The sequence below is a fragment of the Homo sapiens genome, chromosome 3 (assembly GCF_000001405.40).
Source record: "Homo sapiens chromosome 3, GRCh38.p14 Primary Assembly".
NCBI lineage: Eukaryota > Metazoa > Chordata > Mammalia > Primates > Hominidae > Homo > Homo sapiens.
The window spans coordinates 75,680,421-75,824,599 of NC_000003.12; the positions used below are offsets into that span (position 1 = coordinate 75,680,421).

The 144,179-nt window shown below is 40.4% G+C and overlaps 1 protein-coding gene, 1 non-coding gene and 1 pseudogene across 22 annotated transcripts, besides 5 other annotated features; 1 reads left to right on the forward strand and 2 right to left on the reverse strand.

Moving 5' to 3' along the window:
* Positions 6,298 to 6,592: a silencer, noted in NCBI's record as "tiled region #15711; HepG2 Repressive non-DNase unmatched - State 11:FaireW". NCBI's record gives its function as "represses a minimal TATA promoter and a strong SV40 promoter by Sharpr-MPRA in HepG2 cells {active_cell/tissue: HepG2}" and the evidence as "EXISTENCE:reporter gene assay evidence [ECO:0000049][PMID:27701403]".
* On the reverse strand, positions 14,281 to 105,129 carry ZNF717 (zinc finger protein 717). Of its 21 annotated transcripts, none has more exons than XR_007090409.1 (8): positions 105,086 to 105,129; positions 104,495 to 104,582; positions 102,886 to 102,944; positions 61,190 to 61,316; positions 60,856 to 60,948; positions 35,999 to 36,121; positions 30,767 to 30,896; positions 14,281 to 19,247 (listed from the first exon to the last, which is right to left on the reverse strand). XR_007090409.1 is itself a non-coding variant. In XM_011533249.4 (8 exons), exons 1-8 carry the CDS (start codon positions 105,095 to 105,097, stop codon positions 50,030 to 50,032), a joined length of 2,499 nt encoding a protein of 832 aa, XP_011531551.1. In that variant the 5' UTR covers positions 105,098 to 105,129; the 3' UTR covers positions 49,541 to 50,029. The 21 variants fall into 21 exon arrangements, 20 of the variants coding, with proteins under 20 accessions (XP_047302997.1, XP_011531551.1, XP_011531550.1 ...); XM_011533249.4 differs by lacking the exons at positions 14,281 to 19,247; positions 30,767 to 30,896; positions 35,999 to 36,121 and adding exons at positions 49,541 to 50,198; positions 51,640 to 51,701; positions 57,037 to 58,925; XM_011533248.3 differs by lacking the exons at positions 14,281 to 19,247; positions 30,767 to 30,896; positions 35,999 to 36,121 and adding exons at positions 49,541 to 50,198; positions 51,640 to 51,701; positions 56,775 to 58,925.
* Positions 32,592 to 32,894, reverse strand: RN7SL92P (RNA, 7SL, cytoplasmic 92, pseudogene; annotated as a pseudogene).
* On the forward strand, positions 57,860 to 57,943 carry MIR4273 (microRNA 4273). The gene has a single exon (NR_036235.1). It is a non-coding gene; the product is annotated as a microRNA 4273 (primary transcript).
* Positions 91,637 to 92,137: an enhancer, noted in NCBI's record as "H3K4me1 hESC enhancer chr3:75821208-75821708 (GRCh37/hg19 assembly coordinates)". NCBI's record gives its function as "activates a minimal SCP1, AML or CMV promoter by ChIP-STARR-seq in primed H9 embryonic stem cells {active_cell/tissue: H9 hESC(primed)}" and the evidence as "EXISTENCE:reporter gene assay evidence [ECO:0000049][PMID:30033119]".
* Positions 92,138 to 92,638: an enhancer, noted in NCBI's record as "H3K4me1 hESC enhancer chr3:75821709-75822209 (GRCh37/hg19 assembly coordinates)". NCBI's record gives its function as "activates a minimal SCP1, AML or CMV promoter by ChIP-STARR-seq in primed H9 embryonic stem cells {active_cell/tissue: H9 hESC(primed)}" and the evidence as "EXISTENCE:reporter gene assay evidence [ECO:0000049][PMID:30033119]".
* Positions 105,242 to 105,391: an enhancer, noted in NCBI's record as "active region_20105". NCBI's record gives its function as "activates an Ori minimal core promoter by ATAC-STARR-seq in GM12878 lymphoblastoid cells {active_cell/tissue: GM12878}" and the evidence as "EXISTENCE:reporter gene assay evidence [ECO:0000049][PMID:35858748]".
* Positions 112,549 to 112,749: a silencer, noted in NCBI's record as "peak4708 fragment used in MPRA reporter construct". NCBI's record gives its function as "represses an SCP1 promoter by STARR-seq MPRAs in K562 erythroleukemia cells {active_cell/tissue: K562}" and the evidence as "EXISTENCE:reporter gene assay evidence [ECO:0000049][PMID:32103011]".

A 144,179-nucleotide genomic window follows, 5' to 3' on the forward strand; every position in this document is an offset into this window, starting at 1 on the left:
TCTATGACCATACTGCCAAAATCAATCTACAAATTCAATGCAATTGCCATCAAAAAACCATCATCATTCTTCACAGAACTAAAAAAAAAAATCCTAAAATTCATATGGAACCAAAAAAGAGCCCACATAGCCAAAGCAATACTAAACAAAAAGAACAAATCAGAAGGCGTCACATTACCTGATTTCAAACTATATCGTAAGACCATAGTCACCAAAACAGCATGGTTCTGGTATAAAAACAGGCACATAGACAAATGGAACATAATGGAGAACCCAGAAATTAACACAAATATTTACAATCAACTGATCTTTGACAAAGCAAACAAAAACAAAGTGGGGAAAGAACACCCTACCCAACAAATGGTGCTGGGATAATTGGCAAGCCACAAGTAGGAGAATGAAACTGGATCTTTATCTCTCACCTTATACAAAAATCAACTCAAGATGGATCAAGGACTTAAATCTAGGACCTGAAAGTATAAAAATTCTAGAAGATGACATCAAAAACACCCTTCTAGACATTGGCTTAGCATGGATTTCATGACCAAGAACCCAACAGCAAATGCAAGAAAAACAAAGATAAATAGTTGGGATTTAATTAAACTAAAGAGCTTTTTCGCGGCAAAAGGAACAGTCAGCAGAGTTAACAGAAAATCCACAGAATGGGAGAAAATCTTCACAATCTGTATATCTGACAAAGAACTAACATCCAGAATCTACAACGAGCTCAAACAAATTAGCAAGAAAAAAACAAACAATCCCATCAAAAAGTAGGCTAAGGACATGAATAGACAATTCTTTGGCCACTTTTTAATAGGGTTGTTTGTTTTTCTCTTGTAAATTTAAGTTCCTTATATTGAATATTAGATCTTTGTCAGATACATAGTTTGTAAATATTTTTTCTCATTCTACAGGTTGTCTGTTCACTCTATTGATAATTTCTTTTGCTGAGCAGAAGATTTTAAGTTTAATTAGATCCCACTTGTCAATAGTTGCATTTGTTGTTTTTGGTGTCTTTATCATGAAATCTTTGCCTGTTTCTATGTCCAGGATGGTATTGCCTATGTTGTCTTCCAGGGCTTTTTATAGTTTTGGGTTTTACATTTAAGCATTTAATCCATCTTGAGTTGATTTTTGTGTATGGTATAAGGAAGCAGTCCAACTTCAATCTTCTGCATATGGCTAGCCAGTTATCACAGCACCATTTATTGAATACGGCATCTTTTCCCCATTGCTTGTTTTTGCCAGCTTTGTCAAAGATTAGATAGTTGTAGGTATGTGGTCTTATTTCTAAGCTCTCTATTCTGTTCCATTGGTGTATGTGTCTGTTTTTGTATTAGTACCATGCTGTTTTGGTTACTATAGTGCTGTAGTACAGTTTGAAGTCAGGTAATGTGATGCCTCAAGCTTTGTTCTTTTTGCTTAGGATTGCCTTGGCTACTTAGGTTCTTTCTTGGTTCTATATGAATTTTTAAATAGCTTTATCTACTTCTGTGAAGCATGTCATTGGTAGTTTAATAGGAATAGCTTTGGGCAGTATGACCATTTAAATGATATTACTTCTTTCTCTCCATTATCATGGAATGATTTTTCATTTGTTTGTGGCTTCTCTAACTTCTTTGATCAGTGTTTTATAATTTTCATTGTAGAGATTTTTCACCTCCCTGGTTAGCTGTATTCGTACGTATTTTATTCTTTTTGTGGAAATTGTGAATAAAATTGCCTCTCTGATTTGGCTCTTAGTTTGTCTCTTCTTGGTGCATAGGAATGCTAGCAAATTTTGTATATTAATTTTGTATCCTGAAACTTTGTGGAAGTTGTTTATCAGCTTAAGGAGCTTTTGGGTCACAACTATAGAGTTTAGATAGAGAATTATATTGTCTGCAAACAGAGGTAGTGGGACTTCTCTTTCTATTTAAATACCTTTATTTCTTTCTCTTGTCTGATTGCTCCAGAAAGGACTTCTAATACTATGTTGAATAGGAGTGGTGAAAGAGGGCATCCTTGTCTTGTGCGGGTTTCAAGGAGAATGCTTCCAGATTTTGCCCATTTAGTATAATGTTGGCTGTGAATTTGTCATAGGTGGCCTTTATTATTTTGAGGTATGTTCCTTCGATACCTCGTTTATTGAGAATTTTTAACATGAAGCTTTGTTGAATTTTACTGAAAGCCTTTTCTGCATCTGTTGAGACAGTCACATGGTTCTTATCTTTCGTTTTATTTATATTATGAATCACATTTTATTGATTTGCCCATGATGGACCAACCTTCCATTCCAGGGAAGAAGCTTACTTCACTATGGTGAATTAGCCTTTTGATGTGTTGCTAGATTCAGTTTGCAAGTATTTTATTGTGGATTATTGAATGGATGTTCATCAAGGATACTGGCCTGAAGGTTTCTTTCTTTGTTGTGTCACTGCCAGGCTTTGGTATCAGGATGATGCTGGCCTCGTAGAACAAGTTGGGGAAGAGTCCCTCCTCCTCTATTTCTTGAAATAGTTTTAGTAGGACTGGTACTGGCTCTTCTTTGTACATCTGTTAAAATTTGTTAATCTATCAGGTCCTGGGCTTTTATGGGAGGTTGGTAGGCTATTTATTACGGATTCAATTTTTGGAGCTCATAATTGATCTGTTCAGAGACTGAATTTCTTCCTGGTTCAGTCTTGAGAGAGTGTAGGTGTTCAGGAATTTATTCATCTCTTCTAGGGTTTCTAGTTTGTGTGTGCAGAGGTGTTCATAGTAGTTGCTGGTTGTTATTTTTATTTCTGTGAGGTCAGTGGTAACATTCCCTTCATCATTTCTAATTGTGCTTCTTCGAATCGTCTCTCTTTTCTTCTTTATTAGTCTAGCTAGTGCCTATCTATCTTACTAATTTTTTCAAAAAACCTTGATTAAGTGATCTTTTGAACAGCTTTTCTTGTCTCAATTTCTTTCAATTCAGCTCTGATTTTAGTTATTTCTTATCTTCTATAAGCTTTGTGTTTGAGTTCTTCTTGCTTCTCTAATTCTTTCAGTTGTGATGTTAGGTTGTTAATTTGAGATCTTTCTAACTTTTTGATATGGGGATTACTTCTTATGCCCTACTCTAACTTTTCTCCTTCTCCTAGAAAACTCAGAACTATGCTTTCTAAACCAATTCAAACTTTCTCAGTGAATCAACCTGGTCTCCCTGAGGCAAAGTTAGCAATTTTCCATTACACATGGTTCTCTTTCTCTGTAAGAATATCTAATGCAACGATGCAAGTGTTTCTTTCCCTCCTGGATATGCGGGGAACTACTTTTGGCTGAGACCAAGACTTAAAACCTTGTTCTTTCAACATTAATGAAGATCTATTTAGAAAGCCTCCATTTTTACAGAAAAGATTTATAAATACCAATGAAAATAAATATAAAATTATATGGCATACAATTATATTGTGGAAAGACTGAACAAATAAGTGAACTAAGCTCTAAGAAAAAAAGATGATGATATAAAATGATATATAAGTAAAGTCCTGGGCTGGTATAGCATAATTAATGTATCAGTAAAGTATGTACACTGTAGAAGTGGCAGGAAGACAGCATAGAGAGTGAGACCTGACCAAAAGCTTTAAGGAAAGTTCTATACCCTTAAAAGAGATTAAAGTGGACTCAGGAAAACATGGTCCACTTTAGGAGAAGGACACATGTTCCAGACAGGCCAAAGCTCAGAGCATCTCTACCTTCTCCAGGAGGAAAGGGGCAGCAAAGCAGCAGGCAGAGGGCAGCAAGGCCAGGTCAGCACAGGGCACCCAGGCCAAACCAGGTGGGCTCCATCATACAGGTAGTGAGGATCCACTGCCAGGTGGGCTTTATTCATTAGTTTGTTTTGTTTTCTTCAGTAACTAAGACACGTGATCAAAGCTGACCTTTCTAAATATTGCTGCAGCTGAACATAAGATGGATAAAACTAGTGTTTTAAAAATTATGTTGTATACAGCATTAGCCCCAGTGAGATATTAGTGGAACACACAGGCACACACATGCACACACACTCACACTGAGCCCAGATTATTCTGGCAAATGCTGGGTTAAGCAAACTAAAAGAAACATCTTTAGCGCTGGACTTCTCAGAACCTGGAATGTGGCTCTATGGCTCATAAAACAGCAAGGTTAAGACAGAGCATGTCATTTTTTTCCCAGAAATGTTGAAACACTTTCCTTCCCTTGGCTTCAGTGTCACCTTTCTCCTGGTTCTCCATCAACCTCTTAGGCTGCTCCTTCTTGATGTCCTTCTTGACAATCTGCTGCTGCTCAGCCATTCTCTTTTCATTCCCCATGGATTTCTCAAGTGTGTTTCTATTCCTGCATATTAAACTTTCCTTGTTTTTCCTGACACTTCTCCTTGTCTGACCCTCCCCTGTTCTAAGGCAGGTGTTCCATCTGTGTGTGCTTTTGTCATCCTGGGATGCTCCCAGCATGTTCCCTACCACACTCCATCAGGTTTTCTCCCCAGACTCTGCGAGGGCAGCGGCCTTGTCTCCACCATTCCTTCAATGCTACGCACATAACACAGAAGCTGACTCCATAACATTTAGTTGGCCAACTGAGACTAAATGTATGTTCCTCTAGATCTTAAAAAGTTACAGAAACATAGCACAATAGTCAAAAATTCTCTTTAGTCAGGAGTTCTCTATATATGTACAACAGTTTGAAGTCATTATTAAGCAAAGTGAAACAAAACTGTCACAGAATTCCCTAAGATAAATTATTTTGCTTTAATCTTCAATTCATCATGTGAGATAATCAAGACCATGTGTTATTGTAAATATTTCTATCTCATAACACAACAACCTGATTTTTATTGTTTGAAATAACCGCAATATAAATCAGTTAATTTAAAATTGCATAAATAATCCTTTCAAATAAAATTCTGTCTAAATTTTACATTACTCATATGTTCAAATGATAATGAGCTCATAGGCTTTTCCAATACCTCAGTCAAAACATTGTACTGATTCCAGCTGTGGGAATAGTATCTGAAAGTTATTTTACAGATGGGGAAAACGTACTTATGTGACATTGGCCTTTGCACTACTGTGCCCTTTTGGGTCAGGAAAAATCTCTTCCCTTAAAATCCTAAAATCTCTTCTGTCAGGTCTGAAGGGTGGGTGGGAAACAGAGTTTTTTAAATCTAAGCCACAGATGTTTTATTCCTTGCTTAAAGCAGTGACTAGATAAAGGCCACTAGAAGAGCCTCCAATGCTTCTTCAGAAGCATGTGCCTGAGAACATCTTCCTGAAACACTCCCTTGTCTCTGCCCAAAATCACCTTAGGTAGGAAAGTCAAAACTCAGCAGGCTGAGGAGATCCAAGGGGATCACTGAGCTCTGAGGCTTATAAGAGAAGAGAGAGAGGTCTAAGTTTTTTGTGTATAAATTTATGGGTTACAAGTGCAATTTTGCTGTAAGCATGGATGGCATAGTGGTGAAGTCAGGGCTTTTAGGGTATCCATCACCAGAATAATGCACATTGTACCCATTAAATAATTTCTCACTGTTCACCCCTTCCATCCCCTCACCCTGCTGTGTCTCCATTATTATTCCACTCTCTACATCAATACCTACACATCTTTTAGCACCCGCTTATGAGTGATAAAATACGATGTTTACTCTGTGTCTGGCTTGCTTCACTTACAACAATGGCCTCCAGTTCCATCCATGTGTCTGCAAAAGTTATGATTCTATTTTTTGTGCCTGAATAGTATTTCATTTTGTATATTTTCTACATTTTCTTTCTCCAGTCATTTGTTGATGGACATTTAGGTTGATTTTATATCTGTGCTACTGTGAATAGTGTTGCAACAAATATATAAGTACAGTTATCTTTCTGATATACTGATTTCTTTTCCTTTGCATAGATACCCAGTGGTGGGATTGCTGAATCAGACAGAGCCAATAGACGATCAGTAATGGTGGCCAATCATCAGCTAGAAACAAAGTATTTAGCAGTGCTTGAAAACACCAAAACTCTGAGACCACTGACCTTCCAAAACTTCAACAGCCCTGAGTGAAAAGTCCAAACACATTTATCCACCATTCAAAGACCCTTTATTTTCTGTCCTCTGTGCATCTCAGTAGTCTCTTTTTACCACACTGTCTATATACTGCATGAGCCATTTACGTGAAACTATCTGACACTCCAAGGCATCTTATACTATATATTCAACCATGTATCCCTAGTACCTAGCACAGTCCTGGCATATAGTTTGCTACTAAACATTTGCAGAATGAAGGAATTATCTTGTATCCAGGTTCAAGTTTTAAGTTGATTCTTCACTAAACAAAGTATTACAGTTCACAAATAATCTACTTCCTTTTTTACAAATGGGATCGATCTTAATCTTATCCCCTAATAACATTACTTTCATTTACTCCCATCTAAATATACTGTCCTAAGAGAGCAATAAGAAAGAGAGTTGAAGCTGGAGCTTGAAGAATTGTACATGGTCCTGTGATAACCTACCTTGTTTTAACCTGAGTGACTGTCTCCTAGCAGAGAGCTGGACAGACTCCATTTTAGTTTCTTCATGTGCAGCCCCCTTTACCTCCCTCCCTTAAGGACATAACTAGTGTAAACTGACTCAAAGCATGTCCAGGAATCACTTACTGTTAAGATATTGAGGCAAGCTGCGCCAGCAGCTCCTGGGGATGCGCTCGGTGAATGGCACCCAAAACCCCTGCATTTCTCTCTTTGTGATAGTTTAAGCCCCTGCACCTGGAACTGTTTATTTTTTTGCAACTGCTTTTGTAACCAATTAATTTTTTAACTTTTTGCCAGCTCTGCTTCTGTAAAAATTGCTTCAGCCAAACTCCCCCCTCCCCTATTTAGACCACGGTATAAAACCAAAACCAACCCCTTCCTCGGGGCCGAGAGAATTTTGAGCGTTAGCTGCCTCTCGGTCACCAGCTAATAGAGGATTCCTTAATTTGTCTCAAAGTGTGGCATTTCTCTATAACTCGCTGGGTTACAACAGTCCACACTGTGGCCTGAGGCGCATCGCCCACCTGAGCTTCATCTGTTAGGTATGTCAGGGAAGATAAGCAGGGTAAGGATGGCCTCATCAGAGGGCCCCAGATCTCTAGCTCCCCCATCTGGCAAGTGCACCTCTGTGAACAAAGTCTTCAGAGCCAGATGACAAGAACGGCCCAATCAGTCCACCAGGGAAACCTGGGCCCAGTGTACGTCAATGCAGAGCATCAAGCACGGCGTAACAGGTGCACAGTTGCCTATTCCTGTTCAGAGATAACTGCATCCCACACACTGTAAAATGAGGAAATGCAGAGAAGCAGATGTAACTGAAGAAGACAGCAGGAGCAACAAGGAGGGACAACCACGACCTAGGAGGACACCATGCCAGAGAGGCCTGGACCCCACGCTAGGCTCAGTGCCTGTTATACTCTTGGGACCCAGCGCTTTCCTTCTCCATCACGTGGCATACTTGGCATTATTTGTTGTTTAAAATATTGTCCTTAGTTTTCACCTTTCCTAGGAGACACAGGCAGACCCTGTGACACTACAGCTGGCACACAGTAGGTGCATCACAAACATCTGCTGAGTTCACACACTCTTGCCTTCTCAAACCTTCTTGTCAAGTCTTCAGTGAAAAGGAATTGCTGATTGAGCAAGAATTAAACTTCTAGAGACTCCTGGATCCACTGAAGTTTGAGACAAGGTGAGATTTGTTTACTGCCATATTCCTAGCTCATAGCATACTGTAGTCACTTAAAAAATGTTTGTTGAATAAGTGAGTGAATTGATTCAATTGTCATACTTAGCTATATATTTTCTGAGTAAAACTGATAAATTTAATAGTTTACTTCTAGTATAATTTTACTTTACTTATTCAATGAACCTGACAATTCAACTAGGTGCCAGGCACACTGCTGCTGAAGAAAAAGAGGTATAAGATACAACTTCTGTCTATAAGAAAGCCACAGTCTAAAAAGTAGAAACATATGAACAAATTATAACAATAAATAGGCTAAATTCAAAATCAGAGGGATTTGTTTCTATTTTAAACAGCTCTAGTCAGGAAGTGTTAGAAAGTTCTAAACAGGAAATGTTCCAACACACCATCTAAGTATGAAGCAGAAGTCACCCATAATTGAGTTTGCTGCCACCAACCCCAATAGCAAGAATTCCAGTCCTGCTGCTGCAAAGTGTCACTCTGATTTTATTACTGCTGTGTAACCCAGTTTTAGACACTCTGGTTGTCACTTAATGTTCTAAAAAAGTATTAAAGAGAAAATATTATTATGGTGATGAGTCCATCCACTGCAGCCATCTCAACATCATACCAATTATAAACCCTATCATTTAAAAAGAAAACTGTTAGTTTAACTTATTTATCCAAATATCAGTAATACATAAGCATATTTGCCATCAGACTTTGGATTTATGGGTTAAATAGCATATAAATATGATTAGAGCCTTAAAGTTTACACTTTTCTGGTTCGCTCAAATGTTTTCCAAAATAGCATATGCCTTTCTAAACAATTGTTAGTATATTTTTTAAAATGAACATTAAAATGTATATTTTCTGAAAACAAATACAGCTCCCATTGGTGAATGATGATATTGAGATACGACAGGCAACTTCTCTTGGGAACCATTTAATCAGTGCTCACTTTTACACCCTTTTCCGAAATGTCAATGGCTTTAAAATATAGAAGTATATTATACAACTAAACTTAACACTTATTCAGTATTGTGCAATATTTAGTACTTGTTCTAGCTATCTCTTGCTGAATAGTAAGCCATTCCAAAACTTAAGGAATTATTTATTGTTTAATATTGTTTATTGTTATTATTTGTTTAGTAATTTTAAATAACATTATTTCTCATGGTTTTGTGGGTTGATGGGCACTACAAAAGTTCTCTTTTGGAGTGTTTCTTGCAGTTGTGGTTGGTTGGCTGCTGCTGAAGTCACCTGAAAGCTCAACTAGGCTAAAGAGCCTAGACAGGTCACTCACATGGCTGGCAGTGCATATTGGCTGCTGAGTGTGATGCCTATCTGTCCTCTCCATGTTACCTGGAGTCCTCACAACGTGGTAGTTGGTCCCAAGACACACAGGCAAATACCACAAAGCTTCTTATGACCTGGCCTTGGAGGTCCTAGAATATGACCTCTGCTGCATCCTATTGGTAAAGCAAGTCATTGTGACCAGCACAGATTCAAGAAATGGGACAGTAGACTCTACCTGTCAAGGTAAAGAGCAGCATGTGCATGCAGGGAGGAAAGAAATTGAGGGCATCATCTTGAAGACTATCATATCACACTATTATTCCAGCTAATGAACATTATGTTTTAGATGGGTAGTACTAGCTACTCATGTCTCCCCCAGAAACCCAAGCTAGGCATGGACATATTGAAGACTATCATATCACACCATTATTCCAACTAATGAACATTATGGTTTAGATGGGTAGTACTAGCTATTCATCTCTTCCCCAGAAACCCAAGCTAGGCATTGACATACTGAAAAGAATGTCAATACCATTAAAAAACTCTAGAAAAATTATATGTGATGACTGAGGTTAATTCAGTCTGTCAATTACATCAATATAATTCCCTTCTTGTAACACTAAATATGGTGAAACAGAATTGAATTCTACAAAAGTATTTCATCTGTTTTCCTATGGAATAATTAACAAACCAAATAAATGTATAAATAGTATGAAGTCCAATTTATCTTAGATTTTTACCTCTTAATTTCAAAGCTGATAGAAATCAGAGAACTAATCATCATAATCCATAATGCCTGGACCAGAAGTCCTTATTCTAAGACTATTTTGTGGCATGCTAAAAATGTATTACTAACTAGGAAATTTAAAACTTTTTTGTTAGCGATTTTAAGAGAGCTGACTAACTCATCAGCACAATTCACACAGATGAAAAATGGAAGTTAATCTGCTGAGTGGATTCATAGTGATCAGAAAAAAATCACAAAGAGGAAAGGAGATAGAGAAGGAGGGGAAACATACTGTCAATCCCTACAATTAAAGTGATTTTTCAAATGATTTGATTTTGTATTTGCAAAGGAAAGGCAGCTTATTGTGATAGAATAAGGATCCCACTTCTATATCTTTTTTTTTTTTTTTTTTTTTTGGGACGGAATCTCACTCTGTCGTCCACGCTGGAGTGCAGTGGTGCGATCTTGGCTCACTGCAAGCTCTGCCTCCCCGATTCACGCTATTCTCCTGCCTCAGCCTCCTGAGTAGCTGGGACTACAGGCGCCCGCCACCACGCCTGGCTAATTTTTTGTATTTTTTGTAGAGACGGAGTTTCACCGTGTTAGCCAGGATGGTCTCGATCTCCTGACCTTGTGATCCGCCCACCCCGGTCTCCCAAAGTGCTGCGATTACAGGCGTGAGCCACTGTGCCCAGCTCGTCTTCTTTTGAGAGATGTCTTCTTATGTCCCTTGTCAATGTTTTAATGGGTTGTTTTCTTAATGTTCAACATCACTAATCATCAGAGAAATGTAAATCAATGTGAGATACCATCTCATATTAGTCAGAATGGCTACTATTAATAAGTAAAAAAAAATCAAATTCTGGCTAGACTTCAGAGAAAATGAAATGCTTATACATTATTGGTGAGAATGTAAATTAGTTCAGTCACTGTGAAAAGCAGTTTGGAGATTTTTCAAAGAATTTAAAACAGAAGTACCATTCAACCAGCAATTCCATTACTGAGTATATATCCAAAAGAAAATTAAAAATTCTACAAAAAGAAACCCCACACGCACTTGCATATTAGTCATATTGCTATTCACAATAGGGAAGGTATGGAATTAACTTATGTGTGAATCAATAAATTGGATAGAAATATGTGCCACATATACACCATAAAATACTATGCACACATTAAAAAGAATACAGTCATGTCCTGTGCAGCAACATGCATACGTCTGGAGGCCATTATCTTAAGGAAATTAATACAGGAACAGAAAACCAAATACCACATGCTCTTGCCTATAAGTAGAATCTAAACATGGGGTACTCATGAATATAAAGATGACAACAATAGACACTGAGAACTACTAGATGAAGGAGGGAAGGAGGAGGGCAGGGCATGAGAAACTGTGGGTGCTATGCTTACTGCCTAGGTGATGGGATCAATTATATCCCACAATATATGCTCACTACCTTGGTGATGGGATCAATAATATCCCAGATAGCTCAGCATCACACAATATATCCATGTAACAAGCCTGCAAATATACTCCCTGAATCTAAAAAATTTAAGGCAGAGACAGAGTAAAAGGGCAGAATAGAAGCCTACACTCTCATCCCCCACACAAAAACACCAAATTTTCACAACTCACTACATTCAAGAAGCACTGTCAAAGGGACCAAACATTGGGTGAGCGATCACAGTACCTGGTATTGACTTCATATCACTGAAAGAGACATTGGAGAAGGCAAAAAAAAAAAAAAAAAAAAAAAGACGGTCTAGAAGCACGGATGCCACCTTTTTTTCAACCACCAGTAGTGGCTACATGGTGCAGAGATAGTATGTTTGGGAGAGGGAGAGCATAGTTTGTGAGGCTTTGCAATAAACTCAGTACTACCCCCTCACAGTGAAAAGCAGAACCAGACTGTACTCAGCTGACATCTGCCAATGGAGGGAGCGTTGTATTGGCCCTAGCAAGAGGATAATCTCCCATCCTAGTGTTGGGAGCTTGAGTTTTTACAAGTCTTGCCATCATTAGTTGACATGCTATTGGATTCTAAGAGAACTAAAGGGGCAGTCTAAGCCACAAGGACTTCAATTATTAGGCAAGTCATACTCCTAGCTGGGCTCAGAGCCAGTGGAATGTGGAGGGTGGGGAGGATGGGGTCTACTGAGACAGCAGCTGAAGCAGCTAAGGGAGTGCTCACAACACTCCTCCCCCACCCCCCACCCAGCAGCAGCCACACAACACAGAGAAACCTGTGAATTTGGGAGACGGAGAGCACAAGGACTGGAGGACTTTACATTAAACTCAGTGCTGCCATGTCAGTAAAGACCTGGCAGAATTCATCACTTGCTGACTAAAGAACCCCTGTACCCAGAATAAAAACCAGTGACAACCAGGAAATACACCATGGGCATTGGGCTGAGAAGTGCTAACTTCAGGTGAGACCCAGTGCATTTCTAGCTGTGGTAGCTATGGTGAAAGACTTCTTATGTTTGAGAAAAGCAGTGGGGAAAGTAAAGGGAACTCTGCGTTGCACCTGATATGCCAGCTCAACCACAGTGGGGTAGAGCACCAAGCAGATTCTTAGAGTCCCTGACTCCAGGCCTAGGGTCTTGGTCAGCATTTCTGCACTTGCCCTGGGCCAAAGGTTGAGTCCCAGGCATTGCAGAATTTATCACAAGCTAACTAAAGAGTCTTTGGGCTTTAAGTGAGAAAGTGATGATGATTTTGTGGAACCCTCCCATGGGCCAGTAGTGTTGGCAGTCATAGAAGAGGCTCTTCTGCCTGCAGACAGGGGAAGGAAGAGTAGAAAATACTTTCTCTTATTCCCTAAGTGCCAGGTTAGCTACAGTAAAATAGAAGAGCAGGTAAATTTTGAAGATTCTATGCTTTAATCTCTGGCTCCCAGGTAGCATCTGTGGACCGACTCATGGCTAGGGGAACTTGCCACCCTACAGGCAGAGACACAAACCTGGCTGGCTTTGCCACCTATTAATCACAGAGTACCAAGGCTTTGAATAAACTTATATGGTAGCCAAGTAGTGGTTACAGTGGGCCTTGGGTGAGACCAAGTTCTGAGCCTACTTCAGGTGTGAACCAGCACAGTCTCAGTGGTGGTGGCCCCAGGGGTGCTTATGTTACCCCGACCCCAGCTCCGTATGTCTCAGCACAGAAAGAGAGACTGCTGATTTAAAAGAAAGTAAGGGAAGAGAACAAGAGTCTCTACTTGATAAATCAAGAGAATTTTTCTTGATGTTAATCCAAGTCCACCAAGGCACTACCTCTACGTGTTTGCATAAACTACTGTGCTATTGGGTTTGGGACCCAAGTTTCTTTGAATACCTGGAAAGTGTTCCCAAAGATAATGGGCACAAACAAGCCCAGACTGTGAAGACTACGATAAAGACTGAACTCTTCAATACCCATGGATAGATGAACATCTACAAGTATCAGGGCCATCCAGGAAAACATGACCTCACCAAACAAGTTAAATAAAGCACCAGGGACAAATCCTGGAAAAACAGAGGTATGTGACCTTTCATACAGGAAATCCAAAATAGCTGGTTGAGGTAATTCAAAGAAATGCAATATAACACAGAGAAGGAATTCAAAATTCTATCAGATAAATTTAACAATGAGATTGAAATAAAAAGAATAAAGCAGAAATTCTGAAGTTAAAATGATATTGTCATACTGAAGAATGGATCAGAATTACTTAAAAGAATTGATCAAGGAGAAGATAGATTTAGTGAACTTGAAGTCAGACTATTTAAAAATACAAAGTCAGAGGAGACAAAAAAGAATAAAAAATAAAGCATGCCTACAGAATCTAAAAAATAGCCTCAAAATAGCAAATCTAAGAGTTATTGGCCTTAAAGAGGAGGTAGAAAAAGAGATGAGTTGAACATTTATTTAAATAAATAATATTAAATAATATTAAACAATTCCTCAACATTTGAAATCAACACTCGAGTAACAGAAACTTACAAAACATAAAGCAGATTTAACCCAAAGAAGACCACCTCAAGGCACTTAACTGAACTCCCAAAGGTTAAGGATAAAGAAATGATTCTAAAAGCATCCAGAGAAGAGAAAAAAATAACATTCAGTGGAACTCCAATACATCTGACAGCAGACTTTTCAGGGGAAAATTTACAGGCTGGGAGACTGGCGTGACATATTAAAAAAGCTCAAGAAAAAAAAGACTTTTACTTTAGAATAATGTATCTGGCAAATACGTCCTTTAAACTTGACGGAGAAATAAGAACGTTTCCCGACAAACAAAAACTGAGGGATTTCATTAACACCAGACCTTTACTACAGGAAATGCCAAAGGGACTTCTAGACCTAAAAGAAAAAAAGTTAGTGAGCAATAAGAAATCATCTGAAGGTACAGAACGCACTAGCAATAGCACATGGAAAAACACTGAATATTATAACATGGTAATTATTGGGTGCAAAAATCTCAACTAGAAAGAGTAAACAATAAACCAATGAAAATAATAACTACAACATATTTCCAAGACATAGACAGTAAAATAGGGAATGAAGAGAAACAACAAAAAGGTTAAAAGAATGGCAATAAAGTATAGTTTTTATTAGTTGTTTTGCTTGTTTCTTTGTTGATGCAATCAGTGTTAAATTGTCCACAGTCTAAAATCATGTATTATATTGTTTTCAAGCCTCATGGTAATTTCAAATCAAAAAGTGTACCACAGACGTACAAAAAGTAAAAAGCAAGAAATTAGATTATAATACAAGAGAAATCACCTTCACTAAAAGGAAGACAGGAAGAAAGGAAAGAAGGGAGGACAAAAATCAATCAGAAAACAAATAACAAAATGGCAGGAGTAAGTGCTTATCAATAATAACACTGAATGTAAATGAACTAAATATTCCAGTCAAAAGAAAAATAGTGGATGAACGGATAGAGAAGCAGGACAATAATCTGTGACCTACAAAAAACATACTTTACCTATAAAGATATATTTAGACTGAAAATAAAAGGATGGAAAAAGGTATTACATGCCAACAGAAACCAAAAAAGAGCAGAAATAGCTATACTTATACCAGACAAACATAGATTTCAACAAAAGACTGTAGGAAGAGATTAAAAAGGTCATTATATAATAATAAAGAGATCAATTCAAGAGGATATAATAATTGAACATATATATGCACCCAACACTAAAGCACCTAGATAAATAAACCAAATATTATAAGAACTAAAGAAAGAGACCTCAATACAATAATGGCTGGACACTTCAACACCCTACTTTAGTCATTGGATAGACCTTCCAAATAGAAAATCAACAAAGAAACATCAGACTTAATCTGCACTACAGAACAAATGAACCTACTAGATATTTACAGAAAATTTCATCCAACAGCTGCAGAATATACATTTTTCTCCTCAGCACATGGGTTATTCTCAAGGATAGACCATATGTTAAGTAACAAGTCTAAAGACATTCCAAAAAATTGAAGTAATATTGAGCATTTTCTCTGACTACAGGGAATGAAATTATAAATCAATTAAAAAAGGAATTTCAGAAACTATACAAACACAAGGATATTAAACAATATGCTCCTGAATGATTAGTAGGTCGATAAAAAAGTTAAGAAGAAAATAGAAAAATTTCTTGAAACAAATGATAATGGAAACAGCATAGCAAAACCTATGGAATATAGTAAAAGAGGTACTATTATAAAAGGAAAATTTATAACTGTAAGTGCCAACATAAAAAACAGAAAAGCTTCAAATAAATAACCTAACAATACATCTTAATTAATTAGAAGAAAAAGGCCAAGCCAAATCCAAAATTAGAAGAAATAATAAAGATTAGAGCGGAAGTAAATAAAGTTAAAATGAAGAAAACAATGCAAAAGACTAATAAACAAAAAGTTGATTTTTTGAAAAGTAAAACAATTGACCAATATTTAGACAGGCTAACTGAAAAACAGAGAAGATACAAATTAGTAAAATCAGAGGTGAAAAAGGAGACATTACAAGAAATGCTTCAGAAAATCAAAGGATCATTAGTGGTTACTATCAGCAATTGTGTGCCAACAAATTAGAAAACCTACAGGAAATTAATTCTTAGACAAACACAACTTACCAAGATTGAACTAGGAAAAAATCTAAAACCTGAACAGACCAATAACAATTAACAAAATTAAAGCCTTAATTAAAAAAGTCTGTAGGACCAGACTGAAAAATAGAAAAGGAAAGAACATTTCCAAACTCATTCTTTGAGGCTAGTATTACCCTGATATCAAAACCAGACAGAGACACATTAAAAAAGCAAACTACAGGCCCATATCTGAGAATATTGATGCAAAAATTTGCAAAAAACCTAGCAAACTGAATTAAACAACACACAAACAGGTAATTCATAATGACCAAGTGGGATTTATCCCAGGGATGCAAGGATGGTTCAACATGCAAATCAATCAATGTGATACATCACATAAACAGAATGAAGGGACCAGGCACAATGGCTCACGCCTGTAATTCCAGCACTTTGGGAAGCCGAGGTGGGCAGATCATCTGAGTTCAGGAGTTCTAAACCAGTATGGCCAACATGGCAAAGCCCTGTCTCTACTAAAAATACAAAAATTAACCAGTCACGGTGGTGGGTGCCTGTAATCCCAGCTACTCGGGAGGCTGAAGGAGGAGAATCACTTGAACCCAGGAGACAGAGGTTGCAGTGAGCTGAGATCACACCATTGCACTCCAACCTGGGTGACAGAGGGAGACTTCATCTCAAAAAAAAAAAAAAAAAAAAAAAAACAAGGACAAAATCCATATAATCATTTCAATTATACTAAAAAAATTTGATAAAATTTAATATTCTTTAATAATAAAAAACCCTTTGAAAACTGGGTATGGAATGAACATACCTCAACATAATAAAAGTCATATATGACAGACCAACAGCTAGTATCATACTAAGTGGGGAAAAACTAAAATCCTTTCCTCTAAAATCTGGAAGATGACAAGAATGTCCACTTTTACCACTGTTATTCAACATAATTCTGAAAGTCCTATCTGGAGCAATCAGACAAGAGAAAGCAATAAAAGGCATCCCAATTGGAAAAGAAGTCAAATTATCTTTTTTTTTTTACCAATGATATAATCTTATATTGGCAAAAACATAAAGACTCCTCTGATAAGGTTTGAATATGTGTCCCCTCCCAAATCTCATATTTAAATGTAATTCTCAATGTTGGAGGTGGGCCTGGTGAAAGGTGATTTAATCATCGGGGTGGATTACTCATAAATGGCTTAGCACCATCCCATTTGGTACTATCCTCATAATAGTAAGTGAGTTCCTATAAGATCTGGTTATTTAAAAGTGTGTAACAACTTGCACCTCTGTTTTTCACTCCTGCTTTTTGCTGTGTGATGTGCAAGATTCTGCTTCAACTTCTGCCATGACTGTAAACTTCCACAGGCCACCCCAGAAGCATATGCCAGTGCTATGTCTTCTCTACAGCCTGTAGAACCAGGAGCCACTTAAACCTCCTTTTTTAAAAATAAATTATCCAGTCCCACTCTTATAGTGATGCAAAAATAGCTTAATACATAAAATTGGCACCAAGGAGTGGAAAATTGTTATAAGAATACCTGAAAATGTGGAATCAGCTTTGTAATTGGGTAAATAGGCAGAGGTTGGAAGAGTTTGTAGGATTCAGAAGAAGACAGAAAAATGAGAGAAAGTTGAGATTTTCTTAGAGACTGGTTGAATGGCTGTGACCAAAATGCTGATAGTGATCTGGACAGTGAAGGCTGGGCTGAGGAGGTCTCAGATGAAAATTAGAAACTAATTAGGACCAAAACAAAGGTCACGCATGTTGTCTTAGCAAAGTGGTTGGCTGAATTTCTGTCATGCCCTAGGGATATATAAGAGTTTGAATTTGAAATTGATGATTTAGGGTTTCTGTTGGAAAAATGTCTAAACAGCAAAGCATTTGAGATGTGGCCTGGCTGCTTCTAACAACCTATGCTCACATGTTCTAGCAAAAAAAAAAAAAAAAGGTTGTAACTTAAGCTTACAAGGGAAGCATAGTGTAAAAGCTTGAAAACTTTGCAGCCTAGTCATGTGGCTGAAAAATAAAAAGCTTTTATAAGAGAGGAACTCAAGCAGGCTATGGAGCAACTACTTGTTAGAGATATTTGTATAACCTAAAAAAAAAAGCAAGTGTTGATAGCCAAGACAATGGGAAAGAGGAATTGAAGGCACTTTAGAAATCTAAAAGGCAGTCCCCCATCATAGGCCCTGAGGCCTAAAAGAAGAGAATAGTTTCTGGGATCAGGCCCAGGACATGCTGCCTTGGGTAGATTTGGAACATGGCTCCCTGCATCCTGGCCACTGCTTCAGCTCCAGGTGTAGGTCAAATTGACTCAGTTACAACTCCAGTCACTGCTTCAGGGGGTGCAAGCCATAGCCTTGGTAGCTTCCATGTGGTGTTAGGCCTGTGGGTGTACAAAATGCAAGAGTTGAGACTTGGGAGTCTCCACCTTTATTTCAAAGGATGTACGAAAAAGCCAGGGTGTGCAGGCAGAAGCATTCTGCAGGGGTGGAGCCCTCATGGAGAACCTCTACTAAAACAATGGAGAAAAGAAATGTGGGGTGACAGTCCCTAGGCAGGCTCCCCACTGGGGCATGGCCTAGGAGATCTGCGAGGAGAAGATCACTGTCCTCCAGACCCCATAATGGTAGATCTAGCTACAGCTTGCACCCTGCACCTGGAAAAGCCAGAGGCACACAATACCAGCCAGAGGTACACAATGCCAGCCCATGAGAGCAGCTGTGGGGGCTGAACCATGCAAAGGCACAAGGTAGAACCTTCCCAAGGCATTAGTGTGCCCTGAAAATGGGACACAGAGTGAAAAATAATTATTTTGGAGCCTTACAATTCAGTAACTGCCATTCTGGGTTTCAGACTTTCATGGGTCCTGTGGTCCATTTCTTTTGGCTGATTTCTTCCTTTTAGAATAGGATTATTTACCCAATGCCACTGCCCCATTTGTATCTTGGAAGTGCCTAACTTGTTTTCTATTTTACAGGCTTATAGGAGGAAGGAACTAGCTTTGTCTTAGATGAGACTTTTGACTTTTCAGTTAAGGCTGAAATGAGTTAAGACTTTGGGGATTATTGGAAAGTCATGATTGTATTTTGAAATATGAGAAGGATATGAGATTTGCAATGGCCAGGGGCAAAATGATATAGTTTGGGTGTGTGTTCCCACAAAAATCTTATATTGAAATGTAATCCTCAATGTTGGAAGTGGGCCTAGTGGGGAGGTGATTGAATCATGACAGCAGGATTTCCAAGAACAGTTTGGCATCATTTCCTTTGGTGCCATTCCCACAATAGTTAGCTTTCATGAGAGTTGGTTATCTACAAGTGTGTGTAGCACCTCCCCCCTGCCCTCACACTTACCATGTGATGTGCAAGCACCAGATTTATTTTTCACCTTGTCAGTTGTCAGAGGCTTCCCCAGAAGCAGAAGCCAGTGCTATGCTTTCTGTATACCCTGTAGAACCATGAGCCAATTAAACCTATTTTCTTTATAAATTAACCAGTCACTGATTATTTTTTATAGCAATGTGAGAATGGCCTAATACATCCACCAAAAAACTATTAGAAGTAATAACTTGAGTAAATTTGCAGAATACAAAATCAACATATACAAATCAGTAGGATTTCTATATGCCAAGAGTCAACAAACTGAAAAAGAATTCAAAAATGTAATACTATTTGCAGTAGCCACAAATGAATCAAAATGTGTGGGAATTTACCAAAGAAATAAAAGTTCTCAACAATTGAAACTGTGAAACACTGACAAAAGAAATGAAAGAGGACCCAAAAATTGGAAAGATATTTTTATGTTCACAGATTGGAAGAATCAGTATTTTTTAAAATGTCCATACAATCCAAAGCAATCTATACATTTCATGCCATCTCTATCAAAATAACAGGCCAGGGGCAGTGGCTCATGCCTGTAATCCCAGCACTTTGGGAGGCCGAGATGGGTGAATTATGAGGTCAGGAGTTCAAGACCAGCCTGGCCAACTTGGTGAAACCCCATCTCTACTAAAAATACAAAAAAATTAGCCGGGTGTGGTGGCGGGTGCCTGTAATCCCAGCTACTCAGGAGGCTGAGGCAGAGAATTGCTTGAACCCAGGAGGCAGAGGTTGCAGTGAGCCAAGATCACATCACTGCACTCCAGTCTAGGTGACAGAGTGAGACACCATCGAAAAAAAAAAAAAAGACATTCCTCACAGAAATAGAAAAAAAAATTCTGAACTGTATATGGAACCATCGCAAAACACCGTAATAGTCAAAGCTATGCTGAGTATATAAAACAAAACTGGAGGAATTCCATTACCTGGTTTTAAATTATACCACTAAGTTATGGTAATTAAAACAGCATGACACTAGCATAAAAACAGACATAAAGACAGATGGAATGAAATAGAGACCTTAGAAACAAACTCATACAGCTAAACTGAACTTACTTTCAACAAAAGTGCCAAGAACATACAATAAAAAATAAGACAGGTTTTGTAATCAATAGGGCTGGGAAAACTGGCAAGCCATAGGCAGAAGAATAAAACGAGAATCCTATTTCTTGCCACATACAAAAATCAAATTAAAATGAAATAAAGACTTAAACATAACATCTCAAACTATCAAATTTTTACAAGAAAACATTGGAGAAACTCTTTAGGGCATTGGTTTGGGCAAAAATTTCTTAAATAATGCCCCATAAGCACAGACAACCAAAACAAACATGGACAAATGGGATTAAAGCAAGTCAGAAAGCCTTTTTAAGGTGAAGGAAACAATAAACAAAGTGAAGAGAAAATCCACAGAATGGGAGAAAATATTTGTAAATTATCCATCTGAAAAGCAATTAATAGCTACCTGATATGATTAGGCTTTGTGTCCCCACCCAAATCTCATATTGAATTGTAATCCCCAGATGTTGAGGGAGAGACCTGGTAGAAGGTGATTGGATCATGGGGGTGGTTACCCCCATGCTGTTCTTCTGATAATGAGTCAGTTCTCATGAGATCTGATGGTTTTATAAGGGACTCTTCCCCCTTTGCTTCACATACATGCTCTCGTCTGGTGTCATATAAGAGGTGCCTGCTTCCCCATCTGCCATGATTGTGAGTTTCCTGAGGCCTCCCCAGCCATTTGGAACTGTGAGTTAATTAAACCCATTTCCTTTATAAATTATTCAGTCTTGCCAGGTGTGGTGGCTCACGCCTGTAATCTCACCATTTTGGGAAGCCGAGGCTGCTGGATCACTAGGTCAGGAGTTCAAGACCAGCCTGGCCAAGATGGTGAAACCCCGTCTCTACTAAAAATACAAAAATTAGCCAGGCATGGGGGCAAAATTTAGCTGGGTGTGCGGGCAGGTGCCTGTAATCCCAGCTACTCAGGAGGCTGAGGCAGAGAATTGCTTGAACCAGGAGGCGGAGGTTGCAGTGAGCAGAGATTGCGCCACTGCACTCCAGCCTGGGCAACAGATCAAGACTTCATCTCAATAAATAAATAGATAACCCAGTCTCGAGTATTTTTTTATAGCAGTGCAGAAACAGACTAATACACTACAATATATTGAGTTCAAAAACTTATATAGAAAATATATAATAATCTAATTAAAGAGTGGACAAAAAATTTAAATAGACATTTATGAAAAGAAGACATGCAAATGTCAAACAGGCAAATGAAAAGGTGCTCCACATTACTGATCATCATAGAAATGCAAATCAAACCCAAAATGAGATATCATTTCACCCCAGTTAAGGTTGTTTTTATACAGAAGTCAGTCAAAAACAAATGTTGGTGAGTATGTGGAGTGAAGGGAACCCTTGTACACTGTTGTTGGGAGCACAGTTAAGAACAGTTTGGATGTTCCTGATATAACTATAAATAGAACTACTATATGGTCTAGCAATCCCACTGCTCAGTATATGCCTAAAAGAAATAAAATTGGTAAATCAAAGACATATTGGCACTCTCATGTTTGCTTCAGCAGGGTTTATAATAGCCAAGATTTGGAAGGAACCTAAATGTCCATCAACAGATGACTGGATAGAGAAAATGTGGTACATATACACAATGGAATACTATTCAGCTATAAGAAAGAATGAGAGTATACCATTTGCAATAACATAAATGGAACTGTAAGTCTTTATGTTAAGTGAAATAAGTCAGGCACAGAAAGACAAATGTGACACGTTCTCACTTATTTGTGGGTGCTAACATTCAAAACAATAGGTGTCATAGAGATGGAGAGTATAAGGATGGTTGCCAGAGGCTGGGAAGGGCAGTGACGGAACAGGGGGATAGTGGGGGTGCTAAATGGGTTAAAACAATTGTTAGAAAGAACGAATAAGACAGTATTTGATAGCACAACAGGGTGATTATAGTAAAACATAATTTATACATTAAAAAAACTAAAAGAGTATAATTGGATTGTTTATAACACAAGCTATAAATGCTTGAGGGATGGATACACCATTTTTTATTATGTATTACTCATTGCATGCCTGTGTCAAAGTATGTCATGTACCCCCATAAATATATACACCAACTATGTACCCACAAAAATAAATTAAAGATTGAAATTAAAATTAAAAGCAAAGGGAGGAGAGTATAATGAGGCATGTGTGACCCATGGCTTGAACTAGCTTTTAAGGTTAACTTTGGAATGTCCTTATCCAAGAAGAGGGGTTCATTTAGTCAATAGGGGCTTAAAAATTTATTTTTAGTTTATAAGTGGAAAAAAGAAGGATTTTTAATCCTAAGCCATAGCTCTCAGTCAATCAATCCCTGCAGGGAACCCTGTTCTTTACTCTGGAGACAAACACTAGTTTTCTTTTCCACTGAATAACACATTTCAAAACGAGGGGAAACATCTTGAAACTAAGAGGTACAGCCTTATTAAATTTGATTTGGTTTCAATTGTAGTTAATTTAATCACATGCATTCTAGAGTTTGTCCTCAGTCTTCTCCTACTTTAAGCCCATGAATCTGTTGAATTTGCTCAGCTCCCTGCTCAACAGCAGGAAATCAGAATTATTTTAAAACCTCATTGTGGCTGGGAGCGGTGGCTGATGCCTGTAATCCCAGCAATTTGGGAGGCCAAGGTGGGCAGATCGCTTGTTTTCAGGGGTTTGAGACCACCCAGCCAATGGAGTGAGACCCAATCTCTACTAAAGATACAAAAATGAGCTGAGTGTCATGATGCATGCCTGTAATCGCAGCTACTTGGGAGGCTGAGGCAGGAGAATTGCTTGAATCTGGGAGATGGAGGTTTCAGTGAGCCAGGATGGTGCACTGCACTCCAGCCTGGGCAACAGAGCAAGACTCTGTCTCAAAATAATAATAATAATAAATAAATAAATAAAAATAAAAATCTCATTGTGTTTCAAACAAAATTTCTTTTGAATATCAACTGTATCAACTTCCATATTAACTATCATTTTGTTTATATCCAATCTTGAGAAATCTTTGAGGACTAATTTTACTGTTTTCTGCCATTTTGGTAAACATACCAAATTCCATCAAACAAAATGCACAAAGTTCCTAAGAAATACATTTTCTCCTTGAGGAGTAGACTTGCTGTGTTAGAGGGACTCATGGCTACCAACCTTCTAGTTTAACAAACATGACCAGAATACTCTATCTTAATATGAGTAGCTAGGTACTCACAAGGCATCTAGAAGGTTAATACTCATGGTCTGAAAATAGCCACATTTTTTAGCTGGCCACAAATTACAATTGCAGAATATCTGTGGCCATACAAGACATCTTCCACCAAGCCTGAAAAATGTATAAATGTCCTAGGAGTGTAGCATTTTTTGTAAGGATAATATTAATGAGCTAGCTTAGGACAGTGGGTTAATGGTCATTGTTAAAACCAATAGCCTTGACTTTAGTGAGTACATCTGCACCTTCCAAGTTTAATTATAACTCTTTCTCTTTATAGTTACTTATAAGTAGAGACACTAACAAAAGACAATGCACTCCTGCTCTTGTTTTCTGAGGATGTCCAACTCTGTAATGGAGTCATTTCTAATAAACTTGCTTCTTTCACTGTGCTCTCTGACTCACCTCAAATTTTTTCTGCATAAGATCTAAGAATCCTACTTTTTGGTCTGTATCAGGACCCTCTTTTCCAGCAACATCTTTCGGCAATATCATGAAGGGACGCCAAGACAAGACCCCCACTCCAAGGAAAACAATCCACACAGAATCAATCAGCTGGCAAGTGGGCCATCTTTTAGAGTCGTGAAGCCATTCAGGCGGGCAAGAACGATTATCCACTATTATTTAAGTGAGAGACCCTAGGGCATAATGTTAGGGTGAGAGACTCAGCCCCAAAAGTTAGAGGCCCAGGGGCATCATATTCAGATTAGAGGCCAAGCTCACAGGGTTAGAGGCCCTTGGGAATACTGAGAAGAATGGGTTTGGCTAAACAAGATGTTTGCCACTTTCTCTTTTTGGACTGTCCACCTTCCGCTCTCTGTCCCTCACCTGAGTGCTCTGCATCTTGTCACCTCTCTGCTCAGCGCCTCAGTTTTGTAGTAGCCTGGAGGCTGCCCCAGGAAAGAGGCCCCAAACAGTTTAGCTTTTACTTTCCTCAACTATCCTCTGACTTTTATCTGATTGCTTGTTTAATTTGCCACTGGTCCAAGTGACACTGAAAAAAGAGAGATGTCTTGGAACCTAGTATTTTTGTACCTTAATTATCAGAAAAGATCAGCAGTAACCTCTCCATCATTATGACTAGAAGTTGAAATGTGGTATTTAACAGCCCTACATGATAAGATCAGATATGCCTGTTTAGTGGCAGCATCTTTTATGACAACCCTCTGCAAACAATTAGCCTCAAGATGGAGAACATAATTTTTCTTAACAGTTTTCTCTCATTTCTTAACCATAAGGTCATCTTTGATGAGCTGGTATAGGGCAGCTGTACCCTACTTTCTAAACCCAGCATGTCACTTTTTTCCTGAAAGAGTTTTGTCAGTTTTGTCACAGCAGTGTGAAAATGGACTAATACATTACAATGTACAAGTTACAGCCTTCCCATTTCCCCGTTCGATCTGACTCCTATTTTGCAGCTTAATTTGTTTTACAGAAGAGAAACTAAGTGGGAGGAAATACATTATATACAGGCTTCTCTGATGCTTGGTCAGGATAAAAAATTAAAATGGGCTTCTATATGTTTGATGGAGGAAAAGACAAAATAGGGATGGCACATAATTGATTACCCTTTTAATGCAAGTGCCTCTTAATATCAGGCTTTTCTTGGCTGGGGCTGAACTCCCCCTGCCAGTTCAAGCACCCCATAAGAACCCAGTCAGACTCCTTCCAGTTCTGGTGAGGTGTGCAACGCGTTATTAATTTCTTCTAGTTTTCCAGGGTTATCTAGTGTTTGGTCATCCTCTTCTCCCTCCCCTTCAAGTCTTGTCTTACATATATACCCCACTCTCGAAACACCTGAGCTTCACTGGAACAACATGCAGTAGGGCCTCTTATCAGCTGGCAAAGTTGAATGTTTGCCCTCTCTGGGAAGTGACAGATGATAATAGGGACACTGTATAGGTATATGTACCCTTTTCTATGTCTGAATTAGCCATATGCAAGGAAAAACTAAAACAATTTTCAGAGGTTCTGGGAAAATTCATAGACAAATTTAAGAGGCTAACCTTGATGTATAATCTGACCAGGCAGGATTTGCATATATTTATGTTTACCTGCTGCATGGTAGAAAAGCAGTGCATTATGGGAGTGGCTAGAGTACATGCTAATAGGGTGGCAGCCTGCAACCAGGGACATGACACCTATCAAATAGGAGGCACACCAGTGCCTGACCAGGACCCAGAAGAGAACTAGAATCTAGAAAAGACAAATGAATTAGGAAGAAAATGGGATATAGAGAGAAAAAATTACAATCATTTGACTCCTTGAAGGAATAAAAAAAAAGTGTGATAAAGCTTTTTAATTTTTATAAAGTCTGGAAAATTACTCAGGGAAAAGATGAAAACCTAGCATTATTAAAACGGTGGATAATTTAGACTTTGAGGAAATACACTAACACTGACCCTGACCCCAAGAAGGGACAGGCATTGCTAGCAGTTTATTTTACAGCCCAGTCTGCTTCTGATATCTGCAGGAAGACACCAAAAGCAGCCTTAGGCTTCCAGACTCCCATGGATCAGATTTTAGACTTGGATTTTGCAGTTTTCCATCACAGGAATAGGGCAGAGATAACATAAAATAAAGCAAATCTCCCAAGAGGCCCAGCTTCTAGCTGCAGCCTTGTGCTCTCCACCACTTCAGAGGCAGCCCCTGGGCCCCAGGCCTCACAGAGGAGGTGAGAAGGTGAAAGTCCCACTCTGTGCCTCTGAGCCACTGTGCCTTGGATACAAATCAATGTGCCTTCTGTAAGAAGGTCAGCCACTGATGAAGGAAATGCACTGTGCTTCCAAGGGAGCCATCATCAGAGCCCAGCAGACTCAAAAGTGATAGGGTCTGATACTTCCTACCTCTGCTCCCATTGGACTATTAGCTATCGAGAGATGGAGGAGACTCAGGTGACTCTTGAAGTGGCAGATAGGAGTATTAACTTCATATTAGGTATGGGAGCAGATGACTCTGTCCTGATTCAATACAATGGGCTCCTGTCTTCTCATGATGGACAAGCCCCAAAACACTGCTTATCATATCTTCTAAGTTGTCCTCCAGGGCCTCTGGGCTTCTCACCTGCCTTTTTAGTACTGTCTGAATGCCTGACCTCTTACTGGGGAGAGGTTTATTGACTCAGAAGACCAAGTCATGGTCAACTTCACAGATCATAAAGCATAGAAAGTGTTACTTTTGTTCCTGACCCCTCAGGGGAAGTTAAGAATGAGCTGTCACATTTACTGCCTGAAGTGTTGTCTCAAGTAAATCTTGAGGTTTGGGCCACACAGGCTCTGGGAAACACACTAAACACCTTCCCCATTCAAATCCAACTTCAGCCTAGTGCTCCTCACCCTCAGAAAAGACAATACATATTAAGGCAAGAAGCATGAGGGGAAATTCAACCCCTTAGCACCAAATTCTTGCCATATGAGTTATTAAGGCCATAAGAGTCCCCTTACAATACTCCCATGTTACCAGATAAAAAGCCTAATGGCAAGTACAGATTTGTCAGAACCCTCAGAGCATTAAGAAATGCAGTTGTCTCCATACACCTCATTGTCCCCAATACTTACCGAGTCCCAGGGGATGCAAGCTAGTTTACATTCTTAAATCTGGGGTGGGGTGGAGCCAAGATGGCTGAATAGGATTGGCTCTGGTCTACAGCTCCCAGCATGAACGACGCAGAAGATGTGTGATTTCCGCATTTCCATTTGAGGTACCGGGTTCATCTCACTAGGGAGTGCCAGACAGTGGGTGCAGGACAGTGGGTGCAGTGCACGGTGCACAAGCCAAAGCAGAGTGAGGCATTGCCTCACTCAGGAAGCTCACGGGGTCAGGGAGTTCCCTTTCCTAGTCAAAGAAAGGGGTGACAGATGGCACCCGGAAAATCGGGTCACTCCCACCCTAATACTGCGCTTTTCCAATGGGCTTAAAAAATGGCACACCAGGAGATTATATCCCGCACATGGCTCAGAGGGTCCTACACCCACGGAGTCCCGCTGATTGCTAGCACAGCAGTCTGAGGTCAAACTGCAAGGCAGCAGCAAGGCTGGGGGAGGGGCGCCTGCCATTGCCCAGGCTTGATTAGGTAAACAAAGCAGCCGGGAAGCTCGAACTGGATGGAGCCCACCACAGCTCAAGGAGGCCTGCCTGCCTCTGTAGGCTCCACCTCTGGGGGCAGGGCACAGACAAACAAAAAGACAGCAGTAACCTCTGCAGACTCAAATGTACCTGTCTGACAGCTTTGAAGAGAGCAGTGGTTCTCCCAGCACGCAGCTGGAGATCTGAGAACGGGCAGACTGCCTCCTCAAGTGGGTCCCTGACCCCCGAGCAGCCTAACTGGGAGGCACCCCCCAGTAGGGGCAGACTGACACCTCACACGGCTGGGTACTCCTCTGAGACAAAACTTCCAGAGGAATGATCAGGCAGCAGCATTTGTGGTTCACCAAGATCCGCTGTTCTACAGCCACTGCTGTTCTGCAGCCACTGCTGCTGATACCCAGGCAAACAGGGTCTGGAGTGGACCTCTAGCAAACTCCAACAGACCTGCAGCTGAGAGTCCTGCCTGTTAGAAGGAAAACTAACAAACAGAAAGGACATCTACACCAAAAACCCATCTGTACGTCACCACCATCAAAGACCAAAAGTAGATAAAACCACAAAGATGGGGAAAAAACACAGCAGAAAAACTGGAAACTCTAAAAAGCAGAGTGCCTCTCCTCCTCCAAAGGAACGCATCTCCTCACCAGCAATGGAACAAAGCTGGACGGAGAATGACTTTGACGAGTTGAGAGAAGAAGGATCCAGACGATCAAACTACTCTGAGCTACAGGAGGAAATTCAAACCAATGGCAAAGAAGTTAAAAACTGTGAAAAAAAAATTAGACGAATGGATAACTAGAATAGCCAATACAGAGAAGAGCATTGCTGTAAAGAAATACCTGAGGCTGAGTTATTTATAAATGAAAGAGGTTTAATTGTCTCATGGTTCTACAGGCCTTGTAGGATGCATGGTTCTGGCATCTGCTTCTGGTGAGAGCCTCAGGAAACATTTATTCATGGCAGAATTTGACGTGGCAGCAGGCACATTACATGGTGAGAGCAGGGGCAACAGAGGGAGGGGAGAAGTGCCACATCTTTTCTTTTTTTTCTTTTTCTTTTCTTTTTTTTTTTTAGATGGATTCTCACTCTGTCACCAAGGCTGGAGTGCAGTGGTGTGATCTCGGCTCACTGCAACCTCTGCCTCCTGGGATCAAGCGATTCCTGTTTCAGCCTCCTGAGTAGCTGGAATTACAGGCTCATGCCACCAAACCCAGCTATTTTTTTGTATTTTTAGTAGAGATGTGGTTTCACCATGTTGGCCAGGCTGGTCTCAAACTCCTGATCTCTAGTATTCTGCCCAACTCAGCCTCCCCAAGTGCTGGGGTTATAGGTGTGAGCCACTGCACCCAGCCTCCACACACTTTTAAACAACCAGAACTCACATGAACTCTGGGTGAGAACTTATCACCAAGGGGATGGTGCTAAACCATTCATGAAGGACCTGCACCCATGATCCAGTCATGTCCCCAGGCCCCACCTCCAACACTGGGGATTACATTTCAACATGAGATTTGGAGAGGGCAAACACCCAAATCACATGAAACACAAAGGTTTTCAAAGGAAACAATGAGGAAGGTTACATAATTGTTTTGAAATAATTATCCTTGGCTACAAAAATCAATAACAATCGTGATGCCAGTCCATGGTTGGAAGGCAGTAGTTACTGGGCAGATGTCCTTACAGAATTTTTTTTTTGTATAACGTTGTCACGGACTTTGTGCAAGGTTGTAATTTTTGTAGAATCTTTTTCATCATCAGGCATACACGCATGAGAATGCTCTCTTCATGGCCTTCCCCAGCTCGAGCTGTCAGAGTTTTCTTATTACTAGTGACTCCATTTTGATTCAGACAACTTTCACGTTTCCCTTTTGTGCTCCAGATCTTTTTCCAAAAGCATCACTGATCAATCATCTTTAAGTTTGGTTTTGATGGCCCTTGGTGCTAGGATGGACCTATTTTGGTTTTTGTTCTCATCCCACATTGAGGCAGGGGGTAATTGGCACCTAAGAGTCAGTGTCAAAATCCTTTTAGGCATATTTGGAGCAACAAGGGAAATTTGAAGGGAGTAGTTTTCAGGCTAAGTCTACCTGGAGTTCATTATTAAGTTCGATTTTGTCTGTTCTGTAGTCTTTTGCTATCATCTTAAAGTGCTGTACTGGTATTATTCTGTTAGGAGTTGTACTTTTGAAAAAAAACTTAAGTAATGGATACACAGTTTAAAAAGGGAAATTATGAAGTAAATAGTAATAGGACAATTCTAGTTTGCATAATGGCTTTGAGCCATTAACCTAGGCTTACAGACAACTAATTGAATAAATCAAATGATCACAAGGAATCAGGTGAGATGGTGTAACCACATGGCCTGTCTTCTTCTTTTGTGTCTATAAATTTCTAATTTCATAGAGAAATTTATCCAGGTACAGCATATAGTATTGACAATAACACAGTCATTTTCTCATTTAACCAAAGGATACTTATGAGCAGAAGCTATTGATTGTGAATTTTCATTCACATCATTATTCTGCCAAGTGAAAAATGTAGCATTAAGGAGGAGGAGGGGTAAAAATCTCATCACGTGGAGTCTTGTTCTAATGACCTGGGAAAATCTGTTCTAATGACCTGGGAAAATCGGCATGAAAACATTAACTTCTCCTGCTTTGTAGTTTGAATGTCTTTGGTCATGACATCAGTTGGTTTGGTGCACTCTTTCTGTGATCCATACATCAGGCACAAGTTTATTCTTTAAAATTTATCTAGTTTCAGCTCATAGGGCTTTAGTAACAGAGCAGCTTTTGCCTTTAGTTGGAGAGTTGTTGCCAAATTAGGAGAAATACATTAGGAAAATTCAGGATCTAGTATAATCTACATGTAGATAACAAGAACTTGAAAAGAATGCACACATTTACAATCTACTAACAGAGGCATTATAGTTTTTCTTTAGAAACAGAACTTTCTCTCTACATTAATTTACAGAAAGTTCAGGTTTAAAAACCTCTTGAGGCCAAAGCAAGGGAGGTTTTAGATTTTACTTACAATCTTAAAGTTTTTGGGCCTGCCAGGAAGTGACAATTTTTACTCATTCACTGTCAGGCTGGAAGCACTGGAAGCCAGGCATTTTATGCACATTCTTAAATATGATATTTCAGTCAAAGCCTTAATAATATAACCAAGGTTTTCAATGGTATTCTGTTTATGAAGAGAAACAGATATTTATTGAGTAAAAATAGAAGAATACTCACAAATGGTTTCCAAATTTTGGAGGAATCAAGTAGGGAGACAAAATGAATGCTTCCATCTTTGTTCAAAAAATTATACTTTACTGAATTTTTGTAAACTATAGGTAGCTTACGAGATAAAGTTTTCTTAAATCTGGAAAACAAAATATTTCAGAACCAATAATGTTTCAAATAAAAGTCATAAAAACATCATCTTCGTGAACCACTTAATTTCATGTAATTGTTTTGTTTTGTTTAATCTTGATTAACAGTTTTATAAATCCATCAGCTTATTTATTTGAGCTCTGGAGATTTTTATTTAGTCTACTGATCTTAAATTATCAAAAATTTTGCCAGGCACAGTGGCTCACATCTGCAGTCCCAGCACTTTGTGAGGCTGAGGCAGGTAGATCACTTCAACTTGGGAGTTTGAGATCAGCCTGGGCAATATGGAGAAATCCCATCTCTATAAAAAAAATACAAAAATTATCCAGGAGGCTGAGATTAGAGGATTGGGAGGTTGAGGATGCTGTGAGCCAAGACTGTACCACTGTATACCAGCTTGGGCAACAGAGTGAGACCCTGTCTCAAAAAATTTATTGGAATTCTGTGTTCAAGAGTATTTGTTATTTTCTATGAAAAGCAGTTTTGGACTACAGCAGATTGCAAACACTTTTGGAGAAATTTTCAAAACAACTGTGAATGACAAAAACTTGGAATAGCCATGGTTTAAAATCTGATCAAAGGTCCTAATTGACAATGAAACTTGGTTATTTTTATTTCATGCAACCAGAATCATGACTGACTACATCACATCAGGACAATCAGACTTTTATTAATTTCAAGTTATGTTGGAGTAAAACACTGTTTTTCTAGATTTTTCAGGACATATATTTCACCATCAGGACATAACAGCAGAGTTGGAACCACAGAAAAAAAGTTACAAGAGTTGACAAAAGGTTGAAGGAAAGTTATCACCTCAGCCAAGCACAATGTTATGCCTTTTTAGGCAAGAAAAAAGGGGAGCTGAATCTCCATCCTCAAACTAGGCAAATTAAATAGATCTCAGAAAGATATTTGACAGAAATGGAAATTGTCTGTAGTTTAGAAGATGGCTGTTAAGGGAACAGATTTCAGAATTAAAACTCAAAACCTCTTGCAACTTTATGAAAACTAAATCAATACTTTAAGAAAACCTTGTTGTTCTAACATAGGGGACCACAGTTTTTCAGGTTTGTATTAGTGTATTTTTAATGCCAAAGCTTAATCCTTAGAAAGACTTTTCTAATTTTATTTAGAAAACTAATAAATTAATTTTCAGAAGAATTTAATTTTCTTCTGATTGTAACCAACTTGGTCACATGCAAAACATCTTGCATAAATTCCCTTTCACAAATGAGTTACTCAGACCATTGGTGACATTCTTGGGCTTTCCACTTTGTCCTGTACTTTCCCTCTTAAATAACTAGACATTTTAGTTTAGGATGAAAATTTACCACACAAGATTCTTTGTCATGTGAAATATTTCTTTTCTTTTCAACCTTCTCCTATCTCCATCTCCCTATCAATAACTTTCTTCACATCTCTCTCTTCTACTTACTGGTTCTTCTTTAACATTTCACTGTTTTTTTGCTGAATCAATATTTTGAAACAACCTTTAAATAACCTCCAAATTATATAAAATTATTACTTCTTTCTCAATAAAGAGCATATTTGTATGCATTTCTTATACATTTTTTCTTATTAAAAATTCATCCTACTTTTTAAGGCACACTTTTATATAGAATTATATATATTAGTTAGGCTAGGCATGGTGGCTCACACCTGTAATCCCAGCACTTTGGGAGGCTGAGGCAGGAGGATTGCTGGAGCCCAAGAGTTCGAGGTTGCAGTGAGCTATGACCATGCCACTGCATTCCAGCCTGGGTAACAGAGTGGGATCCTGTTCCCCCACCCCACAAAAAGAATTATCCATATTAATTAAAATTTTATTATTTTATTTTATTTGAGACAAGTCTCAATCTGCCACCCTTGCTGGAGTGCAGTGGCACAATCACAGTTCACTGCAGCCTCAACCTCCTGGGCTCAAGCAATCCTCCCACCTCAGCCTCCCCAGTAGCTGGGACTACAGGCATGTGTCACCATGCCTGGCTAACTTCTGTATTTTTTGTAGAGATGGGGTTTTACCATGTTGCCCAGAGTGGTCTCAAACTCCTGGGCTCAAGCGATCCACCCACATCGGCCTCACGAAGTGCTGGGATCACAGGCATGAGCCACTGTACCTGGCCTATATTAATTAGAATTTTAAACTTGTAGTAACCTTAAATTATAGTGAAAACTTAGGAAGCAGGAAATCTGTCACATATCAGTATTATCAGTATTTTATGGGTGAGAACAATTTTATAGCAATATAGAAAGTCATATGGGTATAAAAATCCATATAACATATCCACATAAATATAACTCTAGGCAAAAGTTAACATAGAAAACAAAATTATGACTAATAATGTAGGGACCAGCCCCACAGGGTCTGTGGGTTTTTCTCCCCATGTGTGGAGATGAGAGATCATAGAAATAAAGGCACAAGACAAAGAGAAAGAAGAAAAGACAGCTGGGCCCAGGGGACCACTACCACCTAGACACAGAGACAAGTAGTGGCCCCAAAGGCCAGGCTGCGCTTTTATTGGATACAAGACAAGGGGGCAGGGTAAGGAGTGTGAGCCATCTCCAATGATAGGTAAGGTCACATGGGTCATGTGTCCACTGGATGGGGGCCCTTCCCTGTTTGGCAGCTGAGGTGGGGAGAGAGAGAGACAGAGAGGAGACAGCTTATGCCATTATTTCTGCATATCAGAGACTTTTAGTACTTTCACTAATTTTGCTACTGCTAACTAAAAGGTGAGCCAGGCATACAGGATGGAACATGAAAGCGGACTAGGAGCATGACCACTGAAGCACAGTATCACAGGGAGATGGTCAGGCCTCCGGATAACTGCGGTGGGCCTGACATCAGTCAGGCCCTCCACAAGAGGTGGCAGAGCAGAGTCTTCTCTAAACTCCCCCAGGGAAAGGGAGACTCCCTTTCCTGGTCTGCTAAGTAGTGGGTGCTTTTCCTTGGCACTGACACTACTGCTAGACCACGGTCCGCTTAGGTCACGGGCATCTTCCCAGATGCTGGCGTTACTGCTAGACCAAGGAGCCCTTGTCTTCTGGTAACTTCTCACTATGTCCCCTCAGCTCCTATCTCTGTATGGTCTGGTTTTTCCTAGGTTATGATTACAGAGTGAGGATTATTATAATATTGGAATAAAGAGTAATTGCTACAAACTAATGATTAATGATATTCATTTATAATCATATGTATGATCTATATCTAGTATAGCTATTATTTTATATATTTTCTTTATTACACTGGAACAGCTCTTGCCCTCAGTCTCTTGCCTCGGCACCTGGGTGGCTTGCCGCCCACATAATAACAGATTTCTAGAAGAGACAAATATAAAACCATCTGACCAGTAAACCCAGGTAAAATGTACACTGGCCATTTTGAAGATATTTCTATTTTTATTTTACCACTAATTTTAGAACAGTTTATTTATCACAGATTTAATTAAGTCACATGAATTAAAAAGCATTTAGGTTAATTATTGTATATTTCATGAGGCCATTTATCTAAACAGACTTTCTTAAGGGATTTCTGAATCACTACACCAGATTTTACCATGTAGACAAAACATATAACAAAATACATGTGTATATGCACAAACACATCTGACCACATATACACACACAAATAACAGATCTTATGGTTCTTTTATTTTAGACTTTTAGTCATGAGATAGTAAAATAATCCACCAGTTTATAAAAGACAGTTGAACCCAAATTATATTTTTTGGCAAAATGTAAAACATGGCTAAAATTTATTTGCCACGATAGGTAATCTAATAAGTGCTGTGAACCACAGTTTGGGTAAAGCAGTTTCCATGGCAGTTTGACTTTTTAAGAAACTTTTTTCAGCTTAAGTTTCAAATGAGTTTAGGGTTATATTTTCAATGTTTACATTTAAGCTGGGACTCAATAAATTGTATAAGAAAAATAAAATCTCCATGTAACCTTGAATTAGTAGCAAATCTATTTTCTGTTTGCCAGTGTGATTTGCTTGACTAGCAAGTCTGGACAGGAAAGATTTTCAGCGGTTTTAAATTATTTATAATTTTTATTTTTTGCTTTTGCATGGCAGAAATAGCAAAATTTTTGTGCTAGACATACCTTAGATTATTGCTGTAAGGTCAAGATTTTGACCTGTTTGATCTGAGAGCCTAATTTCATAAATATTTTTCTAGTTATTTTTCTCTTATATTAACTTCTAATTAAGTATTCTGTCATTGTACACAATTGTAAGTCAGGTAAACCTAAATTTATATTTCTTATTTTTTCTTAACACACGGTATTTTAGAATTAAATTTATATTTCTAAAGATTATCTCACTTGATATCATGAAGCTGTTGTAATTTATAAAGCCATTAATTTGAAAACTCTTTAAGATTTGGGACACAGGCCAGAATTCCATAAACAGTGAATGGGCAGAAGAAGGACAGAGAGAGGTATACAGAGAACTTAGAAAACTCTACATGTTAACTCTATAATTGCAGGTTTTTCAAATAATGACTATTGGAGATCTGAATTTTCCTTGATGTAATTTTCCCAGCAAGTTAAAAATATGAGCCATAATATATAACCAGGTGGAGTCCCAGAAAACCTAGCATGCCTTAATGTTTGAGAATGCGATTCTGGTTTTTTTTGGTTTGTTTTTTTGTTTTTTTTTTTTAGATGGATTCTTGCTCTATCACCAGGCTCTCATGCAGTGGAACAATCTCGGCTCACTGCAACCTCCACTTCCCAGGTTCAAGTGATTCTCCTGCCTCAGCCTCCCAAGTAGCTGGGACTACAGGCACATGCCACCATGCCTGGCTAATTTTTTTTTTTTTTTTGTATTTTAATAGAGACGAGGTTTCACCATGTTGGCCAGGATGGTCTTGATCTCTTGACCTCCTGATCCACCCACCTTGGCCTCCCAAGATAAGATTGTTCACAAAAATTTTAACCTAGACATGCAGATCAAAATATTAAACTAGGCATGCAGACCAATTTGAAAGTAAATTCACTAGAATATATGCCTCACAGACAGAATGTAAAATCTGTAGAAACCAAGACTAATCCAGAAAGACACTGATCTTTATTCCAGAAAGGACTTACCAGAAAAGACAAAAAGTCTTTTATCATCTCTGGAGGGATGTGTCGTCCTTCATTAAGGTAGCTTATCCAAACCAGTTCCCAAATGGTATAAAAAAGCCTCTACCAAAAGGAGGGAGGCTTAGCCTGAAAGAAGACAGGAAAAACAGGCAGGAAAAAACAAGCTGTGAAAGAAAGCAAGGAGCTCAAAGGGCTCAAAGGTGAGTACTGCACACTGGTTCTGGGAGTAATTCCTCTCAATCTTGGTTTCTGAACAAGAACTCAGTGAAAAAATAAAGTCAGCAAGATTCTTGGGGGTGGTAAATAATTATACTTTCTGTGGTTAGTTAGGGAGAACATCTGTGGGCTTTTGGGTTAAAGGACCACTGACATGAAAACCAGGGCAGCCTCTCCCAAGAATACTATGTTCCTCCTTGTCTTCTTCATTCACAGAGAGGATTCCCTTCATCTGAGAAAGCCAGTTTTCATCCAAAGGATCCACCTCACACAAGTCCAGGGTAATTACAATGTATTGGCAACACCCATTCACTATGTTGTACATTTTGAAAAAGCTATTAATTTCACTACATCTGCATTTAACAGTTCAGCACACAATTGCAGACACTGTGCAGTCTTTTTCTTGGAATGCTGGTTTCCTGGGCTCAGTGCTTTCTCCAGAGGTTTTGCACAATTTGGGGATTTTCTCTAAAGAATGGAGAAGGCTTTTTTTGCTAAATACAAAAGACAAGCTCTTGAGAGGAAAAATCATGTTTCTATATAAAAGTAAATGTGATTCCCAAAGGCCTACTTTGAAAGAAAAGGGACAAAACTGAGGTGTCATTCCAGACAGTGTGATAGGTATGTCAACAAATGATAGGTATGTCCAACAGACACATCCAAATACACGCTTCCTAAAAATGGATCAATATTTTTTTATTCAAGAAATCTCTGTGAGCTGCTTTCCAAATTGGCAAAATCAGTTATTTTGAACGGGTAGAAAATCTTCAAATTTTGAGGGTAAATTGGAAGTTGAAGAACAATCAAGTCATTCACAGCAGGGTCTGATAAGTCAGGAGGATGAATGAATGGAAAGAATGCTGTTGGTGTCCAAAGGTAAACCTGGCTTGCTTCTGGCAGGTGTCATCTAAGGCACATACAATGTGACAGCTTTGAAGGGCAGAGGGTCTTGACATTGACTCTCCACAATGATATGGAGATCAGTGTGAGTGCCGGCATGTTGACTCCTGGGAGACTACTAAGCATTTGCCACCTCTTCCAAGGTGGAGGCCCACAAAAAGGCTACAGAGTCATTCACAGGTGTTGGCAACTTCTAGCGTCAGTGCAGCTCTCCTTACCTGCACAGCTAGAGACACAGACAATATTGGCAATACAGTATTCTTGTGGGATTTGTTTGCTTCCAGCATAACAGATGAATTTTTCTCCAGCAAACACAACAATTCATTTTCAACAGGCACCAGTTCCTCCTAAATATGGATGATTCACCACGTCTCAGTGTGGGTTCCCCCAGGAGCAGAACTTAAGACAAAGATTTCAGTGCACGTAGTTTATTTGGGACTTGATCCCAAGGAGACTGGAAGCATTGGTCAAGGAGGGACAGAATGGGACAGGGAACAGGGAGAAGACAAAATAAGGATGTGTTGCCAAGTGAGTTACACTGCAGATGACTGGTGCTTACTCCCATGACAGAACTCTGGGGAGCCACGTCGAACATGGACCTCAGAGTTACACAGCCAGGGGACAACGGAACTGAGGCATGCATTCTCCAGTCCAGTCAGTAGTAGAAGGCTTTTCTGCGGTGGGGAATGGAACCCAGGCCAAGTGGGTTCTAGCTGCAGAGAAGGGGATACACAACCTTAGGTAAGAGGGTGCACATCCCAGCCATTGGATGTGGGGCTGGAGGAAGACATTCGGCTGGGCTCCTACCGTTTATACTTATTATACCGTTACGGTCAGTAAGAGACAGGTGGTGATGACGTTGTCAGTTAAGAATAGCCATCATTTGCTTAGTTAAGTGTGGAATTGTCCTGGGAGTCTAACTTACTAAGTTAATTTCACACTTAACTCCCACAGCCTGTCCACACCTAATTTCAGGATATATGTCAAAAGGAAAGAATAAATGTGATATACAGTTATATAAGTTACATCAGTGGTCCCCAGCCTTTTTTGGCACCAGAAATGGGTTTCCTGGAAGACAATTTTTCCACAGATGGCAGGGAGGATAGTTGCAGGATGAAATTTTTCCACCTCAGATCATCAGGCATTAGATTCTCATAAGTGCATGTAACCTAGATCCCTCACATGTGCAGTTCACATTGGGGTTCGTACTCCTATGAGAATCGAATGCTGCAGCTGATCTGATAGGAGGCGGAGCTCAGGTCATAATGCTCACTCAGCCACCACTCACCTCCTGATGTGCAGCCCGGTTCCTCAGAGGCCACGGGCAATACCTGTCCATGGCCCAGGGATGGGGACCACTGAGTTACATTATATATACTATTAATATCTGGCTGTACCAAAAAGTATTGTGAAAATATTTATAGTCCTGTTTGAGGGTCTTTTCTGAAGCTTTCCATTTACAAATAGAAAAGAATATTAAGGCCAGGCACGGTGGTTCATGCCTGTAATCACAACACATTGGGAAGCTGAGGCAGGAGGATCCTTTGAGCCCAGGAGTTTGAGACCAACCTGGGAAACATGGCAAAACCCTCTGTGTACAAGAAAATACTAAAATACACCAGGTGTGGTGTCACATGCCTGTGGTCTCAGGTACTTGGGAAGCTGAGGTGGGAGGATTGCTTGAGCTCAGGAAGTTGAGGCTGCAGTGAGTTGTGATTGCACCAGCCTGGGTGATAGAGTGTCACCCTGTCTCAAAAAAAAAAAAAAGAATATTAAAACAGATACTGTGGTTTCTATCTATCTTTTTGGTCCTCTCATAGCAAAAATCAACAAAAGAAACTAATGTATAACCTAGCAAAATGCAGCAAGCACTAGGAATTTTCTATTTCAGTGCCTTAGGCAATCTGACAGATAATGTAGTTCAAAAAAAGTGTTTGCTGTACTGTGAAATGTACATTTAGATATGCAGACAGCCTCTTGACACAGACATTGCTATAGTGGTTTCTAGCATAATTTAAGGCTTTTTGTTCTTGATTAACAGTGAGATGCCATCCGCCTCAGTGTGTGCCCTAAGAAATTAAAGAGATGCCAGGAAGGAAAAGTATTAATGAGGAGTACAAAATTCTACTTTAGAAAACATCTTGGCCAGATGCAGTGGCTCATGCCTGTAATCCCAGCACTTTGGGAGGCTGAGGCAGGTGGATCGCCTGAAGTCAGGAGTTCGAGATCATCCTGGCCAACATGATGAAACCCCGTCTCTACTAAAAATACAAAAAATTTGCTGGGCATGGTGGTGCATGTCTGTAATCCCAGCTACTCGGGAGGTTGAGGCATGATAATCACTTGAACCCGGGAGAAGGAGGTTGCAGTGAGCTGAGATGGTGCCATTGCACTCCAGCCTGGGCAATAAGAGTGAAACTCCATCTCAAAATAATAATAAATAATAATAATAATAATAATAATAATAACCACGGATTTTTGCAAGGCTACAGAGAAAAGGGAATGCCTATACACTCTTGGTAAGAATGTAAATTAGTTCAGCCACTGTGGAAAGCGGTTTGAAGATTTCTCAAAAAACAGAACTATCATGAGACCCAGCAATCCCATTACTGGGTGTATACCCAAAAGAAAATAAATTATAATTATTCTACCCAAAGACACATACACTAATATATTCACAATAGCAAAGACATGGAATCAACCTAGGTGCACATCAATGATGAACAGGACAAAGAAAATGTGGCATATGTACACCATGGAATACTATGCAGCCATAAAAAAGAATGAAATAATGTTCTTTGCAGCAACATGGATGCATCTGGAGCCCATCATCCCAAGCAACTTAATGCAGAAACAGAAAACCAACTATCACAGGTTCTCACTTATAAGTGGGAATTAAGTCTTAGGTACACACAGACGTAAACATGGGAACAATAGACACTAGGGACTTCAAGGAGGGAGGAGGGAATGGGGCAAGACCTGAGAAGCTTCCTATTAGGTACTATGTTCACTATCCTTTTGATGGGATCAATAGAAGCCCAAACTTAAGCACCATGCTATATACCCTTATAACAAATCTGCACATGTACCCCTGAATCTGAAATAATAAACAAAATAAAAATGTTTTATTAGTCTAAAACCTGTCAATATGACATAAAAATAATTATTAAGTTGGGCACAGTGGCTCATATTTGTAAACCCAGTGCTTTGAGAAGCCGAGGCAGGAGGATCACTTGAGGCCAGGAGTTCAAGGCCAGCCTAGTCAACATAGCAAGACCCCATTTTTACTAAAAAGAAAAAAAAGAAAAGAAAATACTCAAAATAAAAAGCAATCGCCTTTCTTACTCCTTCTTCTCTCTTCATTCCTACACCAGTCTTATTTTTCTAAATGAAAATAATTATCAATATTTATTAAGATTGTGAAATTCTAGTACTTTTCAATAATAAATATCAACTAATTGCATTGTTTTTAAAATCAATATTTTTAAAACAAATCAATATTTCACATGGCTATAAAAACACAAAATATTGATTAAAGTTTAATAAAAACATGAAAATAAATTATTTCAACTAAATATAAAGTTAATATAATTTAATTGAAGGAAAAACTACTTGAAAATAATTAAGGTTGTTCAGGTTCAAATCAACAAATTCCATGATCAACAATTTAAAATATTAAGGTCTGGTAAGTGATAGAATTAATGCCTAAATATGCCTAAATGACAACATTGCTAACTGATGTTTTTGTTTATTTATTTATTTATTTTTCAGATGGAGTCTTGCTCTGTCACCCAGACTGGATTGCAGTCGCACGATCTCAGCTCACTCCAAATTCTGCCTCCCACATTCAAGTGCTTCTCCTGTCTCAGTGTCCTGAGTAGCTGGGATTACAGGCGAGCGCCAGCACGCCTGGCTAATTTTGTATTTTCAGTAGAGACGGGGTTTTGCAATGTTGGCCAGGCTGTTCTTGAACTCCTGACCTCAGGTAATCTGCCCGCCTCAGCCTCCCAAAGTGCTGGGATTACAGGCGTGAGCCCCCACGCCTGGCCTGATGTTATTTAATTTTTATTTTAAAGAACAATCCCTAAGCAATTCATGGTGCTAAGTTCAAATAAGTCAAAAATAAAGCAAATAACTTTTTTTTCTGCAGGGCTTCACAATTTAGTTGGGATGAGAAGATTAAAAATAATAGTGATAAACCCTATGATAGAAAGAAAAAATGAAACTAAAGGAGTGTGGAGGAATAAGGTCTCTATTTTAATTTATGAGTTTTGCAGCCACTTTGTAGACATGACACTTGAATTTTAAATAAGTTAAAAGGAAAAAAAAATTGACAACTTCCAAATCTTTCTCTCTCACCCAACTTTATTCATATGTATTATTTCTATTAATGATTACATAAGAGAAATTAGGACTTCTAAATTAGTAAATATTTGCCGGGTGCGGTGGCTCACACCTGTAATCCCAGCACTTGGGGAGGCCGAGGCAGGTGGATCACAAGGTCAAGAGATCAAGACCATCCTGGCCAACACGTTGAAACCCCATCTCTACTAAAAATACAAAAAAAAAAAAAAAAAAATTAGCTGGGCGTGGTGGTGGGCGCCTGTAGTCCCAGCTACTCGGGAGGCTGAGGCCAGAGAATCACTTGAACCAAGGAGGTGGAGGTCGCAGTGAGCCAAGATCGTGCCACTGCACTCCAGCCTGGAGACAGAGCAAGATTCCACTTCAAAAAAAATTAGTAATATGCTTAAAAATAATAAATTCAGTTCATGCTAACAAAATAGTACTTTAAAATAAAACAAGTCCCCAAATAGTTTGAAGAGTTGTAATGTTTTTACATTTTTGCAAAATGTCTGGCTTAACTGAAGACAGCTTTATACTCATATCTGCTTCTGAATTCAATCTGTTGCAATATGTTGTTTTGACTAAGTGTGTGAAGAAAATAGTGCCCCACACAGACATGAGGTTGTAGAAAGGAAGAATAATTTAAAAGAATTTTTGGATGAGGTGTGGTGGCACATGCCTATAATCCCAGCACTTTCAGAGGCTGAGGCGGGCGGATCACTTGAGGTCAGGAGTTTGAGACCAGCCTGGCCAACATGGTGAAACCCCGTCTCTACTAAAAATACAAAAATTAGCCAGCGTGGTGGTGAGTGCCTGTAATCCCAGCTATTTGGGAGGCGGAGGCAGGAGAATCGCTTGAACCCAGGAGGTGGAGGTTGCAGTGAGCCAAGATTGTGTCCAGCCTGGTGACAGAGTGAAACTCCATCTCAAAAAAAAAAAAAAAAAAAATTTAAGTATTTTTGGCCAACTATTGTTCTTCTTCTTTGATCTCCAAAGAAATGCTTTATTCAGGTTATTGCAATGGGAGGCATGACACCACATCATATGCTTTTTCTGCTATATCACATTAAAACCTATAGGTCTATTTTCAATGTTAATGGCTCTTTTACCGATCATGATTTTTATCATATTGGCATGGCCATTGGGAAAATATTGGTTCATCGAATAATGCAGATGTTCCAAATATTGATACACTTTATTACAAAATATTTTGAAATTCAGTAATATTGCCCTTGATCTCCTCAGAAAAACCCGTGTTTTGAAAAATTGTCATGTTCAAGAACGCAGATACGTTTTCCATATTTTAATTTTCACTTGAAAACTTTTTACATTTTCAGTAACAGCTCAGTTATTTTTCTTTAAGACAATCTCACTTTTTTTTTTTTTTTTTTTCAGACAAGCTCTTGCTCTGTTGCCCAGGCTGGAGTGCAGTGGTGCAATCATAGCTCACTGCAACCTCTGCCTTCCAGGGCCAAGTGATCCTCCCGCCTCAGCCTCCCCAGTAATAGACTGTGGGCAGCAAGCCACCCAGGTGCCAACGCAAGAGACTGAGGGCAAGAGCTGTTCCAGTGTAATAAAGAAAATATATAGAATAAGAATACTTGTACTAGAAATAGAATATAGATGATGATATGTGAATATTAATAATCATTAGTTTGTAGCATTACTCTTTATTCCAATATTATAATAATCTCTGTTCTACAACTATAACCTAGGAAAAACCAGTCCATACAGAGATAGGAGCTGAAGGGACATGGTGAGAAGTGACCAGGAGACAAGAGTGCGAGCCCTCTGTCATGCCCGGACACAGCCACCAGAGGGCTCCCTGGTCTAGCGGTAACACCAGCGCCTGGGAAGACGCCTGTTACTGAGCAGACCTTGGTCTAGCGGTAGCTCTAGTGCCTGGGAAGGCACCGGTTACTTAGCAGATCGGGAAAGCGAGTCTCCCTTTCCCCGGGGGAGTTAGAGAAGACTCTGCTCCACCACCTTTTGTGGAAGGCAACATCAGTCAAGCTCGCCCGCAGCCATCCGGAGGCCTGTCTCCCTGTGATGCTGTGCTTCAGCGGTCACGCTCCTGGTCTGCTTTCATGTTCCGCCCTGTACACCTGGCTCGGCCTTCTAGATAGCAGTAGCAGAATTAGTGAAAGTACTAAAAGTCTTTGAAATGCATTGAAGAAATAATGGCGTAAGCTGTCCTCTCTCTCTCCCCACCTCGGCTGCCAAACAAGGAAGGGCCTCCAACCGGTAGACAGGAGACCCACGTGACCTTACCTATCATTGGAGATGGCTCACACTCCTTACCCTGCCCCCTTGCCTTGTATCCAAAAAATAACAGCGTGGCCAGGCATTCTGGGCCACTACTAGTCTCCACGTCTTGGTGGTAGTGGTCCCCCGGGCCCAAATGTCTTTTCCTCTATCTCTTTGTCTTGTGTCTTTATTTCTATGATCTCTCATCTCTGCACACAGGGAGGAAAACCCACAGACCCTGTAGGGCTCATCCCTACAGTAGACTACAGGCTTACATCATCACCCCTGGCTAATATTTTTTGTAGAGATGGGGTTTCATCATGTTCCTCCAACTGGTCGCAAACTCTTGAGCTCCAAAAGTGCTGGGATTACAGGTGTGAGCCACTGCACCCTGTCACACTTAGTTCATTTTTAAGTAATAAGTGCTCTATGAGTTCTTACCATTTTATCAAACAGAATACTGAAAAGACATACTTGGGGATCTAGATTTAATGAAAATTATATTTTTTACTGCTTCATCAAGGATATTCTTAAGTAACATGAAAATAAAATTGGCATGTTTATTTAAGCAACCACGTGAGTGTAAATAATAGAACTGCTACTATTGTTTGGAGCCACTGTCTTGTTTTGTGCTACGGTTTTACTTACTATTGCATTTGCACCAAAGCAGAGAACAAAAACAAGCGAAAAAGACAAGTAACATATCTGTATTATGATAGAAAGAGTATTATTTTCATGGAGCACTCTGAGATCCACTGTTCCAGGTATAGCTCTCTCCCAGACCCATCACACCTGTTCTGGCACAAAGTTTTATTAATTCTACTTCTTAAGTATTCTTCTACTCACTGCTTCCTCTCCACAACTTTATGACTCAGTGAAACCCTCACACTCTCTCATCTGAAATATTTCCATTTTCCATCATGTTCCCATCAGCCTGCACTCCTCGACTCAGTGAAACCCTCCCTCCCTCTCATCTGAAATATTTCCATTTTCCATGTTTCCATCAGCCTGCACTCCTCGACTCAGTGAAACCCTCACTCTCTCTCATCTGAAATATTTCCATTTTCCATCATGTTTCCATCAGCCTGCACTCCTCTCACTTCCCGTTATCTTGTTCGCTTCCAGACTATATCTCTAAACAGGTAACTGTGTTCCTCAAGGACTTAAAAGCACTTAACAACAGCTTAAAACTTAGGTTCTCACTCTTTAGCAAGGACTTGAAGACTTCTAATGATTCAGCTCCTGTTCACAAATCTAACCACTTTTTCCCACATCAACCCTGAACAGAAGCTAAGTTCCACTCATATACAAAATCTTTCAATTTTCCTGAATAAAAAAGATTATGTAGCCATCACCCATAATCTGACTCCAGAACTCTGTTTCTGCACCTTCCTGTCAAACTCATAATAAGTCTCCGTATTAGTCTATTCTCATGCTGCTAATATGGACATGCCCAAGGCTGGGTAATTTATAAAGAAAAATAAGTTTAATGGACTCACAGTTCCACATGGCTGGGGAGACCTCACAATCATGGCAGAAGGCAAAGATCAGGTCTTACACGGCAGCAGACAAGAGAGAGCATGTGTAGGGGAACTTCCCTCCATACAACCATCAGATCTCATGAGACTTATTCACTATCATAAGAACAACACAGTCCTCATGATTCAATTACCTCCCCCCAGGTTCCTCCCACAATATGTGGGAATTATGGGAACAACAATTCGAGATTTGGGTGAGGACACAGCCAAACCATATCAGTCTCATAATAAGGACCAAAGGCCAAGCCTTCCCTAAGTCGTCCTTAAGAGACTCATGCAGATTTCATAATTTGCTCCCAGTTGGGCCTTTTCTCAAGACCTTGACATTCTGATCTAGACTCAGATGGCTTTGTGGCTCATTATGAAACCCATCTGTGTTCTTACGCTAGACTCAGTAAGATAGCTACTCTTTCATCAATTCGTGTCATTATTTATTAATTCTTTGCATAACTGGACTTCAAAATAGGATTTTAAAATAAGTTTTGACCGTGTGCTCTTCACAATGAAGATCACTAGGCATTTGTTATGTGATTCTTTCTTTCCTATCATCTGGGAGAAAATAGCATTGGGCTGTGTGCCCTGAGAGGGAGGGCACATTTAGATATTTTAGGAGTTGTAAATAGAAGACCAAACATCAGAGAGAGAGACTTTGCTTCACCTGTAGTTCAAATATTTAGTTAGGACAGGCACAGTGGCTCATGCCTGTAATTCCAGCACTTTGGGAGGTTGAGGCAGGTGGATCACTTGGGCTCATGAGTTCAAGACAAGCCTGAGCAACATGGTGAAACTCTGTCTCTACAAAAAATAGAAAAACTAGCCAGGCATGGTGATGCACGGTATTATGAGGTTGCACTTCACTGAAAAACCAAAGTTGTTTAGCACTTCCATGTGAACCACACCATCTCAGAAGTATGAGGTGTAGCAGAAGTCCAGTCCCAAGGACACAAAGAAGACACACCATGTTAATGGAATGACATACTGCAGTGTATCTAGATAAACGATCCTGGGCCTTGATGAGAGAGATAGATGCAGTCTTGAAGGAACTGATTATGCAGTGATTCTGCATTTAAATATTTGACCTAATTTTAGTAACAAAAATGTATGCACCTTTCATTTTCAAAGTGCAGTTGTTCCTCAGTATCCGTGGGAAATCAGCTCCAGAATACCCCCACAGACACCAAAAACCACTGATGCTCAAGTCTTATATAAAATGGTATTTTGCATATAACCCATGCTTATCCTTCCATATGCAGTCATGTGCCTCATAATGAACATTTTAATCAATAATGAACCATGTATATTACCATGGTCCCCTAAGATTATAAACACATGTAGAAACCTTCTTGCGGGAAGTCAGAGACCCCAAATGGAGGGACTGGCTGGAACCGTGGCAGAAGAACATAAATTGTGAAGATTTCATGGACATTTATTAGTTCCCAAAATTAATACTTTTATAATTTCTTATGCCTGTCTTACTTTAATCTCCTAATCCCGTCATCTTCATAAGCTGAGGATGTATGTCGCCTCAAGACCCTGTGATGATTGCGTTAACTGTATAAATTGTTTGTAAAACATGTGTGTTCAAACAATATCAAATCTGATTGTAAAACATGGGTGTTTGAACAATATGAAATCAGTGCACCCTGAAAAAGAACAGAATAACAGCGATTTTCAGGGAATGAGGGAAGATAACCATAAGATCTGACTGCCTGCAGGGTTGGGCAGAATACAGCCATGTTTTTCTTCTTGCAGAGGGCCTACAGATGGACGTGTGAGTAAGAGAATATCACTGAATTCTTTTCCCAGCAAGGAATATTAATAATTAATATCCTGGGAAAGGAATGCATTCCTGGGGGTAGGTCTATAGATGGCCGCTCTGGGAGTGTCTGTCTTATGTGGTTGAAATAAGTACTGAAATACACCCTGGTCTCCTGCAGTACCCTCAGGCTTGCTAGGATTGGGAAATTCCAGCCTGGTGAATTCTAGTCAGACTGGTTCTCTGCTCTTGAACCTTGTTTCCTGTTAAGATGTTTATCAAGACAATGTGTGCACAGCGGGACACAGACCCTCATCAGTGGTTCTAATTTTGCCTTCACCTTGTGATCTTTATGGCTCTTTGAAGCATGTGATGCTTGTGACCTACTCCCTGTTCGTACATCCCCTCCCCTTTCAAAATCCCTAATAAAAACTGGCTGGTTTTGTAGCTCAAGGTCGCCATCATAGTCCTACCAATGTGATGGCACCCCCAGAGGCCAAGCTGTAAAATTTCTTTGTACTCTTTATTTCTCAGACCAGCCAACACTTAGGGAAAATAGAAAGAACCTACATTGAAATATTGGGGGCTGGTTCCCCCAATAAAACCTCACATGTGGGACTTGATACTAGCACTGCAGATCAAGTAGGGAAAGTGACTGATATTCAATGATGGTGCTAGAACATATGGTTTCTCCTATGAAAAAACATAAACATATACACCATCTAGGGTTATGTAACTACACTTTATGATGTTCACAAAACAAAAATATTGCTTAGTAAGCATGTCTCAGAACATACACATGTCATTAAGCCATGCATGACTGTACTTTATATCATCTCTGGAACACTTCGGTCAATCAAGAAAAATGACCAAGACAAATCTCAATCACTTTAGGAGGTTTATTTGCCAACGTTAAGGATGCACACCAAGGAGACAGGTCTATGCTTTTCTTCAAAAATGATTATGAGGGTTCCAAATTTAAAGGGGAAAGGGTGAAATATTGAGAAATACAGTTTTCATGTAAGACTGGGGTAAGGGGAAAACATTCATTGATACGGTTTGGCTCTGTGTCCCCACCCAAATCTCACCATAAATTGCAATAATCCCCATGTGTCAAGGGTGGGACCAGGTGGAAGTAATTGGACCATGGGGGCAGTTTCCTCTATGCTGTTCTCATGATAATGAGTCACATGAGATCTGATGGTTTTATAAATGTCTGACATTTCACTCATTGTCTGCTTGCACTCATTGTCTCTCCTGCCACCCTGTGAAGAGGTGCTCTCTGCCATTATTGTAAGTTTCCTGAGGCCTCCCCAGCCATGCAGAGCTGTGAGTCAATTAAACCTCTTTCCTTTATAAATGACCCAGTCTTGAGTATTTCTTCAGAGCAGTATGAGAACAGACTGATACAGTCATTCATGCCTTTGTCTCAGTGAATCTCATTTATACATAACATAGACAAACAGGGAGGGGGAACAATCAGATATGCATTTGTGTCAGGTGGGCAGAGGGGTGAGAACAGACTGCTACAGTCATCCATGCCTTTCTCTCAGTGAATCTGCATTTATACATAACATAGACAAACAGGGAGGGTGAACAATCAGATATGCATTTGTGTCAGGTGGGCAGAGGGGTGAGAACAGACTGCTACAGTCATCCATGCCTTTGGCTCAGTGAATCTCATTTATACATAACATAGACAAACAGGGAGGGTGAACAATCAGATATGCATTTGTGTCAGGTAGGCAGAGGGGTGAGAACAGACTGATACAGTCATCCATGCCTTTGGCTCAGTGAATCTGCATTTATACATAGCATAGACAAAGAGGGAGGGGAACAATCAGATATGCATTTGTGTCAGGTGGGCAGAAGGGTGACTCTGAGTTCTGTCCTATGCACTGTAAAGAAGAGCTATCAGACCAGGTGTGGCAGCTCACATCTGTAATCCCAGCACTCTAAGAGGCTGAGGTGGGTGGATCACCTGAGGTCAGGAGTTCGAGACCAGCCTGACCAACATGGAGAATCCCCATCTCTACTAAAAATACAAAATTAGCCAAGTGTGGTGGTGCATGCCTGTAATCCCAACTACTCAGGAGGCTGAGGCAGGAGAATCATTTGAACCCGGGAGGCGGAGGTTGCGGTGAGCCGAGATTGTGCCATTGCACTCCAGCCTGGGTGACAATAGCGAAACTCCATATCAAAAAAAAAAAAAAAAAAAAAAGGATAAGCTATCAATTTACATTGCTATGATGAATTTTAACAGAAACACTTTAAAGATCTTAAAGCACACCAGAAATTTCCTTGTGGGAAAAATATGATGGAGGGGGCTACAAGACAAAAAGCTTTTTATCTTGGAGCCATCTTATTTAGGAACCAAAAGAAGGAGGCAGGTTTGCATGACCGAGTTCCCAGCTTGACTTTTCCCTTTAGTTTAATGAGTTTGGAGTCCCAAGCTTTATTTTCCTTTCACACTTAGAAGACCAAATACAATGTGGATGTAAATAGTTGTGTTGTTTAGGAAATAATGACAAGAAAAAGTCTGAATATGTTCACTACAGATGCAAGCATCTGATTTTATTTCAAATATTTTGCATCCAAGTTTGCTTACATACACAGATATTAAACCTACAGATACAAAAAGCTGAGTGTACTTACAAATTAATAACTGTACACAGGCAGCATAAAATTCTCTTTGTACATGACAAAAACATTCCGTGTCCACCCAGGGTGAACACAGCCACTTCACAAACAGGGTGTAAATAAGGAGGTTCACTAAGTACAGGAAAGTTACAAGACCATATTGGCATTTTAACAGCCATTCCTGAGAAAGAGAATGGGAAAGGGCTTAAGAGTCAGAGGAGAGGAAAAGAGGAAAACAGATGACCTCCTACATCAGGAGATGGAGCAGTGAGAATACAGAATAGGGAAGCAATAGTTAAAAAAAAAAAAAGTAGAAACAGGATTTGATGTCAATTTGCTGTGCAAAGGGTAAAAAGGGGAGTTTTATTTCCAGGCTATCTGCCATGATCACAGCTAGTTTGTTACTGGTGATGTGAAATTTGGAAAAATAAAAGAACAATATGATGGCCAGAAGTGATACAGACTTGGACACATCATGTTTGAAATATCTGAGGTCCCATACGTAGGGATGTCCAATTGACAATTGGGAATACAGTTCCAGAGTTCACAAGAGAGATCAAACCTGGAGATAAAAGATTTTGAAACTATCAGAATTTCAATGGTACCTGAATCCATCAGACCAAATGAACCTAAGAGAATGAAAGGATAACAAGGAACAAGTACAGAATCCACAGAAATACTAATATTTACAAACAGAAATAGACTGTTAAAACCAAGAAGGAACTTTCTGAGTTTATTTCACAAATTAAGAAAAGCTCAATATTAGAAAGTCTACTAATACAATTCATCATATTCAGAGTCCTGAGGAGAAAAATCCTTTAATTGTCCACATAGGCATTAAGAAGATAAGTCTTAGAAACAGATTCCAGGTTCTGATTTCTGCATGTAAGAAGCTTAGAAGTAGCCAGGTGCAGTGGCTCATGCCTGTAATCCCAGCACTTTGGGAGACCGAGGTGGGCAGATCACCTGAAGTCAGAAGTTCAAGACCAACCTGGTCAACATGGCAAAACCCTGTCTCTACTAAAAATACAAAAATTAGGCTGGGCATGGAGGCTCACACCTGTAACCCCAGCACTTCGGGAGCTTGAGGTGGGTGGATCACATGAAGTCAGGAGTTTCAGACCAACCTGGCCCACATGGCAAAACCCCATCTCTACTAAAAATACAAATATTAGCGAAGTGTGGTGGTGTGTGCCAGTAGTACCAGCTACTTGGGAGGCTGAAGCAGAAGAATTGCTTGAACCTGGGAGGTGGAGGTTGCAGTGAGCCAAGATCATGCCACTGCACTACAGCCTGGATGACAGAGTGAGCTCTGCCTCAAAAAATTAAAAAATAAAATAATAATAATACAAAAATTAGCCAGCATGGTGGTGGGTGCCTGTAATCTCAGCTACTCAGGAGGTTGAGGCAGGGAGAATCACTTGAACCTGGGAGCCAGATGTTAAGGTGAGCTGAGATTGCACCACTGCACTCCAGCCTGAGCAACAAAGTGAGAGTCCATCTCAAAAAAAGGAAGAAAAAAAAAAAGAATGGAAGTAATCAGTCCACCTTAACAACACATGAAAAGCTGAAAAGGTCAGGTGTGGTGGCTCATGCCTGTAATCCCAGCACTTTGGGAGGCCAAAGCAGGAGGATCCCTTGAGTCCAGGAGTTTGAGACCAGCCTGTGCAACATAGTGAGACCCCCAACTCTAAAAAAAAAATTTAAATAAAACAAAAGCTGAAGAGACTGAAAAATCAACAATCCTTTTTGGATTTGAATGTGAAGAGAGGACATAGGGCAAACCACTGCCCCCAAGATTGGAGAGATAGAGAAGTGAATATGGGAATTTATGGCTTACAGGAACAGAGACTCACTACTGAAACCACCTTAGGAACCAGTGCTGGAGTAGAAAATCTTGAACTATAACTGGTGAATTGCTGAAGGTTCCATATGGACAACTCAAGGAGGTAAAAACACCAGGGAGATCCAGTTATGAGGGAGCATAATATTGTAAAATTTACCTCCTGGAGCTCCACCAGGCTCCTGTGGCAAATACCTGAGAAAACTTGCTTCTTGCTTCCACCTTTGGGAAGGAAAAAGGAAAACCATCTTAAAATATGCCAGAGCAACCTGTTCTTAACAAGGCTTATCCTCAGGAGAAATTACTGAACCTCAGCCTAACCTGCTCTCATATAACCAGATCCTAAATGACCTGCTGGAAGGGAAATTCCCAACTCCAGCCTACTCCAGTCATCCCTAAAGGGGAAGATAAAAACAGAGAAACACATGTGAAGTTCATAGTCCAAAAGCAGAGACTCACTTAAACAATGAGGCCCAGTCGTAAGACTCCAGAACTCTTCTGCTACAGTCTGAATATCTGTTCCCTGCTGGACCCCCTGCAAAATGTGCCTGTTGAAACCGAGTCTCCAATGCACTAGAATTAAGGGGTGGGACCTTTGAAAGGTAATGGCAAAGCCAACCTGATTGGGATTAGTGCACTTATGAAACAGGCCAAATGAAGCTTCTTTGTCCATTTCAACATGAGAGGACATATAGCTGGCACCATCTACGAGGAATGGGTCTCATCAAACACTGAATCTCCTGGAACCTTGACCTTGGATTTTCTAGCCTCTAAATTGAGCAATAAATTTCTGTTGTTTACAAATTACTTGCTCTAAGTTATGCTGGTGGATGGACTAAGACAGCTTCCCCTCCCCTCCACAGCTTCCCATCATTACTGGATGCACTGTTACAGTAGTTCCTTTTACCTGGTATCTCATATCTAGGAATAAAGAAAAAGCACAAGGCATACTAAAAGGCAAAAAACACAATTTGAAGTGACAGATCATCAGAACCAGACACACCTATGATATTGGAATTATCAGACAGGGATTTTAAAAAAAAATCTCTGAGTAGTATGCTAAGGGCTCTGATGAACAAAGGAGACAGCATTCAAGAACAGATAGGCAATGTAAGCAGAGAGATAGAAGTCCAAGGAAAGAACAAAAGAGAAACAGTAGAGATAAAAAAAATACTGCAAAAGACCTGAAGAATGTCTTTGATTGGCTTATTAGTAGATTGAACACAACAAAGGAAAGAGTCTCTGAGTTCTGGAAACTTTGAAAGAAACTTTAAAAACTGAAAAGAATGGAATGTAATATCCAAGAACTGTGGGACAGCTAGAAAAGGTGTAACATAGAGTGATGAGAATACTAGAAGGAAAAAGAGAGAAATAGAAGAAACATCTGCAACAATCATGTCTGACAACTTCCACTGTTAATGTCAGACACCAAACCAAAGATCCAAGAAGCTCAGAGCACACCAGGCAGGATACATGCCAAAAACCTACACCTAGGCATATTATTCTCCAACTGTATAAAACATCAGCTCCAAAAGAAACCAAAGGTGGAGTGGACAACATCTTACCTATAGAGAAACAAAGATAAGAATCACATTCAGGTTGAGCTCGGTGGCTCATGCCTGTAATCCCAGTACTTTGGGAGGCCAAGGTGGGTGGATCATGAGGTCAGGAGATCGAGACCACTCTGGCTAACACGGTGAAACCCCATCTCCACGAAAAAATACAAAAAATTAGCCAGGCGTAGGGGTGGGAGCTCATAGTCCTAGCTACTCGGGAGGCTGAGGCAGGAGAATGGTATGAACCCGGGAGGCAGAGCTTGCAGTGAGCTGAGATCACACCACTGCACTCCAGCCTGGGTGACAGAGCAAGACTCTATCTCAAAAAAAAAAAAAAAAAAAAAATTACATTCAACATCTCAGAACCATGAAAGTAAAAAGAGAGTGGAATGACATATTAAACATGCTGAGAGGAAAAAAAAAAAACCATCAACTAAGATTTCAGTGCCCTGTGAGATCTTCTTTCAAAAGTAAATGAGAAATAAAACATTCCCTGGACAAACAAAAGTTGAGGAAACTTGTTACCAGCAGATGTGTCATGTGAGAAAATATTAAACATTATCTAGAGGAAAAAAAAAGATACACATCTGAAAACTGAACCTACATTTTATTTATTTTTATTTATTTATTTTGAGACAGAGTCTCTCTCTGTTGCCCAGGCTGGAGTGCAGTGGCACATTCTCGGCTCACTGCAACCTCTGCCTCCCAGGTTCAAGCAATTCTCTGCCTCAGCCTCCCAAGTAGCTGGGATTACAGGAGCCCTCCACCACGCCTGGCTAATTTTTTTGTATTTTTATTAGAGACAGTGTTTCACCATCTTTGCCAGGCTGGTCTTGAATTCCTAACCTCATGATCCACCCATCTCGGCCTCCCAAAGTGCTGGGATTACAGGTGTGAGCCACCACACCTGGCTTGAATCTACATTTTAAAAAGAACATTAGAGAAGGAATAAGTGGTGGTAAAATGGGTTTTTTTTGTTTTTTTGTTTTTTTTGTGAGATGGAGTCTCACTCTGTCACCCAGGCTGGAGTGCAGTAGCGTGATCTCAGCTCACGGCAAGCTCTGCCTTCCAGGTTCATGCCATTCTCCTGCCTCAGCCTCCCGAGTAGCTGGGACAACAGACACCCACCACCACACCCGGCTAATTTTGTTTTTGTATTTTTAGTAGAGATGGGATTTCACCATTTAGCTAGGATGGTCTCAATCTCCTGACCTCATGATCTGCCCACCTCGGCCTCCCAAAGTCCTGGGATTACAGGCATAAGCCACCGTACCTGGCTGCTTTTTATTCTTAATTGACCTAACATATAACAGTTTGTATATAATAACAATGTATGCAATTATATATATATATATATATATATTTTTTTTTTTTTTTTTTTTTTTTTGAGAGAGTCTTGCTCTGTCACCCAGGCTGGAGTGCAGTGGTGCAATCTCAGCTCACTGCAACCTCCACCTCCTCCCTGGTTCAAGCAATTCTCCTGTCCAAGCCTCCCGAGTAGCTGGGACTACAGGCGTGTGCCACCACGTCCAGCTAATTTTTTGTATTTTTAGTAAAGATGGGGTTTCACCATGTTAGCAAGGAGGGTCTCCATCTCCTGACCTCATGATCCACCTGTCTCAGCCTCCCAAAGTGTTGGGATTACAGGCTTGAGCCAAGGCACCCAGCCAATTACATACTTTAATATATACAAGGCTATGTATGCTTACATATAAGTGAAACAAATGGCAACAATAACACAAGACATAGGAATATGAGAGAAACTGGTATTACATTTCTATTAGAAGGCAGTCGAAGTAACTGAACTGGTATAGTGTTATTTGAAGGTGGACTTGGATTTGTTGCAAGTCTATACTGCAAACTCCAGGGCAACTAGTAAAAACCAAAGTATAGAAATGCTAAAAGAGAAAACAGGCCAGGTATAGTGGCTCTTGCCAAGGTAGAAAGATGGCTTGAGTCCAGGAGTTAGAGACTATCCTGAGCAATACAGTGAGACCCTGTCCCTACAGAAAAGAAAAGGCCAGGTATTGTGGTGCATACTTGTAGTCCTAGCTAATTGCATACTTGTAGTCCTAGCTAATTGGGAGACTGAGGTGGAAGGATCACTTGAACCCATGAGGTTGAGGCTGCAGGGAGCCATGATCACACCACTGCACTCCAGCCTGGGTGACTGTCTCAATAAAAAAAAAAAAAAAAAAAAAAGCAACGAGAGGAAACAAAAATCGTATAAAATCATCAACTCCATAAAAGGCAGAAAAAGAGTGGAGGACAAAGCAAGATCAAAGAATAATAGGAGTTAATGGAAAATGATATGGCAAAATTAATCCAACTGTATAATCACTTTGAATGTCAATGGTCTAAATGCACCCAGAAAAGACAAATTGTTAGAGCCCATCAAAATAGAGGCACATCTCACTTTGAGCTTCACTTTATTTTGCTTGGCAACATCACCTTTTTAACAAATTAAAGATTTGTGGCCACGAAGTGCTCAGCAAGCCTGACCAGCACCATTTTTCCAACACCATGGGCTCACTTCACATCTCTGTCACATCTTTTGGCAATCCCAATCTTTCAAAGATTTTAGTTATCACATCTGTTATGATCTGTGATCAGTGATTTCTGATGTTACTAATGGAATTGTCTCAGCGTGCTGGAACTCTATGGAAGATAGCAAACGTGATGGAAAAATGTTGTGTTTGACTGCTTCATTGACTAGTCATTTCCCTGTCTCTGTTTCTCTCTTCTAGCTCCCCATTCCCCAAGATACAACAATGAAATTAGGCCACTTCACTCTGCAGTGGCCACCATGTGTTCAATTGAAAAGAAGTGTGCACACCTGTCACTTCAAATCAAAAGGTAGAAATCATCGAGCTTAGTGAAGAAAGCATGTTGGAAGCTAAGACAGGCCAAAGCTAAGCTTCTTGCATCAGCTACTCAAGTTGTGAATGCAAAGAAAAAGTTCTTGAAGGATGTTATAGGTGCTACTCCAGAGAACACATGAATGATTTTTAAAAAACAAAACAGGCTTTTTACTGACACAGAGAAAGTCTGAGTGGTCCACATAGAAGATCAAACCAGCCCCAACATTCCCTTGAGACAAAGCCTAATCCTGAGAAAGGCCCTAACTCTCTTCAATTCTATGGAGGAGAAGAGAGGTGAGGAAGTTGCAGAAGAAATGTTTGAAGCTGGCAGAGGTTGGTATATGAGCTTCTAGGAAAACAGCCATATCTGTGACATTAAAGTGCAAAGTGTGCTGTAAAAATGGGAACAACAAAGCCTGCATGATAGGACTTCTGTTACAGCATGGTTAAGACCTTCTTGTTGGTAGGCCAGGAGGTAATGGTCACCATTTGTGTCCATATTCTCCTAGACTGAGCATGGAGAAATCTGTAATAGTAGCCAGAGAGGTGTAGGTTGTGTGTTCAAGGGAAAAAAGAGTGATTTTGAGGGAACACATAGCCTGCCTCAGCTACGTCAGATTTCTCTCCTATATGGGTTTGTTGATGCCTGCTGAGGTGTGACTTCTGGCAAAAGGTTTTCCCACATTCCTTACATTCATAAGGTTTTTCTCCTGTGTGTGTTCTCTGATGTATACTGAGGCCTGACTTCTGGGAGAAAGTTTTCCTACATTCATTACATCTAAAGGGTTTTTCCCCTGTGTGAGTTCTGTGATGTACAAAGAGTTTTGACTTCTGGGAGAAGGTTTTCCTACATTCTTTACATTCAAATGGCTTCTCACCTGTGTGAGTTCTCTGATGTATGGTGAGAACTGTCTTATCGTAAAAAGTTTTCCTACATTCATCACATTCATAGGGTTTCTCTCCTGAGTGAGTCCCCTGATGCGTACTGAGGTTTGACTTGTGACAAAAGGTTTTCCCACACTCATTACATTCATAAGGTTTTTCTCCGGTATGGGTTCTATGATGTACAGTGAGGACTGACTTCTGACAAGGTTTTTCCACATTTGCTACATTCATAGGGTTTCTCCCCCGTGTGAATACCTTGATGCTTCTGAAGATTTGCCTTCTGATGAAAGGATTTTCCACATTCATTACATTCATAGGGCTTTTCCCCGGTGTGAGTTCTCTGATGTATAATAAGGTATGATTTCTGACAAAAAGTTTTTCCACATTCATTACATCCATACGGTTTTTCCCCGTGTGAGTTCTCTGGTGTATGGTGAGGAATGACTTGCGATGAAAGGTTTTTCCACATTCATTACATACGTAAGGTTTCTCTCCTGTGTGAGTTCCCTGATGGGTGCTGAGATTTGACTTCTGACGAAAGGTTTTTCCACATTCATTACATTCATAGGGTCTTTCCCCTGTGTGAGTTCTCTTGTGTATCCCAAGGTTTAACTTATTGATAAAGGTTTTCTCACATTCATTACATTCATAGGGTTTTTTGCCAGCATGAGTTCTCTGATGTATAGTTAGGAATGACTTACAGTGAAAGGATTTTCCACATTCATTACATTCATAGGGTTTTTCCCCTGTGTGAGTTCTGTGATGTACTGTAAGGTATGACTTGTGGCTATATGTTTTTCCACATTCGTTACATGCGTATGGTTTTTCCCCAGCATGAGTTCTCTGATGGACAGTGAGGAATGACTTACAGCGAAAGGTTTTCCCACATTCATTGCATTCGTAGGGTTTTTCCCCTGTGTGAGTCCATTGATGGATAGTGAGGAATGACTTACGGTGAAACGTTTTCCCACATTCATTGCATTCATAGGGTTTTTCCCCTGTGTGAGTTCTCTGATGTAACCTGAGGTTTGACTTATTGATAAAGGGTTTTCCACACTCATTACATTCATACGGTTTTTCCCCTGTGTGTGTTCTCTGATGGACAGTAAGCCTTGACTTATGGCTAAATGCTTCTTCACAATGGTCACATGCATAGGGCTTTTCCCCTGTGTGAGTTCTATGATGTATTGTGAGGTATGACTTCTGGCTAAAGGTTTTTCCACATTCACTACACTGATAGGGCTTTTCCCCTGAGTGAGTTCTGTGATGTAAAGTGAGAAGTGACTTACAGTGAAAAGTTTTTCCACATTCAATACATTTGTAGGGTTTATCCCCTGTGTGAGTTCTCTCATGTAAAGTGAGGAATGACTTACGGCGAAAGGTTTTACCACATTCATTGCATCCATAGGGCTTTTCCCCTGTGTGAATTCTCTGATGGATAATGAGGCTGGACTTATAGCTGAACAATTTTTCACACCAGTTACAGGCATAAGGTTTTTCCTCAGTAGGCATCTTGCACTGTAGCATAAGGTCTGATTTGCTAATGGAGGGTTTCTCACATTCAACACATTCATAGGGTTTCTCTCCTGTGTGTGTCTGCTGATGTTTAGTGAAGTCAGACTTTCTACAGCAAGTTGGCTGTCCTACCTGAGTTATCACTTGGACAATAACAGCTGAGTTATTACAGGCTTTCTCATATTCATTATATTTACCAAAGGTCTGTACTATATGAACCCTCTTATGTATAAAGAACATTGCCTCCGTGTTGAAGGTTTTCCCTTGTTCATTACATTGAAAAGTCTGCAGCAGAGTTTGAATCTTGTGATGCTGAGTAAGATGTTCATGATGTCTGTGGGATCTCCTGGTTATATCACAGACATGAGGTTTCTCTCCAGACTGTGTCTCCCCAGGCTTAATAGGGAAAAGCATGTTCTGGCAATCATTAAACTGCCCAGGCTTCATTCCTGAACTGTTTCCATTATTTATAATCAGATTTAAAACATGGTTTGAGTTCAAATTAAATGTTTTTCCTAATTCAACTCTCTCCTGAGTTGATGTGTTGCTGTTGGTGATTACAATTTGCCAGAAAAATCTATCATGACTTTCATGGCTCCTTTCAATAAGGTCATCAATGATCTGGACAGCTGAAATGAGAAAAAAGGTATCCATGAACCACACATGAGCATGTCTTACAGAATGCTTGTGTAAAGGTAAAAAAAATTACTTCCTATCTCAGTGGAGTAAGATTTGACAAAAATAAATATGGGTATTGGTTTTATATGCATATGGTTTCTGTTCCTACTGACATAATGTAATAAATCAGTATATTTTCTAATGTTCAATTGAGTTTTTCTTTGCATTTTGAAGTTTTCCTGTTCTTTTTTATTTCACAAAGAATTATTTGGTAATAATATGCATCTACTTCCTACTCATAGGTTTTAATAAGTGCTCATTATTGTCATATGTTTTCTCTCTTTTTTTTTATTTATTCATATAACAATAGTGGCTGTTTTAATAGCTGCTATTTTTTCTTTATTCTTCTTTGAAGATAGCCAGTTTTTCCTGGGTCAGCAACTGGTAGGTATAGGAGATGGCCATTTTTCTGTCTCCTAAGCATGGAAGCAGCTTGTGGACAGGATTTTGCCTATATGTTAACCTTTCACTCCTCCCTGAGAATGGTTAAATGTGTCTGGAGGTTTTCCAAGCAGAAAATCTCTTATTCCCCATGTTAAACAAAAACAGATCCTGGCAAATTCCTACTTAAACATGACATCCCCTGCTTCCCAGAACCATAATAGGCACAGAAGCTCCAGTCAAAAAACCACACTGGTGATCTGAAGGATTGGTTCTGCAACTCAGGCTGTGCCCGTCATCTTCGAAAAGTGTATTTCTGGTTCCTTCTGAGATCCACAGCCGTGCCCCTCTCCACTCACCAATCGCTGCTTGATAATTCACCATTTTTGAAGGGTTTTATTTTGTGTTTTGGAGTTTCAGATGTCACACAGTTTTATATAAAAATGAAGTTTCCTGTACATTTCTCATCTTCCAATGGTAACTACAAACTCCACTCTCAAACAGAAATCTGAGCCCTTCAACAGGAAATAATTAGTTTCTTTGGACTTGAGACCCAGAATCTTCTGGTTCTCCTCCCAAGTCCAGCACCACCCCTATCCAGGCCCCTATGATGGGTCCTCCTCAGCTTCATAATTTCCTTCCGAGACAGGATCTTACTCTGTTACTGAGGCTGGAGTGCAGTGTTGCTATCATAGCTCACTGAAGCTTGAAACTCCTGAGCTCAAGCAATCCTTCCATCTCAGCCTCCCAAGTATAAAAACTGGGATTACAAACCCTTGTCACCGTACTCAGCTATTTTTTTTTTTTTTTTTTGTAGGTGGTTGTCTACGAGGATCATTTAAGGCCAGAAGTTCGAGACCAGCCTGGGCAATAGAACAAGACCTCATCTCCACAAACAATAAAAAATTAGCCAGGTGTGGTGGCACACACCTGTAGTCCTAGCTACTTGGGAGGCTAGGGTGTGAGGAACACTTGAGCCCAGGAGTTCATCATTACAGTGAACTATAATCATGCCACTGCACTTCAGTCTGAGAAATAGAGTGAGAATCATCTGTTTAATAAAAAATAAAACAAGAATAAAGCTATAGCTTAAAAAGAAACACCATTTTCATCATCGTTATAATGACTGATTCTTAAAAATCACTTAAGATACATTCAAAGGATAAATAAATGCATGAATGTCTAAAAAAATTTTTAAGATACTACATCAGAATAGAGGAAAAGGGGGAAACAGAGAAAATAAATAGCAGAGAAAAAGGCCTAAGGAGAGGATGGCAGGGATTGGATTTGGGGTAAATAGAAGAAGATACTCAGAAAAATAAGAGACTGGGATATATGCATGAGAGTTACCCCTGGGGACTATATAATGCACATTTAATGCAGACCAACAGCCTTCAGGTCGAAGACCTAGGGAAAAAAGTGGTGAAAACAAGATAACACTACAAAAATTTGCTGGGCATTACTCCTCCAGGCCTCCCTGCCTGGTATTCACTGACTGACCTGAAAGTCTCAGGTTTGGGGTTTCTTCTACTATCCATGGCTCTGCTCCTTGCTCTAGCTTGAAGATCATCTCAGGTTTGGTAATGTAATGCCCTGGTAATGAGAAACAATGGAAGACTTTGTCAAACCACTAAGTCAAATCCTTTTCAGAATGACGACAGCTGGGCTTCAGGGACTGTGCAATGAAGGAGCCAATTTGAACATTTCATTAGAGTAGTGACACATTTTTCATCAACTGGAAGCTTACAAGTAAATATTATTATACCTTAAAAGGGTTCCTATATTTACCAGCAACAAAATACAATCCTGGGAGTTACTGGCAAGTTTCACTCACCCAATGATACCAGGCTGCTGTAGGTCTCCAGCATCACGTCCCTGTACAGGGTCCTCTGAGCATCATCCAGGTCCTGCCACTCCTCCCAGGTGAAGTGCACAGCTACCTCCTCAAAGGACACCAACTCCTGTAATGATACCAGGCTGTTGTAGGTCTCCAGCATCACGTTCCTGTACAGGGTCCTCTAAGCATCATCCACGTCCTGCCACTCCTCCCAGGTGAAGTGCACAGCCACATCTTCAAAGGACACCAACCCCTGTAATGGCACATTTTTCCTCAAGTCAAAGCATCAGCCCAAAGATTCTTGTCAAAAGAACAAGAATCTGGGAATTCACTCTTTGGTGTGTCCATGTGTCTTATGTATTTTACATAAGATGTAGTTTGTTTTGCACTGTTTATGGTGGGAGAAGGAGTAATCACAGTAGAAATATGCTTCCACTGTAATAACTTATGAATTAATAAAATTGTATTACAAAGTTCACCTTATAGATCTAGAACCACCCTTATTGCTAGGGATAAAAGTATAAACAAAATGCAAGACCCTGTCTCTACAAAAATAATAAAAAAATATAGGCATAATGCTGCATGCCTGTAGTCCTGGCTACTCTGGAAGCTGAGGCTGAAGGATTGCTTGAGTCCAGGAGTTTGACAGTGCAGTGAGTTATGATCACACCACTGCACTCCAGCCTGACCAACAGAGAGCCTACCTCTCAAAAAAAAAAAAAAAAAAGAATAAAATTCTACTCCTCAAAGGAGCTCATGATCTGGTTATGAATATATAAGTATAAACACATACTGGGAATAATGTTTAGGTGAACTCATTGAGACACAAGTTCAATGCAGACTAAGATAAGAGAAGGAGAAAATAAGTTTTGTTTATTTTGCACCATGAGGTTCCACTTTACTGAAAAATCAGGTGTTTGGCTCTTCCACATGAACCATGAATTCTCTGACTATGAGAAAGTATCAGAAGTCTACTCACAAAGGCAAAGAGAACACACACCACTTTAATGGAACTCTGGACAGCACCATGCCTAGATGAATGATCCTGGACAGTGATGAAAGCTAAATGCAATATTTAAGGAACTGATTATGCAGTGATTCTGCATTTAAATATTTGACCCAATTTCAAAAATTCTTATGCACCTATCGTTTTTACATTATATTACTTCCTCAGTATCCATGGGGACTGATTCCAAGATACCCCCAGATATCAAAATCCACAGATTGGATAACTCTCTTATATAAACTATTCTCATATTTGCATATAACTTATGCACATCCTCCTGTATACAGTCATGAGCTGCATAATAACATTTCAGTCAATGATGAAACATGTATATCACAATAGTCCCATAAGATGATGATGAAACATACACAGAAACCTGATATTGGCATTGCAGATGAAGTGCAGAAAACGATATTCAATAATGGCTCTGAGCCACCTAGTTACCTATATACCAAAAACATATAAATAAAAATATACATATCATGTAGGTTTTCATAATACTATGATCTTCACAAAACAATGAAATTACCCAAAGATGCATTTCTCAGAAAGTAATCCCATCAGTAAGCCATGCATGACTGAACTTTAACTCTTTAGATTACATATAATACTGAAGACAATGTAATGCTACATAAATGGCTGTTATACTGTACTGTTTAGGAAATAATGACAAGAAAAATTTCTGCAGATGCTCTTCACAGAGACAATCATCTATTTTTGTGGGAATATTTTCAATCTGAAGTTGGCTGAATCCACAGATGCAAAACCCATGGATACAAAAGGGTGAATATACTTAATTAAAAGCATATACACTGGCATTTCAAAATTTCCTTTCTACGGGACAAAAAATTGCTGTATCCACCCAGGGTGAACACAGCCACTTCACATACAGGTGTAAATAAGGAGGTCCAGTAAGGACAGAAAAGTTACATGACAATATTGGCATTTTAACAGCCATCCCTGAGGAAGAGAATGGGAAAGGGCTTAAGGGAAAGCCAGAAGGGAGTAAAGAGGAAGACAGATGACCACCTACATCAGGACATGGAGTGTAAGAATACACAATAGGGAAGTAGTTCTTAAGAGGAAAAAAATGTAGAAACAGGATTTGGTACCAATTTGCTGTGCACTGGGTAAAAAGGGGAGTTTTGTTTCCAAGTTATCTGTCATCATCCAGCTAGTTTGGTACTGGTGTTGTGAAGTGAAATTTGCAAAAAATAAAAGAATACGATAACCAGAAGTGACACAGACTTGGACATATCATGTGTGAAACATCTGAGGTTCCATATGTGGGAATGTCCAACTGGCAACTGGGAAAATGGCTCCACTGGTTCAGAAGAGAGATCAAAACTAAAGATAAAGATTTGGAAATTACCAGAATTTCAATGGTACCTGAATCCATCAGACCAAATGAAAATAAGAGAATGAAAGAATAAAAGAAACAAGTACAGAATCTACAGAAACACTAACATTTACACAGGAAGAGAAATAGACTGTGAAGACCAAGAAGGAACTTTCTGAGTTTATTCCACGAATAAAGAAAAGTTCAATATTCGGAAGTCTACTAATATAATTCATCATGATCATAGTCCTGTGGAAAAAAATCCTTTAACTGTGCATATAGGCATTGAGAAGATAGTTTTAGAAACACCTTCCAGGTTCCTATTTCTGCATGTAAGAAGCTTGGAAGTAATCAATAATTACTTTACAATAATTAATTTTAATAACAATCTTAACAAATTAATATGACACAATTAATCTTAACAACAAATAAAAAGCTGAAGAGACTAAAAAATCAACAGTTCTTTCTAGATTTGAAACTCAGGGGAGGACACAGGGCAAACCACTGCCCCCAGGATTGCAGAGACAGAGAAGTGAATATAGGACTTAATAGCTTACAGGAAAATGGACTCACTACTGAAACCAACTTTGGAACCCGTGCTGGAGTAGAAAAACTCAAACCGTAACTGGTGAACGGCTGGAGGATCCGCGTGGACAACTCTAAGTGTTAAAAACTACAAAGAGATAGAGTTATTGTCGGGGAGGGGGCACAATACTGTAAAATTGTCTCATGGAGCTTCACCAGGCTCCTGTGACAAACACCTGACAAAACTCCCCTCCTGCTTCAACCTTTCGGAAGGAAAAAGGAAAACCATTTTGAAATATGTCAGAGCACCCATTTCTTAACAAGGCTTGTCCACAGGAGAAACTACTTAACTTCAGCCTAATCTGCTCTAGTATAATCGGAGACTAAATAACCTAGGGGAAGGGAATTATCCCCTTCCACTGCAGCCCATTCTAATCATGTTCCGCCCAAGGTGGAAAATTAATTAAACAGAGGAACACTTCTGAGGTTCACAGTATAGACCCAATCATAGCATTCCAGAACACGGCTGCCGGGGTCTGTGTGTTTGTCCCTCACATATGGTACCAAAACACTGCTCCTGAGGTCTGAATGTTTCTCCCTCACATAGAATTCCAGAACACTGCTACGAGGGTCTGAATGTTTGTCCCTCACAACACTGCTGCTGTGGTCTGTTGTTTTTTTTTTTCTTTCTGTCTTTTTAAAATTACTTTATTAATATTTATTTTTAATTGACATATGACATTGCAAGTTTTTGTAATGTAAAATGTCAGGGACAAACATTCAGACCAATGCAGTAGCGTTCTGGCATCCTATGTAAGGGAAAAACATTGAGACTCTCGCAGTAGTGTCCTGGAATCCTATCTGAAGGACAAGCATTCAGACCCCAGTAGCAGTGTTCTGGAACTCTATGTGAGGGAAAAAGTACGCATACATTGTGAAAAGGTCAAATCTAGCTAATTAACAAATACATCAATTCGCATAGCTATCATTTTTCTGGTGAATACACGTAACATTAACTTTCTATTTCTCAAGAATGCAATAGGTCATCATCAATTACAATCACCTTGCTCTACATCTCCTGAAATTTATTCCTTCTATCTAACCCTAAGTATGTATCCTCTGATTAACATCACTGCAACTCCCCTTTACCCCTAGCTCTGATACCCACCATTGTACTTTGTAACTCTATGAGATCAACTTTTTTATATACCAGTAGGAGTCATGTCATGATATATTTGTCTTTCTGCACCTGGCTTATTTCACTTAACATGTTGTCCTCCAGGTTCATCCATGTTGTTCAAAAATGACAGGGTTTTCTTTTTTTTTTACTGCCAAATAATATACCACATTTTCTTTCTTTTTTTAATATATTTTCCATATTGAATTATTTATATATATTTTTTTATTATACTTTAAGATCTAGGATACATGTGCACAACGTGCAGGTTTCTTACATATGTATACGTGTGCCATGTTGGTGTGCTGCACCCAGTAACTCGTAATTTACATTAGGTATATCTCCTAACGCTATCCCACCCTGCTCCCCCTACCCCACAACAAGCCCCGGTGTGTGATGTTCCCCTTCCTGTGTCCATGTGTTTTCATTGTTCAATTCCGACCTATGAGTGAGAACATGTGGTGTTTGGTTTTTTGTCCTTGAGACAGTTTGCTCAGAATGATGGTTTCCAGCTTCATCTATGTCCCTACAAAGGACATGAACTTATCATTTTTTATGGCTGCATAGTATTCCATGGTGTATATGTGCCACATTTTCTTAATCCAGTCTATCATTGTTGGACATTTGGACATTTCAGTTGGTTCCAAGTCTTTGCTATTGTGAGTAGCACTGCAATAAACTTACGTGTGTATGTGTCTTTATAGTAGCATCATTTATATTCTGTTGGGTATAATTCCAGTAATGGGATGGCTGGGTCAAATGGTATTTCTAGTTCTACGTCCCTGAGGAATCACCACACTGTCTTCCACAATGGTTGAACTACTTTACAATCCCACTAACAGTGTAAAAGTGTTCCTATTTCTCCACATCCTCTCCAGCACCTGTTGTTTCCTGACTTTTTAATGATCGCCATTCTAACTAGTGTGAGATGATATCTCATTGTGATTTTGATTTGCATTTCTCTGATGGCCAGTGATGATGACCATTTTTTCATGTGTCTGTTGGCTGCATAAATGACTTCTTTTGAGAAGTGTCTGTTCATATCCTTCGCCCACTTGTTGATGGGTTTTTTCTTGTAAATTTGAGTTCTTTGTAGATTCTGGATATTAGCCCTTTGTCAGATGAGTAGATTGTAAACATTTTCTCCCATTCTGTAGGCTGCCTGTTCACTCTGATGTCTTTTGCTGAGCAAAAGCTCGTTAGTTTAATTAGATCCTATTTGTCAATTTTGGCTTTTGTTGCCATTGCTTTTGGTGTTTTAGACATGAAGTCCTTGCCCATGCCTATGTCTTGAATGGTATTGACTAGGTTTTCTTCTAGGGTTTTTATGGTTTTAGGTCTAACATTTAAGTCTTTAATCCATGTTGAATTAATTTTTGTATAAGGTGTAAGGAAGGGATCTGGTTTCAGCTTTCTACATATGGCTAGCCAGTTTTCCCACCACCATTTGTTAAATAGGGAATGTTTTCCCCATTTCTTTTGTCAGGTATGTCAAAGATCAGATAGTTGTAGATGTGTGGTATTATTTCTGAGGGCTCTGTTCTGTTCCATTGGTCTATATCTCTGTTTTGGTACCAGTACCATGCTGTTTTGGTTACTGTAGCCTTGTAGTATAGTTTGAAGTCTGGTAGCGTGATGCCTCCAGCTTTGTTCTTTTGGCTTAGGACTGACTTGGCAATGTGGGCTCTTTTTTGGTTCTATATCAACTTTAAAGTAGTTTTTTCCAATTCTGTGAAGAAAATCATTGGTAGCTTGATGGGGATGGCATTGAATCTATAAATTACCTTGGGCAGTATGGCGATTTTCACAATATTGATTCTTCCTATCCATGAGCATGCAATGTTCTTCTACTGGTTTGTGTCCTCTTTTATTTTGTTGAGCAGTGGTTTGCAGTTCTCCTTGAAGACCTTCTTCACAACCATTGTAAGTTGGATTCCTAGGTAACTTATTCTCTTTGAAGCAAATTTGAATGGGAGTTCACTCATGATTTGGCTCTCTGTTTCCCTGTTATTGGTGTATAAGAATGCTTGTGATTTTTGTACATTGATTTTGTATCCTGAGACTTCGCTGAAGCTGCTTATCAGCTTAAGGAGATTTTGGGCTGAGATGATGGGGTTTTCTAGATATACAAACATGTCATCTGCAAACAGGGACAATTTGACTTCCAAAAAATAACTAAGATCAGAGCAGAAGTGAAGGAGATAGAGACATAAAAAACCCTTCAAAAAATCAATGAATCCAGGAGCTGGTTTTTTGAAAAGATCAACAAAATTGATAGACCACTAGCAAGACTGATAAAGAAGAAAAGAGAGAAGAATCAAATATACGCAATAAAAAATGATAAAGGGGACAGCACCACTGATCCCACAGAAATACAAACTACCATCAGAGAATACTGTAAACACCTCTACGCAAATAAACTAGAAAATCTAGAAGAAATGGATAAATTCCTTGACACATAAACCCTTCCAAGACTAAACCAGGAGGAAGTTGAATCTCTTAATAGACCAATAACAGGCTCTGAAATTGAGGCAATAATAGCTTACCAACCAAAAAGAGTCCAGAACCAGACGGAATCACAGCTGAATTCTACCAGAGGTGCAAGGATAAGCTGGTACCATTCCTTCTGAAACTATTCCAATCAATAGAAAAAGAGGGAATCCTCCCTAACTCATTTTATGAGGCCAGCATCATCCTGATACCAAAGCCTGGACGAGACATAATCAAAAAAGAGAATTTTAGACCAATATCCCTGATGAACATCAATGCGAAAATCCTCAATACAATACTTGCAAAACCTAATCCAGCAGCACATCAAAAAGCTTATCGACCATGATCAAGATGGCTTCATCCCTGGGATGCAAGGCTGGTTCAACACATGCAAATCAATAAATGTAATCCAGCATATAAACAGAACCAAAGACAAAAACTGCATGATTATCTGAATACACGCAGAAAAGGCCTTCAACAAAATTCAACAGCCCTTCACGCTAAAAAACTCTCAATGAATTAGGTATTGATGCGACATATCTAAAAATAATAAGAGCTATTCGTGACAAACGCACAGCCAATATCATACTGAATGGGCAAAAACTGGAAGGATTCCCTTTGAAAATGGGCACAAACAGGGATGCCCTCTCTCATCACTCCTATTCAACATAGGGTTGGAAGTTCTGGCCAGGGCTATCAGGCAGGATAAAGAAATACAGTGTATTCAATTAGGAAAAGAGGAGGTCAAATTGTCCCTGTTTGCAGGGGTCTCTTTGCCCTCACATAAGATTCCAGAACACTACTGCTGTGGTCCGAGTGTTTGTCCCTCACATAGGATTTCAAAACACTGCTGCTGTGGTCTGCTTGTCCCTCACATAGGATTCCAGAACACTGCTACAAGGGTCTGAATGTTTGTCCATCACGTAAGATTCCACAGCACTGCTGCTGGGGTCTGAGTGATTGTCCCTCACATAGGATTCCAAAACACTGCTACGAGGGTCTGAATGGTTTGTCCCCCGCATAGGATTCCAGAACACCATGGCGAGGGTCTGAATGTTTGTCCCTCACATAGGCTTCCAGACCACTCCTGCTGTGGTCCGAATGTTTTTCCCTCACTTAGGATTACAGAACACTGCTAGTGTGTTCTGAATCTTTGACCCTTACATAGAATTCCAGAACACTGCTGCTGGGTTCCAAGTGTCTGTCCTTCATATAGGATTCCAGAACACTTCAACGAGGGTCTGAATGTTTGTCCCTCACATAGGATTCAACAACACTCCTGCTGTGGTCTGAATGTTTGTCCCTCACATACGATTCCGGAACACCGCTGCTGGGTTCTGAGTGTTTGTCCCTCACATAGGACTCCACAACACTGCTGCTGTGGTCTGAATATTTCTTCCTCACATAGGATTCCAGAACACTGCCACAAGGGTCTGAATATCTGTCCCTAACATAGGATTCCAGAACATTCCTGCTGTGGTCTGAATGTTAGTCCCTCACATAGGATTCCAAAACACTGCTGCTGGATTCTGAGTATTTCCCCTCACTTAGGATTCCAGAACACTGCCATGAGGGCCTGAATGATTGCCCCTCACTAGGACTCCAGAACAATGCTGCTGGAGTCTGAATGTTGATACCTCACATAAGACTCCAGAACAATCCTGCTGTGGTCTGAATGTCTGTGACTCACATAGGATTCCAGAACACTCCTGCTGTGGTCTGAATGTTTGTCCCTCACATAGGATTCCAGAACACTGCTGTTGGGTTCTGAGGGTTTGTCCCTCACATAGGATTCCAGAATACTGCTACGAGGGTCTGAATGTTTGCCCCTCACACAGGATGCCTGAACACTGCTGCTGGGGTCTGAATATTTATCTCTCACATAGGATTCCAGAACACTGCTACGAGGGTCTGAATGTTTGTCCCTCACATAGGATACCAGTACCCTGCTGCTAGGGTCTGAATGTTCCTCCCTCAAATAGGATACTAGAACACTGCTACAAGGGTCTGAATGTTTGTCCCTCACATAGGATTGCAGAACACTCCTGCTGTGGTCTGAATGTTTGTCTCTCACATAGGATTCCAGAACACTGCTGGTGGGTTCTGAGTTTCTGTCACTCACAAAGGATCCCAGAACACTGCTATGAGGGTCTGAATGTTTGTCCCTCACATAGGATTACAGAACACTGCTGCTGGGGTCTGAATGTTTGTCCCTCACATAGGATTCCAGAACTATGTTACGAGAGTCTGAATGTTTGCCCTCACACAGGATTCCAGAACACTCCTACTGTGGTCTGAATGCTTGTTCCTCACATACAATTCCAGTACACTCCTGCTGTGGTCTGAATCCTTGCCCCTCACATAGGATTCCAGAACACTGCTGCTGGGTTCTGAGGGTTTGCTCCTCACATAGGATTCCAGAACACTGCTACGAGAGTCCAAATGTTTGCCCCTCCAACAGGATTCCAGAACACTGCTGCTGGAGTCTGAGTGTTTGTCCCTCACATAGGATTCCAGAACACTGTTACGAGGGTCTGAATGTTTGACCCTCACATAGGACTCCAGAACACTCCTACTGAGGTCTGAATGTTTTTCCCTCACATAGGATTCCAGAACTCCCCTCCTGTGGTCTGAATTTCTCCCTCACATAGGATTCCAGAACAATGCTGCTGTGTTCTGAGTGTCTGTCCCTCACATAGGATTCCAGAAGACTGCTATGAGGGTCTGAACGTTTGTCCCTCTCATGGGATTCCAGAACACTGTTACGAGGGTTTGAATGTTTGTCCCTCACATAGGATTCCAGAACACTCCTACTGTGGTCTGAAAGTTTGTCCCTCACACAGGATTCCAGAACACTCCTACTGTGGTCTGAATGTTTGTCCCTCACACAGGATTCCAGAATACTGTTGCTGGGTTCTGAGTATTTGTTCCTCACATAGGATTCCAGAAAACTGCTATGAGGGTCCGAATGTTTGCCCTTCAAATAGTATTCCAGAACACTGCTGCTGGTGTCTGAATGTTTATTTCTCACAAAGGATTCCAGAGCACTGCTAGGAGTGTCTGAATGCTTGTCCCTCACATAGGATTCCAGAACTCTCCTGCTGTGGTCTGAATGTTTGTACCCCATGTAGTACTCAAGAACACTGCTGCTGGGGTCTGAATGTTTGTCCCTCACATAGGATTCCAGAGCACTGCTAGGAGCATCTGAATGCTTGTCCCTCACATAGGATTCCAGAACTCTCCTGCTGTGGTCTGAATGTTTGTACCCCATGTAGTACTCAAGAACACTGCTGCTGGGGTCTGAATGTTTGTCCCTCACATAGGATTCCAGAACACTGCTGCTGGGGTCTGAATGTATGTCCCTCACATAGGATTCCAGAACACTGCTGCTGGGTTCTGAGTATTTGTCCCTCACATAGGACACCAGAACACGCCTGTTGTGGTCTGAATGTTTATCCCTCACATAGGATTCCATAACACTCCTGCTGTGGTGTGAATGTTTGTCCCTCACATAGGATTTCAGAACACTCCTGCTGTGTTCTGAATATTTGCCCTCACATAGGATTCCAGAACACTGCTGTTGGGTTCTGAGTGTTTGTCCCTCACATAGGATTCCAGAACAATGCTATGACTGTATGAATGTTTGTCCCTCAGATAGGATTTGAGAACACTGCTGCTGGATTCTGAGTGTTTCTCCCTCACGTAAGATTTCAGAACACTACTACGATGGTATGAATGATTTTCCCTCACACAGGATTCCAAAACACTGCTGCTGGGATGTGAATGTTTGTCCCTCACATGGGATTCCAGAACACTGTTATGAGGGTCTGAACGTTTGTCCTTCACATATGATTCCAGAACACTCCTACTGTGATCTTAATGTATGTTCCTCACATGGGATTCCAGAACACTCCTGCTGTGGTCTGACTAACCCTCACATAGGACTCTAGAACACTCCTACTGTGGTCTGAATATCTGTCCCCCACATAGCATTCCAGAACACTACTGCTGGGTACTGAGTGTCCCTCACATAGGAATCCAGAACACTGCTACGAGGGTCTGAATGTTTTTCCCTCACATAGGATTCCAGAACACTGTTGCTGGGTTCTGAGTGTTTGTCCCTCAGATAAGATTCCAGAACACGGCTACGAGGGTCTGAATGTTTGTCCCTCACATAGGATTCCAGAACACTGCTGTTGGGGTCTGAATGTTTGTCCCTCACATAGGATTCCAGAACACTGCTTCGAGGGCCTAAATGTCTGTCCCTCACATAAGATTCCAGCACACTGCTATGCGGTTCTGAATGTCCTCACATAGGATTCCAGAGCACTCCTGCTGTGGTCTGAATATTTGTCCCTCACATGGGATTCCAGAACACTGCTACGAGGGTCTGAATGTCCCTCACATAGGATTCCAGAACACTCCTGCTGGGGTTTGAATGTTTGTCCCTCACACAGGATTCCAGAGCACTCTGCTGTGGTCTTAATGTTTTTTAATCACATAGGATTCCAGAACACTGCTACAAGGGTCTGAATGTTTGTCCCTCACATAGGATTCCAGAACACTCCTGCTATGGTCTGAATGTTTGTCCCTCACATAGGATTCTAGAACATTCACATTGGGGTCTGAATGTTTGCCCTTAACATAGGATTTCAGAACACTGCTCCTGGGGTCTGAATGTTTGTCCTTCAAATAGGATTCAAGAACACTCCTGCTGTGGTCTGAAAGTTTGTCCCTCACATAGGATTCCAGATCTCTCCTGCTGTGGTCTGAAAGTTTGTCCCTCACATAGGATTCCAGAACACTGCTGCCATGGTCTGAATGTCCCTCACATAGGATTCCAGAACACTTTTGCTGGTGTCTGAATGTTTATACCTCACATAGGATTCCAGAACACTGCTATGAGGGTCTGAAAGTTTGTCCCTCACATAGGATTCCAGAACACTGCTGCTAGGGTCTGAATATCTGTCCGTTACATAGGATTCCAGAATACTGCTGCTGGGTTTTGAATGTCTGTCCCTCACATAGAATTCCAGAACACTGCTGCGAGTGTCTGAATGTTTGTCCCTCACATGGGATTCCAGAACACTGCTGCGAGGGTCTAAATGTCTGTCCCTCACATAACATTCCAGCACACTGCTATGAGGTTCTGAATGTTTGTCCCTCACATAGGATTACAGAGCACTCCTGCTGTGGTCTGAATTTTTCTCCCTCACATAGGATTCCAGAACACTGCTGCTGTGGTCTGAATGTTTGCCTCTCACATAGGATTCCTGAACACTGCTACGAGGGTCTGAATGTTTGTCCCTCACATAGGATTCCAGAACACTGCTGCTAGGGTCTGAATATCTGTCCGTTACATAGGATTCCAGAATACTGCTGCTGGGTTTTGAATGTGTGTCCCTCACATAGAATTCCAGAACACTGCTGCGAGTGTCTGAATGTTTGTCCTTCACATAGGATTCCTGAACACTGCTACGAGGGTCTGAATGTTTGTCCCTCACATAGGATTCCAGAACACTCCTGCTGGGGTCTGAATGTTTGTCCCTCACATAAGATTCCAGAACACTGCTGTGTGATCTGAATGTTTGTCCCTCACATAGGATTCCAGAACACTTCTGCTGTGGTCTGATAGTTTGTTCCTCACATAGGATTCCAGAATACTGCTACAAGGTTCTGAATGTTTGTCCCTCACATAGGATTCCAGAACACTGCTACAAGGGTCTGAATGTTTGTCCCTCACATAGGATTCCACAACACAACTGCTGGGATCTGAATGTTCGTCCCTCACATAGGATTCCAGACACGGCTACGAGGGTCTGAATGTTTTTCCCGCACACAGGATTCTAGAACACTCCAGCTGGGGTCTGAGTGTTTGTCCCTGACATAGGATTCCTGAACACTGCTGCTGCCACTAGAGTCGTTGCGAGTGTCTGAATGTTTGACCTTCACCAAACACCAAATGTTCTGGCACTTTAGTCTTGGACTTTCCAGCCTCCAGATCTGTGAGCAATAATCTCTGTTGTTTATGAATTACTCAGTCTAAAGTATTTTGTTATAGCCACCTAAAGAGAAGAAGAGAGCATCACCTGCCCTGACACCTCATTACCACATTACTGAAGCTATATTAACAGCAGTCACTTTTAGTGGGTACTTCATGCCTGGAATTATGGGGAAAAAATTACAAGGCATACTAAAAGGCAAAAAAATAAAAAAAAATACAATTTGTAGCAACAGAGCAAGCTTCAGAAGCAGACAAACCTATGATTTTGGAATTTTTTTTTTAAACCTCTGGAGAATATGCTAAGGGCTCTAATGAATGAACTAGACAGCATTCAACTGTAGATGGGTAATGTATCCAGAAAGACATCATTAGAACCATCAACGTAATTTAGTGATAAAAAATGTGGTAAATAACTGAAGAATACCTCTGATGGCTTATTAGTAGACTAGACTCAGCTGAGTAAAGAATCTCTGAGCTTGAGGATTTATCAACAGAAACTTCAAAAACTAAAAAAGAAAAACACTGAAATGAACAAAAGATGATATCCAAGACTGTGGGACAACTACAAAAGGTGAAACAGGGTAATGAGAATACCAGGAGGAGAAGAAATAGAAGAAAGATCTGCAACAACCATGTCTGAGAACTTCCAGTATTAATGTCAGACACCAAACCAAAGATCCAGGAAGCCCCGAGAACACCAGGCAGGATAAATGCCAACAACCTACACTTGGACATAAAATTTTCAAACTATATGAAATAAAAGACAAAGGAAAACTCTGAAAGAAACCAGAGGTGGGGCAGAAAACACCTTACCTACAGAGACACAAAGATAAGAACTGAATTCAACATTGCAGAAACTGTGAAAGCAAGAAGACAGTGAAATGGAAAATTCAAAATGTTGACAGAAAAAAAACCCACCAACCTAAGTTTCTGTACCCACTGAAACCACCCTTCAAAAGTGAAGGAGAATTAAGGCCTTCCTCAGAAAAATAAAAATTCAAGAAACTTGTTGCCAGGAGACCTGTCTTGCAAGAAATGTTAAATGAAATTCTTTAGAGGGAAACAAAAGATATATAACTGAAACCTGGATCAACATTTTTTTAAAAAGAGCATTAAAGAAAGAATTGTGGTACAATAAAAACTTATGTATTTATTCTTAATTGATCTGACCAAGAAGTTTATAGATAATAATAAATACACACAGATAGATTATGTATGCTTATACACAAGTGAAATGAGTAACACTAATAAAAGGAATGGAATGGAAGGATGGGAGGGAGGAATTGTGGTACAATAAAAACATGTATTTATTCATAATTGATCTGACCAATAAGCTTGTAGATAATAATAAATACACACAGATAGATTATGTATGCTTATACACAAGTGAAATAAAGAATAATAATACAAGGAATGGAATGGAAGGATGGGAGGGAGGAATCAGGTGTTTTCTTTGTTAAGCAGGTAGTCTTATTTGTGGGACAGTGGGATAGTGTTATATGAAAGTGGACTTGAATTGGTTGTAAATGTATATTGCAAATTCTATGGCAACTAGTTAAAAAAAGTTTTAAAAAAAAGAAGTACATGCTAAGAAAGACAGGGAAAATGTAGTCATCTAAAATCATCAATGAAAACTGCAAAGGGCAGAAAAAGAGTGGTAGACAAGAGAATGAAGACTAAGGAGAATGAATAGAAAACAGTAACAAACACAGTAGATATTAATCCAATGATATCAATAATCACTTTGAATGTTAATGGTATGAATGTACCAATTCAAAGACAGAGATTGTCAGAGTCTATCAAAAGACAGACACATCTCGTTTCACTGCACTTGCTTTATTGTGATTTGTGACCATGTTTTTTACATATTGAAGGTTTGTGGCCACCCTGCAATAAGCAGGTCTCACTGGCACCATTTTTCCTACAGCACGTGCTCACTTCACGTCTCTGTCACATTTTGGTCATTCTCACAGTAATTTAAGCTTTTTATCATTGAATCTGTAATGGTGATCTGTAATCAGTGATCTTTAATGCTACTATTGTCATTGTTTTGGGAACCACAAATCACACCCGGATAAGACAGCAAACAACTGACAAATGCGTGTGTTCTGACTACTCCACCAACGGGCCATTTCTCTTTCTCTCTTTTTCTCAGGCTTCTTTTTATTAATATTAAATTGTGGCCAATTAATAACCCTACAATAGCCTCTATGTGTTCAAGTGAAAGAAGAGTTGCATGTCTGCCACTTTAAACCAAAAGGAAGAAATAATTAAGCTTAGTGAGGAAGGCATGCTATAAGCAAGACAGGCCAGTAGCTAGACCTCATGCAACAAACACTTAGCCAAATTGTGAATGCAAAGGAAGTGTTCTTGAAAGAAATTTAAAGTACTACTCCAGTGAACACATGAATGATAAAAAGCTAAACAATGTTGCTGCTGTTATGAAGAAAGTTTAATTGGTCTAGATAGAAGATTTAAAAAAAATTCCATTAAGCCTAAGCCTAACTCTCCTTTTTCTTTTTTTTTTTCTGTTTTTTTGAGACGGAGTTTCATTCTTCTTGCCCAAGCTAGAGTGCAATGGCGCGATCTCGGCTCATCGCAACCTCTGCCTCCCAAGTTCAAGCCATTCTCCTGCCTCAGCCTCCCGAGTAGCTGGGATTACGGGCATGCGCCACCACGCCCGGCTAATGTTTTGTATTTTTAGTAGAGACGGGGTTTCTCCACGTTGGTCACACTGGTGTCGAACTCCCGAACTCAGGTGATCTGCCCGCCTCGGCCTCCCAAAGTGCTGGGATTACAGGCGTGACAGCCACAGCGCCCGGCCTCTCTTCAATTCTATGAAGGCTCAGAGAGGTGAGGCAGCTGCAGAAGAAAAGTCTGAAGCTAGAAGAGCTTGTTTCATGAGGTTTAGGGAAAAAAGTCATCTCCATAACATAAAAGTGCAAGATAAAGCAGCAAGTACTGATGGAAAAGCTGCAGAAAGCTATCTAGAAGATAACTGATTAAGATGGCTACACTAAATAGATTTTCAATGGAGACAAAACAGCCTTCTGTTAGAAGGAGATGCCATCTAGGATATTCCCAGCTAGGGAGGAGTTGATGCCTGGCTTTAAGGCTTCAAATGACATGCTGACTCTTTTGTTAAGGGCTAATGCATCTGGTGATGTTAACTTGAAACCAATGATGATTTACTATTCTGAAAATCCAAGGGCCCTGAAGAATTATTATAAAACAGCTCTGCCTGTACTCTACAAATGGGAACAAAGCCTGGATGACAGACTATCTGTTTACAAATATGGCTTACTAAATATCTTAAGCCCACTGTTGACACCTACTGCTCAAGAAATAAGATTTCTTTCAAAGTATTACCGCTCAATGACAATGCTCCTGGTACTCAAGGGCTTTTACAGAGATGTATAAAGAGCTGAATATTGTTTTCATGCCTACTAACCCAACATTCATTCTGCTGCCCTTGGATCAAAGAATAATGTCAACTTTCAAGTCTTATCACTTAAAAAATATATTTCATAAAGCTATAGCTTGTCTAGAAAGTGATTCCTTTGATGGATCTAGGCAAAATAATTGAAAATCTACTGAAAGGATTCACCATTCTAGATGCCATTGAGAACATTCATGATTTAATAAAGAAGATCAAAATAGCAACATTAGGAGAAGTTGGGGCCGGGCATGGTGGCTCACGCCTGTAATCCCAGCACTTTGGGAGGCCAAGGTGGGTGGATCACAAGGTCAGGAATTTGAGACCAGCCTGGCCAACATAGTGAAACCCTGTCTCTACTAAAAAAAAAAAAAAAAATTTATCTGAGCCTGGTGGGGGATGCCTGTAATCCGAAATACTTGGGAGGCTGAGGCAGGAGAATTGCTTGAACTCGGGAGGCGCAGGTTTCAGTGAGCTGAGATCGTGTTGTCACTGCACTCCAGCCCAGGCAAGACTCCATCTCAAAAAAAAAAAAAAAAAAAAAAAAGAGAGAGAGATAAGTTGTCAAGATTATTCCAACCCTCACAGATGACACTGAGGGGTTCACGACTTCTGTGGAGGAAGTAACTGCAGATATAGTGGAAATAACAAGAGCACTAGAATCAGAGACAGAGCCTGAAGATATGGTGAGACTGCAGCAGCCTCGGGAGAAAACGTGAGTGGATGAGTTGCTTCCACAGATGAGCAAAGAAAGTAGTTTCTTGAGATGAAATCTACTCGTGGTGAAGACAGTGTAAACACTGTTGAGATGACAACAGATTTAGAATAAACTCAGTTGGTACAGCAGAAGGAGGGCTTGACAGGATTGAACCCAATGATTTACAATAATACATAAACTTAGTTGGTACAGCAGTACGAAGGCCTGACAGGATTGAATCCAATTTTGAAAGTTCTACTGTGGGTAAAAAGCTCTCAAACAACATCGTATGCTACAGATCATTCTTTTGTGAAAGGGAGAGTCAATTGACACAGCAAACTTCAATGTTGTATTATTTTAAGAAATTGCCACAGCTACCCCAACCCTCAGCAATCACCACCTTACATTAAGGCAAGACCCTCCATCAGCAAGAAGACTGCAACTTGGCCAGGTGCAGTGGTTCACCCCTGTCATCCCAACACTTTGGGAGGCCAAGGTGGGGGGATTGCTTGAGCCCAGGACGTCGAGGCAACATGGCAAAACACCATCTCTACAAAAAAAAAAAAATTAGCTGCACATGGTGGCACGCACCTGTAGTCCCAGCTAGTCAGGAGTCTGAGGTGGGGGTTTGATTGAGCAGGAGGTTGAGGCTGCAATTACTCCAGCCTGAGCCACAGAGTGAAATCCTATCACACACACAAAAAAAGATTGCAGCTTGCTGAAGGCTCAGATGACTGTTAGCACTTGTTAACAATAAAGTATTTGTAAACTAAGGTGTGTACACTTTGTAGACATATGCTGTTGCACACTTTATACAGCACAGTATAAACATACTTTTACATGCACTGGGAAACCAAAAGAAATTGTATAACTCACTTTATTGCAGTGGTCTGGAACCAAACCCACATATATCTCTGATGCATGGCCGTCCTGTATTGTACACTTAAAAAAAAAACTTAAGAGGGTATATTTTAGGTGAAATGGTCATCTAATTTTTTTTTTTTTTTGAGACGGAGTCTTGCTCTGTTGCCCAGGCCATAGTGCAGTGGCGTGATCTCGGCTCACTGCAAGCTCCACCTCCCGGGTTCACACCATTCTCCTGCCTCAACCTCCGGAGTAGCTGGAAGTACAGGCACCCGCCACAACGCCCCGCTAATTTTTTCTATTTTTAGTAGATACGGCATTTCACTGTGTTAGCCCGGATGGTCTCGATCTCCTGACATGATCTGCCTGCCTCAGCCTCCCAAAGTGCTGCGATTACAGGTGTGAGCCACCGCGCCCAGGCAATTTTTATTTTTTTGAGACAGAGTCTCACTCTGTCACCCAGGGAGGAGCGCAGTGGCACTATCTTGGCTCACTGCAACCTCTGCCTCCCAGGTTCAAGCAATTCTCCCGCCTCAGGCTCCTGAGTAGCTGGGACTACAGATGCATACTATCACACCTGGCTAATTTTTTGATTTTTAATAGAGATGGGATTTCACCATGTTGGCCAGGCTGGTCTCAAACTCCTGACCTCATGTGATCTGCCCACCTCAGCCTCCCAAAGTGCTGGGATTACAGGTGTAAGCCACTGTACCCGGCAATTTTTAAATATATATAATTAAAAATTAATGAAAAACAGGTATTTGCAGGTTTCCGTTTTGGTATAGGTTTATTTATCTTTATGTCAGGTTGCTGTGTCAATACACTTAGGAGATCATAGTTTCTAAATTGAAATACATACAAATATGTCTGAAATTTTTTCTTTCTTCTTTTTTTTTGAGACGGAGTCTCACTCTGTCACCCAGGCTGGAGTGCAGTGGTGCAATCTCAGCTCACTGCAACCTCCGCCTCCCAGATTCAAGTGATTGTCCTGCCTCAGCCTCCACGGTAGCTGGGATTACAGGCATCCGCCACCACACCTAGCTAACTTTTATATATTTTTTTTTTCTATTTTTAGTAAAGACAGGGTGTCACCATGTTGGCCAGGCTGGTCTCCAACTCCTGACCTCAGATGATCCGCCCGCCTCGGCCTCCCAAAGTGCTGGGATTGCAGGTGTGAGCCACTGTGCCTGGCCTGGAATTTTTTTCTAAAGTTTACATTTCTGAGTTAAGAATGCTTAAAATATTATAAAAACAGAAGCACAATTCATTATGTGTTTCATTAATCACCTTTATTAAAAACAACGCAATTATATTACAATAGGACAAAAAAATGTTTAGGCAAATGAAAACAAAATCATGACATACCCAAACTCAGGAGGAGGCAACAAAGGCAGTGCTAAAGGGAAGCTTACAGCTGCAGATGCTTAAATTAAAAAGAAGAAAGATCTCAAACCCATGCTAAAGGGAAGCTTACAGCTGCAGATGCTTAAATTGAAAAGAAGCGAGATCTCAAACCCATGCTAAAGGGAAGCTTATAGCTGCAGGTGCTTAAATTAAAAAGAAGAAAGATCTCAAATCAATAACCTAACATTACACCTGAAGGGAAAAAAAAACTAATGACAAACCAAGCAAAAGGAAGAAAATAACAGATTAGAGCAGAGATAAGCAGAATAAGACCAGAAAAAAGAAAGGAAAAAAAAACACTGAGTTTGTTTTTTTAAAGATCAATAAAAATTTTAAAACTCACAGCCATATTAAGAAAAAAAGAGAAATCTCAAATACTAAAATCATATATAAAAGAGGTGACAGTACAACAGATGCCACAGAAATGAAAAAGATTACAAGAGACTAATGTGAGCAAACCATATGCCACAAAACTGGGCAACTTAGAATAAATTTATAAATTCCTAGAAACACAAACCACCATACTGCATCATGGAGAAATAAAAAATCCAAAGAGACCTGTAACTAGTAAGAAGATTCAACCAGTAATCAAAAACCCCCCAAAAAAGAAAATTCCAGGTCCAGATAACTTCACTGGAGAATTTTACCAAACATTTCAAGAAGAATTAATGCCAATGCTCTGCAAAATATTCAAAAAATGTTCAAAAACCAGGAGGGGACATTCCAATCCATTCTATCAGGTCAACATTTATCTGGTTCCACAGCGGGATGAACACCTTTCATAATAAAAACACTCAAAGAATTAGTAATAGATGGAAACTCCTCAGTAAATAAAGATCGTACATGAAAAGCTCACAGCTAACATCATACTCAATGGTGAAAAACTAAGAACTTTTCCTCTAGGATCAGGAACAAGATAGCAACATCTCCTCCTGCCACTTCTATTCACCACAGTACTGGAATTTCTACTCAGAATAATTAGGCAAGAGAAAGAAATAAAAAGCATGCAAATTGGAAAGGGAGAAGTATAAAATTTTGTTCACAGACAACAGGATGTAATGTGTAAAAATCCTGAAATTCCACAAAATACTGGTAGAATAATGAAATTCAACAAAGTTTCAGGATACAGTAACACACACAAGTCAGTTGCATTTCTGTAAACTAACAATGAACAATCTGCAAATAAAATTTTAAAAACAGAGGCCAGGTGCAGTGGCTCACGCTTATAATCCCAGCACTTCGGGAGGCCAAGGCGGGTGGACCAACTGAGGTCAGGAGTTCGTGACCAGCTGGGCCAACCCCATCTCTAATATAAATAGTAAAACTCTGTCTCTATTAAAAATACAAAAATTAGCTGGGCATAGTGGCAGACACCTGTAGTCCCAGCTGCTTGGGAGGCTGAGGCAGGAGAATTGCTTGAACTTGGAAGGTGGAGGTTGCAGTCAGCTGAGATTGTGCCACTGCGCTCCAGCCTAGGAAACAGAGTGAGACGCCATCTCAAAAAAAAGAAAGAAAGGAAAGAAAGAGAGAGAAAGAAAAGAAAAAAAGAAAAGAAAGAAAAAGAAAACAAAAGAAAAGAAATTTTTAAAAAGAATGACATTTGGCCAGGTGTGGTGGCTCATGCCTGCAATCCCAGCACTATGGGAGGCCGAGGCAGGCAAATCACCTGAGGTCACAAGTTCAAGACTAGTCTGGTCAACATGGAGAAACCCTGTCTCTACTAAAAATACCAAAAAATTAGCTGGGCATGGTGGCGTGCACCTGTGATCCCAGCTACTTGAGAGGCTGAGGTTGGAGAATCGCTTGAATAAGGAAGGTGGAGGTTGCAGTGAGCTGAGACAGTGCCACTGCACTCCAGCCTGGGAGACAGAGCAAGACTCCATCTCAAAAAAAAAAAAAAAAAAAGAATTACATTTACAACAGCATTTTAAAAACTAGAAATTAGCTTAACCAAGAGGGCAAAAGATTTGAACACCAAAAACTACAAAACACTGTCGAAAGAAACTAAACACAAATCAATGAAAAGAAAAGCTGGGTTTGCAGATGAGATGATTTCATCTTGGAATGATGTCAACACTACTCGAAGTGACCTAGATTCAATACAATCCTTATAAGGATTCCAATGACATTTTTGATAAACAGAAAAACCCATCCTAAAACTCATATGGAATCTCCAGGGCCCATGAATAGGCAAATCAATCTTGAAACAGAACAAAATTAAAGGTCTCAAAACAATTACAAAACTGCAATAAGCCAAAAAAAAAATGTAGTCATGACATAAAGACACACGAGAAACTTATGGACCAACACAACAGATACCTCATAAACCAATCCTGGCATATATGGTCCAATGATCTTCCACAAGGATGCCAAGACCACTCAATGGTGAAGGACAGTTTCTTCAACAAATGGTGTTGGGAAAACTGTATATCCACATGCAAAACAATGAAGTTGGACTCTTACCTTACACCACGTTAAAATTAATTCAAAGTGAATTATAAACCTAAATGTGAAACTAGAATTATCAAACTCCTAGGCAAAACAAATTTGGAAAATGCTTTATGACAATGAATTTGTCAATAATTTTTAGGATATGACATTAAAAGCTCAGGCAGTAAAATCAAAAACATATCAAACCTAAAAGTTTCTATACCTCAAAGGTCACAACCAACAGGGTAAAAGGAAACTGTAGAGTAAAAGAAAATACCAGTTGAGCGTCCCTTATTTGAAATGCTTGGGATGTGTTTCAGATTTTGTAATATTTGCATTATTCTTACTGGTTGAGCATCTCAAATTCAAACACCTGAGTCTGAGATGCTCCAATAAGCATTTCCTTTGAGTGTCATGTTGGCATTCAAAAAGTTTCAGACTTTGGAGCATTTGGGATTTCAGATTTTTGGATCAGAGACATTCAACCTATAGCTGCACATCATGTATCTCATAAGAAGTGAACATCCAGAATACGTAAAGAACTCCTACAGAGAGACTACCAGAAGCAGAGAGGAGCAAACACATTTTCACACTGGGGCACCTCCTATCTCTCCTGGATTCCAATTAGGGCAGAGTAAGTGCTAGTTCTCTGCCAACCCAGGATTAGGCCCTGCAGCTGCAGTGAAAATAATCACAGAAGAAAACTAAGAAATAAAAAATGGAGAAAGTGAGACATCAAACTAAAATTACTAGAAACACCTAGGAAGAAGGAAAAAGAAACCAAGAAAACAGAAAAACAATCAAACCAGTTAATTAAACCTTGGAGTGACCAGAAGATCAGAGTTTCCTAAAGGAGTGGAAATTTACTGATTTGAAGAGGATTTATTGATTACTGATTTGAAGAGGAAGAAAAACCATTAATGGTCTAAAGCAACAGCCTAGTGCCTGAAGAAGTCAGTAGGGTGAAAACAAGAGCTGACCAGAATGTCCACAGATGGTGACAAGTTTGCAAAATCTTTACTAGACTACTCGTGAGGCTAACTAGAGGCCAAGGAGCCAACCCTGCCCCTGTCATTACAGAGAGACCCTACACAGGATTCCCAGATATAGATGGAAGGACAACATCTTATCAGGTCCTCTCTGTGCAGATGTGGTTGTTATTCCAAATAATGAGCTCCAGCCCCAAGCCTGCTCCATCCTCAATTGCTTTTGAGTGGCCAATGTGGGCTCTCTGCACACGAGCTACATGTAGGTTCCTTGGGTACCCAGATGGGAGCCGTGAAACACAAATCCTCCATGGTCAGTTCCGTATCTGTTTCCTGCCTTTTTCCCAGCAGTTCCCAGGCCTCAGTAGCAGTGGTCTACCTCTGCTGATTCTCATTCGGAATCTAAACTTAGAGACAATTAGAACCTGGACCCCAATTCTACCTGAAAGTAACAGAATAACATAATCTATACCATGCAGCATGACTGTTTGCCCAACGTAATGAGGATGAACTGTGATATAATGAATGATCATGACCCTGGCCCAACGTAACGAGAATGAACTGTGAGATAAATGATCATGACCAAAAAACCCCGCTACAACCCAACAACAAAATAAAGTGATTAAAAAGTGGACAAAGAACATTTATCCAAAGATGCAAAGATGATATACAAATAGCCAACAGATACATGAGATATATGAGAAGATGTGTAACATCACTAATCATTAGAGAAATGCAAATAGAAACCACAATGGGACATCACTTCAAACCCAACAGAAAGTAACAAGTGCAGGTGAAACTGAAACCCTTGTACACTGTTGGTGGAAATATGAACTGGCTCCTCAAAAAAAAAATAAAATGACCATATGATCCAGCCATCCAACTTCTACAGAGAGACAGAATAACTAGTAGCAGGACCTCAAACAGATATGTGCACACCTATGTTCACAGCAGCATTACACAGCCACAAGGTGGAAGAAACCAAAACGTCCATCCAGGAATGGACGGATAAACAAAAGGATATATATATATATATATATATATATATATATATATATATGTATATGTGTGTGTGTGTGTGTGTGTGTATATGTACAAAGAAATGTTATTCAGCCATAGAAAGGAAGAAAATCCTGACACATCTGACACATAACATGAAACCTACTTAACAAAACAACAAATATTATATAACCCCAGGTATATAAGCCAAATTTTTAGAAACACAAAGTAGAATAGTACTTGCCAGGAGGTGGAAGGAGGGGGAAATTAATAGTTGTTGAATGGGTATAGAGCTTTCCAAGATAAAAAAAAAATCTAGAAATCTGCTACACAACACTGTAAATATTCTTAACTCTATAAAACTGTATACTTACAACTGGTTATGATGGTAAATTTTAAGGTATGTGTTTGTCACCAAAATTCGAAATAATAAATTATTTATAAAAAATGATCTTTTTTGATACAGGGTCTTACTCTGTTGCCCTGGCAGGAGTGCAATGGCATGATCACAGCTCACTGCAGCCTCGACCTCCCAGGCTCAAGCAACCCTCCCACCTCAGCCTCCCGAATAGTTGGGACTACAGGTGCACACCACGATGTCAGGCTAATTTTTGGTTTGGTTTTTTTGTAGACAGGGTTTTGCCATGTTGCAGGCTGGTCTCCACCTCCTGGGCTCAAGCAATCCACCTCCCCTGGCTTCCCACAGAGCTGAGATTACGAGCATGAGCCACCATGCCCAGCCTATAAAAAATTATTTGAAAAAGCCAAAAGATTAACCGAACTGGAATATTTACAAATATTTAATTAACCCAAAAGAAGTTAGGAAAGAATATATAGAAGATCAAAAGACAGACGAAGGCCAGGCATGGTGGCTCATGCCTGTAATCCCAACACTTTGGGAGGCCAAGGTGCGTAGATTGCTTGAGCTCAGGAGTTCAAGACCAGCCTGTGCAAAATGGCAAAACCCTATCTCTACAAAAAATATAAAAATTAGCCAGGTATGGTGCCATGCACCTGTAGTCCCAGCTACTCAGGGGGCTGAAGTGAGGACTGGTTGGGCCTGGGAGGCAGAGGTTGCAGTGAGCCAAGATTGCACCATTGCACTACAGTCTGGGTGACAGAGCAAGACCCTGTCTTAAAAAAAAATAAACAAACAAATAGAAAATAAGTAGAAAAATGGCAGACCTAAATCCAACCTTAGTAATGATTAGTTACAATGTAACTGGACAAATACTCTACTTAAGACAGAGACTGCCAGACCTGAGAGGAAAGCAAGACCCACAATATGGCATCCACAGAGACACAATTTAAACACAAAGACACAAACAAACTATGAGAAAAAATATGCTATGCAGACACTAATCATAAAAAGATGGTATCCAGACACTAATCATAAAAAGCTTCAATGGAGATGTTAACACTAGATGAAAGAGGCTTCAAAACAAAATATATCACCAGAAATAAACAGGGTACTTTCATAAAAGTAAAAGAATCAGAGAGGATGATATTAAAATTATAAATTGTGCCTCAAAGTGCACACAAAGTACACACACACACAAAACCTCAAAGTACGTGAATCAAAAACAACAGAACGAAAGCAGGAAGTTGACAATCCACAATTATAGCTGGTGAATTAATACTGCTCTCTCAGTAACTGACGGAACAACCAAATAAAAAAATAGGGAAAATACAGATCTAAATGACAAAATCCTGACCCAAATGGTATTTATGAAGCACACAGTTGAGCACTACCAAGACAGACTGTATGTCCATCTATTGAGAAAAGGTTCAAGCCTGAAATAGTATGCAAAGTATGTTGTCTCAACACTTGAAATTAAATTAGAAACCAACAACAAATAGATATCCAGAAAAGCCTCAAATGTCTGAAAACCAAGTAATAAACTTTGAAACACCCTGTGAGTCAAAAAAAGTATTCACAAGGGGAACTGGAATGTATTTGGAACAAACTTGTTATAAAAATCACATTTCTGGTAGACTAAAGGTGACAACTTCTTTCCTGCTCCTCTCTCTGTGAGAACCAATTCCCCTGAACCTTGCCCAGACTACTGACTTATTTGGCCAACAGAAGGTGACAAAGGTGGTATTTGGGGACTTCAGAAGCCAGGCTGAGAGAACGGAACACTTATCCAGGAGAAAGCCAGTCACCAGGCAGGAAATCCCACTTCCCTGAGACCCCCATGATGGAAACCATACGGCCAGTCCACGACTAGCTACACTCATTGACAGCCCCCACTGAGCCTCCAGCAACACCCACTCCCAACAACTAGTGAGCCACCCTGCACACCACACCGCTGTGCTTTCAAACAATCCAGCTCGGCTGCTGCCCTGCTGCAACTATGTGTGAGATGAGCTGGCCAACAAGACTCTCTAAGCCAAAAAACAAGTAATAATGAGTTGTTTTAAGCTGCCAAGTTTTGGGGATGGTTTCTTCAGAATAGATAACTGGAACAGAATATGGCAGCTGGAAATGAGCCGCTGTGGTAATCAGAAGCTACAACATGTGCCACAACTGTGAGGCTGAGCTGTAACTGGGCCTCAAGGAGACCATTCATGCAAGCTGGAAGGGCATCAAGACTCTTGGTGAGGGCCTGAAGGACAGTGAGAAAATGTCATTGGAAACTGGAGAAAAGGCCTGGGAGTTACGTGCTGAGGGACTGTGGGAAAACTACAGCCACAATACGGAAACTGAAAGGGCACTGCACCATCTCAGGGATCTGCCTAAGGAGACATCTGAGAAGAATGTGGAAAGTGCTACCAGCCTCCCCTAACTGTCACTGAATAAATATGACAGGAGAGGGACATGATCTAAAGAAGGAGGTTCAGTTTTCAGACAGAATTTAGAGAAAATATAAAGAAATAATTTATTGTCTCAAAAGGCCAAAGTAAAAAAAAAAAGGAAAGAAAACAAAAGGAAAAAAAATGAAAAAGAAGCCACTCTATTGACCATAAGAAAAAGGCAGAGAAAGTTGGTCAACGGCAACCCAGGCACTGAAGGAAAAAGAACATGGAGAATGACAAGAGCCCAGAGGGAGGAGTAAAAAGGCACAAACGCCATTCTCAGGGACCAGGACTGAGCGTCATTCTCAGGGACCAGGACTGGGCACTAATCAGAGACCTGCAACAGGTGCCCCATGGGAATGACCAACCGTTAGACAGGGCCTGCAGGGCAGCACCTACCTCCTGCCTTCCACCAACCCCATCTAAAGAGAAATGCTGACTGTTTTCACACCAGTCCCCTCACTGCGGCTGAGTGTGTGGGTGCAGATGACAGGCCACCACAACCTGATTCAGTCCTCACTGTGGCTGAGTGTGTCGGGGGGCAGATGACAGGCCACCACAACCTGATTCAGTCCTCACTGTGGCTGAGTGTGGGGGGGGGGGGTAGATGACAGCCCACCACAACCTGATTCAGTCCTCACTGAGGCTGAGTGTGTCGGGGGGCAGATGACAGGCCACCACAACCTCATTCAGTTCTCACTGTGGTTGAGTGTGTGCGGGGGCAGATGACAGGCCACCACAACCTCATTCAGTCCTCACTGCGGCTGAGTGTGTGGGGGGGTAGATGACAGACCACCACAACCTCATTCAGTCCTCACTGCGGCTGAGTGTGGGAGGGGGGTAGATGACAGCCCACCACAACCTGATTCAGTCCTCACTGCAGCTGAGTGTGTCGGGGGGCAGATGACAGGCCACCACACCCTCATTCAGTCCTCACTGCGGCTGAGTGTGTGGGGGGTAGATGACAGGCCACCACAACCTGATTCAGTCCTCACTGTGGCTGAGTGTGTGGGGGGACAGATGACAGGCCACCACAACCTCATTAAGTTCTGTCACTGAGTGTGTGGGGGGACAGATGACAGGCCACCACAACCTGATTCAGTCCTCACTGTGGCTGAGTGTGTGGGTGAAGATGACAGGCCACCACAATCACAACCTGATTCAGGATTCAGATGGGCTCCAGCCAGTGCCATAAGGAAAACCATTCTGGGGCTCTTGAGAGGGGCAAAGCATAATTTGCATGTGGGAGAAATGTTAATAGTTTGTGGCCAGAGGACAAGCTGTGGTTTATTAGACTGCTGCAGGTTCCTACTATGCTTCTCATCAAAAGGGGGAATCTAATCACCTTCCCCCCTTGAATCGTGGCTGGTCTCAGTGATGAGTATGACTGGACAGTGTGACAGGAGAAATGCTCTGGGACTTCTGAGGGGCGATCATGAGAGGCCTTACAGCTTCTGCCTGGGCCTCTTGGACACACACCCTGGGAGAAGCCAGACAAACCTGACTACCTGACGATGCCAGACTGGGAGGAAGTCTGTGCTGGCCACAAAGAGAGGGCTGGGTGCCTACTCCACGTCCCCAGCCACTAGAGTCCTTCTGGGTGCCTGCTCCACGTCCCCAGCCACTAGAGTCCTTCCAGATGAGACCAGAGACATCATGAAGCAGCCAACCCACACCACCCTGTCCAGTGTCTTGACCCAGAAAATTGTGATATGTAAAAGGATAAATTCCTGGTTTAAGCCAGCAAGGTTACTGGTATGTTGTTACATCACAGATAATTAAAACGTTGAAAAACTCATGAGAGATCACAAGTAGAACCTTGATCTGAAACATGGCATGTGGAGATTTATATTGAGTATTAGGTTAAAAATGCAAGAATGGAGCATAGTTAATATTTTACGTTAAAGCTAAAACTACAATTGCCTACTTAAAATTTTCAGTTAATTAGGTTGTCACTTTTTGTTCTTAACCAAGAAATCAACTAGTTTTAGTCCATAAACACTTAGAACTGATGCACACATCCGTTTTTCCTTACTCATTTTAAGCGGCTATCTGAAATAGGAAGTGTAATATAACCTTTAAAGAATCTGAAAACATGACAGAAATGTTTAAACTATAAACATATATTGTATATGTTAGCATATTGTATACATTGCATATTAACATAAGCTAGAATCATTGACATAAATTTATATAAACAAGAGGTAGAAAATATGACAATGTGCTTCTTGGTTTTTGTCTTTGCATATTTCTTTATTGGCCCTTGTCAAACGTGTCCCACTAACTCCTGAATGCTTTCTCTCTCCCCATGGATTCCTAAGGATGTCATCACAGTGCTGGCCAGATGCACAGGTCACAGGGGACTGAACCTCACCACCCCACAAACACCCCCTTCAGGTTTTGCCAAGAATGACACTGTAAATGTAACAAAGCTTCTGTGCTTGTTAGTGAACACCAACTCAGCTCTTCTCCTGTATTCAGAAATCAGGATGAAATGAAAACAAGAAGCAGGCCGGGCACGGTGGCTCACGCCTGCAATCCCAGCACTTTGGGAGGCCGAGGCGGGCAGATCACCTGAGGTCGGGAGTTCGAGACCACCCTGATCAAAACAGAGAAACCCCATCTCTACTAAAAATACAAAATTAGCTGGGCGTGGTGGCACATGCCTGTAATACCAGCTACTCAGGAGACTGAGGCAGGAGAATTGCTTGAACCTGGGAGGTGGAGGCTGCGGTGAGCCAAGATTGCACCACTGCACTCCAGCATGGGCAACAAGAGCGAAACTCTGTCTCAAAAGAAAAAAAAATTGAAAATAAAAGAACAACCAAACAAAAGTAACAGGGCTTGACACCAGATGAGCCTGAATCTAAGCAAGAAAAGCCCAGAAGAAATCCCATTTTGGGTCACTGGCTGCATGGTAGTAATACCATACACATAAGGGAAGAGAGGACGATGTGGCTTTCACTTTGAATTTTTTGAGCTTAAGGTAACTTTTAGATAGCAACAAAGAAGCATTCAACAGAGAGTTAAACCTATGATGGAAAGACTAAAGAGGTCTAAGCTGTAGAGAAACAGGACTGCAAACCACAAAGGGCTGAATCAGTCAAGGAGAACTGCAGGGCGGGATGAACAGGGACCAACAGAACATTTGGATAAGCTGTTGAGAAGAAAGGAGAATTCAGAGAAAAAGAACTGTCAGTGAGGTCATAATAGGAACTGTCACAGTGAACTAAATATGGCCTGGGAAGGACTCTGTAATTCTAGATTTGAGTCCCTGTGGACAAACTGCAACCTAACTTAATAGGTAGAAAGACTGAAAACCTAACTTAAGAGTATGTGCCTGTAACAACAGCTGAGTCCTGGCCAATCCCAACAGCCAAACTTCTGCCACTCACACACTGCTGAGTGTTCAGCTGTGTTCAAATAAGGCAAATGCTAAGCACTGTAACCAGTCCAGTTGTTTCTGGACCTCACTGCTGAGAACTGTAATGGACCCAGTTGCTTCTGGACCTCACTCCTCACTTCAGATTTCTGTACATCACATTCCCTTTATTGTCTATAAATCTTCCACCATGTAGCTGTGCTGGAGTCTCACTGAATCTGCTGTGATTCTGGGGGCTGCCTGACTCCTGAATCATTCATTGCTCAATTAAGCTCCTTTAAATTTAATTCAGCTGAAGATTTTCTTTTAATAGTTGGTGTCAGAAGTGGGATCTGCCAGAGCAGGACTGCTAGGGCCTCCGGAGCGATAGTGTGGTGAGCAGGGTTGCTAGGGCTTCTAATGACCCCCAGGAGTGCTGAGGTACAAGCAAGGCACCTGCAAGGACCCCTTTGTGATGTCAGCAGGCGCCCAAGTGGAGCAGTCGCTACGGAGACACTGGCTGCAGTGGGGAGGAGTGGCTGGGGCTGTGCGCTCCTCGAAGCTGGTGGGAGCCAGGAACGGGTGGGAGCCCTGCCCCTTCTAAATTGGCAGGCAGGAGCCCCACCCTCCCAGGCACAGCTGCAGCCATCCAGCCATGACTGCAGACCCGGGCATCTCTGCACTCTCAGAGGCCCAGCAAGCCCCCCTGCCCCTGCAGGCTCAGTCATACCTGGTCCTGCCACCTGGTGTCTCTCTGCTCCCAGAGCCCACTCCAAATTTGGATCCAAGTTGAGGCCAAACCCAGGCACAGTCGCAACCCGGCCCGGTGTGTGCAAGCTCAGGGCAGTGCTGACATGCCAGCCCCCTGTCACCTCGCCCCCCTCCAGACTTTGGGCACTGACGAGCACAGGAGGGAGGTTGAGGTGGGGCTAAGGATGGCTCAGCACTGGCCTGCAGGCACTCCTCAGCTCAAACAGCCTGGGCACTGTGGGCACAGCTACCCACCATGGGTCTCCTCTCAGCTGCTGAGAGCTGAACAGACATTGGGATGACCTGACTGCAGAAAGGAGCTACCCCCTGCAGGTCTCCTCTGAGCTGTACTGTTGCTCAATAAAGCACCTCTTCACCTTGTCACCTTCTACTTGCCCACGTACCTCATTCTTCCTGGATGCAGGAGAAGAACTCGGGACCTGCCAACCAGCAGCGCTGAAAGAGGTGTAACATAAACAGGGCTGAAACGTGCCCCTTGCTTGCCAAATTGCAGGCAAGAAGGAGAGAAGAGCTGTGGCCCTTCAGGGAACCCAGACTTAGGAGCTCCCCAAGCCAGGGCTATGACACCTTCTTTGGGGCTCTGCAGTTCCTGCATCTCCAAGCTTCTGGGCACCACTGCATTCCCTGATACCCACAGTGGAAGCTGTCTGCAGTCAGCCTGGTCCAGCTGCAGCCTCACAGGAAGCTGGCACCTGTGCCAGTGCCTGGAGCTGCCCACCCCACCACAGCTGGCATGCTTGGCTGTGTGCAGTGGCCAGATCCCATGCTCGCTTGCTCACACACCCCTCACTGCTCTGTACCCAGCTCGCCCTTGGCAGGCGTGGGATCCAGACAACTAGCATGAGCCGAGTGGACAGAACGAACCCAGTGGGCCTGAGCAAAACACAGGTAAAGGCGGCACCAGCCAGAGGTTTCAGGCAGAAAAGTGACACCCCAGGATTCAGTAACACTTGTGCCCTTTGACCTCTCAGAGCAGCTGGGGATTGTGGTAAATTCTCTCTCGGATTTCAGACCTCCATGGATTTGTGTTTTGAGCTGAGTTTCTTTGAGCAAATTTCTGTTCCAAATAGGCTTTAGAAGTTATAACAGAAACGGGACTGGGTCCAGGATCAGATTTGATCCAGTAGTTAACTGGCTTGAATCCAGTTCCAGTTAGAGGCCTCCTACATCTGATTGGGTCAGAAGGAAAGTGGAGTAAATGATAATATTGGAACGGTTGTAAAATTTGGCTTTTGAAAATTCACAGGGATTTTTGTGTTCTACCCCATTGTTTCATTTTTCTCGCATGCTTAGGTAGGAAAAAAAAAATCATTGGCTAAGTTAATCAAGGGAACCTAGGAGTAAAGCCAATATTTTAGGTAAAAATAGGATCCTTAATTTCTGGAAAACTAAGTTCCTTCTGGCTAATACGTTAGGCCTGGGAAGCAGCAAAGTCTTACAGAAACGGCAAAATCTTACTAAAGATAACTTACAGTGGAACATTCCAAATGAATAATGCCCTGAAGTGCATTTAAAAATGAGGGCTCCCAAATTAGTCTCATCTAGGGATGCCTATTAATATGCAGAAGCTTCTAAAAAGATTTAGAGATGGCACGGCCCATCTGGGAGCAAGTTTGAGTCTTACCAGTTTGATACTGGGTGCCAAGCAAAGTGGCTCATATCTGTTTTGTCACATGTATTTTGCTCTGGACAGAATGAAAAATGTTAATTTGGTTACTCCAAGCAACCCCTTGAACAGCATCTTGCAAAGCTGAGTGGATTCTTCCTGTGGTTCCATGATTTTCCATTGTGATGCAGCTTGGCCCCCAGAGCTATAATGTGGTGAGGAGGGCGACAGAGCAAGACGCTATCTTTAACAAAAAAAAATGGCCAGGCGCAGTGGCTTACACCTGTAATCCCAACACTTGGGGAGGCTGAGGCAGGTGGATCACCTGAGGTCAGGAGTTCAGGGCCAGCCTGACCAACAAGGAAAAACCCCATCTCTACTAAAAACACAAAATTAGCTGGGCATGGTGGTGCATGCCTCTAATCCCAGCTACTCAGGAGGCTGGGGCAGGAGAATCTCTTGAACCCAGGAGGCAGGGGGTTGCAGTGAACCAAGATCACACCATTGCACTCCAGCCTGGGCAACAAGAGGGAAAATCCATCTCAAAAAAAAATAATAATAATAGATTTGTCTATAAGGTTTTATGAAAAATTGGGTGACATTTGGCTTTCTCTCTTTAAAGAAGATTTTCAGGTAATATTAAAAAATAATGAAAAATTTGTTTCCCTTGTAAATAAACTACCAAAAAAAAAAAAAAGGAAAAACAAGAGGCAGATTGTTTGGGAAGGTAAGTCTTCCCTCTATCAATGAGTAAAGATTTTTGCCCTTTAAAAATTTTTTAAGTCATGATTTTAGGTAAATGAATGACTTACGGTGACCTGGAATTCTATTTCATAACATCAAGTGTTTAAACCTTTAATATATTTAATAGGCTTCCCAAAATCAAATTTCAACTTCAAAACTGTCTTCTCTGACCTCTAACTTTGGGATGCTACAGAGGCCCCTGAAACACCCAAAAGAGAGGTAAACAGGACTATTTGACATGTTAAGTCACGTGGGAAGCACTGTCAAAATAAAAAATAATGTTGAACCTTCTTCAGGTTATATTTAGTGTATGTCATCAATCCATTCTAAAATTGTATAGAATTTCTAAAATTCTTGTGGTTTTTTTTTTTTTTTTTTTTTTTTTTCTGAGACAGAGTCTTGCTCTGTCACCCAGGCTGGAGTACAGTGGTGCGATCTCGGCTCACTGCAAGCTCCGCCTCCCGGGTTCACACCATTTTCCTGCCTCAGCCTCCCAAGTAGCTGGGACTACAGGTGCCCACCACCACGCCTGGCTAATTTTTGTATTTTTAGTAGAGACGGGGTTTCGCCGTGTTAGCCAGGATGGTCTTGATCTCCTGACCTCGTGATCCGTCCATCTCGGCCTCCCAAAGTGCTGGGATTACAGGCGTGAGCCACTGCACCTGGCCAGGATTTCTAAAATTCTAATATGTCTATATGCTATCTATCATAATTACCTGTTTTGTTTTGAGACAGAGTTTCGCTCTTGTCACCCAGGCTGGAGTGCAATGGTGTGATTGAGGCTCACTGAAGCCTCCACCTCCTGGGTTCAAGCGATTCTCCTGCCTCAGCCTCACAAGTAGCTGGGATTACAGACACCTGCCACCACACCAGGCTAATTTTTTTTTATTTTTAATAGGGACAGGATTTTACCATGTTGGCCAGGCTGGTCTCAAACTCCTGACCTCAGGTGATCCACCTACCTTGGCCTCCCAAACAGCTGGGATTACAGGCATGAGCCACCACATCCACCCTAATTATGGTTATTAAGTTATTGTAGACCACACAAATAACCAAATTTCCTTGTCAATTGTCTTTAACTATAACTATTTAAAGTCATTTCCACAGTTAATTGCTTAATGGTGATGCAGTTTCTAAAAACTTCACAAGCATGCAAAATTCTAGAATATGGTGTCTCTTAGAAGATTCATGAAAGAATGAAAAGGACCCTGAAAAACACTCGTGAGCACAGGTTTCTAATAACTTGAATATCATGGGTAAATATTCCCCATAAGTTCCCCGATTCCCCAAGAATTGGACTGGTTAAGAATTCCCAAAAGTTATGCTGGGCACAGTGGCTCACGTCTGCAATCCCAGCACTTTGGGAGGCTGAGGCCAGTGGATCACTTCAGGTCAGGAGTTTGAGACCAGCCTGGCCAATGGTGAAACCCCGCCTCTACTAAAAATACAAAAATTAGCCGGGTGTGGTGGTGTGCGCCTGTAATCCCAGCTACTCGGGAGGCTGAGGAGGAGAATCGCTTGAACGCAGGAGGCAGAGGTTGCAGTGAGCCAAGATCGTGCCACTGCACTACAGCCTAGGTAACAGAGTGAGACTCTGTCTCAAAAAAAAAAAAAAAAAAATTCCCAAAAGTTTAATAAAAAGACCAACTGGTTTATAAAACTGCTAACCCAAGTAAAACAAAAATTGAATACCAAGGAAATATTTTGCCAGATTTGCATGCTAAATCACCAATACTGAAATTGTTTAGACATATAATTTAAATAAACTCCATGGTCTAAGTCAAATTACCTATAACTCTTCAGTTACCAGTGCCATGCACCTAATTTGGAGAAACAGCTGGTATTCAAGAGGATGTAAGTCTAATGTTAATTAAGCACGGACTTATGAAGAACCAGGATGGCCGCCTTGTCCTTCTTAAGTCCTTAAAGCTTCTGTTATTAAAAGTTTTGCATTCCATAACTCATCATGGAAAAGAGAAAATGATCCAAATTAAATATATTGGTGTGGTGATTTCTAAATTGCTAAAATAGTTTATAACCAATGTTTGGTTTGTCAAACCTATATTCCTAGGAAAACAATCAAAACTTCAGGTACATTTGGTTACCTGATGGGCCATTTAAACATTTTATAAAGGGATTTCATTCAGTTTTCATTTTCAGTGCATGTTTTCTGATTGTATAAAAGCTCTTCCATGCAAGAGGGTTGATGTTAAAACAGTAGATTATTATGCTGAAGTGTATTTTCACCAGCTAAAGAAAGCCTTTTATGGTTCACTGAGGACAGCGAACCCCTTCACAATCTAGAATCTGATGACTGGATCTTCTGAGAACATCAAAGAAGGACTGCCCTTGCCATCCACATGACAGCAAAACTTTAAAACCATAAACTTTGGGTTCATAGTCTCACAATTCAGAAGGGTCCCTCCACACTCAGAACCGTATACCCATTGGAACCCTTAAGGTAAAGCTAACAAGGACAGTTTCTCCCCCAGAAGAAGATGGCATCCTTAATGTGAACAGCTTTTACCAAGATCACAGTTCGAGGCTTCTCTACTATCATGAGACTCTTAAGTATCTGTGCAGCTGCTAACACTTATGGCATATGGAGAAAACATGGGGTATTATAAAGATTTGGTTGTAGGGAATTAACAAAAAACCGACTTAGTTAAGCAAGTAAACTCTTTATCTAACTCATTCTTTAATCTATTTGATTTTAGGTGGTTTGATTTACAGGGACCCTGAGTAAGGAGCATATGCCAAATTCTTGGTGATATCCCAGTAGTCGTAAGAGTCTCCCTGGTGCACTGTACTTCCTCAAATGTTTTAAGAGTTTGCATGCAGCCATCTCTAAAATGTCAAATGGTATCTCTTCAACTGGAATGACAAGAAATTAAGAAAAAATGTGCAACTATAAGGACACTGTAACCTATGAGTGACATGCTAAACCGGAAACCCAAAACAATGGGAGTGACATGCTAAACCAGAAACCCAAAACAATGGGAGTGACGTGCTAAACCAAAAACCCAAAACAATGGGAGTGACATGCTAAAACCGGAACCCAAAACAATGGCAGTGACGTGCTAAAACCAGAAACCAAAAACAAATGGGAGTGACGTGCTAAAACCAGAAACAAAAAACAATGGGAGTGATGTGCTAAAACCGGAACCCAAAACAATGGGAGTGACCTACTAAACCAGAAACCCAAAACAATGGGAGTGATGTGCTAAAACTGGAACCCAAAACAATGGGAGTGATGTGCTAAAACTGGAACCCAAAACAATGGGAGTGATGGGCTAAAACCTGAACCCAAAACAATGGGAGTAATCTGCTAAACTAGAAACCCAAAACAATGGGAGTGATTTGCTAAAACCGGAACCCAAAAAAATGGGAGTGATATGCTAAAACCGGAACCCAAAACAATGGGAGTGACTTGCAAAAACCAGAACCCAAAATAATGGGAGTGACGTGCTAAACCAGAAACCCAAAACAATGGGAGTGACGTGCTAAAACCGGAACCCAAAACAATGGGAGTGACATGCTAAAACCGGAACCCAAAACAATGGGAGTGTCATGCTAAACCAGAAACCCAAAACAATGGGAGTGATGTGCTAAAACTGGAACCCAAAACAATGGGAGTGACGTGTTAAAACGGAACCCAAAACAATGCGAGTGACATGCTAAAACTGGAAACCAAAACAATGGGAGTGACGTGCTAAAACCGGAAACCAAAAAAAATGGGAGTGACTTGCTAAAACCGGAAACCAAAAACAATGGGAGTGATGTGCTAAAACCAGAACCCAAAACAATGGGAGTGTCCTGCTAAACCAGATACCCAAAACAATGGGAGTGACGTGCTAAAACCGGAACCCAAAACAATGTGACTGATGTGCAAAAACCAGAACCCAAAACAATGGGAGTGACCTGCTAAACTAGAAACCCAAAACAATGGGAGTGACGTGCTAAAACTGGAACCCAAAACAATGGAGCTGACGTGCTAAAACCGGAACCCAAAACAATGGGAGTGACATGCTAAAACTGGAACCCAAAACAATGGGAGTGATCTGCTAAAACCGGAACCCAAAACAATGGGAGTGACGTGCTAAACCAGAAACCCAAAACAATGGGAGTGATCTGCTAAAACCGGAACCCAAAACAATGGGAGTGATGTGCTAAAACCGGAACCCAAAACAATGGGAGTGATGTGCTAGACCAGAAACCCAAAACAGTGGGAGTGACATGCTAAAACCGGAACGCAAAACAATGGCAGTGACGTGCTAAACCAGAAACCCAAAACAGTGGGAGTGACATGCTAAAACCGGAAAACAAAACAATGGGAGTGACCTGCCAAAACCAGAAACCAAAAACAATGGGAGTGACTTGCTAAAACCAGAACCCAAAACAATGGGAGTGACGTGCTAAACCAAAAACCCAAAACAATGGGAGTGACGTGCTAAAACCGGAACCCAAAACAATGTGAGTGATGTGCAAAACCCGTAAACCAAAACAATGGGAGTGTCATGCTAAACCAGAAACCCAAAACAATGGGAGTGATATGCTAAAACCGGAACCCAAAATAATGGGAGTGAGGTGCTAAAACCGGAACCCAAAACAATGGGAGTGATGCGCAAAAACCGGAACCCAAAACAATGGGAGTGCTGTGCTAAAACCGGAACCCAAAACAATGGGAGTGAGGTGCTAAAACCGGAACCCAAAACAATGGGAGTGCTGTGCTAAAACCGGAACCCAAAACAATGGGAGTGAGGTGCTAAAACCGGAACCCAAAACAATGGGAGTGATGCGCAAAAACCGGAACCCAAAACAATGGGAGTGACCTGCTAAACTAGGAACCCAAAACAATGGGATTGACGTGCTAAAACCAGAACACAAAACAATGGGAGTGACGTGCGAAAACCGGAACCCAAAACAATGGGAGTGATGTGCTAAAACTGGAACCCAAAACAATGGGAGTGATCTGCTAAAACCAGAAACCCAAAATAATGGGAGTGATGTGCTAAAACCGGAACCCAAAACAATGGGAGTGATCTGCTAAAACCAGAAACCTAAAACAATGGGAGTGACGTGCTAAAACTGGAACCCAAAACAATGGGAGTGATGTGCTAAACCAGAAACCCAAAACAATGGGAGTGATGTGCTAAAACCGGAACCCAAAACAATGGGAGTGATGTGCTAAAACCGGAACCCAAAACAAAGGGAGTGATGTGCTAAACTAGAAACCCAAAACAATGGGAGTGACGTGCAAAAACCAGAACCCAAAACAATGGGAGTGTCCTGCTAAACCAGAAACCCAAAACAACGGGAGTGACGTGCTAAAACCGCAACCCAAAACACTGGGAGAGATGTGCTAAACAGGAACCCAAAACAATGGGAGTGACGTGCTAAAACCAGAACCCAAAACAATGGGAGAGTCGTGCTAAACCAGGATCCAAAGCAATGGGAGTGACGTGCTAAAACCGGAACCCAAAACCATGGGAGTGTCGTGCTAAACCAGAAACCCAAAACAATGGGAGTGATGTGCTAAAACCGGAACCCAAAACCATGGGAGTGTCGTGCTAAACCAGAAACCCAAAACAATGGGAGTGATGTGCTAAAACCGGAACCCAAAACAATGGGAGTGTCCTGCTAAACCAGAAACCCAAAACAACGGGAGTGATGTGCTAAAACTGGAACCCAAAACAATGGGAGAGATGTGCTAAACAGGAACCCAAAACAATGGGAGTGACTTGCTAAAACCAGAACCCAAAACAATGGGAGAGACGTGCTAAACCAGAACCCAAAGCAATGGGAGTGACGTGCTAAGCCAGAAACCCAAAACAATGGGAGTGACGTGCTAAGCCAGAAACCCAAAACAATGGGAGTGACGTGCTAAAACTGGAACCCAAAACAATGGAGCTGACGTGCTAAAACTGGAACCCAAAACAATGGGAGTGACGTGCTAAAACCGGAACCCAAAACAATGGGAGTGACGTGCTAAACCCAGAAACCCAAAAAATGGGAGTCACGTGCTAAAACTGGAACCCAAAACAATGGGAGTGATGTGCTAAACCGGAAACCTAAAACAATGGTAACTAACAGTAGTGCTAAGGCCCTACATTTTGGTCACACTCTCAACTAAGTGAGAACTTGACTAAAAAGGAGGAATTATTTTTTTTCTGAGATAGAGTCTTGCTCTGTCCCCCAGAGTGGAGTGCAGTGGCAAGATCTTGGCTCATTGCAAGTTCCGCCTCCCGGGTTCAGGCCATTCTGCCTCAGCCTCCCAAGTAGCTGGGACTACAGGTGCCCACCACCACGCTCGGCTAATTTTTGTATTTTTAGTAGAGACGGGGTTTCACCGTATTAGCCAGGATGGTCTCAATCTCCTGACCTTGTGATCCACCCACCTCGGCCTCCCAAAGTGCTGGGATTACAGGTGTGAGCCACCACGCCCAGCCAAAAGGAGGAATTTTTTAAGCAAAATTATGCGAGGCCATTGTTTTAAACTAAGCTCATGCAATAGGTCCCAACAGACCAAACCAAACCAAAATGGAGTTACTCATGCTAAATGTAACATAATCAAACTAAGACTTTAAGGAAACACATAAATCCTAGAACAAACCAGGTTTTGTTTTTCTCCTGTAAACAGGACGTTCCAGCATAAGAAGGTACCTTCTACTCAAGTCCTTGGTCCACCTTTTCAAAACTCACTGGTCTATTTCCCAGTGGGTTTCTAAAGCAAGTAAGTACATTTGCAATGGTAATAGTGACACCAGTGACTGAAGTTTTGGCCAATCTCTCAAAATTGAGAAAATAACCAAAGGGAAGGAATTGTTAAAGTGAACTAAGTATGGCCTGAGAAGGACTCCATAATTCTATATATGAGTCCTTGTGGATGAACTGCAACCTACCTTAATAGGTAGACAAGAATGAAAACCTAACTTGAGAGTATGCACCTGGAACAACAGCTGCGTCTTGGCCAATCCCAGTGGCCAAACTTCAACCACTCAGGCACTGCCAAGTGTTCAAACTGTGTTCAAACAAGGCAAATGCTGAGTTGTTTCTGTACCTCACTTCTGATTTCGGTATGCCACTTCCCTTTTGTCTATAAATCTTCTTCCACCAAATGACTGTGCTGGAGTCTCTGTGAATCTGCTGTGTTTCTGGGGACTCTCCGATTCATGAATCGTTTATTGCTCAACTAAACTCCTTTAAAGTTTTTCTTTTAACAGAACTAACACAGAAGAATTTCCAGATCATGAACAGACATTTTGTAATACCCAAAGTTGTGTTAACATGAATAGACTCGTCCTTAGATACCTAACCTTGTTTTTAATATGAATAGACTCTCCCTTAGCTGAGAAAACCGGACAAACTCCATTTGGCTCCTTCATTTATAAGACATCAAGGGCTCCTTACCCACTCCCTTTCCTCAAGGACTTTAACTTGTGCAAGCTGACTTTCAACATATCAAAGACTGCAATTAACTGATAAAGCGCTGAGGCAAGTGATGTCTGCAGTTCCCAGCAATTTACTCAGAGATAGTATCATAAAGCCCGCACATTTGTCCGGCAGCTAACGCCCAGAGCCCCCTCACCTATCACTTTGTGGTGAATTTAAAGCCCCTGCACCTGGAACAGTTTGTTTTCCTGTAACCATCTGTCGTTTTAACTTTTTTGTCTGTTTTTTCTTCTGTAAGGTTGCTGCAGCTAGAATCCCCCCTCCCCTCTCTAAACCAAAGTATAAAAGAAAAGCTAGCCCCTTATCCGGGGCCGAGAGAATTTCGTGCGTTAGCCATCTCTCAGTCGCTGGCTAATAAAGGACTCCTGAACTCGTCTCAAAGTGTGGCGTTTCTCTCTAACTCGCTCGGATACGACAGTTTCAACTATGGTAGAAGACTCGAGTAAGGCAATCACAGTCCCCCTAAATTTGACTATTATTTAGGTTAATGGTGAGTTTAGAAGAAATAAGTTAGGACTACACAGAGTGGGCTAAAGTGCAAATAAACACTGGAAGTATTTCCCAGAAAATATAACTTTGAACAGGCTGCTGCACACCCTGCATGTAGAGATAAACTAAGATAAAGGTGTGGAGAGTTATTTAAGGACCTGTGGTTAACTCAGTTCTCAAGATGTTCCAGGTTTCATCCATGAATCAAGGAGCACCTCCCAAAAGCTGTTTGGGACCACACTCTTTGAGCAAGGAGCATACCTTACAATGGAAGCTGTGCTTTGGCAGCAGATGCCCATTTCCACTGCACAACAGGCCGTGCTTTAGTGGAAGATGACTGTTTCCACTGCACAACACTACAAGTGTTTACTGCCAGGCTGGTGTGAAATATGTTCCACCACAGCAAGGAGCATACCTTATGATGGAAGCTGTGCTTTAGCGGCAGATGACCATTTCCACTGCACAACACACTGTGCTTTAGCGGCAGATGACCATTTCCACTACACAACACACTATGCTTTAGCAGCAGATGACCATTTCCACTGCACAACATGCCGTGCTTTAGCGGACGATGACCGTTTCCACTGCACAACACACCGTGCTTTAGCGGCAGATGACCATTTCCACTGCACAACACGCCGTGCTTTAGCGGATGACGACCGTTTCCACTGCACAACATGCCGTGCTTTAGCAGAAGATGACCGTTTCCACTGCACAACACTACAAGTATTTACTGCCAGGCTGGTGTGAAATATGTTCCAGCACATAACCTATGTCACCACCGAAGGTGGTGGTTCAGACTTGGTGCACACAAGCTTTCCTGTCCCACAAGAACACAGCATGCTCTCTTCGCGGGTTCCATTCCAATCACGTAACAACCATGACTGACTTTTTTGTCACTGCATCAGAAAGATCAGAGGAAAATTTGCACTCAACTTAGACAACTCTAAGCTCTTACAACCTGTCTATATCTACAGGTCAGCTTTATCTTATTTATGTATATTTCCTTCAACCTGAGTTTTACTTATTTCCACTTTTCTTTTTTAATTCACAGACACCCATAAACTCAGAAAATACAGTGTAAAACAAAGTGAAGAACAAATAAACAACTCACCAGAGATTTATTCTTTTCTTGTAGCTCTTGGAAACAGCCAGAGAACACTGGAAACATAGCTGAGAGAGAAGGCAAATGACGTGAATTAAGGAGAGAACTGGTGTGGTGTGGTCCCAGATTCTTCTGCCCAACACTCTAGACACATTACCTGGAAAAGCCCTCCTCCCTCCTGAAAAAGAAAAACTTCCCCATGGGAGAAGAGTCCTTCAAGCCTCATTAGGGGCAGCAAAGACTCAAGATAAGATACATCTACAAGTACATTAATTGGTAGACATTAGATGCACAATTTATTTTGAATAAAAATATGTATTACCTACTAATTTAGCAACAATATTACCTAAAGATACAATCTAATAATTTAATACAAAGAAACATTATAAGTTCACTAAAATAAATGTTATAGAAATATACTGGGCTGTATTAACTATTTTCCTATTAATATGTGGATTCCACAAATAACTTCATATGAGTGTTCCCATGACAGTACATCTTGCTTTTCTATACCTGAACATCATGGAAAGTGCATCTTGCAACCCAGCAATTTTGGCCTACAATTACTTTTTTTTAAATGTACATAATATGTATTTCCTGCAGTACACCATTCTACTCATGTTTCCCAATAACACCTTTCCCTGTATCCAAGCCCTCATATTATGCTCTGACAATAAATTGGGCTTTTCCATCTGACTTGTCCAGTGAATGGACAATGGAAAATGTGATGCAAATATCCATTGGTTCTTGCCTTTTTGGACACAGTCATATTGTGAGGAGGTCTGGAGCTACCCTGGTGGAGACACAGGGCCTAGCCAAGAGTCACCACAAACCGCCAGATTGTGAAGGAAACTATCTTAAACCAACCAGGCTCAGTCAACCCACCATGTGACCAAGGCCTCTTTTGTGATCCAGGCAACATAAATATATCAACTACCCAGCTGAACCCACCACACCAAAATGCAGATCCACAGAACTTCAAACAAATAAAATGGTGGTTGTTTTTTATAAGCCAGTAAGGTTTAATTAGTTCCTTAAACAGCAAGTATTAACTGTTACACCTAAGTGAACAGAATTCAATATGTTTTTAACAAAATTACGTAGGGGGAGAAAGTCTTAAATTACAAATCAAATACAATCGATAGAACTTCACAATCTAATGCTAAAGCTAAATTTGGTGATGGACTAGGTTTAATATATCTCAAACGCTGGAAACAACGAGGAAAGGTTGAAGGAATGGGACTGTGTTTGGAGAGTATTTTAATCTTCTCAGGTATGACAGGTCACTCCTGTACCCCAGACCACACTTTCAGGCCCCTTCAAATAAGGAATATTTCCTAGGTCCTTGCCTGTTCTTCTCAGCCGAATTCACCTCAACCTTCTGAAAGTTCGTCCAAACCTACCACTGTCACCTAGTCTTTGCAAATCTTGTGCATTCTAGGGAGTAGAATTAATATTTCCCGAGCGAGGAAAACTGGGATCTTCACCTGTGACCTTTTATCCTCCTCTGAAGCACCAGTGGGAGGTTAGACCAGAGGGCTGTTCTTTCAAGTGCGCTTCTTATTCATAGGGAACCCTCCCTTTCAAACCTTATAACACACGGTTAAGACTGAAGTACCCTTAAGGCTGAAGACCATCATCCAGTACCCCATCTCCCTCGCGGCATCAGTGAGTTCTTCCCTGGAAACTAGGTCTCGTATAAACTTCTGTAAACGCAACCCAGGAGGACTAGGCAGGTCACACAGTGAAGGAGGGAACCAGAAACTTCACTTGCTAAAGAGACACCGGGAAACCCAACTAATACAAACGCCCAGTTTAAGACTCGAGGCGCACGCGTTTCGCACTACTCCTCTGGGAATGGGGAACGTCTCCCGAGAACTGTGTGTTCGCACTGGGACAGATGGGCAAACTGAGCGTCATGCGGGTTGGTAACCGGCTCCCTCAGCGGCAGGACAGGAGCGCGGCCTGCAGACTCCGGGCCCAGGGCCACCGGCCTCGCCTACCCGCTCCTGCGCCTCTAGAACCCGCTTCACTGCCGGGACCCCACGCCTGTCCTCCCAGCCCCCGCCAGGGTCCGCGGCCTGCACCTGCACTTCAGGCCCTGCCCGCCCGCGATGCGCCCACGCGTCTGCTCCCACAACTGGGGAACACTGGTCCGGCCCCCCGGGATCCCCCGGGCCCACGGGTTCCTCTTCGCCCTCGCACCGACCCGCAGGGACATAGAACCAAGCCCCAGGCTGGCCCAGCTACAAGACCGCCTCTGGGTGCCGCACTTCCGGAGGAAAATGGCGGAGTGGGCGGGGCGGCGCATGCGCAGAGAGAAAAGCTGGTTCCCAAGGTCCTTGATGGTAACATCATTGGAAGGTGACACTACATTTCCCATGAGGCTCTGCGGTCCCCGGTTAGGAACCCAAGCCGGACATTCTGTTTTGCCCAGCAGTGAGTCCAGTTACCCAGAGACCCGGACTTAATGGATCAGGACTGGTCCCTACCCAGGTGACACAGATGTGGCATTCTGGTTCTTTATTAAATCCTGGTTTCACAGCCTGGCACATTGTGAAAATAATGGAGAAATTTCAATAGAGGCCAATTGGTCTATGCTATTAATGAGTAACTTTTTTTTTTTTTTTTTTTTTGAGACGGAGTCTCACTCTGTCACCCAGGCTGGAGAGCAATGGTGCGATCTCGGCTCACTGCAACCTCCGCTTCCCGGGTTCAAGCGATTCTCCTGCCTCAGCCTCCTGAGTAGCTGGGATTACAGGTGCGCGCCACCACACTCACCTAATTTTTGTATTTTTAGTAGAGACGGGGTTTCACCATGTTGGTCAGGCTGGTCTCGAACTCTTGACCTCGTGATCCGCCCTCCTCGGCCTCCCAAAGTGCTGGGATTACAGGCGTGAGCCACTGCGCCCAGCCCTCAAGTCTATTTTTTATAAATGCATTCGAAAGCATGAAAAAAATCATGTCTCTATTTTACTTTAAAATTTTAAAAACACAACTAATGAATATGGTAATTCTCTTCCAATCCGTTATCTTTTCTCTCACTAAACTAATTTATAAGCCTTCAATTTACACAGTTACAAAAAATGCTCTAGTGCATATACTGGGATAAAATAACAGGGTCATAAGACAGGTGCACTCCATAATCTTTGTGACAACTTACACTTCCAGTGTCTGATAAATATTTGCCCATAAACTCCCACGTTTCATCCATCCACCAATCAATCAAATCTAGCTATCTTTATTTATTTATTGTGAGAAAGACCTGAACTTTGCCTTTCCTTCCCTGATTTCTGCCACAAACTAGGCAAGGATTTCTGCCTAGGGGTTTCTCAGAGCTCCGGCCACCACCGAGGTTCCTAACAGGGAAACGCAAGCTTGAATGCTCAGGGTTGATGTGGGAGTGCGTGTGAAACGGGGTTGGGGTGAAAGGGCAGTGAAGTTTGTAGGTGGGCAGATGAGGGTGTGAAGGGCTTTCAGGTAAGAGGCACGCAGGAGACTGGGAGAGGCAGCGAAAGCACCTCACGCCTCAGATCACCAGAAGACGCTTCCACCAGTGCCGTGACAGTTTGCCAATGCCACGGCAGCACGGGAAGTCCCCACCCCTTGCCATGGAAACAGCTGGAAGTTACTGCCCATTTCTAGCTATTTCTGAATAACCCGCCCCTTAATTAGCATGCCATTAAAAGTGAATTATAAAAATGACTGCAAGCCACCCCCAGGCTGCTACTCTGGGAGCACAACCCACGGAGGGCTCCCTGCCCTGCAGGAGTGGACGCAGGGCTGTAACACCGCCAGTGCCTCCGTAGAGCTGCTTTCTTCCACCACAGGCTTGCTTTTGGATTCCTTCCTGAGCGACGCCAAGAACCTGCCCTTCCTCAGTGTGACTCTTGCCTAAAACCTATCCCTGGTTTTCTCTTTTCCTAAGCATGCCCTGACTTGTTCTTTCATCTCCTCGGATCTTGCAATTGCTCCTCAGTGACTCTATTCTGCAGATCCAGAAAACTCAACCTTAATCTTCCCAGAGCCCTGTTGTCTCCAATATCGGAATCTCTAGCCTTGCTTTCTCAGACGCCTAGATTACAGGCCTCTCTCTTGAACACCTATTGGTATGGTATCTGGGGATCCTTTAAATACACGATGATTGGCAGGGGTTACATAGCGGAAATCAGTGCCTGACAATTTGCCTTCCAGGATATGGACTGTCATTCCCTCTCTTGGTGGGCCTCAGTCTCTTATCCATAAAAGTAGAGATTGTAATACTCATTTGAATTGCAGATACCTCAACCTGAACCCACCTAATATAACGTAAAAGCCAAGACTGCAACCCCTTTCCTCACCACGTGAAGGTGAAGTCCTCAGAGCCAAGGAGAGAAGGCTCAGGGATGATACCTGGGTGTCTCCGACGCTAACCATGTATTGCAGTTTTTAGTGTTCAAGTTTAAGCTTCCCCAGCTTTAATTCTATTGTAACAAGATTTATTTTTGTAATTCCATTTTTGGATTCTTGATTTCTTGGTAAAGAAATACAGTTATTTTTGTATATCAATCTTATATAGTGTTACATTCTTAAATTTGTTCATGAGTCCTAATACTTTTTAGTAAATTTCTTACGATTTTCTAAATGCAAGATCATGTCATCTGTACATAAAGATAACTGTACTTCTTCCTTTCCAATCTAGATGCCGTTTATTTATTTACGTTGCCAAGTTGTCCCAGCTACCACTGTTATCAAGTAAAAGGGTCTCACTGCCCAAAGCACTAGAAGCCGGTACCACGACACTGAGTTTTCGAGAAAAGAAAAAGTTTAAAGTCAAACCAAAACCTATGGGGTACAGGCCGGGCGCAGTGGCTCATGCCTGTAATCCCAGCACTTTGGGAGGCTGAGGCGGGCGGATCGCGAGGTCAGGAGATCGAGACCATCCTGGCTAACAGAGTGAAACCCCGTCTCTACTAAAAATACAAAAAACAAAAATTAACCGTGCGTGATGGCGGGCGCCTTTGGTCCCAGCTACTCAGGAGGCTGAGGCGGGAGAATGGCGTGAACCCGGGAGGCGGAGCTTGCAGTGAGCCGAGATCGCGTCACTGCACTCCAGCCTGGGAAACAGAGCGATACTCCGTCTCAAAAAAAAAAAAAAAAAACCTATGGGATACAGTAAAAACACTACTACAGTACTAAGAGGTAAATTTATAGCAAAAAGCACCTGCATCAAAAAAAGTAGAAAAGCTTCAAATAAACAACCTAATAATGCATCTTAAATAATTGGAAAAGCAAGAGCAAACCAAAACCAAAATTAGTAGAAGGAAACATAGCAAAGATCAGAGCAGAAATAAATGAAATTGAAATTTAAAAATATAAAATATCAATGAAATGAAAAGTTAATATTTTTTAAAAGACCAACAAAATCAACAAACATTTAACCAGACTAAGAAAAAAGAGAGAAGACTCAAATACATAAAACCAGAGATTAAAAAGGAGATACTACAACTGATACTGCGGAAATTCAAAGAATCATTAGAAACTATTATGACTGACTATATTCCAATAAATTGAAAAACCTGGAAGAAATGGCCAGGCACCGTGGCTCATGCCTGTAATCCCACCACTTTGGGAGGCCAAGGAAGGTGATCACCTGAGGTCAGGAGTTCAAGACCAGCCTGGCCAACATGGTGAAACCCCATCTCTACTAAAAATACAAAAATTAGCCAGGCATGGTGTCATGCACCTGTACTCCCAGCTACTCCAGAGGCTGAGGCAGGAAAATCACTTGAACCTGGGAGGCAGAGGTTGCAGTGACCTGAGATTGTACCACGCTCCAGCCTGGGTGACAGAGCAAGACTCCATCTCAAAAAAAAGAAAACAAAAAAACAACCAAACAACAAACCTAGAAGAAATGGATAAATGAAATTGAAGCCATAATAAAACATCTCCTAGTAAAGAAAAGCCTGGATCCAATGGCTTCACTGGCTTCACTGATTAATTTTACCAAACATTGAAGGCAGAATTACTATCAATCCTACTTAAACTATTCCAAAAAACAGAGAAGGCTGTAGTATTTCCAAACTCATCCTATGAAAAAGACCATTCATCATGTCTAAGTGGGATTTATCCCGAGGATGCCAACATGGTTCAACATATGCAAATCAATCAATGTGACACATCATATCAACAGAATGAAGGACAAAAACCATATGATAATTTCAATTGATGCTGAAAAGCATTTAATAAAATCCAACATCCCTGTGATAAAAAGAAACCCTCAAAAAAAAACTAGATATAGAAGGAACATACCACAACACAATAAAAACCATATGCAACAGACCCACAGCCAGTATCATCCTGAACAGGGAAAAGCTGAAAGCCTTTCTTCTAAGATCTGGAACAAGACAAGAATGTCCACTTCCAACACACAGTACTGGAAGTCCTAGCTAGAGCAATTCAGACAAGAGAAAAACAATAAAAGGGATCCAAATTGGAAAGAAGTAAAATTATTACTGTTTTCTTGTTTGCAGATGATTTGATCTTATATTTGGAAAAACCTAAGGACTCCACCAAAAAACTATTAGAACTGATCAACAAATTCAGAGTCACAGGATACAAAATCAAACTACAAGAGTCGGTAGCATTTCTAAATGACAAAAATGAACAATCTAAAGAAGAAAATCAAGAATGTAATCCCATTTACAATAGCTACAAATAAAATAAAATATCTGGGAACAAACATAACAGAATAAGTGAAAGATCTCTACAATGAAAACTATAAAACACTGATGCAAAAAAATTAAAGAGGACACCAAAAAAAATGGAAAGATTGTCCATGTTCATTGATTGGAAGAGTAAATATTGTTAAAATACCTATACTTCACAAAGCAATCTACAGATTCAATGCAATCCCTATTGAAATACCAATAACACTCTTTACAGAAATAGAAAAAAAATCCTAAAATTTATATGAAACCATAAAAGACCCAGAATACCGAAAGCCATCCTGAGCAAAAAGAACAAAACTGGAAGAATCACATCACCTGACTTTAAATTATACTACAGAGCAATTGTAAACAAAACAGCATGGTACTGGCATAAAACAGACACATAGACCAATGGAACAGAATAGAGAACCCAGAAATAAATCCATACATTTACAATTAACTCATTTTCAATGAAGGTGCCAAGAATATACATGGGGGAGAGGACAGTCTCTTCAACAAATTGTGCTGGGAAAACTAGATATTCATTGGCAGAATTTTTTTTTTTTTTTTTTTTTTTTTGAGATGGAGTCTAGCTCTGTTGCTCAGGCTGGAGTGCAGTGGCGTGATCTGGGCTCACTGCAAGCTCCACCTCCTGGGTTCACACCATTCTCCTCCTCAGCCTCCCAAGTAGCTGGGAGTACAGGCGCCTGCCACCATGCCTGGCTAAATTTTTTTTTTTTGTATTTTTAGTAGAGACGGAGTTTCACCGTGTTAGCCAGGATGGTCTCAATCTCCTGCCCTCATGATCCGCCCACCTCGGCCTCCCAAAGTCATTGGCAGAATAATTAAACTAGAACCCTCTCTTGCACTATATACAAAAATCAAATCCAAATGGGTTAAAGACTTAAATCAAAGACACGAAACTGCTGAAAGAAAACATTAGGGAAACTCTCCAGGAAATTGGTCTGGGCACAGATTTCTTGAGTAATACTCCAAAAGCTCAGGCAACCAAAGCAAAAATGAACAAGTGGTATCACATCAAGTTCAAAAGTTTCTCCATAGTAAAGAAAACAATGGGCAAAGTGAAAAGACAATCCACAGAATGGAAGAAAATATTTGCAAACTATATATCTGACAAGGGATTAATAACCAGAATATATAAGGAGCTCAAACAACTCATAAGAAAAAAACTAACAATCCAATTATTTAAATGGGCAAAAGATCTGAACAGACATTTCTCAAAAGAAGGCACACAGGTCAGGCACAGTGGCTCACACCTGTAATTCCAGCACTTTGGGGAGCCAAGACAGGTGGACCACTTGAGCCCAGGAGTTCAAGACCAAACTGAACAACATAGCAAATAATTTTAAAAACTACCTGGGCATGGTGATGCATGCCTGTGGTCCCAGCTACTCAGGAGGCTGAGGTGGGAGGATTGCTTGAACCCTGGCAGTCAACACTACATTAAGCCATGATCATACCACTGCACTCCAGCCTGGGTGACAGACTGAGACCCTGTCTCAAAAAATGAGCAAAAACAAAAAAGAAGATATATAAATGTCAAATAGGGATATGAAAAGATGCTCAATATCATTGATCATCAGAGAAATTGAAATCAAAACTACAATAAGATATCATCTTACCCCATTAAAATGGCTTTTATGCAAAAGACAGGCAATAAATGCTTGCAAGAACGTGGGGAAAAGGGAACACTCTTACTCTGTTGGTGGGAATGTAAATTAGTACATTCACTATGGAGAACAATACGGAGGTCCCTCAAAAAATTAAAAATAGAACTATCATATGATCCAGCAATCCCACTGCTGGGTATATACCCAAGAGAGGGAAAATTAGTATATCAAAGAGATATCTGCATTCCCATATTTATTTCAGCATTATTCATAATAGCCAAGATTTGGAAGCAACCTAAGTGTGCATCAACAAATGAAGGGATAAAGAAAATGTGGTGCATATACACAATGGAGTACTCTTCGGCCATGAAAAAGAATAAGATTCTGTCATTTGCAACAACATGGATGGAACTAAAGGATATTATGTTAAGTACAATGAGCCAGGCACAGAAAGACAGACTTTGCACGTTCTCACTCATTTGTGGGAGCTAAAAATTAAAACAATTGAACTCATCAAGATAGAGAGTAGACTGAGAGCTTCCAGAGGCTGGGAAGAGTAGCGGTGTTACGGGATCTTTGGAGTGTTACTTTTCTGGACAGAAACCTCTATGGCTGGTGGCACCTTTGCCTGCGTTTTGCTGGGCCCCACCCACTCAGCCTGGCAGGCTGTGCTCAGCTCATGCTACCAGGTTGGATCCCACGCCTGCCAAGGGAGACTGCATGGAGTGGCAAGGGGTGTGTGAGTGAGCATGGGGTCTGGCCACTGTGCAGTCAGACTTGCTGGCTGCTGCAGTGGGGCAGGTGGCTCCAGGTGCCAACACGGGCACCAGCTCTCTACAAGGCTGTGGCTGGACCACGGGCACCGCAAGCAGCTTCCACAGCTGGCACACTGGGAACACAGTGGCACCCAGAAGCTTGGAGATACCAGGAACCACAGGGCCCTAAAGAGGGAATCACAGCCCTGGCTCGGGGAGCTCCAGGTCTGGGCTCCCCAAAGGGCCACAGCTCTTCTTTCCTTCTCTTTGCCCACAATGTGGCAAGCAAGGGGCATGTCTCAGCCCTGCTTGTGTTACAGCTCTTTCAGCCTCTTCCCTAGATTTGCCATAATTAATTCCCATATCGTCTTATTTTTTTACATGTGTTTCAACTTCAGAAGATGTATGGATCTAAACACAACATGATGTGTTAGCTAGCTTCCATATGAGTTTCTCCCTGTTTCACCACTATGTAGCCTAAAGTTATTCCGTCATCCACGACTATCCTGGCTAAAGAGTCTGAAGATCTTTATTTGGTAGCTACGGCTTCAGCTAGTTCATTTGCTAAGTTACCTAGAGTGGTTGACAGATTTCTAATTATACGTTCATGAGAGTTACTCCCCACCATTGCAAGAGACTTCTGCCAAACATAGGCCAAAATTCATCTCCTTGGTTTGCAGGTACGGTTTGTCTAATCCTGGAAAATAATTTCGATGAACTACTTCAGTGTTCAGAAACATTGGAGTTATAAATAGAAAGAGGAAGAGCCACATAACCTAATAGACAATTACCTCTCATATGCCAGTGGTCAACACATTCATAAGCCCATGGGTGCTTGATCCAGGGACAACACAGGGTCCTTGACGGATTCTGAAATTTAAGGCTTTGGTTTACTGGTAACAGAGACAGGTTAAAGTACATGTCTTCAGTCTTGAGTAGAGTGTAATCAGTCTGATTTCTTTTTTTTTTTTTTTAATGAGACAAACATCAGGTAAAGACCTTGACAAGAAGGAAGAGAAATCCCGAGATTCTATAATCATAATAATCGAATTGTAATTGCTAGTTTAAGTAGTCCTTCAAAAATACATCTCATTCCTGACAGGAAAAAACAAGTTTTTTAAAATATGTTATATCTGGGTTAACTAGGGAACACTTGGAGCCAGGAAATAATTCAGGATTCAGCCCAAATTATAGGCAAATAATAAAAACTCGGAAACAATGATCAGGGCTGGAATCTAATAGCATATGTCATAGTTTTCTTTTGGAACATAAATTTTCTCTCTCTAGTCCATCATTTTATCAAAGACAAATCATAGTAGGACAAATTTGTGTGCAAAATAAGTTTTAGTCTTATCGTACCTGGTCTGATTATTTGCATAAAGTGCAGTAAGAATATTTATTGACCATATAGGCTTCTTAAAATTGGCTTTGTTGGAACTTTTTAATAAGGAATCTTAGACTTTTAAAAGCCTTGAGGCTAGCCAAGTCAAAGATTTGCATCAGACTGTGTCTGTAATACTTTTTTTTAACCTACTTTTTTTTTTATTATACTTTAAGTTCTGGGGTACACGTGCAGAACGTGCAGGTTTGTTACATAGGTATACATGTGCTGTGGTGGTTTGCTGCACCCATCAACCCATCACCTATATTATGTATTTGTCCTAATGCTATCCCTCCCCCCGCCCCCACCCCCCAACATGCCCCAGTGTGTGATGTTCCCCTCCATGTGTCCATGTGTTCTCGTTGTTCAACTCCCACTTATGAGTGAGAACACGTGGTGTTTTGTTTTCTGTTCTTGTGTTAGTTTGCTGAGAATGATGGTTTCCAGCTTCATCCATGTCCCTACAAAGGACATGAACTCATCCTTTTTTATGGCTGCATAGTATTCCATGGTGTATATGTGCCACATTTTCTTTATCCAGTCTATAATTGATGGGCATTTGGGTTGGTTCCAAGTCTTTGTTATTGTGAACAGTCCTGCAATAAACGCAGGTGTGCATGTGTCTTTATGGTAGAATGATTTATAATCCTTTGGGTATATAACCAGTAATGGGATTGCTGGGCCAAATGGTATTTCTAGTTCTAGATCCTTGAGGAATAGCCACACTGTCTTCCACAATGGTTGAACTAAGTTACACTCCCACCAACTGTGTAAAAGCATTCCTATTTCTCCACACCCTCTCCAGTATCTGTTGTTTCCTGACTTTTTAATGATCGCCATTCTAACTGGCATGAGATGGTATCTCATTGCGGTTTTGATTTGCATTTCTCTAATGACTCGTGATGATGAGCTTTTTTTCATGTTTGTTGGTTGCATAATTGTCCTCTTTTAAGAAGTGTCTGTTCACATCCTTTGCCCACTTTTTGATGGGATTGTTTTTTTTTTTTTTTTGTAAATTTAAGTTCTTTGTAGATTCTGGATATTAGCCCTTTGTCAGATGGATAGATTGCAAAAATTTTCTCCCATTTTGTAGGTTGCCATTCACTCTCATAGTTTCTTTTGCTGTCCAGAAGCTCTTTAGTTTGATTAGGTCCCATTTGTCAATTTTGGCTTTTGTTGCCATTGTTTTTGGTGTTTTAGTCATGAAGTCTTTGCCCATGCCTATGTCCTGAATGGTATTGCCTAGGTTTTCCTCTAGGGTTTTTATGGCTTTAGGTCTTAGGTTTAAGTCTTTAATCCATCTTGAGTTAATTTTTATATAAGGTGTAAGGAAGGGATCCAGTTTCAGCTTTCTGCCTAAGGCTAGCCAGTTTTCCCAACACCATTTATTAAATAGGGAATCCTTTCCCCAGTGCTTTTTTTTCTCAGGTTTGTCAAAGATCAGATGGCTGTAGATGTGTGGTGTTATTCCTGAGGGTTCTGTTCTGTTCCTTTGATCTATATATCTGTTTTGGTACTGGTACCATGCTGTTTTGGTTACCGTAGCCTTGTAGTATAGTTTGAAGTCAGGTAGCATGATGCTTCCAGCTTTGTTCTTTTTGCTTAGGATCGTCTTGGCTATTTGGGTTCTTTTTTGATTCCATATGAAATTTAAAGTATATTTTTCCAATTCCATGCAGAAAGTCAATGGTAGTTTAATGGGGATAGTAGTGAATCTATAAATTACTTTGGGTAGTATGGCCATTTTCATGATATTGATTCTTCCTATCTATGAGCATGGAATGTTTTTCCATTTGTTTGTGTCTTCTCTTATTTCTTTGAGGAGTGGTTTGTAGTTCTCCTTGAAGAGGTCCTTCGCATCCTTGTAAGTTGTATTCCTAGGTATTTCATTCTTGTTGTAGCAATGGTGAATGGGAGTTCACTCATAGTTTGGCTCTCTGTTTGTCTGTTATTGGTGTATAGGAAAGCTTTTGATTTTTGCACATTGATTTTGTATCCTGAAACTTTGCTGAAGTTGCTTATCAGCTTAAGGAGATTTTGGGCTGAGACGATGGGGTTTTCTAAATATATTATCATGTCATCTGCAGACAGAGACAATTTGACTTCCTCTTTTCCTAATTGAATACCCTTTATTTCTTTCTCTTGCCTGATTACCCTGGCCAGAACTTCCAACACTATGTTGAATAGGAGTATTGAGAGAGGGCATCCTTGTCTTGTGCTGATTTCCAAAGGGAACGCTTCCAGTTTTTGCACATTCAGTATGTAATTGGCTGTGGGTTTGTCATAAATAGCACTTAATATTTTGAGATACGTCCCATCAATACCAGTTTATTGAGAGTTTTTAACATGAAGGCCTGTTGAATTTTGTCAAAGGCCTTTTCTGCATCTATTGAGATAATCATGTAGTTTTTGTCATTGATTACATCTATGTGATGGATTACATTTATTGATTTGCATGTTGAACCAGCCTTGCATCCCAGGGATGAAGCCAACTTGATCATGATGGACAAGCTTTTTGATGTGCTGCTGGATTCAGTTTTCCAGTATTTTATTCAGGATTTCTGCATTGATGTTCATCAGGGATATTGGCCTAAAATTTTCTTTTTTTGTTGTGTCCCTGCCAGGTTTTGGTATCAAGATGATCCTGGACTCATAAAATGAGTTAGGGACAATTCTCTCTTTTTCTATTGTTTGGAATAGTTTCAGAAGGAATGGTACCAGCTCGTCTTTGTACCTCTGGTAGAATTTGGCTGTGAATCCGTCTGGTCCTGGACTTTTTTTGGTTGGTAGGCTATTAATTAATGCCTCAATTTCAGAACTTGTTATTGGTCTATTCAGGAATTTGACTTCTTCCTGGTTTAGTCTTGGAAGGGTGTATGTGTCCAGGAATTTATCCATTCCTTCTAGATTTTCTAGTTTATTTGCATAGAGGTGTTTCTTTATTAGTCTGCTAGTGGTCTATTTTGTTGATCTTTTCAAAAAACCAGCTCCTGGATTCATTGATGTTTTTTAAGAGTTTTCCTGTCTCTATCTCCTTCAGTTCTGCTCTGATCTTATTTATATCTTGTCTTCTGCTTGCTTTTGAATTTGTTTGCTCTTGCTTCTCTAGTTCTTTTAATTTTGATGTTAAGGTGTCAATTTTAGATCTTTCCTGCTTTCTCTTGTGGGCATTTAGTGCTATAAATTTCCCTCTACACACTGTTTTAAATGTGTCCCAGAGATTCTGGTACGTTGTGTCTTTGTTCTCATTGGTTTCAAAGAACATCTTTATTTCTGCCTTCATTTCGTTATTTACCCAGTAGTCATTCAGGAGCAGGTTGCTCAGTTTCCATGTAGTTGTGAGGTTTTGAGGAGTTTCTTAATCCTGCATTCTAATTTGATTGCATTGTGGTCTGACAGACTGTTTGTTATGATTTCTGTTCTTTTGCATTTCCTGAGGAGTGTTTTCCTTCCAATTATGTGGTCAGTTTTTGAATAAGTGCAATGTGGTGCTGAGAAGAAGGTATATTCTGTTGATTTGGGGTGGAGAGGTCTGTAGATGTCTATTAGGTCCACTTGGTCCAGAGTTGAGTTCAAGTCCTGGATATTCTTGTTAATCTTCTGTCTCAATGATCTAATATTGACAGTGGAGTGTTAAAGTCTCCCAGTATTATTGTGTGGGAGTCTAAGTCTCTTTGCAGGTCTATAAGAACTTGCTTTATGAATCTGAGTGCTCCTGTATTGGGTGATTATATGTCTAGGATTGTTAGCTCTCCTTGTTGCATTGATCTCTTTACCATTATGTAATGCCCTTCTTTTCTCTTTTGATCTTTGTTGGCTTAAAGTCTGTTTTATCAGAAACTAGGATTGCAACCCCTGACTTTTGTTGCTTTCCACTTTCTTGGTAAGTGTTCCTCCATCCCTTTATTTTGAGCCTATGTGTATGAGATAGGTCTCCTGAATACAGGACATTGATGGGTCTTGACTGTTTATCCAATTTGCCAGTCTGTGTCTTTTAATTGGGGGCATTTAGCTCATTTACATTTAAGGTTAATATTGTTATGTGTGAATTTGATCCTGTCATTATGATACTAGCTCATTATTTTGCTCGTTAGTTGATGCAGTTTTTTTCATAGTGTCAATGGTCTTTACAATTTGGTGTGTTTTTGCAGTGGCTGGTACCAGTTGTTCCTTTCTGTGTTTAGTGCTTCCTTCAGGAGCTCTCGTAAGGCAGGCCTGGTGGTGAGAAAATCTTAAAGCATTTGCTTGTCTGTAAAGGATTTTATTTCTCCTTCACTTATGAAGCTTAGTTTGGCTGGATATGAAATTCTGGCTTGAAAATTCTTTTCTTTAGGAATGTTGAATATTGGCCCCCACTCTCTTCTGGCTTGTAGGGTTTCTTCCAAGAGATCCACTGTTAGTCTGATGGGCTTCCCTTTGTGGGTAACTCAACCTTTCTCTCTGGCTGCCCTTAACATTTTTTCCGTCATTTCAACCTTGATGAGTCTGATGATTTTCTGTCTTGGGGTTGTTCTTCTTGAGGAGTATCTTAGTGGTGTTCTCTGTATTTCCTGAATTTGAATGTTGGCCTCTCTTGCTAGGTTGGGGGAATTCTCCTGGATAATATCCTTAAGAGTGTTTTCCAACTTGATTCCATTCTCCCGTCACTTTCAGGTACCCCAATCAAACGTAGATTCAGTCTTTTCACATAGTCCTCTATTTCTTGGAGGCTTTGTTCATTTCTTTTTACTCTTTTTTCTCTAATCTTGTCTTCTTGCTTTATTTCATTGAGTTGATCTTCAATCTCTGATATCCTTTCATCTGCTTGATTGATTCAGCTATTGATACTTGTGTGTGCTTCATGAGGTTCTTGTGCTGGGTTTTTCAGCTCCATCAGGTCATTTTTGTTCTTCTCTAAACTGGTTATTCTAGTTAGCAATTCATCTAACCTTTTTTTCCAGGTTCTTAGCTTCCTTGCATTGGGTTAGAACATGCTCCTTTAGCTCAGAGGAGTTTGTTATTATCCGCCTTCTGAAGCCTACTTCTGTCAATTCGTCAAACTCACGGTCTGTCCAGTTTTGTTCCCTTGCTGGCGGGGAGTTGTGATCCTTTGGAGGAGAAGAGGCATTCTGGCTTTTGGAGTTTTCAGCCTTTTTGCACTGGTTTCTCCCCATTTTTGTGGATTCATCTACCTTTGGCCTTTGATGTTGGTGATGTTGATACTATTCCTTTCTGTTTGTTAGTTTTCCTTCTAACAGTCAGGTCCCTCTGCTGCAGGTCTGCTGAAGTTTGCTGGAGGTCCACTCCAGACCCTGTTTGCCTGGGTATGACCAGTGGAGGTTCGGTTGGAAATGCATGAATCACCCGCCTTCTGCGTTGATCTCACTGGAAGCTGCAGGCCGGAGCTGTTCTTATTCGGACATCTTGCCAGCTGTCCTGTAATACTTTTATGAATGGGTGTAGTCCTCTCTTCTCAAGGTCCCCAAATATCTTGAGGTTCCTGGGCCCGTCAGAAAGTGACATTCTTTACTTCTTACCACAAGGACAGCAACTTTGTAAAGGACCCTTATAGACAAGACACCAAGCCAGTCATTCTAAGGGGCTTTGTATTGGTGCTATAAAGTCAACCTCAATTCCTTAAAGTGGTCTGGTTGTATCTGCCACTCAAGTTAAAGCCTTGATAAAACAAACAGTGTCTCCAATTGAATCCTGTTACCAAAAACAGATTCTTATTGAACTTATGCAAATAATTATATTGCTAAAATTTAAGAATGCTCATGAATGCCTTCTGAATTCTGGAGAAATCAGTTAGAGAGACAGATAAATGGCTCAAATTTTTGTTCACAATGTAGTTTATCTAATGTATTGTAAGTTAAAAATAGCTGAAAAGAAAAAAAGTTTCTTGACTTTGAAAAACAAAACATAAAGGGAATCAACAATGTTTCCAATGAAAGGGCCATGAATAGAATCTTTTCCCTCTTTTATAAGTTCAGTCCCATGTAACTAAATCTTGTTCTGCTGGATTTCAAATAGAAATTCTCATTCAGCTTTTTGTGTTTTGCTTGATTTCAATTAGAAATTCTCATTCAGCTTTTTAGAGTCCTGGAAGATTTTCCTAGTCCAATGGTATGATCCCCAAAGTTACCAGAAACCGTATTTAAGAGAACTTGTCAGAGTCCTTTCCATTAAAAGTAATTTAGATGATAGCTGATTTTAAAGGCTTTTTTTTTCTTTTTTTTTTTCTGAGACATGGTCTGGCTCTATCACTCAGGATGGAGCACAGTGGCATGATCTTGGTTCACCGCAATCTCTCCCACCCAAACTCAAGCCATCCTCCTACCTCAGCCTCCCAAGTAGCTGGGACCATAGGCATGCACCACCATGCTTGGCTAATTTTTGTATTTTTGTAGAGACAGGGTTTTACCATGTTGCCCAGGCTGCTCTCAAACTTCTGAGTTCAAACAATTCACCCACCTTGGCCTTGCAAAGTGCTGGGATTCTTATATGGGTGAGCCACCGTGCCCTGCACCACACCCAGAACCACGCCCTGCACAGTGTCCAGCACCGCGCCCGGCCTGTAAAGGGTTTCAGAGAAGAACTTTAAACAATCACCGTGGATGACAAAAACTTAGAATAGCCTTTGGTTAAAATCCAGTGGAAGTTCTCAACTGGCAAGAAAATTTAGTTATTTCTATTATATGTAGCATTTTAAGATAACAGCCAGAATCATGACTGATGGCAACACATCGGATCCATCAGACTTCCACAAATATTATATAATCTTTAGAATATTTATATTAATAATATATCTATACACATACAACTTTAGAAAAGATTTAACATCATCAAAATTATCACTGATACCATATTAGATTTTTATAATTTATATAACATTTAAAACATTTATATTAATAACATACCTATAAATGTAACCAAAAGAAGATTTAGGCCAGGCACAGTGGCTCATGCCTGTAATCCCAACACTTTGGGAGGCCAAGTTGGACAGATTATCTGAGGTCAGGGGCTTGACACCAGCCTGGCCAACATGGCGAAATATTGTCTCTACTAAAAATACAAAATTAGCCTGGCATGGTGGCATGTGTCTGTAGTCCCAGCTACTTGGGAGGTTGAGGCAGGAGAATCACTTGAACCTTGGGGCAGAGGTTGCAGTGAATCGAGATCATGCCACTGCACTCCAGCCTGGGTGACAAAGCAAGATTCTGTCTCAGAGAAAAAAATATTTTTTATTTTATTATTTTTTTGAGACAGTGTCTCACCCTGTTGCCCAGGCTGGAGTGTAGTGGTGCAATCATGGCTCACTGCAGCCTCAACCTTCCAGGCTCAGGTGATCCTCCACCTTAGTTTCCCAAGTAGCCAGGACTATGGGCACGTGCCACCACACCTACCTAGTTTTTGTGTTTTTAGTAGAGATGGGGTTTTGCCATTTTGCCCAGGCTGGACTTGAACTCCTGGGTTCAAGTGATCCACACACCTTGGCCTCCCAAAGTGCTGGAATTACAGGCATGAGCCGCTGCACACAGCCACATGTCATTTTTAAATAACAGCCATTCATTTAAGTAGCATGACAACCAAAAGACATCAAAAGCAACATAGAAGGTTACATGGATGTGAAAACTGAAAACCCTCAGTTTTCCCAAGTAATTAAAAAAACAATAAAGGCAACACATGGATTATTTTGATAAAACCTAAAATCTTTATTAGAGGCCAGTCATTTAAAGGGTAAAACCTCCTGTGGCATAATTGTGTCTTCTTATGGGAAGCTAATTTAAATCACTTGGAAGTCAAACCCGATGACAAGGAGACTTGAATTTAATTAGACATAGAAAGAGTGTGTCCAGGGCCATGAGTGAGCATAATATTACAGAGGAATGTAAACAGGAAAACCAGAGCATAGAGCAGTGGGGATCCATAGCTCACAGTGATAGCATGGAAGTTTCCTGGTTACATGAAGTAATTAAGACATATTTAAAAGCCAAGAGTACAAAGTTAGACCTGATGAAAAAGCAGAAGGAGTTATCATCCCAGCCAAGCAGAAAAGCCAAGCCTTCTCTCCCTTCTCAAGAAGGAACAGAAGACAATGATGTGATCTGTGACTCATGTGTAACATGAAAGTACAGGAAAAGTTGAACTTCTGATATACAAATCTGAAAAGTCTTTATAGTAACAGATTTCAGGATTAAAAGTCAATATTTATTACCTCTTATTAAGAGCAAATAAATACTTTAAGAAAACCTTGTTGTTTTAACCAAAATTTTTAGTTTTGTATCACTATGTTTTCGATATTACAGCTAATTTAAATAAACTTTATAAACAATCTATTTGATATCAATCAGTTTTGACCTCGAGGTAAGATTTACATAAACTTTTAATAGCCTTGTATAATTTTTTCCATCTTTCCCAACTTTTTATACACATTTAGTTTTATCTATCTTTTTTATTCCTTCAATTTAAAATAATCCTTAAAAATCTCTAAGCGAATTTACTTTCTCTGAAACAAAAACCGGTATACATTTTGCATACAGAATTGTTTCTCTTGTATCTAGTAGTCTTAATAACATACATCTGCCATGATATTAACACTTAGTAACCCTTATTTTAATAAAAAACCTAGGAAGCAAGAAATCTTGAATTGTCATATAGCAGTATCTTACAGATGAGAATGATTTCATAATTTAGAATTACATGTTCCTAAAACATATTTATTTTTTAAGACGGAGTTTCGCTCTTGTTGCCCAGGCTGGAGTGCAATGGCGTGATCTCGGCTCACTGCAATCTCCGCCCCCCGGGTTCAAGCAATTCTCCTGCCTCAGCCTCCCGAGTAGCTGGGTTTACAGGAACCCACCACCAAACCTGGCTAATTTTTTGTATTTTTTAGTAGAGATGGGGTTTCACCATGTTGGTCAGGCTGGTCTTGAGCTCCTGACCTCGGGTGAACCACCCGCCTTGGCCTCCCTAAGGGCTGGGATTACAGACGTGAGCCACCGCACCTGGGCTAAAACATAAGTTTTTAAATTGGAAATAACCCAGATATTTAATGAGTATCTATTATTTAATTTAACATAAGTAAAATTTCAAAAATAGGCTGGGCATGGTAGCTCATACCTGTAATCCCAACACTTTAGGAGGCCAAGGCAGGAGTATCATGAGACCAGCCTGAGCAAAATAGTGAGATGCTGACTCTACAAAAAAAATAAAACTTAGCTGAGCATGGTGGTGCATGCCTGTAATTAACAGCTACTAGGGAGGCTGAGGTGGGAGGATCCCTTGAGCGCAGGAGGTCAAGGTTGCAGTGAGCTGTGATCATGCCACTGCACTTTAGCCTGGGTGACAGACAGAGACACTGTCTCAAAAAAATTTCAAAAATACATTAAGATGTCTTGTATAGACATTTATCCATTTACATTTACTTATTTTTAACAGTTTATCTAGAGTGTTTGTGAGAACTGAGGTATTAGACAAAGCTAGTCATCATTTCTAGGTTATTTTCTTGTTAACCATGTTATAGCCTGTGAATATCAGGTGTTCACGTAAGTGAGGACTTCAAAGTTAAATACATGGGTATTTTACCAATAACTCAGAAAATTCCATTATTTTTGTTCAACAAACCGTATTAAATTGGTCTTATGTATTTAAAAAATCACACAAACAAATATTCTTTTTTTTCCTGTGTTTATAGCTTTATAACCTTCATGCCAAACCCTAGCACCTTAAAATATCTAGCAAATGTAAATATAAAACACCTTCAAAAATGTATGCTGACAATTCTGAAGACATTTCTATTTTTATTTTATCAATACTTTTTAAATTATTTGTATTTATAAAAGAACTCTTTTGTCTGGGCACAGTGGTTCATGCCTGTATCCCAGCGCTTTGAGAGGCTGAGGCAAGAGGATCACTTGAGCTCAGGAGTTTGAGACCAGCCTGGGCAACATAGTGAGACCCAATCTCTACTAAGAATAAGATAAAAAGTTACCAGGCATGGTGGTGCATGCCTATTGTCCCAGCTACTAGAGAAGATGAGGCAGGAGGATTGCTTGAGCCTGGGAGGTTGAGGTAACAGCTATGATCCCACTACTGCACTCCAGCCTGGGGAACAGAATGAGGCCTTAGAGAGAGACCTTGTCTCAAAAAGAGAAAAAAATAAAGAATTGTTTCATTCTTTTGTTTTTCTTTAGCCAAGTAACCTTGAATTGGTAACACCACAGACAGTAAGTTTCATCTCAACACCAGTAGACAAGTCAGCAGATTCAAAGTAGGCAGGGAAAAAAAAATAGGCAAAAGAACTGAGATTTTTTCATTTTAGGGTTTTTAAAGATAGTAACTATTTGAGTTCTGAATTTTCTTTCATGTAATTTGGCCATCAGGTTTAAAGTGTGCACTAGAGGCCAGGCGCAGTGGCTCGTGCCTGTAATCCCAACACTTTGGGAGGCTGAGGCAGGTGGATCACTTGAGGCCAGGAGTTCGAGACCAGCCTGGCCAACATGACAAAACCCCATCTCTACTGAAAATACAAAAATTAACTGGGTGTGGTGGTGTGCACCTGTAATCCCAGCTATTCAGGAGGCTGAGGCAGGAGAATTGCTCAAACCTGGGAGGTGGAGGTTGCAGTGAGCCGAGATTTTGCCACCGTACTCCAGCCTGGGCAACAGAGCAAGACTCTGTGTCAAAAAGAAAAAAAAAGTGTATACATTATATATATATATATATATATATATATATATATATATATATATATATATATATGTATAGGCTGGGTGCAGTGGCTCACGCCTGTAATCCCAGCAGTTTGGGAGGCCAAGGCGGTTGGATCTCCTGAGATCAGGAGTTTGAGACCAGCCTGACCAACATGGTGAAACTTCATCTCTACTAAAACCACAAAAATTAGACGGGCATGGTGGTGCACACCTGTAATCGCAGCTACTCAGGAGGCTGAGACAGGAGAGTCACTTGAACCTGGGAAGTGGAGGTTGCAGTGAGCCAAGATCGCACCACTGCACTCCAGCCTGGGAAACAGAGCAAGACTCTGTCTCAAAAAAATGTGTGTGTGTGTGTGTGTGTGTGTGTGTGTGTGTGTGTGTGTGTGACTAGAATGGTCCATAATATATAGCCAGCTCGAGTCCCAGAAAACCTAGCAAGCTTAAGGTTAGAGCTTCTCATTTTGGCCTTTTCAACATTAAATCTCCTTTAGTAAGCCCTTCCCCTCTAGGGAGGTACTTGCTGGAGCACTGCCTGAAGTTGATTTTCTGATGCCCTGTCGTTTCTGTTCTGAATGGTTTATTTCTCATTATAAGAGCTCAGCAAAGCAGGCAGAGTTAAAAAGCAGACATGAAGACTTTTTAAAATCGTGGACTTCACTCCTACACTGAATCTCAGGTCCCCAGAAAGAGAGAAACACCATGGGACCACAGCAAAGGCAGAAGGAGGAGTGAGAGAGGGAGGTGGACAGAACAACAAAGAGGAGTTGGCTCTCAATTTTTCACATCTGCCATTTTCTTAAGGTTTTTCTAGTTTATGGAGTCTCTTTGTTCCAATTGAGCACACAGATAAACTAGAGATCGCACAAGGCTTTTGCTGAGACCATCAAAGCCTTTAACCTCTGTTGAGCCAAATATTTTAGACCAAAAATACAGATAGACACACAAAAGCCAGAACCAGACCAGACTGAGTATCTCAGTGGCTGCAGCCTTTATTCCCTTTATTCTTTAGGATTCGAACTCAAACCAGATTCAGGGTTCTAACACAACCAGGACCCCCCTGGGGTGAAACTGAAACTCCACAGTCTAGACAAGGTTGGGGGTCTTTTTTTATTTTTTTATTTTTATTTTTTTGAGACGGAGTTTCACTCTTGTTGCCCAGGCTGGAGTGCAATGGTGCAATATCGCCTCACCGCAACCTCCACCTCTCGGGTTTAAGCACTTATCCTGCCTCAGCCTCCCAAGTAGCTGGGATTACAGGCATGTGCTACCATGCCTGGCTAATTTTGTATTTTTAGTAGAGACGGGGTTTCTCCATGTTGGTCAGGCTGGTCTCAAACTCCCAACCTCAGGTGATCCACCCGCCTAAGCCCCCCAAAGTGTTGGGATTATAGGCATGAGCCACCGCGCCTGGCCTGCTTGTTCTTTTCATTTCATCCTGATGTGCGAATACAGGAGAGTGGCTGAGTTGGTGTTCACTAACAAGCACGGAAGCTTTGTTACATTTACAGTGTCATTCTTGGCAAAACCTGAAGTTTTACCTGCTGGGTGCATGCCATTCTCCTGCCTCAGCCTCCAGAGTAGCTGGGACTATAGGCACCCGCCACCTTGCCCAGTTAATTTTTTGTATTTTTAGTAGCCATGTTAGCCAGGATGGTCTCGATCTCCTGACCTTATGATCCACCCACCTTGGCCTCCCAGAGTGCTGGGACTACACACGTGAGCCACCGCGCCCAGCCAGAAGCTCTGTAATTTCAATGATGATTGTGCTTTTAATCTCTTTCTCGGCATCTGGCTCATGATAAAGTTTCAGGTGTCTTGATGGTATCTAAATCAGCTGTTGATTTGGTCCTGGAGAAACACAAGCATAACCTCAATGCCAAGTTATTATTTTACCTATTTCCCAAATTTTTGTTATTGGATCTCTTCACCAAACCAGTTGTTCTGCTTCTGTCTTTGCAGCTGTTTTCTGTAGATGCTGTTCAGCTGCTGATAACATCTGGCCTTTGGGCAGGCTCAAAAATTTGAAAGTTAATAATGCTAGATTCAATTGTGTATGGGCTGTCCCATAATCCCTCTGTCTCCCCCTTTTTTGTTTTTATTATTAGTTGTTCATCTGTATGAAATCATAACTGAGCATTTTCAATTAGCTGTGTGGAATGAACCATGTATGAAGAATCAGAAATCACATTAATAGGCATATCAAAAGCAGTCAATACCTCAATTACAGCTATAAGCTCCGCTTTTTGAGCTGAAGTATAGGGTGTCTGGAAAACTTTACCTTTGATCCAGAATAAGAAGCTTTACCATTACTAGACCCATCTGTGAAACAATGAAAATGCTTAGCAGGCTGCAGGTTGTTTACTGCAGGAATTGTAAATGCAAACCGTTCAGTCTTGCTCAGCTAAAAGGGTAGTAAAAAAACAGTCTTTTAAATCTATGACTATTAAAGGACAATTTTTTGGAATTATAGTAGGAGAAGGCAATCCTGGCTGTTACACTCCCATAGGTTGTATAACTGAATTGATGGCTCTTAAGTCAATTAACATTCTCCATTTACCTGATTTTTTCTTAATTACGAAAACAGGAGAATTCCAAGGGGAAAATGTTGGAGCTACGTGCGCATTTTCTAATTGTTCAGTAACTAATTTCTCTAAAGCCTCCAGTTTCTCTTTGCTTAGCAGCCATTATTCTATCCAAATTGGCTTATCTGTTAACTATTTTAAAGGTATAGGTTCTGGAGGCTTAACAATGGCCACCATCAAAAATGATATCCTAACCTTTGGCAGGAACTTTGTCTTTCCACTTGAAGCAGTTCTTTCAAATCTTGCAAATTTTTTTCTACTCCCAAACCAGGGACATGCCCCATTTTGTGCATCATATGTTGACTTTGAGGGCCGTATAATTGTTATGGAATTAGAGCTTGTGCTCCCCGTTGTTGTAATAAATCTCTCTCCTATAAATTTATAGGTACAGAGGTTATAATTGGTTGAACAGTCCCAGGTTGTCCGTCGGGCCCTTCACAATACAAAATATAGCTACTTTGATATATTTCTGGGGCTTTACCAACTTTGACTATGTTAAATTGAGTGGGTTGAATTGGCCACGTGGACAGCCAGTGCTGTAGAGAAATGATTGAAATGTCCGCTCCTACCAAAAAAAATAGTATCTACCAAACCTTTAAAGTTCTTTCCCTGGATAGTTATTTCACAGGTAGGATGTTTATCAGTAATTTGGTTTACCCAATAAGCTGCTTTCCCTTGTTTATTTGTGCTTCCAAATCCTCCTGTTCATTTAATTTCACTTTTTCCCATCCCCACATACGGCACAATCAGGAGCTGTGCTATGCGCACTCCTGGCTCTGCTTTCCAGGGAACAGAAGTAGATATAACAATTTGAATTTCCTCATTGTAATCTGAATCAATGACTCCAGTGTGTATTTGTACCCCTTTTAAACTTAAACTAGACCTTCCTAAAAGTAATCCTATTGTCCCTGCTGGCAAGGGTCCACAGACTGCTGTTGGGACCTTTTGCAGGGGTTCCTCAGGCAGAAGGCTCACAGCTTTTGTGCAGCATAAATCTACTGTGGCACTATGGGCTGTGGCGGGGGACAGACAATGTATGGGGGTGAGGGAATGGCCTGAGCTGGAAATGCCCTGGTTTAGAACAGGGCCTGGGATGGGCCCCTCAGGGAGTTTCCCGAAATCAGGTTCCCTTCTTTATGAAACTTAGAGTGACACTGATTAGCCCAATGTTTTCCTTTTTTACATTTTGGACATATTTCAGGATCAGCAGTTTTCTTTTTTCCCTTATCTGGTGGCCTGACTCACTGATTTTTTCTATATTCTTTTTAGTATGACCATGCTTCCCACAGTTAAAACAAGCTCCAGGAAATGGAGTATTTCCTTTATCCACTCTCAGTCCTGCCATCGCCTGTGCCAACAAAGTAGCTTTATGCAGATTACCTCTGATACCATCACAGTCCTTGAAATAATCAACTAAATGTGCTTTCCCTCTGATAGGTCACAGAGCAGCCTGGCAATCGGGATTAGCATTGTTGAAAGCTAATGACTGCAACACTATATCTTGAGCAGCCAAATCTGTGATCATCTTTTTAAGAGACTCATGTAACCAAGCTATAAAATGCACGTGTGGTTCTCTTGGTCCCTGTTTTATAGCACTAAAGGAAGGGTATTGTTCCCCACCTGAAGTGATTTTTTTCCCAAGCTCTAATGCACGTTCCTCTAAGCTGTTCTATGGCATCATCCTGCCTGACCAGTTGTGCATCCAAACCAGCCCAGCCACCAACCCCCAAAAGTTGGTCTGCAGTTATATTAATTTAAGGTTAGGCCCAGGCATTGCAAGCAGCCTGAATGGAAGCTTCATCTGCCCACCAAGTTTTAAATTGTAAGAACTGAGCAGGAGTTAGACAAGCTCAAGTAAGAGCGTCCCAGTCAGTAGGAATCATCCAACTGGAAACAGCAACATTCTTTAACAGTCCCATTACAAAAGGAGAACCTGGTCCATATTGATTTATGGCTTGTTTAAATTTTTTGAGTAATTTAAAAGGAAAAGGCTCAAATGTAGCTAGAATATTTCCCTGTTGATCTGGAGGGTCTAACAGATCATTCTATTCTATTCTATTCTATTCTATTCTATTCTATTCTATTCTATTCTATTCTAACAGGGAACAGCCAAACCTCTAAATCCCACTCTTGTCTAGCTTGCTGAATTCCTGCCTGAATAGAACTAAGAGTGGTCGCTCAAGGCACTGCTTGAACAGTCACCAGGGCAACTACTTTTCACCCAGTGTCCTCCAGAAAAGAAAGATCTGGAGGGTCATTTTCTTCAAAATAATAATGAGGGGGTACAGAAGGGTAGGGATGAACCTCTCCCTCCTTTGCTGCTTCAGCTTTAGGTGGCAAATAAACCTGGTCTGTAACCTCTACTGTTACTTTGTTATACTCTCCTTCCTCCTCATCATCAGTGTGAAAAAGTTCCAAGGTAGAACGAACCACAGCCCACACTTGTCCCATTGTTACTCTGATGCTTCTGAGCTCCCCTTCTTACTCACCATGGGGATTGCTTTAAGAGTACTTGGGTGTCCTCCAGCTAGTTCCACATTCTCCAGCCATTGCTCTGGCGATCCTTCAAGCTGTATTCAAGCCCCCATGAATGGGCACCACTTGCCAAGACCAGGTTGGGGAGACTCTAACCCAGCAGCACTAGAGGAATTAAAGACACATACACAGAAATATAGAGGTGTGAAGTGGGAAATCAGGGGTCTCACAGCCTTCAGAGCTGAGAGCCCCAGAGATTTACCCACATATTTATTAACAGCAAGCCAGTCATCAGCACTGTTTCTATAGATATTCAATTAACTAAAAGTAACCCTTATGGGAAACGAAGGGGTGGGCTGAATTAAAGGAATAGATTGGGCTAGTTAACTGCAGCAGGAGCATGTCCTTAAGGCACAGATCACTCATGCTATTGTTTGTGGCTTAAGAATGCCTTTAAGCGGTTTTCCACCCTGGGCAGGCCAGGTGTTCCTTGCCCTCATTCCAGTAAACCCACAACCTTCCAGCGTGGGAGTTATGGCCATCATGAACATGACACAGTGCTGCAGAGATTTTGTTTATGGCCAGTATTGGGGCCAGTTTATGGCCGGATTTGGGGGGGCTTGTTCCCAACAGTTCCTCAGGGTAAGCATCGCCTAACTCCTGTGGGGACCTTCTTTGGTGGCTCCCCAGGAAGTAAGGAGATGGGAATTGTGCTGTAGAGGTCTACAGCAGTGCTGCTTGCTGAGGTGGGGGACAATTGTTGTACATTTGTAAGGGCAGTGGCTGTGCTGGGTATGCCTCGGTTTGTTGAGGGGCTCGAGGCGGGCCCCCTTCCTATTTCCTGAAAGAGGTTGTCCATCTTTGCCAAATTTAGAATGACACGGACTTGCCTAGTGATTGCCTTTCTTACACAGGGACATACACTGGGACTTTTCTGTTGATTGATGGTAGTAGTTTTTGTCTTTTGAGTTCCTTTCTACATTCCTTTCTTGTGTCCAATTTGCCCACAATTAAGGCAAGAGCCTGAGAAATGAAGCATACTTTTTCTTACTCTTAATCTAGCCATAGCCTGAGCTAAAAGAGTAGCCTTATGTAAGTTACCTCCAATGCCATCACAAGCCTTAATATATTTAGTTAAATGAGGCTTCTCTCTCAGGGGTCTAATAGCAGTTTGACACTCTGCATTAGCATTATTGGTATGCACGAAGCTGTATTACAACATCCTGAGCTGTTTTTATCATTTATGGCTTTATACACAGCCTCTTGGAGCTGAGCAATAAAATTAATATATGGTTCTTTAGGTCCTTGTCAGACAGAACTGAAATAAGGACACTTTTCCCCTGTAACATTTATCCTTTTCTATGCCTGTAAGCACATGAAGCACAGCTGAACAATGGCAACATCTTCCATTACTGCTTGATTCTCTAAACAACCCCAGTTAGGGCCAACTCATATTAACTGATGAAAGAAAACAGGCACAGGTGGCTGCACTTGTGTGTTTTCTTTTGACTGAGTTTGAGCTTCATCAGCCTACCAAGTTTTAAACTGCAAGTACTGAGATGGAGTGAGAACAGGTTTTGTCAAAGTATCCTAATTATATGGTATTACTCTATTATCAAGAGCCATATTTTTTAATAAAGCTTGCACAAAAAGAGAGTTCAGTCCATATGAACTAATGGCTTGCTTAAATTCTTTAGTACCTTAAAAGAAAAAGCAGCCTAATTAGCTATATTCTGTCCTACTTGCTGGATTATAGTAATGGGAAATTGCCACGCTTCAAGGTCTCCCTTGGCTTTAGCTTTTTGAATAGAATTTTGTATAGCACCACCAATTGCTCCAGGTTTTAATGTTGCAACTACAGGAGCAGTAAGTTTTTCAGCTAATTTATTTTCTCACCCATTTAGGGGAGAGAGAGGAGGTGGCCATTCACTTAATTCAGCAGGTGGAGCCAACGGGCTAGTAAAACATACTTTTTAAAGTTTTTCTTTCTTTTCTTTAATCTCCTCCGGTAGCTGTTCCTCACACTCAGAATTTGAAGTTAGTTTTTTACACTCATCCTCCTCTTCCTCATCTGAATCTACCTCATGATCTGTTTGAAGTGGCTCAAGGGCTGCCTTTATTAGCGCCCACACTGACCACACAGAAACTGGAATTTCTGCTCCATCTTTATATGCCTTTTAAAAGTCTCTTCCAATTCTCTCCCATTCATCCAACTTCATAGTCCTTTGTTCTGGAAACCATGGGCAAAACTGCTTTACTGTACTAAAGAGTGATAACAAATTCTAAGTACTAACTTTCACTCCCGTCTTTGTAATAAATGCCTTAAGAAATTTAAACAAGCAGAATGTCTGCTTTCACTTTGTCTCATTGTTACCCTGGTTCTTCTGAGCACTCAGCTTTTCCGCCGAGCTTCTTTTAGATGTCCTCTGCTTTCACATGCTCTAGCCTTCCTTCACCGGGGTCTTTGTCACCCCATGTTGGGCACCAGGAATGTTGGGGTGATCAGACCCAACACTAGGTTGTGGGGGTGACAAAGTCCGGTAGAATCAAAGGAATGAGAAAAAGACAGTTTGAGAGAGAAAGTGGGGCCAGGGGACCATCACAAGTGTGGAGTCTGTGAAGTCCCCAAACTCTGGGAGCCCATGCTATTTATTGGTGCTCAAACAAAGAAACAGGTGGTGAGGATGTGGAGGTTGAAAGGAAACGGTGTATCAAGTGAATGAGAAACACATGGCCCTGCCTCAGCTCCTCTCCCAACACTCAGCTTTTCTCCCAACACATTCCCCTTAAGAACAGGAATAAAATAGGGATGCCTGTTCTCACCACTCCTGTTCAACAAGTCCAATCAGGCAAGAGAAAGAGATAAAAGGCATCCAAATAGGAAATGAAATCAAATTATCTCTCTTCACTGATGATATGATTCTACACCTAGAAAACCATAAAGACTGTGCCAAAAGGCTCCTAGAACTGATAAACAACTTCAGCAAAGTTTCAGGATTAAAAAAAATCAACATACAAAAAGAAGTAGCATTTCCGTACAGCAAAAATGTTTAAACTGAGAGGTAAATCAAGAATGCAATCCTGTTTACAATAGCAACCCCCAAAATAGAATAAAATAAAATAAAATAAAGCAAGAATATGTCTAACCAAGGAGGTAAAGGATATCTAAGAGGAGAACTACAAAACACTGCAGAAAGAAATCATAGATGACAAAACAAATGGAAAACCATTCCATGCTCATGGATTAGAAAGATCAGTATTGTTAAAATGGCTATACTGCCAAAAGCAATCTACACATTCAACACTATTCCTATCAAACAACCAATGTCATTTCTTACAGAATTAGAAAAAAACTATTCTAAATTTCATATGGATTTTTAAAGAGCCCAGAGAACAAAAGGAAACCTAAGCAAAAAAAAAAAAAACAAAGCTGGAGACATCACATTACTTGACTTCATACTATACTCTAAGGCCACGGTAGACAAAATAGCATGGTACTGATATGAAAACAGACACAAAGACCAATGAAACAGAATAGAGAACCCCAAAAATAAACACATGCACCTACAGCCATCAGCTTTCCCAGGGTAACACAGAGAGCCAAGTGGCACCTGCACATTACACTGTGGGAGAAAAACCCAAGCTCAAGAAACCCCAACTTGTATTATGGGAAGTTCACTTGGCTGTACCCTTCCCCAGAGGGAGAAATTATCTGCATTATACTGGACAGTAAATAAACTTTTCCTTTGTTCCAGAAGGAGGTAATAGTTTTCTATTCCAAGGCTGTTTTCCATACAAACATGCTTGAAAACGATCATTTGGAACAAGATAGTCAGCGTCCATACTTGCAAAATGTGCAGAAGTTAAAGAGACCCAAAAATTGTTTATCTACCAATTTCTATTTTTCAAAATCATAATTTCCCCATATAATATGCTTTTAATATGTGATCATATTCTGAAATTGTCTTAGCATTTACCCCCACTTTTGAGTCCAGAAGGATACAATAAATGTAATTTAATTTAGTAACACTTCAAATAGTAGTGATTGTAATAGCAGAGCTAGTTTGTAGCATAAAGAAAAAATAATAATATTATTAGGTGACACTTACAAATAATACTAGTCACCATTTGTAAGTGTCATGGTAAGTACAGTGATTATTTTCTTTTCTTCTGACTCTTTTTTATTTTATTTTATTTTATTTTTCCATAGGTTATTGGGGTACAGTGGTATTTGGTTCCATGAGTAAGTTCTTCAGTGGTGATTTGTGAGATTTTGGTGCATCCAACACCCGAGCAGTGTACACTGCACCGTATTTGTAACCTTTTATCCCTCACCCCCCTCCCTATTAAATAATAGACAAAAAATAATGGGTTTAGAATAAATGAGTTCAAATAAATTGTCAAACATATGTGGGAAAAGTGGAATCGGTTTCTGAGAAAAAGCAAAAAACTCAACAGAAATGCTGATAAAGCATCATCCCTTCATGGCTAGAGCTGCCAGGACACCAGAACACCAAAATCAGCTAGGGAAATTTTGTAGAAGTCCTACATGTATTAATTGTTCTGTGAATACACAGAGATTAATTATAACTGTTACCTGCATGTAGAGTAAAGATGAGAAGGCATTGGTCATGGTGGCAGCTACCTCAGGAGTTACAAAGCAGACGTGGTTCCAGGACAGTACATGTCAGGGTAGAGCTGTCCTCGGAGGCTATTAGGAGCTGGTCATGGCACAGACATTGTAAGTCAGATGGTCTCATTACTTTCAATGACAAAACCAAAATTACTTTTGCATCAGCCTAATACAACGGCCTGGCAAGAGCACAGAAAAAGTCCCTGTGCTGTTATGTGGGGACCTCTGATGCAGCACAATTCCTTCATCCTCTTCTCCAAAACTCCCTCTTCCAATTCCACTGAAGAGAAAATCTGATGGAAGTCCTGTGTAAGCAGGCTCAGATATATCTACCACTATAGATAGTAGAGGTGATTCACAAATCCAAGCCTATCAAATACATCATAAATAAGTTACACATTTAATTTTTTTTTGAAATTAGGGATCATGATATGAAAGTTATCAGAATCAAAACTGTCACTAATGTTTAAAAAGAAAAGAAAAAACCTGCACAAATAGATTCAGAGAAGGCCTTGAAGAGAGGGTTCTCATGCTTCTAGGCCTGATAACAAAAACTATCACAAAATACCACAAAAACAACAACCTTGCACACAGGCCATAGCAACCTTACACAAAATATACTTCTGTGAGGACATCTATCCAGCAACCGCCTCCCCAACCTTCAACTGACATCGACCTTGTTGTTGATCTTTATAGTCAAAGATAACTATATCAAAACAATTATATAAGCCTCTTCATTTTTCCTTTATTTATTTTTTTCTACTCCCCCGTACTTCCAGGTTGATCGTTTTTCTTTTAAAGACCTTGTCTTCCTTTACCATTTGAATCTACATAGTTTACTTTGTCATGCATATTCCCATTGAAATGCCCTCCTCCCTAAGATGTGTCTTTTTCCTTTAAAGAGCCTTTCTCTGTTTGTTATTTAGGTTTACAATGAGAAGGGGTCTAAAGTATGTTTGTAAAATTTTTACTGTCTTCCTAGGAAAAAATCACTGACTTAAAGTATTTATATTGACTTATTTACATTCCTGGGGATGAGGAATTAAAGATTTCACAAATTTTCTTATTGAGAAGATCCAAGTTTTCATGTGAGCAAAACCCAATATGTAAATTGATATGTAAATTATGCTGCAGATAATATAGTCAAATGTTTACTTGTATTTAATTTGTTACACATGAATATTGCATATGTAAGATAATATACTAAGAAATTATCACATTTAATGAAATGCTTTAATCAAATTCCTGATTGAATTTTTGATATCAATATCTTTTTCATTGTTTAATCCATCTTTAGAGTGAACAGGGCTGTCTAGGCCAAAGTCCTCACTTCTATCTAAATTTCTGAGTTACAGAACTTTTTGAATTTATTATGTTGTCACAGGAAGTTTCCTATTGCTTGTTTAAAGGAGTCCCTCTCAATATGATGCAGAATCCAAAAGCACTGAAGGGCATATATCCTGAGTTTCTGTTACTGAAGCCAAAGGTTGCCAATTTCTTGTAGATCCTGCTTCAGTTAAACTTCATTTACGTAATCATTAAAGCTGCATTTATTCCCTCACTTGAAATTTTGATTTCACACTATTAAGACTAATCCTCTAAGTCTTTGCTAAGTTATGTTCCTCCTTTTCTTGTAGCTTGACTCTGATGATCTCTATATGCAACATCAATTGACATAAATTAAAGTACATTCAGGGCAAGAGTTTCCTTAAATATTACATTGCTATTCAAAATAATCACAAAAGCACTCATCGTAGGAAAACTTGTGAGGATTCAAATATAGGGAAATACTTTTTCTTTCTAAGGCATAATTCTGTAAAGAAATTCACCTTAATTTGAATATATATGGGAAAATATCCTTGTTCACTAATAGTCTGTGTTCACTCTGTTTTCTTCCCTCATAGACCAGCCAGTTCACTATTATTCTCCAAATGATGTGTGCCTCTCTAGAGTCCAGACTATCTGCATACCTAATTTTTCCCACAAATTACTGTTTTAAATTGCACTGAATTCAATTTAAGGGGATGTCATTTATAAAAAGTGCAAATATATACTGCATGAGGGATCTTAGAAATCATATGCATGGTTTGATCCATAAGCTCATATGAGCGTGCAATGTCAACTTTTTTCATGTTTTTTTAAAATCCACTTAAATTCTATTTTAAGCCACCATCTGTCTGTGCTGTTAGGGCAGTTAGCCTTAAATCATTTTAAGATGCTCCGCTCTAAGTACTGTGATAGCGATAGAGATGTCACCAGTCAGGAGTCCTAGGAAGCTGACTCTGAGATGGAGATTTGCATGCAAGGAAGTTGAAATGGATATTCCCAACACCTGTGGGAGAGTGAAAGCAATAGGATTGGGCAGAGCAGGAAGTCGGCTGGAATGCAATCACTATCATGGCCGCAGCCCACTCTACAGGGATCTTGGTGAGTTTACCTAACGACCTCAAATTGGAGCACGCAAGCCAGGCCATTATATTTCTGTACCAAGCAGTTCTCGGATGTGGGATGCCTTGAGAAGGGACATGAACTTGGATGAAGGAACTTTACTGTGCTGTGAGTATTGTTGCCAGGAGTCAGCTGTCAACACTCCTAGGAGACGGGGAATTATGCTTTAGTCACTGAGGTGACATCTAGTGCCAGACCACAGCCTTGTTAAACAGAGCCAGAATTTGGAGGATGGATGGTGGGTTTAACATTTGGGGCTTGACGTCTTGTCCCCACAAGCTGCTGCTGGCCTCTTCCTTGTCCATTTCTGTGTGGCCTGTTTAGGCCCACTGGCTTCCTGCTGCTTCTTTACCAGTTTGGAATGCAAAAATCTACTCATAATTTGGCCCATGGTCCCTTCTGCTTAGACATATCCTTGTAGCTATTTTTTTTAAAAGATGACTATGCCTTCTAGAATATTTCTAAGAAACTGCTCACCACTGCTCACCAAGAGGCCTTTGCTTTTTCCTCTTAACCATGGGAAAGGAATGTAGGGGTGTAGGGAGTGGATATTTTCTAACCTGGAAAAAACTCATTTTACCCTACATATTTTTGTTAGCGAATTCCTTCTTTGCACTTACTCCACAGTCTTTCCAAATTCTCCCAAATCCTCAAGCTTTTAAAAACAAAAGACAGAAATGATAGCAGGTTATTATTTTTTTTCCACCAAACCTTTTCTTTCTATTCCTTCACATCAGTGAGCTTAGAATAACTGCTCCTGGAACTGGGAAAGGGACTTGGGAAAAGAAAAAAGCTCTCAAAGTTTAACATCACAAAACATTATAGTCACTGCTATTTTATTATTTATTTATTTGTTTGTTTGTTTGTTTGTTTTTGAGATGGTGTCTTGTTCTGCCACCAGGCTGGAGTGCAGTGGTGCCATCTCGGCTCACTGTAACCTCCGCATCTTGGGTTCAAGCGATTCTCCTGCCTCAGCCTCCTGAGTAGCTGGGACTACAGGCCTGTGCCACCACACCCAGCTAATTTTTGTATTTTTAGTAGAGATGGGGATTCACCGTGTTAGCCAGGATGATCTCTATCTCCTGACCTTGTGATCCGCCCGCCTCGGACTCCCAAAGTGCTGGGATTACAGGCGTGAGCCACCGCGCGCGGCCTTGCTTTGTAATTTTTACATCATATATCCCCTGTGTTAGACCAAAAGCTTGTAAAAGACAGAAGACATACACCATTTATAGTTCAATTAGAGATGTTTACTGATAAAACTGATTCTTCGATCTGAGGATGGCATTTGTAGTTACAGTAATGTAGATGACAATCTAAGTTATGTTCAATAAACTGTGTCACTGATATCTCAATCTACAGCTAACTTTAATTTTTGAAAAGCGAGGAGTGGGTTGTATAGGTTTAGAAATACATCCATTAAGCTAGTTAAGTGATATAGATTCAAACCTTCAACTCACTGGAATATTTACCAAATTAACTATTCATTATCTAAAGGAGCCATATAAACAAGGTACTTTTTAAAATTCAAAATTATGTAAGGTTTTATTTCCTTTTTATACTGTTATGAATTGGATTGTAGAGGTTATAAGGTAAAATTACTTTTACGGTAAAACATACATTGTCACAAGAGGGCAGCCTTTGAACATGAATTGCTTCTCAGGCATTCCTTGAAATTTTGAGACAGTTACTTTAATTCACACAACTAAATAATAAAACAGAGGATCTAAGAAGATACTTTGACTTATGCATATTGTTACTTTTTTATTACTGCTAGTGGAAGATGTAATCTGTAAGGAAGGCAAGGGCTGAATTTGTTTTATGTAAAAAGACAAATTTCTTTGGGTTGTAGCTTTCAAACATCAAGATAGTAGGTCAATGTCTAAATGAGTGTATCAAATTTCTCACACTAGCACATGTAAATCCACCTCTTATCTACCCAAAATTCTAACCAAGCAAAGGCAAGTTGGAAGAACCAGACAAATGTAAGTCCCTAGGATGCATAAATGCCACTGGATTTTATGTTTTTAATTTTCAACCTCCCAGGTTTCACTAAGAGACATGTTATTTGGAGAGGCTGCTCAAGTGTAATTGTATGATGTCTCTGTGTACGGTTGGTCTGGACCTCTCTCTGTCCAATGGTTGCCCTCAACTGATTAGAGCCACCTCTCTAAAGATCACGCTTATGTCCCTGGAGCAGTCCACAGCACTATCAATGTCTGACCTCCACCTTGTTCCAATTAAGATTTCTGTACTTACTGAATTGGAAAACATACAGGTGTTTTTTGCCTGGTCACTTGTGGTTTTACAACACTCCCTCGCTTCCCCACCACTGCCCCAGGTGATTTTGATGCCAGCCAAAATGTGAGAACTACTGGCAGCTGCTGGCAGACAGCAACAAAGGCCCAAATCCTCTGTGTGATTTCAAGACCCGTATCTGGTTTTCAGCTGTATTTCCTTCTCACAGCTGAGCCCCCTCCTCCTCCCTCACCACCTGTAGGCTATGCTTTCCAGCCTGTGTCCAGGATTAGTCCTGGGGTAAGGCACGTGGGGTTTAAGGCGCTCTCTCTTCAGTCTTATTTCTGCACCATCTCTGACAGATATATTCTAGTTGTAATCATGGGGCTACCTCCTTTTGTTTCCAGTCCCATGCTCGTTTTCTCTATCACATTCTACCTTGTAATAACCTAAATCTTCTGGTGGGCAAGCTTCTTCCTCAAACAAATTTGTGTTTATGAGTTACTGGTTTTGGGGATCCAGGTATTGCTACTGCCTTGAATGAGGAGACTGCATCCTTCTGTCTGGATTTCTTGAGTTTCTGGATCGTAAACCGTATTAGGGCCCATTTTTCCTAGAATTGGAGCCTCTACTTTGTTCTTGCTACTTTAGTTCACCCAGAAAGCACGAACTCTGCCTGAATTTCAAAGTGTTGGCTAGTTTAAATATCCTTTTGTGAGACTTTTGTCTTTCTTCGGGGTGATTTTTTCATCTTACATACCATTGCTAATCCTTTTATCTTGAATGTAATTGAAATAGTTTTAATCTGTGTTACCAGCAACAAGAACCCCTTTTATGAGATGAAGAAGGCAGGTCAATCTCATAACATGTGTCCCCCTCCGTGTGTTGAATTTATGTCAGAGGCAGGCTCTTTCCTATTTGATGTCTCTCACCAAATTCCAGTGTTTATGTCCTAGGAGGTGCCCAATAAATTCTAGAGTTGATACAAGCTGTAATTTTAGAGAAATTAAATTAAGTTGCTTAATTTAATTTAATTTAAGCAACTTTTGCTTAAATTAAGCAACTTAATTTCTCTAAAATTAAGCCCAAAGCAAGTAGAATTAGATTATATACAACCTAATCAACTTTTTTTTTTTTTTTTTTCCTGAGGATGACCAAGATTTGGGCTTCAGTAACAATAGTTGTCCCCTAAATATTTATACTCAAAATCTAGGATCACCAGTACAATGTTGAATAGAGGTGATGAACACACACATCCTTTTCTTGTCCTAATCTATGTGGTTTAAACATTTATGCTTTCACTCTTAAATATAATATTGTTTATATGTTTTGTTGTGGATGCTTTCCATCCCTTCGAAAAAATTTCTTTTTTTAGCTTGCTGAGAGTTTTTTTTTTTTTTTAATCAGCAATAGATATTTCTCCAAAGAATATATCCAAATGACCAACAGGTACCTGGAAAAAATGCTTAACATCACTAATCATCAGGGAAATGCAAATCAAAACTACAAAGAGATATTGCCTCAAACCTGTTAGAATGGTCTTAGAAAAAGATAACTAATGTTAACAATGGGGAGAAATTGGAACACTTGTGCAGTGTTTCTGGGAATGTAAAACTGTGCAGCCTCTATGGAAAACAGTACAGTGGTTCCTCAAAAAAATTAAGAAAATAGAACTACCATATGATCTAGCAATCTCACTTCAGGTTATTTATCTGAAAGAATTGAAATTGGGATGATTCTCAGGCTCATTGTAGCATTATTTACACTAATCAAAATGTGGAAATAAGTTTAATGTCTATTGGCAGATGAATAAAGATAATGTGGTATATTCATACAACGGAATATTATTCAGCTTTAAAACAAGAAAGCCCAGCAATATGCAACATGAATGAACCTAGAGGACAGTAATGCTAAGTAAAGTAAATCAGTCACAGAAGGACAAGCCGTATGATTCCACTTGTATAAAGTATCTAAGATAGCCAAATTCATTAGAATCACAGATTAGAATGGTGATAGCTCTTTAAGTTGAAATCAATTTTGCATTCCTGTGTTTTGTAGTTTTGGTGTCAGGATTCTGACTCATAAAACAAGTTTGGAATTTCCCCCTTCTTTATTTCTGAAATAATTTAAAATTTTTTTTTTAAACATTTGAAAGAATTCACCAGCAAAATTCTTTGGATCTGGAGTTTGCTTATTTTTTTATTTTCTTTAGTTTTATGTTTTTATGTGCAGGTATTTGACAATTAATTTAATTACTTTAATAAATGTCAATTACTTCAACAGTTCCATTTAATCTTGTGAATTTTTTTATGTTTTTTTTTTCAAGGAATTCACCCTTTCATCCAAGTAATGAAAATTGGTATAAAATGTTTCACAATATTCCATTATCTAGTTAATGTCTCTTGTGTCTACAAATGTACAATCTCATTAATCCCTGATATTTGTAATTTGAGTTTTCTTTCTTTCTCACAGAACTAACTTTTGGCCATGTTAACTTTCTCCTGTGTCTGTTTTCTGTCTCATTGATTTCTAATTTCTTTTTTATTTCCTTTCTTCTACTTGTTTTGGACTTAATTTGCTCTCTTGTTTTAGATTTTCTTTTTAAGGTAGAAAATTAGTTCACTTGTCAAGATTTTAGAATAAGCATTTATACAAAAAATTTACTTTGGGTCTGCTTAACTTTATCCCACACATTTTGATATAGTATATTTTTATTTGTCTTCAGTTCAATGTATTTTAAGGTGTTTCTTATGATTTCTTCCTTGAGCTAAAGAGCATTTTAAGGTGTATTTAAATCCTCCAATAGTGTGGACTTTCCTGGATAGCTTGTTTTTACCCATTTCAACTCATTTTCATTATGGTCAGAAAGCATACTTACTATGATTACAGTGTTTTGAAACTTCTTGAGAGATATTTTGTGGTCTATAGTCTATTGATAAATGTTTCATGTGTAGCATAATAGAACATATATTCTATCGTGTTGGTCAATATCGATTAGGTCAAGCTGTTGTCAAAATTATTTTATCTTAACTTTCTTTAATTATTCTATCAGTTAGCAATATAGCATTATATCTTCATAATTACTTGACATTTTATCATTATGAAATAGCTTTCTGTTGTAATATTGCTTGTTTGGAGGTCTACGTTTTCTTATATTAATATAGCCACATAAGATTTCTTGTGCTTGTTGTTTCCATGGTATACTTGGAAATTATTTTACTCTCAACTTATCTATACCATAATATTTGGCATGCATCTCTTATAGGTACTTTTATTATCCAGTTGGACAATCTGGTGTTTTATTTGGAGTATTTAAATTACATTTGAAATAATTATTGATAAGGTTGGATTTAAGCCTACTATTTTGCTTTTTTTTTTTTTTTTTTTTTTTTATTGAGACGGAGTCTTGCTCTGTCGCCCAGGCTGGAGTGCAGTGGCGCGATCTCGGCTCACCGCAAGCTCCGCCTCCCGGGTTCCCGCCATTCTCCTGCCTCAGTCTCATGGGTAGCTGGGACCACGGGCGCTGCCACCACGCCCGGCTAATTTTTTGTATTTTTAGTAGAGACGGGGTTTCACCGTGTTAGCCAGGATGGTCTCGATCTCCTGACCTTGTGATCCGCCCGCCTCGGCCTCCCAAAGTGCTGGGATTACAGGCGTGAGCCACTGCACCCGGCCTATTTTGCTCTTATGTTCTATTTGTTCTATCATTTTTTGCTCCTCTGTTCTTTCTTTCATGCCTTTTTATATCAACTGAACAATATTCAGTGTTCCATTTTAATTCCTTTATTGGCATTTTAGAAGAATATCTTCATATAATGTGGTGGTTCTCTGGGGATTATAATAAGCATCCTGGGCCTATCACAGTCCACTTAGTGTTAATAGTCAACGTTTTCATGTAACATGAAGAAATGTTGCAGCAAAATTGTTGTGTTTAGTCTTCTGTCAGAGCTGTTAACTTAGAATATTTTACTCTACATACGTTATCAATAGTACACTTAATTTTTTATTTAAACCATCAGTTGTTATAAAACTAAAAGAAAAAAGCCTTAGTTTTTCATGTTTATGCACTTGGCATTCCTAGAGCTTCTCCTTGCTTCCTGTAGGTCCTAATTTCCATCTGTTGTTATCTTTCTTTAGCCTAAAACATTTCCGTTTGCATTTCTTGTATTTAGGTCTGCTAATGACAAATATTCGAAGCTTTCTTTTATCTGAATAAATCTTTATTTTCTCGACAATGACTTTTTCTAGTTATAGAATTTGGAGTTGACAGGTTTTTTTTTTATTTTGAAGATGTAGTTTCATTGCTTTTTAAACTGTCATTTCTGATGACAGGTCATCTGTCTATTTGTTTCCATGTATGTAAATTATTTTCTCCCTCCCTTTAGCTACTTTCAAGATTTACTCTTTTTTAGCCCAGTGGTTTGACTATGGTATGTCTACATTTGGTTCTCTTTATTTTTATTCTGTTCTTTGAGTTTCTTAAACCTGTAAGTTGATATATGCTGACAGTTAGGAAAACTTTTTGTCTTTACTTTTTCAAATAGCTTTTTCTGTCTCATTTTGTTCTTCTCTACTCTTTCTAGGACTCCAATTATATTAGTTCTAGACTGGCCCTATTTTTATTATTTTTCTTCCTCTGTATTCTTAACTGTATTGGGAAATTGTTCTTGATCTGTTTTTAAGTGCACTGATAGTTTTTTCTGCCATCTTTAATTTGCTGGTATATGCATACAATGACATTTTTATATAAGATATTCTGTCTCTCAGTTCTAAAATTTGTCCTGTTATTTGTTTATCACTTTTACTTCTCTGTTGAGATTCTCCATATATTCCCTCTTATGATCATCTATTCCTTAAATCCTTGAATATGCTTATAATAGCTTATTTTACATTTCTTATCTTCTAATCCCAGCATGTGGACCATTTCAATGTCTTAATCCATTGTTTACTTTTTTTCTTATGCGTCATATTTTCCTGGTTCTATGTCTAGGCAGGTTAAATTATATGTTAGATTATGTGGATGATATTTTGTAGAGATAGGTTCTTTTATTTTCCTTTGAAGACTGACTCTTTTCTAACATTAGTGTTCTTTCTGTAGTCAAACACCAAACTTTCACTCCTGAGCTATGTGCAATGGTTGAAATCTCTGCTCTGTACTAGCAATTTAGCTGTTGTTTTCTGCTGGATTCTATGGAGTCTCTTTTTATGAATGTGAAATGTAGCAGCCATCATATATCTGAATGAAGTTTAAGTGCTGATTTTAGATTTTTACTCTGTGACATTCTCCTCTGTAACTTTCAGTTGTGTGAGATTTCCTCCCATGTCACACAGATTTCCCAGTTCTTCTTTTCTGTCAGCCTGGAACTCTGTGCTCTTATTCCTCAAGATAGTAAAACTCATCGCTTTACTCGTAGACATCTAATTTTGCACAGACCAGGGAGTGTCATCAGGTGTGAAGTTGCATTGATGCAAATTTAAATCATTGCAATTTTCTTTATTCAATGGTCAAATACTTCATCAGTGGTTGAATATTCTGGTATTTCTGCCTGTTTTCTGTTTCTCATTACCATCAAATGTGCATTTAATTTTTTTTAGAGTTTATAGTTTTTTTCCCTGCATTTGAGTTAGACATGAGCTACTACCACATTTTGTAATTCAAACTTTTTGTCTAACAATGTTTTAAAAAACTCTTTATTTGGAGGGAATTCTCAAATTTCTAAATACTCTACAAACATTAGGATCAGGGCTCACATTCCCAGTTTCCCTTGTAGCCA

Coding starts and splice junctions, on each gene's coding strand:
- ZNF717 (XM_011533244.4), bottom strand. Junction 102,945..104,494: donor GATGGTCTTCAGCCTTAAGG/GTACTTCAGTCT, acceptor CTTCTCTCTCAG/CTATGTTTCCAGTGTTCTCT. Junction 61,317..102,885: donor AAGAAAAGAATAAATCTCTG/GTGAGTTGTTTA, acceptor GTATCATTACAG/GAGTTGGTGTCCTTTGAGGA.